Source organism: Hyperolius riggenbachi, chromosome 3 (assembly GCF_040937935.1).
Source record: "Hyperolius riggenbachi isolate aHypRig1 chromosome 3, aHypRig1.pri, whole genome shotgun sequence".
NCBI lineage: Eukaryota > Metazoa > Chordata > Amphibia > Anura > Hyperoliidae > Hyperolius > Hyperolius riggenbachi.
The window spans coordinates 264,280,790-264,387,532 of record NC_090648.1 but is presented as its reverse complement, the minus strand read 5'-3'; the positions used below and the strand labels follow the sequence as shown (position 1 = coordinate 264,387,532).

Below are 106,743 nucleotides of genomic sequence, written 5' to 3'. Positions count from 1 at the left end.
TTCTTCCTCATTTCACTTATCCTTAAAGTACACGCTGACTGGCAGCAGTACAGTGGCAGTACAGAAATGCTATACAGTGGTGGGTGAGCGGTGTACCACTATTGTCAGCAGTGACACAGAGCACAATGCTATACAGTGGCGGGTGAGCGGTGTACTACTGTTCCCAGCAGACACAGAGTGGAAGTAAACACAATGCTATATAGTGTGGCTGAGCCGTGTACACAGAGTGGCATTAAACACAATGCTATATAGTCTGCTATATAGTCACCCCGAACAGGGTGATGTTCTGCAGAACCCGAACAGTGGCAAACACTGTTCGCCCAACACTACTGGGAGGGAACGCAGATTTTAGTACCTAAACACACGATACAACATGTTTTCCGGGGTCGGACTCTGAGGCACATACAGATGGTCCCGATCATCATCCTCATCATACAACTCTTCTCCTGAGTCTGACCCACCCACCACCTCTGCCACCCCAACATCCCCAGACACAGACCCCTCATCGTCCTCAACATTAACTTGGGATGCTGGCCTGAGCCAGACCTCCTCCTCCACATCAGGCCCCATCATCTCCTCAATGGCAGCCCTCATTAATCGCTCTGGCGACGGACTGATGGACACAACGTTCTCCTCCGGGGAGGGCTGCTGCTGACCACTGGCTGCTGGGGTGGATGTTATAGCTTGCGTGGGGCGTTGGCTGTTGCTGTTGTTGGGAGTGCTGCTCACAGCGGAGGTCTCTGGGGAACTCATGTTGAGCTCATATAGTGGTTGACGGTGAGTGGAGTATTACTGATCCCAGCAATATACACACTGACTGGCAGAGTACGCAATGCTATATAGTGTGGCTGAGCGAGGTACACAGAGTGGCAGTAAACAGAATGCTATATAGTGTGGCTGAGCGAGCGGTGTACCACTATTCCCAGCAGACACAGAACAGTGAACAGAATGCTATATAGTGTGGCTGAGCGAGCGGTGTACCACTATTCCCAGCAGACACAGAACAGTGAACAGAATGCTATATAGTGTGGATGAGCGAGCGGTGTACCACTATTCCCAGCAGACACAGAACAGTAAACAGAATGCTATATAGTGTGGCTGAGCGAGCGGTGTACCACTATTCCCAGCAGACACAGAACAGTGAACAGAATGCTATATAGTGTGGCTGAGCGAGCGGTGTACCACTATTCCCAGCAGACACAGAACAGTGAACAGAATGCTATATAGTGTGGCTGAGCGAGCGGTGTACTACTGTTCCCAGCAGACACAGAACAGTACACAGAATGCTATATAGTGTGGCTGAACGAGCGGTGTACCACTATTCCAAGCAGACACAGAACAGTGAACAGAATGCTATATAGTGTGGCTGAGCGAGCGGTGTACCACTATTCCCAGCAGACACAGAGTGGCAGTAAACAGAATGCTATATAGTGTGGCTGAGCGAGGTACACAGAGTGGCAGTAAACAGAATGCTATATAGTGTGGCTGTGCAAGCGGTGTACTACTATTCCCAGCAGACACAGAGTGGCAGTAAACAGAATGCTATATAGTGTGGCTGAGCGAGGTACACAGAGTGGCAGTAAACAGAATGCTGAGCGAGCGGTGTACTACTATTCCCAGCAGCGACACACAATGACTGGGGGGGACCCTGGCTAGCGTGGCTGGAGCGCGAACTACCCTGCCTGCCTACCCAAAGCTAAACCCACAGACAAATGGCGGAGATATGACGTGGTTCGGGTATTTATTTACCCGAACCACGTGACAGTTCGGCCAATCAGAGCGCGTTCGGGTCCGAACCACGTGACCCGTTCGGCCAATCACAGCGCTAGCCGAACGTTCGGGGAACGTTCGGCCATGCGCTCTTAGTTCGGCCATATGGCCGAACGGTTTGGCCGAGCACCGTCAGGTGTTCGGCCGAACTCGAACATCACCCGAACAGGGTGATGTTCTGCAGAACCCGAACAGTGGCGAACACTGTTCGCCCAACACTAGTATGCAGTCACACTCAGCTAAAATCAGCTTAGGAATACATTTAATAATAGTGCTTGCTAATTTTGGCACCACCTATTACTGATAGTTTGAATATCTGTGTATAATGTAATATTACCAACATTTTACTATTGGCTTAGTAACCACTAACCTACCCCCACCTACGCCTCACACTAACACTCCTACATAATCCTAACACTAACCTCCCCTTCACCTATGCATAATAACCAATTTGCCCTACCTATGCCTAAAACTAACCTTTATAGCTGAGTGCCACAGCCAATAATACTCTATTGCAGCCGATACCATTACTCAGCTATACATACGGTTAATACTGTTCGGCTATACGTTCGCCACCCAGCACTGATTGGTAAGCTCTCTGGTGCCTAATTTAAGCACTTGGCATACCATAGCCTCAATGTACATTGTGGTCTATGGCAGCGCTTAATCTCTCCATAAGACCCAAGGCCCAAATTAATGGTCTCATTTGGTCCGAGCTTTATCTCATGTGAAAAATGAAGCATGCATTTTGGCTGCATGTTAACAATTCTGGAAGTTTTTGACTTGAAGAAGTGCATGCATAAAGCTTTCATTCTTGTGACGAATTTACACGGGGCTGGGCCTTTATTTTAGTGCTCATGTGCAAAGCCTCACTCAGAGCTAGTCATCAACTTCTAATTAGTAGCTTATAAATCACTGTTATGTCATTGCTGACATTAGAGAGTAGAAAGACTCACATTAATTTATGAGTAAATTGATAATCTAATACGTAATTATTAAGTAAGTAAGATAAAACAGAGGTCATCACTGGGTTCTATGCTGTATATGATGCTTTCACCACTTAAAAACATATTAAAGGTGACATGGAAAAAAAACTGTTTATCCTGACTGTGACATTTTCAAGAGCTGAACTTCTAAACTTACTCTGATACTCTCATTGCTGCATTCCAGTATGTATATATCTAATGTTTATACCAGTAATTATGCCTATTGGGGACCTAATAAATACACATCATAGTGTATCTGTTTCAATCAAGGAAAATTCAACTAGATTTCTTGAGCATAACAGGAGATATAGTATTTTATTACAAAATGAATGGCTTATAAAGCGGCGTTATATTACTTTACAAAGATTCAAAAATGGCAAAACATATTTTATAATAAAATCCCAGCTTACTTACTTATTTCTATTGTATATTATTTAAGGAGTTATACTTCGTATTACTACTACACTTATATTTATTTTACCATTATAGAGGTCAAATAAAAAGAACAACCAATTCATATGACAAGCTGTCCCTTAAAAGAACTTACAATCCATTAATCTTGCTGCACCCTAGGGTCAGCATTTAAGGGACATCAAAAAATCTAGCAGTATACTTTTAGATTGTGGTAGAAATCTGCATCCCCTGCAGGAAATCCACACAAACATGGAGAGAGCATTAGAGACCTATTTATAAAGCATCCATAGAAGACCTACATCTCATCCTATATAGCTTCAACAGTTGAAAATAAGACACTTCAACTGGCTTATAAAAGGCCAACATTTTTATGTGATGAAGAATACCATAGCACAGAAGTGTGTCTATGTAAGCTGCTGGCCCACAATCAGATGAATTTGGTCAAAAGGTTTTGGAAAAAACATTATTCTGTTTGACCAATAAGAGAACAGGTAAATATCCTCTTTGAACATAATAGCTGTGGCTTGACACTTGAGTTGGAGAAGTTTGTATTAGCTAGCAGTTGAATGCTCTGTGGACTTATATGATGTTCTTCACCTACAGTGGTGAAGCTTTTCTTGTGAAAAATTGGTCCTAGTGATGTGCCTCAATGTATGCTTAGAAAAAACATCTGACATTTTTTATGTTTGTGTAAAAAAAATGTAAACTGTTAGTTTTTTTTTATATACAGGTTTATAAAAAGGGCCATATAAACTTAATGCAGACAGTGTCCTGGCTAGGATTTGAACCTGTGGCTCTAGCAACCACCTAGCATTATGGCCTTGGTAAGTTATGCTTATGGCACTTTGTTTTATTAAACGAAAACATGTTACAAACCTTATTTATTATTAAATTCCCAATGTTTCTGTTTTGATGGTATAAAAGCCCTGTAGATTATATATTTTACTGGCAAAATGCCTGTATGTTAAAGAGGAAGTCTGGTTAGTTGGTCCAGTCAACCAATGGAGTGAACTGCTTAGCCTGCAATTCAACACTATCTGATTCTGCCATGTGCTGCATCCTACTGCCCTTAAGAACAAGTAATTTGGAAGGTTTAAGTACGTGGGGATAATGTTTGGTAAAAGTTTGTGCTGACCACTAGAAAATGATGCAAAAGGTGCACTAATTCAATATCCCTTCACTTCACTGTTAAGATTAGCCCTCCACTAATCCAACACTTTCAAAACGTTTATGATTAAATTCAGTATCTTATGATTATAAGATCTTCTAGATGTGAGAAGACTGTTGTCACAAATGATTTGTTTGAAAACATTTTGGCCACTTTCATCATTACACTACAAACCCATTCCTAACAAGATTCAATCTATTAAGAAGCATTTTGAGTCCATGAAAAGGGAAATAGATGATCAGAAAAACAGACTAAACTGGTCCAATATAATTGTAGGGCTGCTGGAGACTGCAGTAGGTTCAATGGTTTTCTTGACTTTTTCCTTACTAATCTCATTGACACAGTTAAGTTTTCTTCAGCTTTCATGGGGGAATTGGCTCATTTAAACAACAGGCAAGCAGCAATAGATGGACAGAAGTGGAAGCTATCACTCTCTTTCAGCTATTTTCAGCTCCTACTTCAGCTGCACATGGTTCCACGAAAGTGGATGGGGTACATGCATGCATATTACCTTACAAATGTTTAGCCATATAACAGTCTCAATGGGGGCAGTTCCAAGTTTATGTGCAGCAGACGGTGCAGTGACCGGTGATGTCACTTTGGCCAATGCTGTGCATGAAAATCCCCATGACTATGCACAGGTGAGCCCAATTTCAATTTACTTTTTCACCTAAGTTTTGTCCTAGGAGATAATTATTCATTTTCTGTTTAAGGTAACTTTTCAGTACTCTGCAATTAAAAACAGTACCAAAATATAGGTAACAATGTACTGTCAAAATTATCCTGAATATTTCTTTGCTGCTGGTGGCTTAAAAGACATTTTATTGATAAGATGTGGAAATATGACCTAGGAGAAAACTTAGGAGAAAAATAGAATTGGATCGGACCCAGTGTTTCAAAAGTGGAACCAAAAAAACTTTTGTATATATTTTTTTTTTTTATACATTTTAAAAAGTGCTCCTTTAACACTTTGTCCCCATGCAGACCGGTATACTCCAGGGAATTTAGAGCCCACTGATGTGGGGGTCCACCCTACATGTCTATACCATTAGGGGTATTCTAAATAGGTTGCATCAAAGCCTCATCTTCTTTGTAGAACACCCTTGTCCAATTATTTGGTTAAGGGTCTGATACCCATATTGTGCTCAGAGAGGCAGGTGTATCTGTGGGAGTATGATCCATGGGAGTCTTACAGTGGAATTCCTTTAAAGGATAACTGAAGAGAGAGGTATATGGAGGCTACAATGTTTATTTCCTTTTAAGCAGTACCAGTTGCCTGGCAGCCCTGATGATCCTCTGCCTCTAAAACTATTAGCCATAGCCCCTGAACAAGCATGCAGCAGATCAGGTGTTTCTGACTTTAAAGTCAGATCTGACAAGACTAGCTGCATGCTTGTTTCTGGTGTTATTCAGATACTACTGCAGAGAAATAGACCAGCAGGGCTGCCAGGCAACTGGTATTGATTAAAAGGAGATAAATATGGCAGCCTCCGTATACCTCTTACTTCAGTTCCCCTTTAATAATAAGTGGACCTCCAGATGTTAAAGTAAAGTCTGCATTCTTCTATTTTCATCTATATTGTTTTTCCTCTTTTGTATACGTTTTTCTACACATCTGTATATTCTTTCTACTTCTGTATGCTTCTGTCTTCTGACTTCATCTTTTTCTCTATTCTTCTTTCTTCTTATGCCATTTAGATCTGTATACTTGTTACTTTGTTCCTCTGTTCTTTTGTTTTTCAATATCTTCCATGCATTTGTAGAGCTGAGAAATAAGAATAATCAATGGCAGGGATCAGGGCCAGGCCGAGGCAGAGGTGAGAGAGGCTCCAGTATCAGGGCGCAGTGTAGGAGGGGGCGCACAACTCACTCAGCTTTCATTCATCTATTGTGTTTGAAGCAGAGAGAAATAGGAAAAGGCGATACATGTCAGTGACTGCAAACCAAATAACTAGAGATTAAGGTGTTGAGGGCCCTGGGGCACCTCTTTGTCTAATAGAAATCAGTGTGACAGCTGGGGTGGGAGGGATGGAGGGGCACACTTTGGTGTCTCAGCTTTGGGTGCAGGAGAACCTTGTCCCTGATCTGGGAGAAGGCAAGATGGTAAAAGAGAAGGAGCAATTTCAAAAGTATTGCTGACAGTTGGGGAGGAGAAGTGTATGTATTTTGAGCAGAAGAAGACAGAGCAAAGGCTGTGGAAAAGATGCAGGGTAAAAAAATCTCCTGTGTGACACGCTTAAGGGAAGCAATGCAAACAATATTAATTCATTTAAAGAGAATCTGATTTGTTAAAAATGGTAGTGAGACTACTCCTAAGATAAATAAATGCAAGTTGATAAGTGGTGATGAACAAATAGTAGGAGAAATCAGGCTAAGCAAACAAAACCATAGCTAAACATAAAACAGATCACATCACACAACTGAAAAGCACTGAAAAGTGCAGCAGTGCCTTACCGGTAGCAGTAGCACTGGAAACAATCCTTGATATAGCAAACCATTCCTTAATTTCCAGCAGAGTCCTGTGGCCACTGTTCACCAGTTGGCTGCAAATGACCTCTAAAGGTGTGAATCAATCAATGATACAATATTTTTTGTACAATCTTGCTACACTCAGTTCACTCAGTTTACCCTTCTATAAATAAAAATTTGGTAAGACTGTTGTCTACTTGCATCCTAACATCTTCCTGCGTTGCACAGAAAGGAGAAAATATCCCATATCTTTAATAATAAAATAATTCTGGCAAAATCTTTTATTATTTGATTGCCACTGTAGAAGCACTTTTAAGTTCTGCAAGTTTGATGGCCAAAAGCATAATAAAGATATCTGTGCCCAGCTATTGCAAAAAAGACAATAAACTAATCTGAAAAAATAAGTAAACCATTGATGTGATCACAAAAAAATGATGGAAAAAAAGGGCTTAAAATTAATTTCCAGTTTAATAAAAAGCATATCTTATTGCAGAAACAGTAAAAGCCTGAATAAGTATGAGTGGATAGACAAGGCATGATTTACTACAGGAAAGAAACATATGCTGCAAGCAGTAAAACTAGCTATCCTTAAGTTAAGCAGAAAAGGTCTTAAACCAACACCAACAATTACAGTATTTTCAGTTAGACTTAGGGTGCCCATACATGGTACAATATTTTCTTTTTTTTTTCTCGATCAGATTATTTCGTTCGATTATTCCATTAATTCGGATATAAAGATTATTCCAACATATCCGATCGGATTTTTAGTGAAAAAATCCGAATAATCGTTTTGTTTTCCTTGATCGTAAAAAAAGATTATTTTTGACTTTCATTTGATTCGATCATTTTGGTCAAATAAAGGGGAAAATCGAACGCTTTTATAGTACCGTGTACTGTTTGGGCACCATAAGAAATGGTCCGTGCTACTCTTACACACACTCCAGCATGGCCTGATTTTCCAGCTATTCACTCATGCAGCAGAATCCTATGGATGAGTGTATGACCTCGACTGCCAGGCTGCGTCATGTACTGGATATGGCTAAGGACCTGGTCATACAAAGGGGCATACATGGTTTCAACCTCACGCTCTCTATATGTCAGCTTGATGTTATGGGTTACTCATAGAGAGTCACTTTATAGACCCAAAATATCCACACTACACAGTGGAACATAAACACCTATTAACCTGGATTTCTGAACTGTGTTGGGACTAATGGCTACCAACACCCAAGTACCAACTGATCCTTTTTATTTTACTTTATAGTGTGCAGGTTTTGTTCATTTTATTTTCTCTTTCCCTGTAGATAAAATGTGAACTTATTTTTACCTATAATAATGAATCATAAAAATTATTAACCTCCTTGGCGGTCTGATTCTTTCCAGATTTTAGGGTCTAAAAGCGGTGCAATTTTTTTCCACTCTTTCAGACCCTAAAACCTGAAAAAAATCATTCTGGCAGGGAGATCTGCAGCAAAAAAAAAAAAAAAAAGTACCTTCCTGGGCTCCTGTGCTGCAGTTTTCTCTTTGCCCACAAGATGGCGCTAATATACATATAAACGAACTTCTCTATATTTCTCTAATATAGAGAAGTTCGTTTTCAATATTAGCCCCGCCCCCGATGACGTCACGCTGCCACCACCGCTCTGCTGCTGCCACCACGGCTGCGCTGCTCCAACTGGCTGCCGGGTCCCCGGAAGAATAGCGGGGACATGGGGGATCCCGGCGGCCAGGGAAAGACCCCACACTGCCGGGGAGAGAGGCTGGAGTCCCGCTGCGCAGCGAGATCGCGCGCGGGACTCCAAAACTACAGGTAAAGCTCTGCAATGCCTACCCCGACCTGAGCTCGGGATCACCGCTAACAGCTTATTTTTTCTACCCCGAGCTCAGGTCGGGAAAACCGGCAAGGAGGTTAAACCAGTTTTCTAAATGCTCTTAGTGAGAATGGTATTGTATCCTAAATCTGAAAATATTACTATATTGTTATGTGTTTTTACAAACACTGGGTAACACAGAGATTGCTTAACCACTTTGTCCTCCTGGACGTAGAGCTATGTCCAGGAGGCCATGTGCGCTCCTGCGCGCTCCCGCGGGCGATCGCACGTGTGCACACGCGCTCCCGGCCGCGGATCGTTAGCCCAGGAATCAATGAATCAGGCCATGGTGCCCGATCACTGATTCCTCTCCCCCACAGAAAAAGCGACAGCTTCTCTCGGAAGCCTTGCTTTTTCTGCCTCCTACGTCCCCCTACGACCCTCTAAGCGTACATGTTACGCTTGGAGTGACATCATGGAAACAAAACTACATCTACATAAAAAAAATAACATATATTTACATTAAAAAAAATACTATTTACTTCCCACCCTCACAAAAATACCCAAATAAAATGTTTAAAGAGACTCTGTAACAAATTTTTCAGCCTTAGTTCTTCTATCCTATAAGTTCCTATGCCTGTTCTAATGTGCTCTGGCTTACTGCAGCCTTTCCTAATTGCACTGTCTCTGTAATAAATCTTATCTCCTTTCCTCTGTCGTGTCTGTCGGGCTAAGGCTTGAATGTGTGGAATGTGCAAGGCTGCTTGTGATTGGATAGAAGCGATGCACACCCTCTGCAGGCCCCCTGCACACTTTGTATGACTCACACACGCTTATGTGAGCCTATTACAAGCTGGTTAGTTTATTTGTAAACACTGCCTAAAACTGTTCATTACAAGCCAGGATTGCAGCAGAGAGTGGCAGAAACAGCACAGAGGGGCACAGGAGAAAATAAGGAATAGACTGGTATGCTTTTTAGTGTAAGAATATTAAAGTACAGATTCTCTTTAATAATAAATAAATAAAAAAAAAACATTACAATAAAAAAAAAACACATAAATATTTACCTAAGGGTCTAAACTTTTTAAATATCTATGTAAAGATGAAATATTTCTATTTTTTTTAATTATAAGCTTGTAAATAGTGATGGATGCAAAACGGAAAAAATGCACTTTTGTTTCCAAATAAAATATTGTCGCCATACATTGTGATAGGGACATAATTTAAACGGTGTAATAACCGGGACAAATGGGCAAATACAATACGTGGGTTTTAGTTATGGAGGCATGTATTATTTTATAACTATGAAGGCCGAAAACTGAGAAATAATGATTTTTTTCCGTTTTTTTTTCCTCTTCTTACTGCTAAAATGCATTTACAGTAAGGTAGCTCTTAGCAAAATGTACCACCCAAAGAAAGCCTAATTGGTGGTGGAAAAAACAAGATATACATCAGTTCATTGTGATAAGTAGTGATACAGTTATAGGCTAATGAATGGGAGGTGAACATTGCTCGGATGCATAAAGTGACAACGACTGAGGGCTGAAGTGGTTAAAATCAAAACTGCAGTTACACTGCTAATCTGACATTCAAGTCATGTATGCACTAAAAAACACGTATTTGCAGATACACACAATGGGAGGAGGGGCCCCAGTGTAGTATGCAATAGGTCAGCTTGGGTAAGGAAACAATATTACCTCAGTTGGGAGGTTAGAAAATATAAATAACATTGGACACAAGAGAAGACAATGCGTTTTGTGGGACCTGCCTAGTTCCTCAGGTCTACAGTACAGTGTCTTATGTAGCTGCATGCAGCGTCTGGGAGTGCCTATGGGATACCATATGTGCTCTCAGTCCTTGCCTGCAGCTGCATAATACACTGTAAGGTAAACTTGATGAAGCGGTCAGGTCCCACCAAATGTGTAGTGTTATCTTTAAACCTCTTTGTCAATTTGATACACACAGCACTGTGAAATAGGGTCACAATTTATTATTATAAAAATTAAGAGCAAATAGTACTTCTCTTGACAATGTCTGACACAGGTTTTATGGAAACATAATCGCCTTATCAGAGACAAATAACCATGTGCTGGCCACAAACATTGGATTGTATATCTAACTAGCAGAGGGAGGTGGGATGGGTCGGGTGATACAGAATCTCGCAAAAGTGAGTACACTTCTTGTCACCCGCCTCCTAGTGGCCGGCTCGTTTAAAGCCTTCCAATCCATTTCAGCACACAGACCATCCAACCTCATCGATGCAATCGATGAGCTGAAACCACTGGAATTAGGCCGCGGACAGGCTAGAAGGGAGCTTGCGAGCTACAGAAACACTTTACTTACACAATATTATAGAATATTGTGTAAGTAAAGTTCCGGAAAAGGGAAAACTGCTCTAACTATTTTAAATCTGCGAATAAGAAAAGGGTTAGAACACACTACTCTAGCTATCAATACATTACAGTACTTCAGGGTAGCCAGAAAGGCTAGGATTCTTTCTGCCTAGCTGAAGGCAGGATTGCCGCCGAGACAAAATAACTTAAAAGTCCTTTTATTATAAATGCAACATAAATAATTAATATATATAGAATATTATTAAAAGTAACAATTATAGAGAAGGGTAGCCCAGCGTAAAATAACAAAAAAAAGGTTAAAAACAAATGAAAATGGATACCTAAAGGACTACTGTAGGAGGGTAGGGGGGAAAAAGAGTTGAACTTCCCTGGGGATTCTAATGGTTCCCCATTAGTCCAGTGCTCGCGCAGCCACTCACCAATGCTCCGGTGCCCGCCTACGGTTCACTTCCAGAATTTCCGACTTTAAAGTCGGAAAACCACTGAGCCTGTGCGTCCATGTCCTCGCTCCCGCTGACGTCTCCGGGAGTGTACTGCGCAGGCCCAGTATGGTCTGCACCTGTGCAGTACGCTCCTTGTGACGTCAGCGGGAGCGAGGACACGGTCGTGCAGGCGCAGTGGTTTTCCGACATTAAAGTCAGAAATTCTGGAAGTGAACCGTAGGCGGGGACTGAAGCATCGGTGACTGGCTTCACAGGCACAGGACGTCTGTGGGGGACCAGGTAAGTTCAACTCATTTTCTCCCTACCCCCCTAAAGTAGTCCTTTAAAGTTCAGAAGAAATATGTCCTTTGTGGAATCTCCAAGCACATGGAAAATCCTTTGTTCTAACTAATTATATACAAATATTGGCCTCTAGGACCACAGTTGTAATCCCATGAATAGAACTCTGTTATCTGCTGGGTTAGACAGGCTCCAGCTTTGGCTCTGTACAGTTCCTAGACCTGCAATCGAAATTGGAAATTATCAAAAAATCGATTGATTGCGTTTCTTCTTAAATCAATTGCATCTCCTCACGGATCATCCGTGACACCTCTCACATTTTTGTAAATATTTCTTTATATCTTTTCATGGGACAACATTGAAGATATGAAACTTTGATGCAATGTAGTCAGTGTACAGCTTGTATAGCAGTGTAAATTTGCTGTCCCATCAAAATAACTCAACACACAGACATTAATGTCTAAGCCTCTGGCAACATAAGCAAGTACAATCTAAGTGAAGAATGTCAAAATTACACCCACAGTATCAAAATTTGTTTGTGCCAACCATTATTTTTTGGCACTGCCTTAAAGGTAGCCATACACTGGTCGATTTGCCATTAGATCGACCAGCTGACAGATCCCTATCTGATCGAATCTGATCAGAGAGGGATCGTATGGCTGCCTTTACTGCAAACAGATTGTGAATCGGTTTCAGCCTGAAACCGATCACAATCTGTTGAGCTGCTCCTGCCGCCTGCCCCTCCCCCCATAGACATTACCGAAAGCTGGCTCCGGGTCCTCTTCTCCGCGCTGCACCCCGCACCGCATCCCAGCGTACACTGTGTCACTCCATGATCAGGAGGTTCAAATAGAGCGCCCTCTATCTGAACTTCCTGGTCACTGCAGTGACTCAGGAAGTTAATGTACGCTGGGATGGAAGCAGGAACAGAGCGGTGCAGCGCGGAGAAGATGCCCGGGAGCCAGCGTCAGGTAATGTATACCTGATCGGATCGGCCGCCGCTAGCGACGCGCTCCCTACCCGCGGGCGATCGACGGTATTTTTCCGCACGGCGCGATCGACGGGCCGATCCGATTTCGGGAGGAAATCGGATCGGCGGGTGCATTTAGCGTGAACGATTGGCAGCAGATTCGATCCCAGTGATCGAATCTGCTGTCGAAACGGCCGCAAATCGGGCCAGTGTATGGCCAGCTTAACTCTCTTGGGCATGGAGCAGGGCTGGGCTGAGGCAGAGGCGAGAGAGGCTCCAGCTTCAGGGTCTAGTGTAGAACAACTCACTCACCTATCATTCCCCTATTGTGTTTGAAGCAGAGAGAAATAAGAAAAGGCCATACATGGCAGTGGCTGCAAGCCAGATAACTAGAGATGAAGGTGTTGGGGAGAGGTGCACCTCTTAGTCTAATAGCAGTTAGTAGTGATGGCTAGGGTGGGAGGGATGGAGGGGCGCACTTTGGTGTCTCAGCCTTGGGTGCTGGAGGACCCTGTCCCGGCTCTACCATTGAGTTTACTAGAGCTTCACAGGTTGCCACTGGAACACTCTTCAACTCCTGCATGACACAACTGGTGGATGTTAGAGACCTTATGCTCCTCCACCTTCCGTCAATATAGTTTAACTCTGGAGACATGGGCAGTCCTTATATTCTTTAGCAAGGCAGTGGTCATCTTGGGGGTTTGTTTGAAGTCATTATCATGTTGAAATACTGCCCTGCAGCCCAATTTTGTAAAGGAAGGGATCATGCTTTGCTTCAGTCTGTCACAATACATACCATACCCAAACAATTCTGAAATAGGAGTTGACATGGAGCAATTTAGTATACATTATAAATTGTTCTGGTTTCATACAACGGTAACATGTAGCTCCATATGCAGAATTCACTGCATTAATCAATGCAAATAAATGATCAACTGCTTTAAAATTGGGACATTGACCCAGCGCTTTAATGATGTTAATAACATCAGGAAGTTTTTTTTTTTTTTTTTATATTCTTTTATTTAGTATTTTCATGCCAAATACATAGAATATAATCAAGCTGAGCAGGGTATAACATTACAGCCGTATAATCAGCACAGAGTTCCATTAGACATAACAACCTGATTCATCTGGAAATATAACATTGTAGACTTCCATTCTGCATACAAAGGGCTTACGGCATTGGTAATGTATATGAACATGCCAACAATGCTTAACTTCTGAATTGTTATTACTAAACACTTTCACGCCTCCTGATGCATTGGCATGAAAACCTATATTTCCTACTTACATTTTTGCAGACACACAATAGGGTGAATCAATTTATTTATATACCTTCAAGTACATTAATAAAATCTTCAGACTCCCAGAATGCATCCCAGAACGACCAGGTTTTGCAGAATTTTTTCTCTCTATTCAGTGCAGTGTGTGCCAGATTCTCCATTCCGCGTATATAATCTAGTTCCGTCACTATATCTAAGGATGAAGGTGTCGTGGCCACTTTCCATTTTTTCACCAGGAGACATTTGGCAGCATTTAATATATGTCTTACTATTGGTCGTTTGTAGGCTTTCATTGACCACTCATTATGGTGTAGTAGATAAAACTCTGGTACAAATGGGGTGTCCCTATTCGTGACGTGTTTAAGGAGTCTCTCTATTGTAGCCCAGAAATCATTGAGGAGAGGGAAATCCCAGAGAATGTGCAGCAGAGTTCCAGTTGTGGCCTTGCATCTCCAGCATTTGTCGTCCACATTTGGAAACATGTTATGTAGTCTAAAGGGAGTGTAATACCAGTGCGTCAGAATTTTGTAATTTATTTCTTGTATCCTAGAGGATTTGGAAGATTTGTGGGCATAGATACAGATGTTCCTTCTCTGGCTGGGAGAGAAAGATTTCTGCAGCATCCTTTCCCATTTATCAAAATGGGGGGTTGACTGACCTTGTTCTTCAACTAGTAACAGATATAATTGATATAACGTTTTCTTCATTGGGCCTTCTCCAAAACATAGACACTCAAAATAACATCAGGAAGTTTTGAATCAGGATACCATTTATTGGCTAACTTAAAAAAAAGAGAAAACTTTCGGCCAATAAGCCTTCTTGAGACTCTATTCCTGTAGGGCTCATTTCTACTGTGCATGATGCTGGCACAGCTGTGATGGGAAAAGCAACCAAATCCCTATAGCTGTGCACAGATGCATTTAAATTCAGCATGTCATGATTTCAATAGGCTGCATTTCCTCGTCTGAATTTACATGTGGGGAAACACTGCAAATTTGCACAAGTGGAAACAAGCGATAGACTGAAAAAATGTTAGAACATGCAGCTTATATACAGTACATTTGAGTTTTAGATGGAGGTACATCGATTTTTTGGGCAAATATAAATAAGTGTCATAAAAGTGAATCCAAGATAAACTTGTACTCATTGCATAATTTTGCCCCTTGCAATTAGTTTATAGGGCATTCCTCAAGCCAAATACTTTTTTTTTTTTGCTCTAATACCCTAATTCCCTATAAACTAAACAAGCCTTGCCTACAGCTCCTCCAGCACCTAGGCATTCTGAGTCCCATGTAGCAAGTGCTCATGGGAGCTCAGTCTGGGGGGGGAGTTTTTTTTCCAAAGGAGGAGGAGGAGGCATCACCAGCCAGAGATTTCAGAGGCAAGGGGAGAGGAGGAGAGGAGATGAAATTGGAGTTTTCAGAGGCCGAGGGGTGGAGATGCAGAGCAGCTTGCCTGTGTAATGATGACAAGCAGAATATGGCTGCTCTCATTTGATCACATGAAGAAATAATCATATACTGTTGCAGCTGTTTGCAGCTAGATTTGCTGTGTAAACTTTGGATAAGATATATAGACAAGTTACTTGTTATAGTAAGTTTTTCATCTTGGATCCACTTTAAGATACATTAATTACAATATAAAATCAACATGGTTCTTGCCAAGATGTTTGCTAACCCCTCAAGTGTTATATTTATGATAGGAACTCTTGTTTATTTCTTTCATGTCTAGGACTGACCTGGAGAGATTGTATATCAACCCAGAATTTATGGTGAACTATTGACCCTACCATCTATTTTATTTGATTACTAACTGATCAGACACAAACACATAACTGTCAATGCCTATCTATGGTAGTCTGCCTTTTCACACTTTACTTCTCACGTGCATGTTGATCCATTATTTTGAGTTATTTACTAGCATCCTAAATATACACACATTACCTGCCTTGTTTTCAGAGAGGGAAAGTGTGGTCTGAAAATCATGGTTCCTTCTGTTACACATGTATTGCTTGGGGAAGTTCCCCTGAGCAATGAAAGGCAAGAAATAATATTTTAGTTGCAATCAGTCATAAACAATATTCATTAACTTTTGTCACTTTAACAAAATTGACGTAAACACATATTATACATAATAAAAGGGAAAAAGTTTGAACATATTGGCTATCCACATTTTGCGAAAGTTGTATGACATCTCTACTCCTTCTATTGATTTAATTGTCAATGGTCAAGGTCACATGCAAGATCTGAAGTATCTTGTAAACGCTAATCTATGTTAATTATTACATAGAGATGATAAGGCCTTATACTGATGCATCATCAGAGAATAAATGCCAAAGACTTCATTTGACTGTTCACACTTAAGGAAGTGTGACACAACAGGGCACTGGTGGCCGCAATCCAGCTTCACCAGATCATCCAATACATGGGTAAGGAAAACATGGACAGTATATGAAAACATTCTGTTTACAGTTATAGAAGAAGACTCATAATTCTTGATTCTAAAGCGTTTATTTGCATATTCCAAATAAGTATAATTATCGTATCGTTTTGAACCATAATCAAATACTTTGAAGACTCCAAAAGCACGGTCTATTTTAATATTAAGTCGCTTTAAATCAATGAACAGATATTTATCAAAATTACATGTACAGAGCAATGTTAAAATGAAAAATTCATTTGACAGAAACTGATAAAAACAAAGCATGATTTTACAGAGGAGTTTTTCTTTCCAATTTATTAGAGCAGACTTTCAAATGACTGTTGTAGTATGCTGAATTTTTTTAACACACTGCAACCTAAATATCACCAGTGTTTTGATTTTATATAAAGTGTGTGCATGTTTGTGAAGGCACATATCTGTGAGTTTTGATTCAGTCACAATTGTTGTACAATGCTACTGATCATATCTAGCATTTTCCTTCTACGATTCTTTTCCTGCTTTTCTTTTTCTTACGTTTCTTTAATGTACATTATTGATCACTGTAAACATCACCCAGCATGTTAGCTTAAGAATTAATGGTCCTTAATATTTGGCTTTTAAACAAAGCAATACTAGATTATGAGAATTATGAGAATAACTATCCTATTATCCAAAATAATTTTTTCTTCTCTTTATTTTTATTTTTTATTTAACCACTTAACGTCCAGCCCCCCCGGCGGGGGGCGATCCGTCCTGTACCGCCTCAGATAGGCTTCAGCCTATCAGATGACGGCGATTCCCAGTCAATCAGAGGCCGGAGATCGCCGATCTCCTTTATGTATCCTTATGTAAACACTGGGGATTACATCCCCGGGTGTTTACATTTAGCCTGCGAGCCGTGAAGGGGAGGGAGGGAAGGAGAGGGAGCAGAGAATAGCGCTGCAGAGGGGGGCTTTGAGGCGCACCTCCGCTAGGCACAGCAAGCCGGCGGCGATCAGACCCCCCCAACAGGACATCCCCCTAGTGGGAAAAAAAGGAGGGAAGTCTGATCGCTCTGCCTGCCACCTGATCTGCGCTGGGGGCTGAAGAGCCCACGCAGCACAGATCATAACAAACGCAGCCGGTCCTTAAGTGGTTAAAGGTAGAACTCTAAAAAATTCTATTTGTATAGGTTTTTTCCTAAGACTCCTTTAGGGCCCTTTTCCATTTGCGGAGTGATGCGAGTGTGGCTACCTAGCCACATTGCATCACTTCTGCTGCTGGCCGCGCGCCTCTACATCTGGAGATGCGGAAGTGTATGGAGGGGACGGCGGGTGGATGCGGCTGTGCGAGAATCTGCAGCATGCTGCAGATTCTCGTATCGCTCTGCACACAATGCACATTGCTGTGCATTGGGATCAAGACACCTGCGGTGTGATGCGGTTATGTAGCTGCATCACACCGCTTCTAATGGAAACAGGCCCTTACTGTTTCTTAAGCTGTACTTAGGAATCAAACTGGCCTTTTGAATTGCTTGACCGGCAGCTCTGAATATAAAAAATGTTTATAATTATTAACACAATCATAAAAAATGCAAAGCATGAATCAAACTAAAAAATGCTTAGGGCCTGAGCACACTGACAAGCTTCTGTCCCCTTTTTTTCAATCTGTAACATTGACATAGTTCTGAAAAGTGGATAGAAGCACGTTAGTGTACTCAGGCCCTTAGAGTAACTTTGAAATCAGAATACAATTTGCATATATACTGCATTATTTTACTGTACTGTGATCCTGTCTTTAATGGCAGGTATCTTTTCCCTACATGGTCTCCATGTCCAATCGACTTTAAAAAATTCTGTCTCTAAGGCCAGATTCACACTTCGGCATTGCCTTGCGTGAACTGTAAGGGCCTGTACATACTGCTGCGCTTTTAAAATTGCATGCGATTTTGAAATCGCAAAGCCTTTATGAAAATAGAAAAATCGCATTGCATAAGTGTGTACAGGTCTTCGCGATTTTCATTATTTTTCAAAAGACTTTGCGATTAAAAAACGCATGCGATTTTAAAAGCACAGCTGTGTGTACAGGCCCTAACAACCGAATTGTAACGCAACAGATGGGAAAAGTCCAATTGTGCATTATCTACAGGTTGCGACACATATAGTAAAGCACACACTCAATGAAAAGTATGCTTCACTGTATGCTTTACTGTAATTGTAAACACATACAATGTCCGATACCACACAGCATGCCACGCCTTATTCTGAAGGATACCAACGCATCACACTGTAACAAGGTGAACGCATCATTACAATACAATTGCATCTTGTTAGTAATGCGATTATATTTTCCTATGCAGTCCTCAGTGTGAACGTAGCCTACGAAAGGAAAACCAGATCAGTAATTAATACACTATTAGCTACATATCATGTAAGAAAGATAGATAAATAGATAAGGTACTAAACAATGGGCTTGATTCACAAAGCGGTGCTAACTCTTAGCACGGCTGTTTTCGCGCGAATGTTCGCATCGCGCGCGATCGCGAATTTTCGCGCAAAACGATAACGTTTTCACGAGCAAACGCGAATTTCCGTGCGAAATCGATATTGTTTTCGCGCAAAAATTTGCGTTTGTGCGCAAAAACGTTATCGCTCCGCGTGAAAATTCGTGATTGCACGCAATGCGAAAATTCACGCGAAAACGGCCATGCTAAGAGTTAGCACCGCTTTGTGAATCAGGCCCAATGTGTTTATTAAAGCGGACCCACAGCACACAGTGAAAAGTTTTTCTTCTACATATAGCTGCTAAAGAAATTCACTTCTCTGTGTTCAGTGTTTGCTTAGCCACATACAATTATCTAATTCGTTTTTATAAGTAGCTGTGAATAGACTGCAGGAACTCTGTTCATGCATAAATATCAAGGCTTAACCCTCTCTGTATTCCCTGGAAAGGGAATCCAAGTTAAAACGTAAAGATGTTTTTTAGGATCTCCATATATTGTAATGCAGAGATTTTTTTCCAAAAAATATCATCATGCTGTGGCTAATCCACAGTGCTAAACCCCCCTAAAGACCAGGCTATTTTTTTACTAAAAGGGCCACTGCAGCTTTAAGGCCAAGCTGCAGGGCCGCACAACACAGCACACTAGTGATTTCCCCTCCCCCCCCCTTTTCTAAAGCTGTCTCTTGCTGTTTCTTGGCTGTGTTACGGTGCATACACACGTTGGATTGAATGACCGGTCGTTTGGATGTCAAATCGGGCGTGTGTACAAACGGTTGTTCAGCTGATAAGACTGGTTTTGACGGATCCACTTGGCGGATCAGTCAAATCCAGTCTTATCAGCTGAACGACCATTTGTACACACGTCCGATTTGACGTCCCAACGACCAGTCGTTTGGAAAAATCTGCCGTGTGTGTGTACCTTAAAGAGAATCTGTATTGTTAAAATCGCACAAAAGTAAACATACCAGTGCGTTAGGGGACATCTCCTATTACCCTCTGTCACAATTTCGCCGCTCCTCGCCGCATTAAAAGTGGTTAAAAACAGTTTTAAAAAGTTTGTTTATAAACAAACAAAATGGCCACCAAAACAGGAAGTAGGTTGATGTACAGTATGTCCACACATAGAAAATACATTCATACACAAGCAGGCTGTATACAGCCTTCCTTTTGAATCTCAAGAGATCATTTGTGTGTTTCTTTCCCTCTGCAGCTATCATCCACTGAAGTGTCAGGCTTTTTCTTCCTGCAGAGTGCAGACAGCTCTGCCTGTATGTAATTCCTCAGTATGTGAAAGCCCAGCCAGCTCAGAGGAGGATTTATCCAGCTTGTAAAAGATAAGAGAGAAGAGAGAAGCTGTCCTAAACTTAATAATACACAGGCAGTGTGCAGAGAGGGGCCTGGAGGGGGGAGATGCATCACAGAACCACAACACTGAAGAACTTGGCAGCCTTCCAGACACAGGCTGACAAGTCTGACAAGAGAGAGATAAGTTGATTTATTACAGAGATGGTGATAGTAGAACGTGCTGCAGTAAGCCAGAACACATTAGAATAGCTTTTGGAACTTGTAGGATGATAAAAAACAGGATGCAATTTTTGTTACGGAGTCTCTTTAAGTGCTTCAGAAAACAAGACTGTATTCGACCCACTGGGTCAAAGAACTAAGGGAAGCTCTTTTGCACAGATAACAACTGAAGTTTTTTTTAACTCTTCCTGTACTGGAAAACAACATAAGATTTTTTTTCTTTGCTACTAATGTTCTGTTTATTAGCTGTACTACACATACAATTCATTATTTCAGAAGAGTATTTCCACTTCAAGTTTGCTTTAAAGGTCCTACCCAAATCAACGTTTGTTGATTAGATGTTGGCATATCTGCTTTATGACTAACACTGGACCATATTTTAGTTGCTCATGTCTGTAGGTGTCCTTATTTCATCATAGCCTCTCTTGAAGAAATATGCTGATTCCCGTCACATTGGTTGATGACATTAGTGTTTCGTACCAGAAATGACTAAGTAAGCTATGTTCAGAAAACAGTTAAAGCTTAATATTGCATTAGAGAATAAACAAAATCTAAAGCTCTCATTGGGCCTATACAGGTACGTATTTTTACCCAGCGTGTATTTGTGAAAAAGATCATCTGTGGCATCACAACCAAATGTGTGAGTCAGACTATTTAACATTCTACTCATCTTTTCAAAGTTATATCCCAAAACCTTGTGTTCTGATTGACAGCATTGTAATTATTAATCAGATTGCAAGATATGTTTCAGGTGGAGGAGATTAGCCCAAGAATCTTATCATTTGTTGTCAGGTTACCAAACTTTACTAAGTAGATTCATCTTTATATTATTGCTTCTTTTTTCTCTTGTTCTGAATATAAAGTTTAATACTGAACTTAATTATCTCTTTTAACATAGGTTTATCATATAATAATATCATGCACACGCATTTATCACTAGTGTATAACACATTTTCATGCAGGACATTTACTTGGTGATAATAATTTGCAACGTGTTAAAGATCACGAAGCCGAACATTTGGAACAATGATGGAGCCAGTGGGGAACCAGTATGTGGTGTCCAGAGCTATATACTCAGAAAATGATTTCCGCTTAGAAAATGAAAAAGTAGATAGATACCACAAAACATTCCTGGATCACCTGCGCCTCTGTTTTGGGTAAGTCACACTTTCGCTTCTCCAGAAACAATACTTTTATGTTTGCACTGAAGGCTATGGCGGTATCCAATATATCCTATAAGCATGGCATGATGTTTCTCTACAAATGATCCACCACCGTCTCCACAAAACACCATGCCCACTAATTGTGAGTAAGGATCTCTTCTGACACTCCCAGTTGGTGGGGTGCTCAATAATGAGGTGCATAGGTTTATGGTGCTATTAAGTTGCCTCAGTAATGGTGCAATCGGATAAGCACTTCAACACCAGGTAATGAATACTGGGGTCTTCTAGCAGATCCATTAATCATAGGTGTCAATAAACAATGGTTGTAATATAGCAATTAGCAATGTTTGTAATATATTATTTCTTTTAAATACTGATAGAAGTACTGTATTTTTTGGACTATAAGATTCACTTTTTGTCCTCCAAAAGTGGGTAAAAAAGTCACTGCATCTTATAGGCCAAATACAGGGAGTTCCTGATTTGTGAACACCTGCCAATACGAACCACACAAAGTGGCATAGAGGAGGACACAAGGGGGACACAAAGGGGCATTGAGGAGGACAGAAAGGACACAAGGGGGGCAGAGGAGGACACAAGGAGACACAAGAGGTACATGGAGGCATGAGGTGCAAAGGGGCTGTAATCCACAAGATGCCCCTTCACCATGGATGCACCAGGTTTAGTATATATATTTTTCCCCTGGTTTTTGTCCTCTAAACCTAGGTGAGTCTTATGGTCAGGAGCATGTTATAGTCCGAAAAATACGGTATTTGGGGTTCTTTTTGGGTACCACATCTTAAACCACTGCACACAGAGACATAGCTTAAGGCCTTCTGTATGTGTTTTTGCCATCTTGCTTGAAGAATCTTGTCATGCAGATTGCAGTTGCTGCTAATCTCTAAGTTGCTTTGAGTCTCTGAAGCTTGCTCAAAGAGATGCTGCATTAAAGGGAACCAGAGAGGAATGGGGGGTGAAAAAAGTAAAGGATTTTATACATACCTGGGGCTTCTTCCAGCCCCATAAGCCTGAATCGCTCCCACACCGCCGTCCTCAGCTTCCTGGATCCGCTGGTACCGGGCACGTCACTTCCGGCGGACGCGGCCAATTGTCCGCATCACAGGGGCTCCCTCCATACATGTACGCATGTGGCTGCGCAGTAGGCAGCCACATGCGTATCTGTATGGGGAGAGCACCCTGTGATGCGGAGAATTGGCCGCGTCCGCCGGCCGACTGGCCGACTCGCGGCAATGACGGGACCCGGTGGCGGCGGATCCAGGCAGTGGAGGACGGCGGCGTGGGAGCGGTTCAGGCTTATGGGGCTGGAAGAAGCCCCAGGTATGTATCTCTCATCCTCTCTGGTTCCCTTTAAAGAACCACCATTAAAAGAAATTAAGATACAAACATATAAGATGCACATTTCTCCCAGGGTGAAATTCACTATACATTATGTATTTTTTCTGTCACTGTCACATACAGGAGGAAGTAAAACTTGGAGATATCTGACAGGTTTTAGAGTAGTCTATCTCCTCATGAGGAATTCTCATTGTTTTTTTTATTTTCAAAAGCAGTTGCTGAATGGCAGTCATTCAGTCCAACTAACAAAACATTGGGCAGCGATTAGAGAGACTGGCCAACATCTTTGTAAAGATCTATGCCAGGCAAAGGTGTTGTAAAGAATAAAAGAAATACTGAGAATCCCCAACAAGAAGATTGACTTGTCCAAAACCTGTCAGATGTGTTATAGATTTGCTACTTACTTTAAGTGACAGTAACATAAGAATACAAAAAATATAGTGCATTTTACTATGTGACCTATATATCATATGTGTTTACATGTACTGTATTTTCATGCTAGTAGTCTTTCAAGCCTCCATCCCCTTCAAGCTCCAGCACTCAGCTAATGCAATTCCATTGTCCACTCCTATACAGTTTGCAAGCATTATTCGTTCCAAAGCACTCTTATATCAAAGTGAATTTCCCCATACAAATGAATGAAAGCCCAGCTGATTCCTTCCACAATTCAAAAAAAGTTATAATATAGTATAAAATAAAAATGTAAACAAGACTTTCACTATAAGTAACAATCATTGCCATCTGTTGGCTTTTTTTTGTGTGGCTTTAACAAGGCACTTATCCAATGACAGTTACCGTACTTTTGAGGATTTCAAAGTCACATTTCCATGAAATCCTCAAAACTACGGTAACTGTCATTGGATAAGTGCCTTGTTAAAGCCACACAAAAAAGCCAACAGATGGCAATGATTGTTACTTATAGGATTGTACAATCCTGCAGCGCCAAAGGGAGAAGAACTATCGGCTCAGTTGTAATGATGTGACACATATATCCTTTTTTTTTTTTTTTTGTATATCAAGACATTGCTTATATATCAAGTCAAAATTTCACAAAAATGTTTGCTTGTGTTGCAAAGCGCTCTTAAACCAAGTTACTCTCAATCCAAGGTTTTATTGTATTTAAACTCAGTGGGGTTATGTGACAAAGTTATGGCAGTGGCAGTAGGACATTTCTGTACTTCCTGACTTTCCCACTACCACTAATGAAACCTAGAGAGACGCATAACTCATTATCACTTATTATACTGTATCAGTTATAATTATACGTAGGGCTATCAGGTTTACATCAGTTAAAGCTGAGAACACATCAGGTCAAGGTGATGCCCTAGTAAAATGGGTGCGGGGGGGGGGGGGGGCATATTGTGCTGAGAGGAAAGCGCTGTAGCAGCTGTGAACTTCTAAAAGGAGCAGCCTCTGCAGAAAATAGGGCTACAGCCGCAGTGTGTATGTGGCACAGTCCAAACGAATGTGTGCTGCAGAGCACAAAAGCTGTGACTCTCTAAAGTAGAGCAGCAGTGGCTGGGAGAGGGAGCCACTGCAGATTGCAGCAGCTGGGAGGCCACCCAGTGGGCACCCAAGTTACACCCTCAGAGCCACCATAGCCAATAATGACATTGTGGGCTATAGCAGCACCCAAATTAACAGGCACACTGTGCAGCATTTTTAACTGATCCGGCACTTGAATCTTCATGTCTCTCACTACGTGGCTTGTTATCAATATTTATGCACGTGGCAAGCCTAGCATTTTCCAACGCAGAACCACCACAGAACCACCACAATTTTTTCTTTCCTCAGAGCCAAAAATATTCAGCATCTTGAAATGTTTCTGTTCTGTGATAACTAAACTGAATCTCGTTAACATAGTAAATCCTGCTTGACACAAGCAATCAAGAAGGAGTGATAACCAGCAGTAATTTATGTGTCAGTCATTGCAGTCTTACTAAACTTAGGCCTGGTGCACACCAAAACCCGCTAGCAAATCCGCAAAAAGCTAGCAGATTTTTAAACGCTTTTTCTTATTTTTCTGTAGCGTTTCAGCTAGCATTTTACGGTTTTGGGAAGCGTTTTTGGTGTAGTAGATTTCATGTATTGTTACAGTAAAGCTGTTACTGAACAGCTTCTGTAACAAAAACGCCTGCAAAACCGCTCTGAACTGCCGTTTTTCAGAGCGGTTTGCATTTTTCCTATACTTTACAAGCGGCTGCAAAAACGCAAAAAAACCCACTCGGTGTGCACCAGCCCTTACTGAATATTCATTGTAATGTACTGTATGTTGCATTTCCAAGTGAGACTAGCCCTGCTAATTTCTGAAATAAGAGAGAAAAGCTAATTGTAATAAAAATAATAGACACAAAAAACACCAAAAATGATAAGCTGAGAAACCTAGGGCATGCATGTTGTAATTCTTATTCTTAGATTTATTTTTTAAATCACGTCAGAGGTTTAGTCCTTTGGAAACAGTTACAGTGAAGGAGATGTGGTAATTAGCATTGACGTGTTCGATGAGTTTAAATTCGGAACTTCATTCCGAATTCTTCCAATCAGAACCTGAATGTTTGTACATAGGCACCGCATGTTACGCTCCACGTCACATTCAAGCTCTCCAACACTTTCTCCTTCCGGTTGTGAAGGAGAAGCATTGGAGGGCCGTAATGCAATGTGTAGCGCATCGAGCGGAAGCAGTGACAAGGGTGAGTTAACAACCCCTACCGTGGTGCCTATGTATAAAGATTCAGGTTCTGATTGGATAAATTCAGACCAAAGTTTTGACTTCAATCTATTCAAACACGTCAACTAATGAACAGAATCTTAAAAGATCATTTTGATAAAGTCTGAGGAAAACAGAAATATGTTGGCATTTTATAAATACAATAAATGATAATAAGAATTCCATTATTACAAAGTGGAAAAGCATAACGTTTAATTTGCATGCAATATAGTGGATATGAAAAATGTTAGTTATCTACTGTATATTTCTAGTCATATTTGCTTTTTAGACCTTGTACGTTCTAAATATCTGTTTATGTTTGCCAGGTGTTCTAAGGAGAAGGCCAAAAGGATTGCTTACACCTTTCTCCCCATTGCTTCTTGGCTTCCCATGTACCAAATAAAGGCATGGATTCTCAGTGACATTGTGTCTGGAATCAGCACTGGCCTGGTGGCTGTCCTGCAGGGTAAGCCATATACACATACATCTTCCTGACATAAATACAATTGCTTTAAATGTAAGCCTGAACTAGCCTGAACTGAAATGCAAGCCTGAACTGAAAATACATAATCATTTACAACAGGGGTCAGGAACCTTTTTGGCTGAGAGAGCCATAAATGCCACATATTTAAAAATGTATTTCCGTGAGAGCCATATAGTATGTTTCAAACTGGGACAGTGCGCATGTGCAGCAGAGGGCCATGTTGCCCTGTTGCTATGGTGATGTGTACACAGTTGATCCTTCGGGCAGCGGAAGTGTTAGACATGTCTTCAGCTTCTTTTGGGTTTCAGCAACATCAGCAATTTCCCCGAGAGAGAGAGACAGAAATACCGACTAACAAGCTTGTACAATTAGCGAGCTGACTTGGGGGTTGATTCACTTTGTAAGTCAAGGTTCCCGCACTTTGGCCCAATAGACTGCCTGTGAAGTGACAGGCAGCCTATTGGGCCAATCAAAGTGTGGGGATCTCATCCTACAAACTCACAGGACCTGACAGGGTCCAGAGTGGGACAATTGGAACAGCCGTTCGTTTTGGGGGGAGCGTGAGTAAGTTAGTAGTGCATGCTACAGCAGTAGCGTGCCTACTTTGAAAATGTTACTTGCGCTGCCACACTAAGCTGTGCTGCTTGAGCAGTGTAGCTTAGTGAATCAACCCCTAACTGTGAGCCACATGTAGCTATCAAAAGAGCCACATCTGGCTCCAGAGCCATAGGTTCCCTACCCCTGATTTACAACAACACAAATTTCATGGTGTTACTGAGCTTAGTAATATTTCATTATAGATGAAACGTTTATACTATGTTGAATGCATGTACATAGGTTAGGCAGCCAAGATCTGCCAGACATGCAATTTTACAGCAACTATGATGTCTAATTCAGTAAGGTGACTATGGGGCATTTTAGAAATATAAAAGTAACTTATAAAATACTTGGGCAATGGCAGCTAGAAGGATAGGCAATAGAGATGATCACTGATAGGCATCTGTTTTATACATACTCAACAGCATCCTCCCGTCTATCTAACTGCAGTTAGGGGAAATGGATGTCTGTCCTCTTGCCATGCCCATTCTGGCAAATGTGGGAGAGGTGGTAGGAGCTGAACAGCTAAAAGAGGCGGGTGCATACATTTGGGCGCTGGGGCTGCTCGCTATGCGAACTGCAGCTACTAATAGTAGGCACGCAAGTGACCGCTATTAGTAGCTGCAGTTCGCATAGCATGCAGCAAAATTTTATTTTGGAGGTTAAGGTTAGGTGGGGCAGGAAGCTGACTATGGGGTTAAGGTGGGTTGCTTGGTGAGGGAAGGGTTAATATTTTGAGCCCGCTGGGGGCTTAAAGGGACTCCGAGCATCTCTCATGGGTATGGGTAAGACAGGGGTGACCCAGAAGTTATAACATAGCCAAGATGGCAGCAGCTATTTTTAAATTTAAATTATATTTGATCAGCGCAGAGTCCAAAAACAAAAGACGAGTCTTCAACAAAGAATAAGAGCAGGTAAATCTCCACCACAATAAATATTGGGTTCACGGCACAGCTCTGCAATCATGGATACCCAAAAAAAGGAAAGAGGCTTACCAGCTGGTGACAACCCACATTATAACGTTGTATCAAGGCTTTGGTAGGACATCAGGAAGCAACAGTCTGTCCAGGATCCACCAATTCAGCAATGATTCCTCTCACGAATGGATATCAGTAAACATCATAAAAAACGAACGGCAACTCTAAGTGTAAACAGTTTAATATAGAGTTTTCATAGTAAAAACAGTTTAAAAATAGCATAAAAACAAAACTTACATACGGGGGCCCATGCGATGGGAACCCCAAGAAAGTTGCATGCGTGTATGGGTCAGCAGTAAAGGACAGTATAAAGGTGCCGCCTGTCTCCTTCCCTAGGGAAGACTCGTTGAAGACTCGTCTTTTGTTTTTGGACCCTGCGCTGATCATATATAATTTAGCTGTTTGTGAACTCTGGACGTTGTTCTTCTCTCAACAGCGGCCAATTTGATTCCTTGGCGCTGATACACATATGCAAACCTATTTTTAAATTTAAATTGAACGTAAACTATTTGGTGTAGAATAGTGTTGGGCGAACACCTGGATGTTCGGGTTCGGGCCGAACAGGCCGAACATGGGCCAGATGTTCGGCATGTTCGGCCCGAACGCCGAACTCAATGGGAGTCAATGGGACCCCCGAACATGCCCATTTTGGGGGCCCTATGGGGTCGCAGGCATAAGGGGGGAGCATGCCCCGGTCGCGGGGGGGGGTCGGAAATTCCCCCCACCCCCTCCGCTAGCGCTCCCCCCTCCGCCCGCTTCCCCATAAAAAAAGTTTAAAGCAAGTTCAATAGTACCTGGGCTGGTGGCACTGGCTGGCAGTGGAGTGAGGAGGAGGAGGAGTCCGAGTAGCAGAGTGACGTTGAGGCCGGGCAGCGGGCGGTTCAGCGCTAGTACCCTTGTGGTACTTCCGCCCTTTCTCTGACCTCACGTCCTCTGCGTGATGACGCATACGAGGACGTGAGGTCAGAGAAAGGGCGGAAGTACCACAAGGGTACTAGCGCTGAACCGCCCGCTGCCCGGCCTCAACGTCACTCTGCTACTCGGACTCCTCCTCCTCCTCACTCCACTGCCAGCCAGTGCCACCAGGTACTATTGAACTTGCTTTAAACTTTTTGTATGGGGAAGCGGGCAGAGGGGGGAGCGCTAGCGGAGGGGGTGGGGGGAATTTCCGACCCCCCCCCCGCGATCGGGGCATGCTCCCCCCTTATGCCTGCGACCCCATGGGGGGCAGTATTCGGCCGAACAGGGCCCTGTTCGGCCGAACAGGGGCCCTGTTCGGCCATGCATTCAGCAGTTCGGCGAGCCCCGAACAGTTTGGCCGAACACCACCAGGTGTTCGGCCGAACTCGAACATCACCCGAACAGGGTGATGTTCTGCAGAACCCGAACAGTGGCGAACACTGTTCGCCCAACACTAGTGTAGAACAGCGATTAAGGCATCAAATGAAAGAGCAGAGCACAAGCTACAGAAAGGTATGCATCTTTATGCACTTTGCAGTACTGGTCAGAGTCTCTTTAAGGCTAGTTACACACCAAGACGTTGCGTTTTAGAAGACGTTATGGTCGCATAACGTGCCCCTAATGCAACGTATGGTGGTGTTGAAGTTGGATGTCAGATTGAGCTGCGTTATGCAGCTCTCAAAGCAGCCACTCCAGGTTAGTGATAGGAAGTCCGGATCTTTTTAAGGATTCGGATCATTTAAATCGGATCGTTGAAAAGATCCGGATCTTTGAACCGAATCATTTGAATCATTTTACTAGGGAAGCAGACTGGGTGAAATGATTAGCAGGACAGGACTTTCCCTGCACTGTACATTCTGTATGTTCCTGTTTCTTCCAGACAGACATCCACTGTGAACCGAATCTTTCATTGTGAAGATCCAGATGATTCAACTCATAAAAAAAGATCCGGATCAAATGTACGATTCGTTTATGATCCGAACAACACTACAGTCCTACCATGAGTCTCTGCAGTGCAGTGAATATTAATTAGCCATGTGGCTGGCAGCTGAGGAGGAGGAGAGACCTCCTCCTCCAACATTACTGAGCATGTGCAAACAGTCTAACGTGGCTTTGCCCAGTATAGCGTACAGCATGCAGCACTTTGTTTTTAACGTGCTGCGTTACAATGTAACACAACGTGTTACTGTGAACAGCAACATTGATTTTACAGTGCTGTGAGTTAGGCTGCGTTACTGGCTGCTGTAACGTGGGACTTTAACATCCCACTGTGAAACCAGCCTAAAGGCATGCCCATGTTAAGGTTAGGCAATGTGAGAGGGTTAAGGTTAAGCAGCACCACGGGGGCTTCTGTCCTTCAGTAAGTAGAGGTTAGGTCATAGTGAAATATTGGCAAATATTACCAATATTTCACTGTATGAATGAAGGGTAGAATATTGGTACATTTACTGATATTTAACTACCACTATTTCCTGTGCCCTTTAAATCTCAAGTTTTTTTTCCGGTTCTCCCCGCACCTCAAATTAGCTTATAGCACTTATGAATGTACGGGGTAGGAGGGCTTCTTTCTGTGTCCAGCAATGTATGTTCACACTAAAGGTGGGTACACACATCAGATAAAAGTCTTTGGAAACTGAAAGATCACAGACCAATTTTACCCCCTTCCATGTAGTATGAAAGCCATACTCTACAGTCTATTCTATTGAGCTGAACTCCCCATCAGATAAAAATCTTTGCAAGATGCTGCACACAAAGATGCTGTACACATGTGAAAGATCAGTATCTGCAAAAGATCCGTTCCTGCAAAATGCATTCATAGTCTATGATATCTGCAGATCTCATACACACCTTGTTTAACGAACAATCATCTGCAGATCAGATCCACCAGGGTGGATCTTTGGATCTGCAGATGATTGTCTGATCTGCAGATGAATGTCTGTTAAACAAGGTGTGTGTGAGATCTGCAGATATAGACTATAAATGCATTTTGCAGGAACTGATCTTTTGCAGATACTGATCTTTTGCATGTGTACAGCATCTTTGTGTACATCATCTTGCAAATATTTTTATCTGATGGGGAGTTCAACTCAATAGAATAGACTGTGTAGAGCAGGGGTCTCAAACTCAATTTACCTGGGGGGCCGCAGGAGGCAAAGTCAGGATGAGGCTGGGCCGCATAAGGAATTTCACAATCGCGGCGCATCGCCGCCTCTGCCCGCCCCTCTCACTCTTCCTTCACAGAGCGGGGCGGGGAGAGGCGGCGACCCGTGCGGCGATTGACGTCAGGAGGGGCAGAGCTGAAGCTGAAAGCTCTACCCCTTCCAGAAATGCCGGCGGATTGCCCCCCGGGCGATTTGGGGTCTCTGCAGCCCTCGTATAGCAGCGGGAATGCGGCAGATTACTTGGGAGCACTGAAGCGAACTATAAGGAAGCTTTTGCCGGCGAGGGCCACAAAATATTGCATCGAGGGCCGCAAATGTCCCGCGGGCCGCGAGTTTGAGACCCCTGGTGTAGAGTATTGCTCTCATATTACAGGAAAGGGGGTAAAATTGGTCTGTGATCTTTCAATTGCCAAAGACTTTTATCTGATGTGTGTACCCACCTTTAGACCCAAACCAAAGAAATACCTACTCCTCACTTAATAATGTTGTGACCTAAATTCCACTAAAAATGTAAGTGGCTGATAAAATGTATTTTCAACTAGACACAAAAAAAAAGATTACCTAAGCCAGAATACAGTAATCCTATTCACAACAACAACTAATTAAAGATAACCCAGCAAAAGTGGTATCTTTCTGAGAGATGAGCATTCTTAAACTAGGTCAACAAACGCTTACCAACCATGCTCACTTAAAGGACCTGTATGATTCTAAATTTCAGATGTTGCCACTCACATTATTTCTGCAAGTAAGGCTATTTGCTTGACATTCATGTCAACTACTAGACCATAGACCTTATCAGTTCAATTAGGCTATAGCTTGTTTCCTCTATTTCATAGCTTCAACAGACTTTAATGGCCAGCAACAGTTCACGGAGCAGTGCTTTTCAGCGCTGCTAGATTTGGGCGCAGCCGGCGCCTCCATAGACTACAATAGGAATCATTCCTATTGCAGCGCTCAGTGAGTAACCTCGGCTCCGCCAGAAGACGGAGCCGAGGTTGCTTAAAAAACATAATAATTCGGCCTCCAGCAATCGCTGGAAGCCGAATTATTTCATTCCCCACTATCCATGGCGACCTGGAGGGGGAATAGTAATTAAATCGGCCCGAACTTGTGCAGAAGCAGGATCAGCCATATACTGGCTGTATCCTGCGCCCAAGTCTATCGGCGCTGATTTCAAATGTACTCACAGTTCAGAGCAGCAGCCACTTTTCTGTATCACAGTGATTGTCACGTTAGACTAATAACATACTGCAGATGACAAATAATTGCAGCTCGCGAACTGCACAGCATATTGCATAATGTCTTGTGAAATCAAAACCAGTATTTAGTGGGAATAGATGTCAATATGGTATTAAGCCAGCTGCAATGACTCACTGCTACCATTCTTGATTATTTCCAACATTTCCGATCTGATTTCTGATCGATTTCCAATCATTTTACGATCGATTTCCGACCGTTTTCTGTTCACTTTCATAGGGAAACGATTGGAATGCGACCGGAAATCAGATCGGACATGTTGGAAATAATCGATCTGACAGTAACTCTTGCACAGGGCAGGAGGAAAACATATAGAAATGCACCCTGTATATATTTAAAGAGTTTAGCCTTTCTAATTCCCTCTCATCTGTGACTAATCACAAGTTGTAATTTGATCTATTCAGCTGTGTCAGCTTCTGCCATGGCATAGACCTAATTGGTAAACACAGGATGTTAACAATATATCTGCTTCCATGAAAGCAGGAAGTAGACAAACTGAAGATTTATTGCAGGATTTGTATCAGCTGTAACAAAGAAATATTTTCTTTAAAGGTCATTATGCTGTTGTCTATATTTTAGAGCAGACAGGAAGCTCTGAGTTCAGGTTCATTTTAACACCACTGGCACCCGTCACTCCTAAAGGTGGCCACACACCATACAATTTTTTAATTATCTGTTCAATTTAAGAATTGCAATCAATTTTTCTGACGGATTGTAACATTCAAAAAATATGACCAATGTACCACACACCTACGTTCAATGTTTCCCCAATTATGATAAAAATGATTGAAAACTCTGAGAAAATTGCTAGAGTGTGTATATTAATAAATTGACAATCTAACACACACCATACAATCTTTAGAGAAATTGAAGAGAAATATCTTGCATTCCGGATAGATAAAAATAAAAAAAAAACGGGAAATCCGATCGGATTTTTCAGTCGAATGAAGAAAAAAAAGCTTTCGATTTTTTCGGGAGATCCGATCATTTTTATCGAATTCCTGTAAAATCGGATCATTTTATTGTATTGTGTGTGGCCACCTTAAGAAAGACCTGCATTTAGGTTATTCCATCCCACTGGCTTAAAAGGAGTTGCAAACTCTAGGACTGACTCTGTTTTCTCAGGCACAAGATTCTTATTGTTTTTAACTAGAAAAATGAATGCATAAAAAATAAATAAATAAACATTTTTCTTTGTCTTTTCTGTAATTTTAATTTTTTAGGAATGGCCTTTGCGCTACTAGTGAACGTTACTCCTGAATATGGACTTTATGCAGCCTTTTTCCCTGTTATTATTTATTTCTTTCTGGGTACTTCTAAGCACATATCAGTGGGTAAGTAGAGTCAATTCTACAAACTTTTAAAGAAACACAAAAAAACAAATACAGGAAAAATCCTTGAAGATATAACTCACTGTATTACACAAGTAAGGCTCCATTCACAGTGGTGTGTTGCGATACGGCATAACGGCCACATCGGATTGCAGCAGATTGCAGTGAGGTACAAAGGCATACGGCATTCCAGCACACTGTATGCATTGCGTTACCTCAAAACGTGCACGTAAACAGTTACAGTGAAGCATACGTCACTCTTCAATTTTGCTGCATTGCATTCCAGCTGATACAAGTTTGCAATGTCCACTGTGATCCTATCCTAAAGGACTAAGGGTGCGTACAGACATGCGACTATAGTCGTTTAAAACAATCGTTACCGACGGCATTGCCCGATGATCGTTCGTAAAAAGTGCACGAACGATCATTAAAACGAACGACCAACGAGATATGTCGTTGGTAAAGAACGATCCATTCTGCCAGATCTTTTCCAACGACCATCGTTCAAAAAGTAATGTCTGTACAACGATCGGTCGTTGATCGTTCGTTCTCAAAGCTTTGCACATGCTCAAACAGTTCTTTTTGACACTTGTGTTTGAAATCAGTTTATACATCATGTTGTTGTACATGAACGATGTTCAAAGTAGCCTTTCTGCAAACGATCATCGGCCGATACCTCCTTTAACATCGTTCGTCGTTCAGAACGAACGATCGTTATCGTATGTCTGTACGTACCCTTAGTTTGCAGCCATTCAAAAACATCTAAAATGCATAATGATGGTCTTCTTGAACTTTTTAAGGGCTAGTTCACATGTACAGCTGACAGCCACTGGCACTGTGTGCAGCATTTGTGACTGGTTCTAAGCAGCGATGGTACGCAGCTTACATTATACCATCTGCAATTCATCCGTGTGGGTGGAATCTACACAGGTGCATTGCCCCATTTGTTTGCATGTACACCTACCGAGTGGCAGCTGATCCCCAGTTGCACAGCAGCTTAAGTTGATCAACCATTAATATGAACTAACTCTTTATGATTTGACCTTTCAATCATACAGAAGGCAGGTAAAAGCACTGATTTTCACAGAGAGGCATTAATTTATTTATCCTTATTTTGGAGTCAGTGTCTCTTGTTTTTAATTTTTTGTTTCAATGAAGAACCTTGTCCCATCTGTGAAACATGGTGGTGAAAGTATTGTGATTAGGCCTGATTTGCTACCTAAGGCCACTATGGCTTGTCATCATTAGTGGAACTTATAAGTTCCGAAATGTACCAGCAAATTTGGTTAAGGTATCCACCCATGAGCGGAAGCTTAAAGACAACCCGAGGTGGGGTTCTGACAATGCTATCCACATACAGAGGCTGGGTCTGCCTATACTGCCCAGCCTCTGTTGCTATCCAGATCCCCCCTAAGTTCCCCCTGCGCTCTGCTGGCCCCCATAAATTACAGCCGCGCTGTGCGGGCTGTGTTTACCTTTGTACTGTCAGTCTCGCTGCTCCCCCGCCTCCTGCATAGCTCCGGTCACTGTCCACGTCACTTCCCTCCAATCAGCAGGTAGGGAAGGGACGCGGGCGGGGACCGGAGCTATGCAGGAGGCGGGGGAGCGCCGAGACTGACAGTACAGAGGTAAACACAGCCCGCTGCGACACGCTGCATGTCGACAGCGCGGCTGTGATTTATGGGGGATAGCAGAGCGCAGGGGGTGGCTTAGGGGGGATCTGGATAGCAACAGAGGCTGGGAAGTATAGGCAGACCCAGCCTCTGTGTGCGGATACCATTGTCAGAACCTCACCTCGGGTTCTATTTAAAATAAACTGGCTAATGAGGTAACACAACAACCCTAAACATAAAAGTCAATTTACGTATAATGGTTAAAAAAATGTTAATGTTCCTGAATGGAAAAGTTAAAGCTATGACCTTAAACCTAAACACATATTGAGGGAAGTTTGTGTGGTTCATGCAAGGAACTCTACAAACTTCCTTTAGTTGAAGCTGCTCTGTAGGGAGAAATCAGCTACAATTTCTCCAAGATGATGTGCAAAACAAAACTCATAAAGAGTTACTGGTAACATTTTGTTGTAATCATTACTGCTCAAAGTGTGTGTGTGCAGCAAAGTATGGGCTTGATTCACTAAAGTGAGATAACTGCTCTTTTACGTGCGCGTAAAACATTATTCCGTGTGATAAACAAAGGTTTGTGCGCGATCGCGCGTGTGAAACAAGCAAAGCGCCGTGCACGGGAGATCGCGTGATGACTGCTGTGATATCACGCTTAAATGAATCAAGCCCTATGTGTGAGTGTTTGTTTGCACAGTATGTGTATGTGCATCTACAGTGTGTGTGTGTGGTGTGTGTGTGTGTGTGTGTGTGTGTGTGTGTGTGTGTGTGTGTGTGTGTGTGTGTGTGTGTGTGTGTGTGTGTGTGTGTGTGTGTACAGTACGTGTATGTGTATGCATGTACAGTATGTGTATGTTTATGTGTGTGCATGTACTGTATCTGTGTGTGAGTGTATCGGGGGTGTTGCAGGGGCAAATTAATGAATAAGCAAGACGTGAATTCTTTCTCTAATTAGATTCATGGCAAATTACCCACTAGGAAAATCAGGTTTTCGGTCTTAATTGTGCTTAAAGTTTGAAAATGTAAAAAGGGTCACAAACTTTTACATTTCATTGATTGAACACATATTTGCACATTATTCTCAAGTTTTTTGTGCTGCGTAATCAAGTAATTTTTAGAAATAGAAATAACATTCGACAAGATTTTTGATATGTGTCCTAAGGACCTGGCTGGATTAAAGTTACTACTGATTTGCATCTGGGTCATTCACTAATGAATCATATCGTTTAGGTCCCTTTCCTGTGTTGAGTTTGATGGTCGGTACAGCCGTGCTCCGATTATTTCCTGATCCTGATCCTGCCCTACTAGCTGTAAATGATACTGCTACAATCCTAAATGAAAACAGAGTTGCTGTAGCAGCTACTGTGACAGTGCTTGCAGGAATCTTCCAGGTGAGTGTTGCAAACCAGTCCTATTGTTTTACCAGCAGTCTCCACCACAGTCATTACTCAGAGAAACTGCTCTTTTCTTCCAGCTGGCTCTAGGACTGCTGCAAGTTGGATTCATAGTCATCTATTTGTCAGATGCCCTGATAAGCGGCTTTACAACTGCTGCCGCTATTCATGTTCTAATTTCACAGCTCAAGTTTGTATTGGGACTAAAAGTTGATCAATTCAGTGGACCTTTGGCCTTGTTTTATGTAAGTATCTTTATTTGTTTATAATGTTTTCCTGAAGTTGAAAGTGTTTTCAAAGCCTACAGTTTCAGATGCGTATTCAATATGAGTAAAGTGGTGAGTAGCTGTTGCTGCATCTGCATAGCTTGATAACATCGCTCTGTTATGTTTCCTAAAATAACTGCAAACACGTTGGAGGAAATTATTTGTTCTCATAAAAGATTAGATTTCCTGAAACTTTCATTGAAAAAAAATCCTTCTATTATCATTTGCAGCCAGCTATGAACTGACACAAGTGACTGAAGCTGATATGGCACCTCTTTGCCTAAAATGTATTGGTAGTCTCTTTGTTGAATATTGACAGCTTAGAAATGCAGAACTTGCTGCATATTTTTCCAAAACGCATCTAAAATGCACATAATGTATATCAAGGGTGACATAGATGTATAGCGTTTTATTGTATCAAAAATGTATTTTTATACTGGCCACAATCCCAAAAAATTTGCATAAAACACATATCAGAAACGCATACAAAACGCACAAAACTGCACTCGCGATTCATACGTGCGAAACGCAAAAGCAGTAAAACGCAAGACAAACGCATATGCCAAAGGCATATGTGAAGCACAAACGCCCTCAAAACACACTTCATTATGACAAAAACCGCACAAACAAATATGCAGTGAAACGCAACCTTTCACGCACCATCTAGTGTGTCCCCAGCCTGGATGACAAGCTGAACAGAGTAGGAGCTTGTTACTCATTTTCCACACCTGGTCTAATCCACTGACTGCAAGTAAACTTGGGAGACTCCCATGTCACAGTCTGTGCTACAAATCCTGTGTTCTACACATGAATAAATAATACGGGGGGGTGAGCAGCACAAACCAAATATTATGCAATTCAATGCAAAGCATGCACGCAGCACTGGAGATCCCCAACCTCCATACAAAATACATAATAAAAGAGGGCTGCAGCAAACAACAGGAAAAACAGCGACAGGGGCTCTTGGTCATACCTTAAAGGGCTTAAAGAGGAACTCCAGCGAAAATAATGTAATAAAAAAAGTGCTTCATTTTTACAAACATTATGTATAAATGATTTAGTCAGTGTTTGCCCATTGTAAAATATTTTAAATCCCTGATTTACATTCTGACATTTATTACATGGTGACATTTTTACTGTTGGCAGGTGACGTATGCTGCATGCTTTTTTGACAGTTGGAAACAGCTGTAAACAGCTATTTCCCACAATGCAACAAGGTTCACAGACAGGAAACTGACAACTGCCAGGAGTACCACTCACAGACAGGAAACTGCCAGGAGTACCACGGTCCTCAGAGTTTCCTATGGGAGGGGTTTCACCACAATATCAGTCATACAGCGCCCCCTGATGGTCTGTTTTTGAAAAGGAATAGATTTCTCATGTAAAAGGGGGTATCAGCTACTGATTGGGATAAAGTTCAATTCTTGGTCGGAGTTTCTCTTTAAAGCAAACCGAGGCCAGGAAAAACATTAAAGAAAAACATACTACCTGATCCATGGGGCTAACGGCATCAGGTAGACCCCCTTACCACCGCTCCTCGCTGCTCCAGAGCGGAGTTCTCCTTTAGTTTCAGTTCTGAAAAAAATAGCTGCAACCCCAGAGTCAGGATGCTGCAGTTCGGCCTCTTTGCTTCTCCTCACAGAGCAGAGGTTGGGGAGAGGCAAGCAGGGGTGGGATAGAGGTGGGGGATAGACTTGGAGGGGTGAGATAAAGGGGGAGGGGCACACAGAGGAAAGAAATGTGCATAGTTTAAAAGGAAATTAATATGGCATCCTCCATATCCCTCTCACTTCAGTTGCCTTTTAAGGATAAGCTGTGATGCTTGCAATTTCCTATACTGATTATTAATAGTAAAGCCAATTTAAAAGACAAAAAACTTTTTTTTTTTAACCACTCAGTATACATTAATCTGTTCTATTTGATCAAGAACTCTAAAAAGAAAGAATACATATTATTGTCCCGGTGTAAATGGTTTTTACATTTTTTCTGATTGCTAATTTTGGTGTAATTTACTCTCTGGAATGCAGGTTTATATAACTGTTCAAATGTGCAGGTTTATAAAACTGTTCATATTTTTTTACAGACTCTTGAAAATCTTTTTTCAAAAATTACAAAGACAAACATTGCTGATCTTGTTACATCAATAATCATCATGGTTGTGGTTTTTGCGGTCAAAGAAGTCAATGACCGTTTTAAGTCAAAGATTCCTGTCCCAATCCCAATAGAGGTTATAATGGTAAGTAGAGTTGCTGAGAAAGCCAGTGCTTTCAAATAAACAATGATATATTGCAGACAGTCTGCAAATACACAGCTAGTTAAAACTGCATATTAAGTTTGCCTTACATTGTAGCTGTTTTTTTTTCTCAAATAAGGTAAAATGGAACTTTACTGAGAAGTAGTAGTGGGGAAAAAATAATAAATCAAGACATTTAATTGATCCACCATTTTTTGGCTTTTTACACACACACGCACGCACGCATACACACTATATATATATATATATACATATATATATACATATATACACACACACACACATATATATATATATATACTGTATATATGGGTTGCAAAAGTATTCGGCCCCCTTGAAGTTTTCCACATTTTGTCACATTACTGCCACAAACATGAATCAATTCTATTGGAATTCCACGTGACAGACCAATACAAAGTGGTGTACATGTGAGAAGTGGATCGAAAATCCATCATTCCAAACATGTTTTACAAATAAATAACTGCAAAGTGGGGTGTGCGTAATTATTCGGCCCCCTGAGTCAATACTTTGTAGAACCACCTTTTGCTGCAATTACAGCTGCCAGTCTTTTAGGGTATATCTCTACCAGCTTTGCACATCTACAGACTGAAATCCTTGCCCATTCTTCTTTGCAAAACAGCTCCAGCTCAGTCAGATTAGATGGACAGCGTTTGGGAACAGCAGTTTTCAGATCTTGCCACAGATTCTCGATTGGAATTAGATCTGGACTTTGACTGGGCCATTCTAACACATAGATATGTTTTGTTTTAAGCCATTCCATTGTTGCCCTGGCTTTATGTTTAGTGTCATTGTCCTGCTGGAAGGTGAACCTCCGCCCCAGTCTCAAGTCTTTTGCAGTCTCCAAGAGGTTTTCTTCCAAGTTTGCCCTGTATTTGGCTCTGTATCTTCCCATCAACTCTTCACTGTCCCTGCTGAAGAGATGCACGATGATGCTGCCACCACCATATTTGACAGTGGGGATGGTATGTTCAGAGTGATGTGCAGTGTTAGTTTTCCGCCATACATAGTGTTTTGCATTTTGGCCAAAAAGTTCAATTTTGGTCTCCTCTGACCAGAGCACCTTCTTCCACATGGTTGCTGTGTCCCCCACATGGCTTGTGGCAAACTGCAAACGGGACTTCTTATGCTTTCTGTTAACAATGCCTTTCTTCTTGCCACTCTTCCATAAAGGCCAACTTTGTACAGTGCATGACTAATAGTTGTCCTATGGACAGAGTCTCCTGTCTGAGCTGTAGATCTCTGCAGCTCGTCCAGAGTCACCATGGGCCTCTTGACTGCATTTCTGATCAGCGCTCTCCTTGTTCGGCCTGTGAGTTTAGGTGGATGGCCTTGTCTTGGTAGGTTTACAGTTGTGCCATACTCCTTCCATTCCTGAATGATCGCTTGAATAGTGCTCTGTGGGATGTTCAATGCTTTGGAAACTTTTTGGAGCCTAAGCCTGCTTTAAATTTCTCAATAACTTGATCCCTGACCTGTCTGGTGTGTTCTTTGGACTTCACGGTGTTGTTGCTCCCAATATTCTCTTAGACAACCTCTGAGGCCCTCACAGAGCAGCTGTATTTATACTGACATTAGATTACACACAGGTGCACTTTATTTAGTCATTAGCACTCATCAGGCAATGTCTATAGGCAACTGCCTGAACTCAGATCAAAGGGGGCCGAATAATTATGCACACACCACTTTGCAGTTATTTATTTGTAAAAAATGTTTGGAATCGTGTATGATTTTCGTTACACTTCTCATGTGTACACCACTTTGTGTTGGTCTTTCAAGTGGAATTCCAATAAAATTGATCCATGTTTGTGGCAGTAATGTGACAAAATGTGGAAACCGTCAAGGGGGCTGAATACTTTTGCAACCCACTGTATGTATATATATGAATATATATATATATATATATATATATATATATATATATATTACTAATATAATAAATGGGAAAGTTATGGAGGCTGCCATATGTACCAGTTGCCTGGCTGTCCTGCTGAACCTACGGCTCTAATACCTTTAGCCATAGACCCTGAACAAGCATGCAGCAGATCAGATACTCTGACTCAGCTGACTCATGTTTTACAGGATTAGCCATATGCTTTTTCCAGGGTTTTGACTCAGACACTACTTATGCTAGAAGAGCAACATGGCTGCCAGGCAACTGGCATTGTTTAAAATGGAATAAATATGGCAGCATAGCCCTCTCACCTCGGGTTTCCTTTAAATGAGCTCTGGCTCAGAGAAGGTGGTGGGTTTCTGAATCGTGTTTACATATGACCTCTCCTTTGCATTGAGTGTCAGCTTACATTTGTGGATGCAGAAAACTTTTTTTTACGGGCAATGGGTTTCAGAAGTGATTGTGAGCCCAAGCTTTTTGTATTGAAATGTTTCACAACCTTCAAACTATTTTGGAATATTGATATTAGTCCCAATACAAAAGGTATAAAAGTCATTTTTCCAGCCAGCATCTTTGTATATAAATGACAGCAGCCAGGAAAACTAAAAGGTCAAGGACAACTGGCCAGAGCTGTTCTGGGCCAGCCACCCATTATTCAAGCCAATAAATGTTCTTGACCTTGTGGCCTTCCTGGCTGCCGTCATTTATATACATAGGTGCTGGCTGAATAAAAGAATCTCATACAAGGAAAGTAATAATTCTTTAATATAGGTTAGTTCAGATAGTACAATGTTTTACTGCTAGTTTAGATTCCAGACATCCACTTCAGGAAGATATATGATAATGTTGGTGCTGCTTGCACTGAGGCTCAAAGGACAGTACAGAATAGATGATATTACACAGCACAAGGAACATAAAGTCTTACATAATTTCTTCTTTCCTTTTTGTTATTCACTCTGTAGACAGTAATTGCAACTGGGGTATCATATGGATTTAACTTCCAAAGTAGATTCAGCGTTGACATTATTGGAAAACTGGAAAGAGGGTAAGAAATTTTTATACATGTATGTCTGCACACACACACACACACACACACACACACACACACACACACACACACACACACACATACACACACACACACACACACACACACATATATATAGTATGTATATATATATATATATATATATATATATATATATATATATATATATATATATTTATATATATATATATATCATGTTAAGCAAGATTCATTAATAAACATTCAATAATTATAAAGACAAATATATGCAAGAAACATGCCAGCACATAGCTCTGAAATAATGTAAAGGAACCATTATCTTCACATTTATAATTTTCATAATTTAAATATGAAATACAAATGTATAATATAAGGGCATTTATATTGATTTCTATTGTTTTATTGTTATAGATTTAAACCGCCAATGGCACCAAATGTTGCATATTTTAAAGACTGTGTCGGAGATGGTTTTTCCATTGCAATTGTTGGCTTTGCTGTAGCCTTTTCTGTTGCCAAAGTCTATTCAATCAAGCATGACTATGTAATAAATGGTAATCAGGTATGTTTAAGTATTATAAAAAGTAAATTCAAATATATTTCAAGCTGGTAGAGATATTTACTTTGATCATACAGGTAATTAGATTAGAACGGCAAAGTGAAAAATTTAGTGGCACTACAATTTCTATGTAACTAGCTATTGCTCTGAATTGTCATCACTAAATAGTTCATAAATACATTATATCTACAAACCTACACTATTCTATTTTCAGTGAAGACTAAGTGTATCTAAAGATGGCCATACATCATACATTTTTTTTTCTTTTTTTATTGGATTTTTCAAAAATACAATTAATCAAGAAAATTAAGTTTAAAGGATTTAAACCAATCCACCACAAACTATTTCATTTTTTTTTTCAAAAAATTGATCAGAATTTTCCAGCATGGCTGTTAGATTAAAAAAGCAAAAATTTAGGAGGTTTAATTGATTTTTCCAGTTGATTTTGCCATACAATTGGTAATTTTTATCAAAAAGAACAGGAACATCAAACATTCTGGTTGAATTTTGTATGGCCACCTTAAAGCGGATCTGAGATGAAAAACTAACTATAACTTGTCTATATATATCTTATCTAAAGTTTAGCTAGTTTGCACAGCAAATGTAGCTGCAAACAGCTTCAACAGAATATGATGCATATAGGAACACAATTTTGCAATGAGTAAAAGTTTATCTCGGATCCACTTTAACACTCCAGTACAGTGGAAGAATAGATGATCATTTTTTTTAACTGAACACTAAGGCTACTTGCACACCAAGACGTTGCGTTAGGTGCTACGTTAAGGTCGCATAACGTGCACCTAACACAACGTATGGTGCTGCAAGAGCCGACGGTAGAGTGAGCCGCGTTAGGCGGCTCAATTCCTATAATGTCTCCCAGAGTGGCGCTGATTGGCCAGCGGGTCCACGTGATGCGGAGCGAGACACTCCGCATCACGTGGTCCCGCCGGCCAATCAGCGCCCGCCAGTGCAGTGAATATTAAGTAGCCATGTGCGCGGCTACTGTAGCTGGCTCTCCCCGCCTCCTCTCCGCCCTCCACAGCGCATGTGCAAACAGTCTAACGCGGCTATAGCCGCTCCAACGCCGTAGCATGCTGCACTTTGCGGAGAACGTGCAGCGTTACATGTAACGCAACGTGGGCTGTGTGAACAGCCCACTTGTGGGTACATTGCTGTGCGTTGGGGGAGCGTTACAGGCGCACTAACGTGCGCCTGTAACGTCTTGGTGTGTAAGCAGCCTAATGCTAAAAAAGATGCGGAACATGTACAGGAAAGTACTTTTTTTGGGAATCTGATTCTAAAAAGTAGCGAGCAAAAAAAAAAACCGCACGACTTTTCATTTTCCTCATTTTAAAAAATGACCACTGTATGCCATGTTTATAAAAGGACATGCATTGTGTTTGTCGCTGGTAATCAGTGCTTGATTGCTAACACGGTAATTTTGCTAAATTAGTGGTCTGCAGCTCCATTCAGATATATGGAAGAAGGGATCAGCAGCCATAACGGTTTCTTCTCACTAGCAAAAGTAGCAATATCCCACTCATTTACTTTCATTGTGACCACTTAAATTGTCAATTTGCTGCAAAAGTGGCAAAGAGTTTCTGAAAAATCGCCACTGTTCTCCACTGCTGCCTACAGCATTTGGTACAAGGGGTGAATGCGATCGGCAATTTAGGAAGTGATGATCAGGTTATATATAATTGTGATCCCAGATTTTTAGCATAGATTATGGCTAAAACTGGCAATTGAATAAAAGTGTTGATTAGGCTGCAAAGTAGTGATTGTTTCAGCTGATCACTTTTATAAATATTGTAAATGGAAAAATGCCCTAATTTCATCAGACATAATGGCATTTTTCTGCTGATCATCTGATTGCCTTCTTTTTAAATAGCCCTGTTTATTTACCTTTCTTTGACTATTGTTATTATATATGAAAAAAAAACATGTTTTTCCCTACATGCGTAAGCAATTTTTTAATCAATAGTCTTTTTTCTATTCTGCAGGAGTTGGTGGCTTTTGGATCAAGCAATATATTTGGTGGCTGTTTTAGAGGTTTTGCTGCAAGCACCTCACTATCTAGGTCAGCTGTCCAAGAAAGTACTGGAGGGAAAACACAGGTCACAATATCTTTGTATTATAATAATAATAATAATAATAATAATAATAATTACAGGTTGCTAGTTTAATAGTGTAATTATTTTCATGTTGCTCACTAGACTACATAATCTTAATAACTTCTTGGATACTTATTAGCTGTGCTGTGATGTATTGTATTATAGCCAAAATATTTTTTGAAAATGGCATTGTGATTCATTGGTTGGTAAATCATTTATTTACTAGTGACCAGTTCTAGTCATGTTGATTTCAAACCCCCAAAGGGAGTGTCATGGCATATGCATTGGGTTCAATGGTATATCTTTTGAAGGCAATGAACAATCGTGTAGAAAACAGAACAGATTCGTGTAGAAAACAGTCTGTTTCACTTCAAACCAATTCAATCTTTCAATGGGTAATATCAATTTACGGTAGATAGAGCATATCTGAGAATTTACACACAAAAAAAATCCTGTTTATTGTGGCTTAACCTCCCTGGGGGTTAATTTTTTTTGCCAAATAGGCAAAAATCCTTTTTTTTTTTATTTATTTTTTTTGTGTTTCATGTAAAGCTACCAGAGTGGTAGCTACATGAAACACCACTAGAGGGCGCATGTGGCCCTCTAGTGCGATTGTCGCCGGCATCAATAGCAAACAGGGGAACGCATATATAACGCGCTCCCCTGTTTGGCTTCTCCTGTCACCATGGTGACGATCAGAATGACGTCATGGACGTCAGCCGACGTCCTGACGTCAGACGCCTCCGATCCAGCCCATAGCGCTGCCCAGAACTCATTGGTCCGGGCAGCGCAGGGCTCTGGCGGGGGCCTCTTCTGCCGCCGCGTGCGGGCGATCGCCACAGAGCGGCGGCGATCAAGCTGTGCGCGCGGCTAGCAAAGTGCTAGCTGCGCGCACAGCACTTTAAATAGCGCAAATCGCCCCACCAGGGGCTGAGATATCTTCCTGCGCGGCATAGTCCGAGCTCAGCTCGGGCTTACCGCCAGGAAGGTTAATTTGGCTATTACAGTAGAATGATCTCAGCAGTCCACATAAACAACTAAAACAAAGATCTAAAGACAGTTTAGCAGCAAACTTTATGAAAACTAATATTTTTGACAGTCTTAAAACTTTTGGCCAGGACTGTAGTCATGACTTAGTTTAGCAGTTTTCTCTCTTCTGCTCTCTATGTTTTTATCTTTCCCCTCTGCCATCTATTGTTTATCATACATCAAGCGCAAGCAGGATTTATCACTCTAAAGCTGTATACACATGCAAGACTGAGACGGCCGATAACGACCGCCTCAGCCAATAATCTGGCAAGTGTACAGCAGCCCCCGATGAACGACCGCTGCTTGGCTAGCAGATCAGTTCTGCCAAGCAATGACTGATTGCTGTGTTGCGCCGCTTGCCCTGCCCGTCACATAGTTAAATAGTTACATAGTCAGGGCCACTGACGCAGTTGTGTGCGCTTTTCAGTTACACATCAATGCTACAGATGCTGAAAAGCGGACAGAAGCAGAAACAACTGCATTAGTGGGCTCAGGCCCTTACTTTGGATGTTCAACCAGAAAAAAAAATCGGGTCCTGAGTTAACCCGCCCGTCATGTCATGAGTGCGCAGTCCGACGTCCCTCCAACTCCCTGAACAGCAACAGAACGCGTCATCAGCTGTATAGCTGGCACATGTCTGTATAGTCTGGTCCAGTGATGTTGCCTGGGGGATCGGGTCCTGATCCCTGACGGGCAACATTACTCAGCCCATGTGTATGGGCCTTAAAGAGACACTGAAGCGAGAATAAATCTCGCTTCAAAGCTTATATTTAGCAGGGGCATGTGTGCCCCTGCTAAAACGCCGCTATCCCGCGGCTAAACGGGGGTCCTTTACCTCCCAAATCCCCCCCTGCAAAATCCGCGACCAACTTGGTCGTAGATTTTGCTGCTGTTGAGGCAGGGCTAATGGCTGCAGCCCTGCCTTTCAGTGCCGTCTATCAGCGGCGCATCGCCGCCTCTCCCCCGCCCCTCTCAGCGAAGGAAGACTGAGAGGGGCGGGGGAGAGGCGGAGATACGTGCTGATAGACGCGCGTGAGGCAGGGCTGCGGTGGTTAGCCCTGCCCCTATGCGGGAGAGATCCACGGGACTCCACGAGGGGATTTGGGAGGTAAGGGACCCCCGTTTAGCCGCGGGATAGCGGCATTTTAGCAGGGGCACACATGCCCCTGCTGAATATAAGCTCTGAAGCGAGATTTATTCTCGCTTCAGAGTCTCTTTAAGGTAATAAGGATTAAAGGGCACATTCGATGAGTTAATAAATAAAAAAAACACTTATCTGGGGCTTCCTCCAGCCCCTGTCAGCCGTCCTGTGCCCACACCACAGCTCCGCTCCACACTGGTGGTCCGGGGACACCTCTGGCACAAGATGCATACTGCGCTTGCGCGAGCGGCTCTTAGAGTCGGGCTGACATCATCCAGACTGTACTGCGCAGGCGCAGTAGTTCTGCGTCTGTGCAGAACAGCCCGGATGACGTCAGTGTGACTCAATGAGCCGCACAGTGGAACCCAAGAAGATGGAGGAAGATCTGTACACCTGCGCAGTGTTAGGGAGTCTTGCCCAAGGTCCCCTCACTGAATGGGTGTTGGCTTACTGATCAGGAAGAGCCAAGATTGGAACCCAGGTCTCCTATGTCAGAGGCAGAGCCCCTAACTAGTCCCAAACCAGTACACTATCATACAATTTTACAATTCTCAAACAATTGGGTAGCTGATTTCCCCTTCTTGCACTCATCCACTGCAGATTGTTTTTGTTTTTACTTGTGAGGACAAAGGGCTTCATTCTCAGAATATGGTGTGCATGAGCCTCAAACTTCTATTAAAAAAAAAAAAAAACTGAAGAAAACTTGGCTTGGCAATGTTACTGTTGAACAATGCAAATGCAGCCTTAATATTTCTGGTAATACCAATAGGAAAGATATATAATCAAGACCATTCATGAATGTAATGCAATGTAGTGTAAAAATGGAAACAGAATCTTGATTATGGAAGTGCTTAGTGTGTCTCGGGAGACAGGAATGTAAATTCTGCTCAAGTGAACTCACTCATATGTGCAAACTAGTTGAAAGGTTAATTGATTTACATGGGTTGCTCAATAAATATGCAACTAAATGCCAATAAATGTAGTTACAGCAGTGCAGTTAAACTTCAACTTGTGGAAGCAGAGATGGGCTTTGTTTTTAACAGCTGTGATAGACTGTTCACAGACAGTGGCCATGAACCCATGCAGTGACTTCCATTAGAGAATCAGTTCTGTTTTCTAAAACAATACTGCCTGAGAGTCAGAAGATTACAGCCATTAAATATTATCTTCTGGCCTATATATGCACCTAAATGCCAATAAATGTAGTTACTGTGATAAACTTAAACCTAAGTCAAACAAAATATGTACATTTTGGTTGGTTACACAGTGGGCATCGCCAAGTACACAGCAGAATTGGATACCACTCGGCACTCAGAAGAATTTCTCTAGAGGGAAAAAGGGGAGATCAGTCTGCACTTGTATAAATCGTATTACATGCACCCCAATATTGCACTTGTATGGAGGCTTTTCCAAGTAAGCTTGGTGGCGTGCAACCGGCAAATTATAAGCAGAAAACAATCCAGTGGGCATTGCGTTCCCTGTGGCAGCAGGAACACAACAGGAAAGCAGTGCCATACATTATCCATGCGTTGTGTTGCATACAGTGAAGCATACAGTCAATTATTATAATTTATTGTATTTATATAGCGATAACATATTATGCAGTGCTGGACAATAAATAGGGAACACATACAATGTAAACAAGGGGTGACAAACAGAGGTAGCAAACGGTTATACAACATAGCACAAGGTCATCCATGCAAATAGGGTATAAGATGCATGATCACATGATTTTACAGAGACCCAGCAATTCAAGTCCGAGTTAGTATATGGGAAGGGTGTCATAGCTGGGGTTGCAAGATCAAGAAGGACACACAAAGGAGGGATGGGGAGACCCTGCCAAAGGCTTACAATCTAATGGGTGGGGGAGGGACACATAAGGTCGAGCCGTGGAAAAGGTGCTCAGCTGAGAGATTTAAAGTGTGGTAGATGGGGGTAGGTCATTTTAAAGAAATGTGTTTTGAGGGTTGTTTGAAGGTGTTGAACGAAGGGTCGAGACTGAGGGGGTGGGAGGGAGTTCCATAGGGTGGGGAAAGTCCTGTAGGCATGCATAGGAGTGAGAAATGCGTGGGGCAGTCTAGTGGAGATCATTGGAGGGGGCGGGCAGGTATATATATCGGTGGATGAGCTCAGAGATGTAGGTTGGGCAGGTCATGTGCACAGATTTGTAGGCATGTGCCACTGTATTGTTATTGTTGATGTTATGCTGTAAACACCGTACAGGCAGTGCATTGGGAAACTCTGTCAGTCCAAATGGCAATGGCCGCACTGTGAAAGTCTCATTGCTTTCGCATTGCAATGCGACGCTCTGCGTTAAAATGTGGCTATTAGGAGGCACCGTAAGTCTCCTTTGTGAAAATCTGTTTGTAATTAAATCTATAATGGTAACACACAGGAAAATGAGAACTAAGAAAATGCTCCTGACTGGAACAAGGCCTATTTCTAAACCCTAAGTGTCTGTCTGACCTACAGAATCTGTCTGACCTACCCATTTCCACACATTGAGTGGTGCTAAGCCCATCAGCCACATCTTTCCTTAAACTTATAGAGGTAGTTAGAGATTGTGTTTTTATAGATTCAGGAGTGATATCTCCACTTGTTGTGTAGGGAACATGATAATTTAAAGTACAACTGTAGTTAATGGTATATGAAGGCTGCCATATTTTTTTCCTTATTTCCAATACCAGTTGCCTGGCTGTCCTGCTGATCCTCTGCCTATAATACTTTTAGCCATAGACCCTGAACAAGCATGCAGCAGATCAGGTGTTTCTGACATTATTGTCAGATCTGATGAGATTAGCTGCATGCTTGTTTCTGGTATGTGATTCAAACACTACTGCAACCAAATAGACCAGCAGGATAGCCAGGCAACTGGTATTGTTTAAAAGGAAATAAATATGGCAGCCTCCATAAATCTCTCACTACAGTTGTCCTTTAACTTGCTATGGTGGGAACGTGTTAACTGCACTTGTGTTTGGGACATGACATCTGCACTTTTTCTGTGAGGACTCGGAGCATGATATTGGCACATCTTCTGTAGAATGCTTTCACAGTGAAGTAGGCACAGCATCCAGTTTTGGGTGCTTGATGATGCGACATAGGCAGTGTCTCTCCAATATCCAGCAAGAAAACACAGTTCATCAGCACACAAGTCGTAATATAGTTAAATGCAGCGCACTTTTATTGTGAAATCAGCCACATATGGTTCTGATAATTGTTTCGGGGGGCCCTTCAGGGTCCCCCTTTTCTCACCATGTGAGAAACGTGGGCCCTGCGAGGCCCCCCGAAACAATTATCAGAACCATATGTGGCTGATTGCACAATAAAAGTGCGTTGCATTTAACTTTATTACGACTGGTGTGCTGAAAACTGTGTTTTCTCACATCTTCTGCACTTATTTGCATCTGCACTTATTTGTTCTGTGGGAAGCATGACATCTGCGCTCGTTATGCGGGGTAAAAGGTTATGTTGTCAACACTTGTTATGTGGAGGCATGATATCCGAACATGTTATGTCCCAACAGTCTTAAGAATGGTGAATCAGGCCTTTGTATAAAAAAAAGTTTGAGGACTCTGGGCCTAATGTCTATGGTCATCTTAACAGAAGCCCAAGTTTGACATCTAGTGTTTGCATGTTTACTGTTGTTACAGCCCTCAATCTTAAAGTGAACCTGAGGTGAAAGTGATATGGAGGCTGCCATATTTTTTTTCCTTTTAAGCAATACCAGTTGCCTGACTGTCCTGCTGATCCTCTGGGGACATTTATCAAGAATGTCTGAGACAACATATTGGAAGGTGTTTAGAAATCCGTGCAGAACTGTCTCAAACATCTTAAGATATCTGTAACGATTGTGGAACTTTCTCCGTGTTCAGCGCACAACGCGTGCGCTGACACGGCGGAAATCCTCCACAAGCGTGTAATTGCAGGCACCCAGCAAAAGGTGCTACGCACCCGTAGAGGGAAAATTCCTGTCGGCAGATGGCGCTGGGGAGTGCTGAGGAACCAATCCTCTGTACCTCCACAAATGCCAGACAGGAATTGTACGAAGCGCAGAATGCAATCGCAAGAGAGGCGATTACGAATGAGATGAGCAAAGGGACAGGTTGTATGTGTGTGCGCCAATCCAGTCGCCACCCCGCGACCGCGCACACACAACAGCAGATATGAAATAGGAACACGATCGCGAGAGGTGCGATCGCCAGACGTGACACAAGGCAGATCAGAATAGAATACGAGGGTAGCAAAGGCACAGCAAATAAAACAATGAGGAGATACGGAAAATAACAAATGCTAGCTAACCACGAACACCGCACTCATTCGCAACAGTGCACGCGGTTATGCGCGGTCTCCACATGCTAAGCACAATAGAGACAAGCATGCCTAACTAACCATTAACAGACAAACATGAAACAGAGGACGCGAGCGCTTGCTTAACGGTTACCTCACCGAGCCTCCAGCAAGCGTAGCAGACAGACACACGAAAACAGGGACAAGCGAGAGATAGGATCTACAGCACTAGCGAAAAGTGGCTAGCGCGATCCAAGTACAGAGTAGCAGAACAGAAGGATCCCCAGCGCTAGCGAAAAGTGGCTAGCGCGATCCCAGAAGACAGAACAGAAGGATCCCCAGCGCTAGCGAAAAGTAGCTAGTGCGATCCCAGGAGACAGAACAGAAGGATCCCCAGCGCTAGCGAAAAGTAGCTAGCGCGATCCCAGGAGACAGAACAGAAGAGATAGCTGGTAGCAACCGCTGCACCAGCTATACTCCAAGAACAGAGATCAGAACCATTTCCTGTCGACCACCATAGGGACAGGACAATGGCAACAGGCAAGACAAGACAGAACAGGCAATACAGATAATACAATCCTAACTGCACTAGGGAAATCTGCCTAGCGCAGATTCAGGAATTACTCTAAGCTGATGTTCAAACAGAGAGCAAGGCTGACACCCCACCAGGAGTGTTACATAGGACGAAATCCTTATGAACAGCAAAGCATTGTGGGAAAGACATAGTACTTATAGTACACGCCTCCAATGAATGTGGCCAGGCAATTTGCATGACAACGTATGCAAATTCCTCTGCAAGCACAAGCTGCAAAACTGACAGAAGCTCTTCTTTCCAGAGTCCTGCAGCATGCAAATCAAAACAATGGTCAAAAAGCTGCCTGCCTGCACAGGCAGCTGAGCAAATCATCACAGTACCCCCCCCCCCCCCTCCAGGGTCGAATTCCAGACGACCCTCAAAACTGCTATTAGCAACAGACTCAAACTGAAGACTCATGAAGGTCAGGACAGCCCGACAAGGTCCAATTCCAGAGTCAGTCCACCCGAAACCGACCTCATCGGAAACAGAAGCCACCGAAACATGCCCATCAGTACTACCAGTCTCAGTATAACACCCATCAGGACTGTGAACGCCAGAGAAGAAGCCATCGACACCCTCCAGACAATACCCACCACCTTCCAAGGAGCGTCCGAAAATACCAAACCTGTTTGAAGTGTCCCTTACAACACAAAAGCCACCGTTGATCTTATCCAGGGTACAAAGCAAAATTTCTCCCGGAATCTTCCAGAACCTTTTGGAGCTCCACAGAGATCCCAAGAGGCCAGAACAATCACCAGGCTCACATGGAGAATTACCAAGAACCCCCATGGAACCAATGACAATTCTGGATTCAGAATTACGAGGACCCCCATCAAGATCAAGACTTTCAGGGACCACTTCTGGGCATGCAAGCAGGCAGGCCATATCAGAGCATGTCTCCACCGAGGAAGCATCTGAGTACGCTGGTAACCGAGGCACACTTGGGCTTTCTGGGTCACAGAGCACACTGGGGTACACCAGCACAGGAGAAACCTCAGGACATGTCGGGGAACTGCCAACCTCAGAGTCCAACACGAGGAAACCAAAACCAGGACCGGGCAGAGAATCATCACGAGCAATGGTCTCTAGCACTGGACTTTCAAAAGAAGACTCGGACTCAAATTCAGAAATTTCTGTGACTGCAATATCATCATTGACTACATATGAGTGAAGCTCCACCAGAGCTGCAAAGGTAGTCAGCACAACAGCAATGCCTACTGAAGTGGGCAACACCTCAGAAGGACTTGGGGGGCAGGAGACATCTCCTACAAGTTCTGCTCCCTTTGGGAGGAACTCTGAGACCTCCAGAATATCAGACAAAACTTCAGGAACATAATTTTTCAAGTTTTCTGAGAAGGATTCTGAACTATCCATGTTACAGGGCAAAACTGGAACTTTATTTTGTGGACAGGGCAAATGTCCCAGGGAAGGTTCCACTATAAACTGAGACTGGATCTCATCATCATGAGCGGAATGTACAGGAATATCTACTAGAACACACACTGACTCCCCAACTTTAATCTCACTGCACCCCGAATACTGCGTAGCAGTCAAATTAGCTTGCAACTCCAAAACTGCAGAAAAACAGGTGAGTATAGCAGCAATACCTAGACGAGCCTCTAGGGGCACTGCAGGAGACATTGTACAAGGCAATATTAACTCATCCAGAGTACAGGGTGCAGAATCAGAATTTTCCTCAAAACAAGAAAGGGACTCACAAATGTCAGTGCAAGTGGAGATCATGTTTTTATTCATGGTACAGGGCAGATTCAGAGAAAGCATCTCTGAACAAGGTAAAGAAGGTTCAGCATCAGATTCGCAAAACCGAAGCGCTGTCTCACTCTTAGATTCGGCTAACAATGTCGAATCCGAGGAATCAGAACGCAAAACCTGCGAATCAAAATTCACTTTAGGTTGTGAAACTGACGCTTCTATAGCGCAAACCTCCGCGATCTGCGGAGCAGACTGCAAGGCATCTAGGACCGAAACGCTGGAGCAACTGTCCCCAGGCAACGGGCCCTTACAGGTGTGAACAGGGTGAGACAGAGACTCATTTGCAGAAGAAATGGCGACATCAACAGGATAAACTTTATTAGGCATAAAAATTTTACTTTTGACGCTGCATAGTCGAGAAATTTTCCCCATAGCAGGGTCACAGACGGAAGATCTCAAAGATCTGTTTCTAAATGACAAAGGATCCCACACATCCTTGAGGAAACCGGCAGACTCATGCCGATCACAATCTGCAGGAACATCCGAGAAACAGGCATCAGATCGCACAGATTTAAACTGCACACTGTCAGGAGAGAATCCTCAGGATTCGCACAGGAATCAACCACAGCGGCATACTCATTCATTTCAGATTGCACAAAGTCAAGACTCTCATGCTTTACCCCAGAAAGGCAGGAACAATCATCCGACAACGATGTCTCTTTATTGGAATCAATTGGTTGGTGTGTGTGCAACTCATCCAAAATCGTTTGCCATACATAGATCACCAGATCCACATCATCCTTGTCACATTCATCGGAATCAATCAGAAGGTACATAGAATCGAGACAAGCATTCAAGACATCTTCGCTTTTTGCGATGTAAAAATCGCAAAAGGCTTTCCAATCAAAATCGAATTCCTCCAGCAAGGCCCCAACATCCCAGGAAGCAAATGGGGGTTCAAACAGGCCAGTATCCAAATAATCTCCATAGGAGTGGAGTTCAGGAACAAGAACAGATTTTTTAACTGCTTTAACGTAGTGTGCGATCCTACCTATAGCAGGATCCACATAAGCTTTGGATTGAGACAAAAAACCAGGAGACAGATCAACATCATTGTTATACTGAATGGTTTTGCACACTTCTGACTTGACAGAAATAACCTCTTTATTTGTAGTTGCTATGGGCAACGGATTTTTCCGCTGGGAAGTCTTCCTAGATCTTTTACGTTTAGACTTAGCAGCTCTGGATGGCTGCTTTTTGGATGAAAGAGTAGATGGAACAGCTGATTGAGCTGCTGACAACAACTCATTAAGGGGGTATGGTAATTGAGGTAATCTCAGCCAATTGTGAATTAAAAAGGCCAAGAATTCCAGGGGTCTTTGACTCAGGGTGGTATGATCTAACACATCATACCCCCACATTGACATTTCGCCCCCCAACAGAATGTAAACCATTTGGGGGGCCCAGGTAGACACTGGGGTGCATTGGAATTCAGGGCTCGCTAACAGTTTCGTACACTCAGACAAAAATTCGTCTGCTGATTCAGGTTCAAGTTTTTAAAATCTCTTAAAGGTACAAGAGCCATATTCCACAAAATCGTACAAATCGGAAATTCCGTCTACACTGGGGTTTTGGGTTGGGCTGTTCATACTGTAACGATTGTGGAACTTTCTCCGTGATCAGCGCACAACGCGTGCGCTGACACGGCGGAAATCCTCCACAAGCGTGTAACTGCAGGCACCCAGCAAAAGGTGCTACGCACCCGTAGAGGGAAAATTCCTGTCGGCAGATGGCGCTGGGGAGTGCAGAGGAACCAATCCTCTGTACCTCCACAAATGCCAGACAGGAATTGTACGAAGTGCAGAACGCAATCGCAAGAGAGGCGATTGCGAATGAGATGAGCAAAGGGACAGGTTGTATGTGTGTCCGCCAATCCAGTCGCCACCCCGCGACCGCGCACACACAACAGCAGATATGAAATAGGAACGCGATCGCGAGAGGTGCGATCGCCAGACGTGACACAAGGCAGATCAGAATAGAATACGAGGGTAGCAAAGGCACAGCAAATAAAACAATGAGGAGATACGGAAAATAACAAACGCTAGCTAACCGCGAACACCGCACTCATTCGCAACAGTGCACGCGGTTATGCGCGGTCTCCACGTGCTAAGCACAATAGAGACAAGCACGCCTAACTAACCATTAACAGACAAACATGAAACAGAGGACGTGAGCGCTTGCTTAACGGTTACCTCACCGAGCCTCCAGCAAGCGTAGCAGACAGACACACGAAAACAGGGACAAGCGAGAGATAGGATCCACAGCACTAGCAAAAAGTGGCTAGCGCGATCCAAGTACAGAGTAGCAGAACAAAAGGATCCCCAGCGCTAGCGAAAAGTGGCTAGCGCGATCCCAGAAGACAGAACAGAAGGATCCCTAGCGCTAGCGAAAAGTAGCTAGTGCGATCCCAGGAGACAGGACAGAAGGATCCCCAGCGCTAGCGAAAAGTAGCTAGCGCGATCCCAGGAGACAGAACAGAAGAGATAGCTGTTAGCAACCGCTGCACCAGCTATACTCCAAGAACAGAGATCAGAACCATTTCCTGTCGACCACCATAGGGACAGGACAATGGCAACAGGCAAGACAAGACAGAACAGGCAATACAGATAATACAATCCTAACTGCACTAGGGAAATCTGCCTAGCGCAGATTCAGGAATTACTCTAAACTGATGTTCAAACAGAGAGCAAGGCTGACACCCCACCAGGAGTGTTACATAGGACGAAATCCTTATAAACAGCACAGCATTGTGGGAAAGACATAGTACTTATAGTACACGCCTCCAATGAATGTGGCCAGGCAATTTGCATGACAACGTATGCAAATTCCTCTGCAAGCACAAGCTGCAAAACTGACAGAAGCTCTTCTTTCCAGAGTCCTGCAGCATGCAAATCAAAACAATGGTCAAAAAGCTGCCTGCCTGCACAGGCAGCTGAGCAAATCATCACAATATCACTAAATAGGGCAGTTTCATTCTGAAACTGTTCTTAAATAGGAGGAGTTAGGAAGGTTTCTCAAACAGTGCAATGTGTGAGGGAAATTGCTGTTGCTGAGGTAACCAATACATCTGCTGTATTGAATCAATGTCCAGCACTGGAAGGGTAAAGCACAGAACAGCTTCACAGGACACCTAGCAGCAAGAGGGAGGAGCACTTCACAAATTATGTCTAGCCTGCACTGCACAAGCTGTGTAGAAGTAATAATTATATTATTAATAATAATAATAATAATAATAATAATAATAATAATTTACAATTAGAAGTGCTATTAAGCACAGTTTAGGAATGGATTTGCGATTTTCTTAACTATAGTGCTGTTCTAGATATTCATGCTAACCTGCCGCTATTAAGTAGGGTTTAAGAATTTTCTTATTATCATGCAGAACTGTTCCCCCTGCTGGTTAGAGCTGTCTAAGAAGAAAAAACTGTTGGTAATGCTTTGATAAATCTGGCCTACTGCTTCTAATACTTTCAGCCATAGACTCTAAACAAGCATGCAGCAGGTCATGTGTGACAATATTGTCAGAATGCTTGTTTATGGTGTAATTCAGACACCACTGCAGCCAAAGAGATCAGCAGGGCTGCCAGACAACTAGTATTGTTTAAAGGGAAAGAAATATGGCAGCCTCCATATCACTCTCACCTTGGGTCACTTTACGTTCACTAGACTATTCACTTTGTTGGCATTTTCTGTGAGGTTTAAATTGCTTGCAGTTATGTAGTTCACAGTAACAGTTGTCTATATCTTTCAGACTGTTTACAATTGCTCTTTTGTACTTTATTCTGTGAGTTATGTAATGCAGATAACTAGAAGATATTTTAACAGTACCCTTAGTATCTAGCTATAGGTGAATCAATTCCAAAGGACGATAAGTAGTTATACTTATCATGGTAGCTCTATGACGTCTCAACGTTGCCTTTAAAAATGCATAATTTCCCTGTAAAAGTAGTTTGCTAGTGGCAGAAGATTCACATTCAGGATGTATAAAAGAACATTAATTAATTATGTCAGTTCAGTTCAGTGGTGTGGCACTTTCTCCAACTGCAGCTCTTATACTGTATATTCACTCTCTTACACTGTTTATATCCCGTTCTGTTTCTTACTGTCTTTTATTTCTCGTATTGTCTCTCAAACTGCTTACCCATCTGCAGGATTTGGTTTAGTTTTGTTTCCCACTGCTCAGCTTACTAAACATCGTGTAAGTAACCAGTACATGGCACATTCTCTTTGTCACATTTACCCTTTACTCAATTCTTGCACATTTTATATAATTTAGTATGTCCTGAGTGTTGTGAAGGACATCATGTTGTAACTCTATTTTATGGCTGTTAGTTATAGTCATCCAATGCACCCAATGCATCATCTAGGATCCCAGCACTATTTTTACCTAGTTTATTTAACGTTATGGCAGACTGGCTAGTGGAGCTGATCATTCTGCTTTCCCATGGTTTACGTATCATCTGTTAACATAAGTATATCTATGGCAATGCCCCTGTCTGATGATCTCCATTTCAGCTAGTGCTTGTGGTGTGAGTAGTTGCCTGGTAACTGCTGCAACTGCATCTAAAATGTGATTTTAACTCCTTTGCCTACTTATACTGACTTCACATTTATACTCCTGTCTAGGGATTCTAGATCAGAGTTCCCCAACCCTATTCTCAAGGCCCACCAACAGTACATGTTTTGCAGAAAACCACAAACATGCAAGGTGAGGTAATTAGTGTCTCAGCAGAGCTGATTAACTACCTCTGGATTTTCACAAAACATGCATTGTTAGTGGGCCTTGAAGGCAGGGTGGGGGAAATCTTTCAGAGTGTACAGAGTGTATTCATCTGCCACCCAACAGTATCCACCTGTTTAATCAAGACATTCTGTAGTCTCAATCAAGGGTGGCCATTTTATGACATGCTCAATTGGTTCAACAAGATTTTTGTATATAAAAAGTCAGTTAATTAAGATGGAGAGCTTTAGAGAAATGGATGGGGCTATGTGCAGCTGACTGCAGATAACTGATATAACTTTCTTAGTATGCATCTTGGTAAGGCAATATCTTGTGGACATAATCATAGCCTAGGCAAAAGTTTTAAGTTTCCTTTACCATAATAGGGGAGGCAAATGTAATTTATCCTGGGGCTGTAATGATAGAATATTATACCTGAGTCATCATGAGTACCGATTCACTTTATCTGGTCATTTTTGTTTTCAAACATTACAGGTGGCAGGTCTTTTATCAGCTATAATTGTTATGATTGTCACTTTGGCTATTGGATTTCTTCTGGAACCATTACAAAAGGTATGTTGAAAATGTAAAAATGTATATATGTACAGTACTTGTAACAAACATCTTTAGTAAAAGGGCCATACAATAGTAGATTAGAGCAGACAGATTAGAGCAGGTAAGAGATTAATATCTTCCAGACCTCAATATTTCACCTGTTCTACCACTTTGCATCACTCCAGCAATAATCTTCTTTAATATCAATCTCAGCACTGCAGCTGCAAGCTTCGTATAGCCCGATATGTATATATATGCACAGAGGGAGATATTGCTTGCTTGGCAGTTGAAGACAGCCATTGTTTCCCACAATGCAATGAGGTGCACAGACATGGCCCTGACATCACACAAGAGGGATTTCACCGCAATATCAGCCATACAGATGTCCCTGATGATCTATTCAAGAAAGGGTAAAGATTTCTCGTAGGTATCGGCTACTGATTGGGATGGAGTTCAATCCTGGGCTAAAGTTCCTCTTTAAGCTATGTGGAGCCTCGATCAAATGCTGTTTTTGCTTAAATAGGTAGCTAAGCCTGTATATATGAAGAGAAAGTGTGTGCAAACAGTTCCAAATTATCCATAACACAGGTTATTGAAACATGAACATGCATGAACAATTATAAAACTAATAACATTCACATTTAAAAATTATAAAATGGCAAACTGAATTGCGATTTAATGTTTCATGTTTTTTTTTTCAGTCTGTACTTGCATCATTGGTTGTGATCAATCTAAAGGGAATGTTGATGCAATTTAATGAAATTCCTGATTTGTTTCGCAAGGACAAATATGATTGCGTAAGTTTTATTGAATACTTCATGCTGCTGTATTAAATTTATGCTCTCATATCCAATCGAAAATTGTAGAATGTCCAGGGACCAGTGCCAATGATTTATGATAGCCGAATACTATATTAGTTTGACGCTATTTACATAGTAAAAATGAAAAGACTTATGCCTGCAGGCAGTAAAAAACACCAGTGCATTCACACTGTGTCGTTTCCACTGTGAGTTCAAAGTCTTAGTGTAGCAATAAAGTGGGAGTCCATAGAGGTTCTAACTCTGTAAATGACTTTCTTGGACTAATTTAGATATCATATCTTTCCCAGTTAATGTAGCACTAATATCAACATCAAAGGTTCTAAAAACATAACTTACAATTATCCGCCAGGTTGTTACCTTAAGTAGTTGTAACATCCTGCTTAGGGTTTTATTGCATTTGCTTTTCCTCAAGACTGTATCCATGCCAGGCACATTGTACTGTATTTCACCAGAATGTAGGAATGGACAATTAGATGCAAATAACTCAGAATTGTGCAAAATCCTTGGCTTCACTCAACTGGTCCATTTGCAAGCTGCATGCATTTACATCATACATCTGCATAGCCCTGGCTCAATTCAGAATTATTTACATCTCATTGACCATCCCTACCAGAAGGTAAAAAATGCAGCAACATTGTTCTATCTTGAAAAAATGATAGCATGCGAGGGCTCCTCAGGGCCCATTCACACTGAGGCAGTGCGGTGTGGTATTTTTACTGCATCCCACCGCCGTGTAATGAAAATCTATGGAGACTTTCATACTGGGTCATAACAGCGCAAATCAATGGAAGTGACATTTTTGCCGCATCCCCAACGCAGGTCAAGAATCACGTTAAAGCTGTGACGCCGAGCTGTGATGATCTGCATCGGCCCAGAAGTCATGTTCATTTATGGCGGCATGTAGATTTTTTTTAAGAATGCACAGAAGTGTATTTAAACAATACACTTCCGCATACCCGAAGCAGGAAGTGACAGCAAGTGTGCATCACTTCCTGCTTGGCCAGAGGCCAGAGAAGGAACAACACGCAATAGTGCAGTGTTCTCTGAAAGCCTGTTTTTGACGGTGCGATGCGTTGGGCGCAATGCACAGCATCGCTGACGCTGGTTTCTGGTGTGAAACCAGCCTAAGGGTTTGTGTACACTATCCAAACCTGGTGGCCATGTGTTTTAAAACAATGCATGCCACCTGAATTGCAATCCATTGCAATGTAGATCGCATTCAATAATAATGAATGAAGTAGTGCTTTGCCTTGGACCAAAATGCATGCAGCAGAGTGATTACTAAATGCCCTGCTGTGAACCATCATATAGAACAGTGCTGTCTATAATGTCTTGTCTAATGTCCTTGCATTTTGCACAGTATACATGTTAGCGTGCATAAGTGTGTACAGGCCCATAGTGTTATTGACATGAAGGAGCAGCAAACTCATAGCAGCCTTGCAGGTGTCTAGGAAATCCCTTTGGCTGGAGTTTTTCAACGCAAAGTGAGAATAGTTCTTTGCTGCAGACCCACACATACTGCATAGTCAGGACACTTGAGTCACTGCTCTCTTCTTGTGCTTTGATGGAAAGCTGTGTCAGTAGGGGATTTGGTAATATTACAATCAAGGCACAGACAGCGCTATCTTTTAAATCATATTGTAATCAATCAGAAAACTGTATTGAAAGATTGATTATAACATCTGGTTTAAGCAGTGGGGTACTTTTAACCTGGAGTTCCTAAAAAGTGTAATGTACTGAGACTTCAGAGGAGAGACGTCCAATGCTATGCGGAGGCCTTCAGCAGGAATCAGATTTATTGTATGTTCAGACTTAAGACCCTGTAACATACAGTAACTGTGAAGATGCATCCTCAACAGCAATACCTGCCTGATGTCTAATTCAGTGCAGTCAGGCTTATTAGATGAATATGATTCAAATTGAATCGAATCATGAATCGGACATGTCAGATTGAATGAAATCAATTTAATGAATTGAATCAAATTGAATCGAATCTGACAAAGAATCATATGGTGTAGATAGGACTGATTCTCCCTGCAGCTTATGACTCTTTTTTACAAAACGAGTCTCTGCATGGGGTCTGGTTGCATAGCAACAATGTAAACACATATTCATCAGCTCAGCAGAGCTCAGCAGTTAAGATTATAACAGGGATTCCTGCTAGAAGTGGGTTATACCACTTAAAACTATGTAGGCAGCAGTTATGGTTGTAAAAGAAAGTAGAAAAAAAACACCCCTAACAAATGGATTAGCCTCCAAGTCCTTTATACGTCACTATTTACAATACATGTTATATTGATGAAACCATTAATTTTTTTTTTAAAAACTTTTTACACTTTTTTAGAAGGATGTTTAATAGTTTATGCATAAACCACTTTTTATTTTTTTCCTCATTCGCGGAAGAACCCCTTTAAGAATAAATGAGACTCTGCATATGACATGCTTTTTCCTATTATTATTATTATTATTAAGAGTATGATTGTTATTACTGATAGCAGTAGTTTATTATATCTTATCCGTCCTTATCTTTCCTGGTTCACAGTTAGTGTGGATTATGACCTTCCTTTCTGCAGTCTTGCTCGGGCTTGACCTTGGACTGGCAGCAGGAGTAGGATTTGAACTGCTAACCGTGGTATTCCGAGCTCAATTGTAAGTAAAGTTGTCTATTTACAAAATTCATTTTGCAGGCACAAAAACAATTACCGTATATACTCGCATACAAGCCGAATTTTTGACCCCCAAAAAGGGGGCCAAAAGTTGGGGGGTCGGCTTGTATGCGAGTCTTGGGTGGTGAGTGCTGGTGGTGGTGGTGGGTGGTGGTCCGCGGCCCCCCGCTCGCTCACTCCCTCCCTCCGCGGCCGCCACTGCTATTACCTGTTCAGCCGGCGTCCGCTTCCTCTAATCCGGGTGCCCCTTTCGCTCTCCATCATGCGCATAAGTGTATCACAGCTGTGACGAGGCAGGAGAGAGCGGTTCCCCTGGTAACGGCAATGTGTATCGCCGTTACCAGGGGAACCGCTCTCTTCTGCTGTGATACACTTATACGCATGATGGAGAGCAGAGCGAGAGGGGCACCCGGATTAGAGGAAGCGGCCGCCGGCTGAGCAGGTAATAGCAGCGGCGGCCGCGGGAGGGGGGGGATCACTATACTGCCTATACTGGGCACTATACTGGCTATACTGGGCACTATACTGGGCACTATACTGGCTATACTGGGCACTTTACTGGCTATACTGGGCACTATACTGGCTATACTGGGCACTATACTTGCTATACTAGGCACTATACTAGCTATACTGGGCACTATACTGGGCACTATACTGGCTATACTGGGCACTATACTGGGCACTTTACTGGCTATACTTGGCACTATACTTGCTATACTGGGCACTATACTAGCTATACTGGGCACTATACTGGCTATACTGGGCACTATACTGGCTATACTGGGCACTTTACTGGCTATACTGGGCACTTTACTAGCTATACTGGGCACTATACTAGCTATACTGTGCACTTTACTAGCTCTACTGGGGCACTACCTACCAATACTGGGGCACTATTCTAGCTATACTGGGCACTTTACTGGCTGTACTGGGCACTTTACTGGCTATACTGGGCACTATACTAGCTATACTGGGCACTTTATTAGCACTACTGGGGCACTACCTACCAATACTGGGGCACTATACTAGCTATACTGGGAACTATACTAGCTATACTGGGGCACTACCTACCCATACTGGGCACTATACTAGCTATACTGAGGCACTACCTACCCATACTGGGCACTATACTAGCTATACTGGGACACACTGGGGGGATCACGCGGCCTGCACCAATCCAGCATTTCCTACCCCCGGCTTATATGGGGGTCAATCATTTTTCCCTGTTTTTTAGGTAAAAGTTGGGGGGTCAGCTTATATGTGGGTCGGCTTATATGCGAGTATATAAGGTATATGTATGATAAACAACAAACAATATTTGTATTAATGAATACTTAACAAGTTTACTTAACAAATAAATTGATTCTGATTTAACATCATAATCTGCTGCAATCCTTTTCAACATTTGAGGCCCTGGATTCAATCTCACTATGGTTTTATATTTTCAAGGTTAATTCACTGTTAAAGGACAACTGACCTCAGAGGGAGGCTGCCAGATTTATTTCCTTCTAAAGAATGCACATTGCCCTGCAGTCTTGATAGTACGTTTAGCCCAAGACCCTGAACAAGCATGCAAAATAAAATTTTGACTTAAGTTTGACTAGCATTGCAACATGCTTGTTTCAGGTGTGTGATCCAGACATTACTGATGCATGAAAGATCAGCAGGATGCCAGGCAACTAGTATTGTTTAAATGGAAATAGATATGGCAGCCTCCATATCCCTCTCAAGTCAGTTGTCCTTTAAACATAACAGGAATCAGTTCTAATCAATATGCTCATACTCTTCCTCCTTATTTTATTATTTTCAAAACTATACTATATAACTTTAATGCACTGGGAGACATCTCAAGCTCACTCCAACCTGAATTATCGCAAATTCTTTCTGTTTTAAGAAAGCAAACTTTTGTGTTTCTTAGCATTTTAGTAAGGGGGCTTTTAGGACCATTGTAGTCCCTTACACACTCCAATGAGTTCTGGTTCACCATGAGCTTGCTGGTTAGTCTGTACCTCTCAGTGTTACAAGCCCTACTCCATAGAGCCAAATTAATCCATGCCATGCACTGATGAGGATCAAACAATCCGAAACAGTCTGTATGCATGTTGGATTATTCTGGCTCTGTACAAATTAACAAGCTGACACATCATTTGCATTCTAGCGGTTCTGGAGGTGTGTTTAGCTTGTAAGGGCAACAATGGTTAATTTGCATATATTCAGCAGTGATGCACTGGGAAACATCTCAAGCTCACTCCAACCTGAATTATCGCAAATTCTTTCTGTTTTAAAAAAGCAAACTTTTGTTTTTCTTAGCATTTTAGAAAGGGGGCTTTTAGGACCATTGTAGTCCCTTACACACTCCAATGAGTTCTGGTTCACCATGACCTTGCTTGTTAGTCTGTACCTATATAACTTTGTATCTTCTTGACACATCTGATGGGACATTAGCACATTACATGTGACTAACGTAGTAGTCATATTTGCTTTATTTCACCTATTTTGTTTACTTTTGTGACTGATGCTGGGTGCACACAGGGATATGTGAGGGTGCAGGCTGGTGTTGTACTTTGTTCTCTGGTTGAACTCGATGGACGTATGTCTTTTTTCAACCCAAATAACTATGTAACTATGTAACATGATAGAAATGCTAGCGTAGCGGGAAACGCTGCATTTTTGCCACTAATGGAAGTCTATGGGCCGCAGGAAAAAATGCATGTAAAAAACGCATATGCATTTTCTATGCGTTTTACAGTATGCGTTTCTTAAAATGCTGGTTCTGTTGCATAATATGCAGGATGGCTGCCAAAATGCACATAATGAAAGTCAATGGGAATGCAATGGTAAGCTGTAACGAAAAATCCGCAACGCCGGATGGATTGCGGAAAAATGGTCGCATCCAGTCCGGCAAGCGGACTTTCCAACGCGGGATGCGGAAATTCGTCCGCATCCGCTGCGCAAACCCGTCCGAGCACTCTGCTTCAAACTCACCAGCATGCTGCTCACCAGGGCTCTGCCATCTTGCCTCTAGGGGGTGCGCGCGCACGCCAGACACGCCTTTATACTCTTAGAAAGCGGGTCAGCTGGCATTTTAGCCTGCTCTGATTGGTTGCTGCCTGGGGTGGAGACTTCTCTCCAAGGCAGTATATAAGGAAGTGCTTTTCAGTCACACTTCGTCTGTGTTTGCGATACCCTGTGTCAGCACTCAGACCTAGTCAGCCTTGTCTCTGGTATTGTGTTATATATTGGTTTATCGCCAATATATACACATATTATTACTGTCTTGATTTACCGTGTATGATTCTGTGCCTGTCTTGACTATTCTTCTGCTTCCTGATTCTGTACTTCGCCAGCCCATACCGTTATCGTCTATTGGCTTGGTTTCCGACTATTCTCTTGTCTCACGTTTCTGTACTGTTGTCTGCTGTTCCAGCTTGCTGGAGGTTGTATTTCTGTGCCCAATAGAGATACTCTATTGCACCAAGCATCTTCTTGCATCCGATTGTTCCGTGTCACGCTATACTTGCATTATTGGTGATTCTGCAGATCACCATATAATCAGGTATAGTATCTGTATTATTGGTGATACTGCAGATCACCAATAATCAGAAAGTCTGTGCTTGTTGACACCAAAAGTTACATATGCGTTTTTTTATGCGTTTTTGCTTAAAAATTGTTTAGTGATGCATTTTTGCTTCCTGTTGTCTTCCTAGTTATTTGCATAAAATGCAATAAAATGCGCATAAAAAGTGCATACAAAAAGCATATGTGTTTTGTATTAGCGAACCGCAAACGTGTAAAAATGCACGCAAATCGCATCAAAAACACAAACGCACACAAAAAAACACAACGCACATGCCAAAAAATGCTACCTTTCACGCTATGTCATATGTGAACCCAGCCTGAGTCTTCATTACATTAATCAATGTATGCTCTTTTTCACACAAGATTACGGTATCTTAATAAATATATTTGAGAGTAACAACAAACAACAAATGATGGATCTTACAGGATTTCACATTTACACTGACAATGAATACACACATTTTATTGAGATGTGTCTATTACTTTGACTTAAAATGACTTTTTTTGTGTTTGGCTTTTTTTCCAGTCCAAAATGCTCACAAGTTGCAAATGTTTTAGGAACAGACATATACAAAAACAGGAAAGACTATACTAATGTAAGTATATAGGTTTATACTAAAGTATTATACTACATATGTATCTTTTCACATTTTACATTTTTTTAATTACCCACTAAAAACTCTGTAAAAAAATTGATTATGCTGTTCATAAACCCCACTAATAAAAATATGTAATGGTTTATAAATGCACAAGAGTAGACATCCCTATAGGACACATTGTGGTATCTCAGTAAAAATCAGTACAGATAAAGGACAAAGTAGAGAAGAAGCTATCGGTAATGTAGCTAAGGAGCTATGTGTAATAAAATTAAAGCACGTTTTGCCAAAGCACGGAGTATATGTGGCTACAGGTCTTCACCAGAGCACCCCACAAGGGATGATGGGCCACTACCGTAATGGGCAATGGACTACTTTGAAGGATATGAGCGCTCAACAGATCTCTCTCAAAGTGCTAACCACATCAACCAAGGTCCTAATGTTAGGGCCTCCACCACATTAAACATAAATCCCAGACATCTCAACATGCACTGTTACAGGATCCCACTTCCCACAGACAGGATTATAATGACATATACAGTTCTTAAAGTCCTCATGCACGAGTCCTAATCCACAATGCCTCTATCCAGCCGGATCAATATATCTTTAACAGGACATCAGTTGAATTCCCTTTTGGGGACAACCATAATGCTCACCAGATTCCGATGCCAATTACAACAGTTGGCTTCTAGCGTGTGTGGCCCAGCCAGTGTGCCTTCTCCAGCCTCCTTGGTTCTTCAGTGGTATCCCATACGTACATGCAAAGAAACAAGCCTATATAGTGCAGTATGCCAGTTATCTTTGCATATCACCCCGTGTTCACCGCACTCACTGACACCGCTGGTGACCCACCGCTATTCACCTTTCCGCATGCACTATGCAAACACTAGCCTCTTACCAGCAGGTATGGCTGACCATACAGGACCAGCAACAGCGCTTTCTTATGCCAATACCCTCCAGATACTCGTCCTCCAATCTGCCAGCACTTTGTTGAAGAGTGTAGAGAAGACTTCTTGGTGATTGTTCATATCAATGCCTCCATATAGCTTAAGAAAATCTTCATCATCTTCTGATTTGGCTTCCTCAAACACCTGGGCTTGCACTAGCAAGTCTTCATCCTCCAAATCTCTTAATCTTGTCAAAACATCCAGCAGCTGCAGACTTTTAAAGCAGAAAAAGTTTTATTTTACAGTCCTGCTGTTGTGTTGGTGGTTTTCCAAGTTGATCATCAAGTTAAAAAACCGTTTTTTAACTTGATGATCAACTTGGAAAACCACCAACACAACAGCAGGACTGTAAAATAAAACTTTTTCTGCTTTAAAAGTCTGCAGCTGCTGGATGTTTTGACAAGATTAAGAGATTTGGAGGATGAAGACTTGCTAGTGCAAGCCCAGGTGTTTGAGGAAGCCAAATCAGAAGATGATGAAGATTTTCTTAAGCTATATGGAGGCATTGATATGAACAATCACCAAGAAGTCTTCTCTACACTCTTCAACAAAGTGCTGGCAGATTGGAGGACGAGTATCTGGAGGGTATTGGCATAAGAAAGCGCTGTTGCTGGTCCTGTATGGTCAGCCATACCTGCTGGTAAGAGGCTAGTGTTTGCATAGTGCATGCGGAAAGGTGAATAGCGGTGGGTCACCAGCGGTGTCAGTGAGTGCGGTGAACACGGGGTGATATGCAAAGATAACTGGCATACTGCACTATATAGGCTTGTTTCTTTGCATGTACGTATGGGATACCACTGAAGAACCAAGGAGGCTGGAGAAGGCACACTGGCTGGGCCACACACGCTAGAAGCCAACTGTTGTAATTGGCATCGGAATCTGGTGAGCATTATGGTTGTCCCCAAAAGGGAATTCAACTGATGTTCTGTTAAAGATATATTGATCCGGCTGGATAGAGGCATTGTGGATTAGGACTCGTGCATGAGGACTTTAAGAACTGTATATGTCATTATAATCCTGTCTGTGGGAAGTGGGATCCTGTAACAGTGCATGTTGAGATGTCTGGGATTTATGTTTAATGTGGTGGAGGCCCTAACATTAGGACCTTGGTTGATGTGGTTAGCACTTTGAGAGAGATCTGTTGAGCGCTCATATCCTTCACTATAGATTTGTTTGCAGAGGGCATACACCCCTCAATTGATTAAAGCGCCCCAGAAGTATAGGAGGTGAAATATCCAAATATCTAGAGTAATAAGGAGTGAGGAGCGCACTATATCAAACCCCTTCTGTCAATGGACTACTTTGCTGCCTAGAAGCCACCAAGTCACGACCCTCAGAATTGCCACACCGGCGACAGGAGAGAGCAGGTGACTCTGCATTGTGAAGACAAGCAGTAGTCAGGGGCAACCACCTTGAAAATGGACCAGTTGAAATAACGTACTGTTGATTTTGATTGATCCATTTTCAAGCTGCATTGAATTTTACATGAAATCTGAATGCAAATTGAAACTGACTGCATTTCATTGACCATCTCTTATTATATGTTAAAAAACAAAAACAGAAGGGTTGGTATAATAAGAGGATGAGCAATTATGTTGCTGGCTTGGGTGGAAGAGGAAGGACTACATGTTTATAATGGCTCCTCTGCTTCTTTATTAGTGTAAAATAATGGACTAAACCTGCATTCCTAGGGTCTCATGTGGTCTTTCAGTACCTAGGTATACACTTGCTGTGATTTTACTCCATACTTTTGTTTCTTTTATGAATGCTCATCTAACAGCCTGCAGTGTATGATTACTACTATTGTTATTATGCTTTTCTTCAATAGACATATGTGCAGTGTGTGATTACTATTATTATGCTTTTCTTCAACAGATACATGAACCTCCAGGTATCAAAATCTTCAGATGTCCATCACCAATATTTTTTGCTAACATAGACTTTTTCAGGGATAAACTCGTGGCTGCTGTAAGTTTTAGCATTTTACACTTACATAGTTATATCACTTTGGGACAGTGGACAGAGCCATGCAAATCATTTCTTGAATACTTCCAGTGATGCTGGTTCATAGCATACCTTTACCCTGAATTACACAAAGGCATGAATCCAGCTTAGGTATAGCTGTCACGGGTTATTTGCCCTGAGCATTGCAAGGTTTGGATTTCGCAATTCTGTATGTGAACGGTTTAATAGAAAAGTTAGTTTTTCATAACCCAAAATGATCATTCATGACTTTTTCTGGTGACTATCTAGTGTGCTCAAAGATATCCCCCAGTATCAGTAATCTGGTAAATAGTGATCAGCCATGCTGGGAAATCTTGGATGACTGTTATTGTAGCTGATGACAAGGCTCTTCCCACTCACCTTTCCGTAGGGCAGAAGATGCTTTTTTCGGCAGAAAGTCAAACAGCATATTTGGGCAAGAAACTATGGGGTATATTCTGTAAATAGCAGCAAGTAGAAGAACATGCATAAAGTCTTACGTACGATGAGTAGAGCGTAATGCATTGCATTGCATTACTCATCATGCGGTAAAACTTTACGTATGTTATTCTGCTTACCGCAGTTTAGTGAACACACTCCCGTGACGCCTCTTTCCTGGCTGAAGGCATTGAATTGGCCACCTACTGACTGCTCCCGTGCTTGCTAGCTCTTGGCACGGACGATAGAGAGGCAGCCCCCCAAAGGGAGTCACGTCTGTGTGTGGCCATGTTCATGAGCAACTCTCTGCCGCTGTGTAATGTCACACGCAAACGTTGACACGTGTGGGGTTACATTCACAGCCATTCGGCTGCATATAAATGCACTCAAAAGGCACTTGTGGCTGGCAGCCTGGAGGTGCTGAACTGCCTATCAAATGTGCAGTTCATCCTACGGGATATAGAATACCCTTGTGTTGTGCAGGTCTAAAAAAACTTAATTGTTTTGTAGTGGACTAAAAGGATCATAATAGTCCCCCATAAAATACACTGGCAAGCACCACATAAAGCAGAAGATACTTGCAAGTAAGCATTTCCCCTCATCTAAAATGCAATGTTTATAATGCATCATTTAGGATAGTGGAAAGTAGGCATTGTTCCATGTAACCTTTCTATTTTGGACTTTGCATTTTCGACATGCTGAAGTGACTACATGCAATTATGTTCTGCAGGTACCTGATGTCTTAAATGGACAATACTTTACTTTGCAGAGTTTTTAATGCAGGGCTGTTAGATTACTTTTAGACCTAGTTCTTGGTCTTCATAGCTTAACCGGGGTTTCCATGTCATAAATTGTTAGAGTGCATTATACTGAAAACAGATATACAGATCATCCCTCCCCCGACTGAAGCTCCAGAAGAAAAAAATTCCTGAAACCACAAAACAGGCAGGTCCTCTTACCAGCCAAAATATTAATTTGCTATTCCTCTTATAACTGTAGACGATATTATGCATAAGAAACTGATCTGTGCCTTCTCCAAATGTTCCTATTAAAGCAAGTCTGAAGCGTAATTAAAAATAAATAAAGATACCCACCTAAGGAGAGAGAAGGCTTTGGGACCTATACAGCCTTTCCCGTTCTCCTCCCGGTGTCCTCCTTCCCTCACAGGTTCCTTCATTTGAATCTCCCATCTCAAGAGACCTCAGCAGTCTTCAGAAACACTCAGCCTCCTGAAGACCGGCGGCTCCGTACTGTGCACACGGAAATGCATGAGAGCGCGCTCGCATATGCGCAGTACGGAACGGCCCGTCTTCTGAAGCCCGAGTGCTTCCAAAGACTGCCGAAGCCTACCCAACCCGGAAGAGAGCAGTCCAGGACCGAACGGTTGTGGACTGCTATCGGGGGAGCCTGTGGGGTAAAGCAGAGACCGGGAGAAGAAAGCTCAATAGGACCCACAGCCTTCCCTCTCCTTAGGTGAGTATCTGTTTTTTATTTTTATTTTCCCTTTAGACTCCCTTTGTTTTTCTTTATTATTATTTTTATTTATATAGTGCCATCATCTTCCATAGTGCTGTACATAGTAGAAAAACATACAATAATGAGGGGCATAGATACATGAGCTGACTTCAACACACTGTACAATTAGGACATCCAGCAACAAAAAGTACAAATACATACAATTATTTAGTTTGAAAACATCACCAATTCTGGTACATGTTCATTTGGTAGAGTGCAACAGAAACAGGAAACACTAGAATCTCATGCAGTAAGGCATTCCATAGCTTAAGCACTTCACTACTGAGGGGTTTTTCCTCAGAGCAATTTTCACATTTCAGCACTCCTTTTATTCATTTGCCTATAACTTTATTACTACTTATAACAATGAAACAATCTATATCTTGTTTTTTTTTCACCACCAATTAGGCTTTCTTTGGGTAGTACATTTTGCTAAGAATTATTTTATTCTAAATGCAGGGAAAAATAAGAATACAATTCAAAAAAATTATTTCTCAGTTTCATCCATTAAAGTTCTAAAATTATACATGCTACCATAATTAAAATCCACACATTTTATTTGCCCATTTGTCCCGGTTATTGCAACATTTAAAATATTTCCCTAGTACAATGTATGGCGCCAATATTTTATTTGGAAATGAAGGTGCATTTTTTTCAGTTTTGCATCCATCACTAATTGCAAGCCCATATTTTCAAAATGAACAGTAATATACCTTCTTGACATACATATTAAAAAAGCTCAGTCCTTAAGGTAACTATTTATGTATTATTTTTAATTATCATTTTTTTTTATTCAAAAGTTTTATTTGGGTAATTATTGGAGAGTGTGGGAGGTAAGGGGTTAATTTTAAATGTATGTATGGTTCTTTCCATTAAAATAAATGTACGTAGGTGTAATTTTACTATTTAGCCACAAGATGTCCTTGCGCATTATATCCTGATAGCGTACTATTAGTGTTACTTCCTTTGTTACAATGACCGCAGGCATCTCATTGATGCCAGCGATCATTGATATGGGAACTTGGCTCAATGAATGGGAACTCTAACGGGTGGCGAGAGCGCACGCGAGAGCCCACGGCAGCCATCCGTCCACAATAGGCGATTATCTATGTCCCTGGGCAGGAACTGAGGTCCTGCAGTATGTAGATAATCCATCTGAAACCACGTAAGTAGTTAATCACAGTAAAGAGCCTGAACACAACATATACAGCTTTGCCTAAAAATTTGTTTGAACAACTTGTTTCCAATAACTCTGATTATCTATTACAGGCAGGGTTTAGCCCTCTCAGAGTATTACGCAAACGAAACAAGGCTCTACGAAAAATAGAGACGATGATAAGTAAAGGGGAACTTCATGTTACACCCGTAAGTCTAAATTTATTTTAAAATAAAGATGTTAAGAGCACCAACAGAACACTATCTATATCTCTAATGAATGAATAGTAATAGTAATAGTAAACTGCTTTAGTGTTTTTTAGCAAATACATCAGCAATGTTGGAAGCATTCACCAAAACTTTATACGTCAATGTGCCAACATTCCTGATTTTTTCATAAATCAGTATCTCTTTTTTTCGTCCATTGTCACTTCTGCAGCTGTATCAGCCTGCACACTTCTGGTAGCAGTTAAATCCTGAGTAAACCCAAAATCAAATTAGTTATTTTTGATAGCACATGTTGTTTAGTGACTTGAAATGGCACCTTGGTTCAAAACTTTCCGCCTAAACTGACAGCTAGAACATTTCTGCTACTAATCTGCTACTGACACAAGACACAGGTGTTAAAGCTCTATCTTAAATGTCTGTTGCAGAAAGGAGTGATTTGTACTACACTTCCAACTGAAGAAAATGATTATGAAGAGTTAGACAATTACAGAATTGAAGAACTGGATCAACCTATAAACAAAGCCAACCTTCCATTTGCCATTAACTGGAATGCAGACCTACCAATTAATTACACAGTTCCCAAAATTGATCTCCACAGTTTAATCATTGATTTTGGAGCAGTGTCTTTCCTGGACATGTCTGGAATGAAAGGCCTTAAAGCGGTATGTAATAGAGAAAGGAATAAATGTAGTGACTGACTTGTTGAACAACTGGAAGACCTGAAAGTGACCTGCAGGGGGATAGTCATTTACAGCCTGAAATCATAGTCACTTTAATGAAACTAGCGCTGAAAGGAATTTGTCAGACTCAGGCCCGCCATCAGGGGGGGGACATCCGTGACTCCCGTCACGGGCCCCGGGCCTGCAGGGGGGCCCCATCCCCGCCGCGGCCCTGGCGGGTGCCGCCCGGCCACTGCTCAACCTCCCCTGGCCGCTGCTCCCTCCCTCTAGCCGCCACCGCCTCTGCCGCCCATCAGACCCCGATCAGGCGGCGACAGTAGTGCGGGCGCTAGGACCCAGCGCCCGCACTGATATGCGGAAGTGACGTCACTTCCGCATATAGAGCGGGTGCGTCCAGCGCCCGCTCTTACTGGTCGGGTCGCCGCTGATCTTGAGGTCTGACGCTGCTGGCAGCCTGGCAAGGTAGGGGAAGCAGCGGCGGCGGCTGGGGGGGGCTCCCTGTCACTCACTCACTAGCTAAAGGGCCTCCCTGTCACTCCCTAAAGGGCCTCCCTGTCACTCACTCACTAGCTAAAGGGGCTCCCTGTCACTCACTCCCTAAAGGGCCTCCCTGTCACTCACTCACTAGCTAAAGGGTCTCCCTGTCACTCACTCACTAGCTAAAGGGGCTCCCTGGCACTCACTCACTACCTAAAGGGCCTCACTGTCACTCACTCACTCCCTAAAGGGCCTCCCTGTCACTCACTCACTAGCTAAAGGGCCTCCCTGTCACTCACTCACTAGCTAAAGGGGCTCCCTGTCACTCACTCACTAGCTAAAGGGGCTCCCTGTCACTCACTCACTAGCTAAAGGGGATCCCTGGCACTCACTCACTAGCTAAAGGGGCTCCCTGGCACTCACTCACTAGCTAAAGGGGATCCCTGGCACTCACTCACTGCCTAAAGGGGCTCCCTGTCACTCACTCACTCACTCACTCACTCCCTAAAGGGGCTCCCTGTCACTCACTCACTGCCTAAAGGGCCTCACTGTCACTCACTCACTCACTCCCTAAAGGGGCTCCCTGTCACTCACTCACTCCCTAAAGGGGCTCCCTGTCACTCACTCACTCCCTAAAGGGGCTCCCTGTCACTCACTCACTCCCTAAAGGGGCTCCCTGTCACTCACTCACTCCCTAAAGGGGCTCCCTGTCACTCACTCACTCCCTAAAGGGGCTCCCTGTCACTCACTCACTACCTAAGAGGGCTCCATGTCACTCACTACCTAACCTGGGGGTCCCTGTCAGAATCCAGGTGAGAGGTGTCTACCATAATAAGGGGGCATTCTGCCTATTTATGTGAAATGCTGTCTATTTATGTGTCTCATGACTGCTGAATTTGTCTTGTTAGGGGCCTAATGATTGAATTTTTACTTGTTGGGGGCCTCATGATTTGTTGGGAGCCTCAAGATTGCTGAATTTGTCTTGTTGGGGGCCTCATAATTTGTTGGGGCCTCATGATTGCTGAATTTGTCTTGTTGGGGGTCTCACGATTGCTGAATTTGTCTTGTTGGGGGCCTCATGATTGCTGAATTTGTCTTGTTGGGGGCCTCATGATTGCTGAATTTGTCTTGTTGGGGGCCTCATGATTGCTGAATTTGTCTTGTTGGGGGCCTCATGGTTTGTTGGGGGCCTCATGATTGCTGAATTTGTCTTGTTGGGGGTCACATGATTGCTAACTGCGAGACTATGGGAAAAGCTGAATCATTGCCATATGAGACAATAGCATTAAACCTACTTTTTTAGCTTTTTTAAACAGAAAATAAAACTGGGAGGTTCTAAAAAAATGATGGAGCACTTCCTCCTTCCGGCTTGAAGGAGGAAGTGCTCGATATCGAGGCTTGCAACGCGTCCATTCGGACACTTGCACCTCGTTGAAATGCTGGGCGGAGAGCGGCGTTCTGGGTAATTAACCCCGCCGCATCTAGCCGCTCAGCTGTGGCAATTAGAGCTAACTTGAATCACGAGTATCCACCGTGGTTATTCGTGATTAATTTGTGGACAGTAAGCCTCCAACTAGCTCTGCCAACATGTAATGGCTACGCACATTTCTCAGTTTGGGGGGGGGGCCCGGACTGATGATTTGTGAGGGGCCCCAAAATTTCTGATGGCGGCCCTGGTCAGACTTATGACTGCTCTTTGGTTTAATATCAATTGGGGGATCAATGCGATACACAGTAATTTCAAGTGTCAATCAAATTTGTACAGAAATCTCACTGTAGATTTCTGTTCAAAGCAACTAAGTAATTGTGCAACTGTTCAGTGGCGTATCTTCTGTCAAAGCAAACCCTGCAGCTGCAGTGGGGGCCCAAGGTGAAGTTGGCCTATCATCTAACCCTTTTTCCTCTGAAACAGGCTCCCCCTCCAGTTTCAAGGCGTGTTCATGGGGACCACACTTACAGTTACATGACTCTGGTAGATGAGCTCCTTAAAGCGTGTCACCATAAAAATCTAATTTCAACAGCAACTAGTCTGAGTGTATTAAGTAATAAAGATGCTAATCCTGCATTCAAAACGTTTTCTGCTGTTATGATTTGGAGTTATCATATACTATAGGAGCACTGGCCCTTTAGTAGTCAGTGCCAAACAGTTGCATGCTGGGAGTTCTTTTTATCTATAATATATTCCTCCTCTTCACTTTATTTCCCTGCCAGCTGCTTATCTGAAACCTGAACCCCTGCTTACTTGTGTTTACAAGCAAGGCTGAGGTGACTCAGCGATTGGAGGAGAAAAGAAAAAAAGTAAAAGGCAGAAATGACAGCACGAGTTAGCCTAAACTGTGGGCAAAAGACATGGCCCCCACCAGGAACAGAATTCTCTTCATTTACTATATAACATTCACTGAAATCAAAACGTGGACAGTATAATACATGTGTTATGTAAGTAGATCAAGTATTTATCTACTTATATATGTTTTTTCCCTGGCATAGTATGGCTAATCCTACTGCTTTAAAGGAAACTTTAAGTGGAAAAAAAAAATTGCGCAGCTACTTACCTGGTGCTTCTTCCATCCCCCTGAATTCTCCCTGGTCCCTCACCATCATCATGTGCCACTCGGTTCCCCTGATCTCTGCCTCTGATCACCTCATGCACTGCCCCTGCTGCCACGCCTCCCCCTGCACTTGCACAGCAAGCAAAAATTGCTACCGTGCATGCAAATAATGCTCCCAGATGCAGGACGGCAATAGAGGTGGTGCATGGCCAGCATCATGCATGTGTAGTGGCCAGGGCAACTAGAGAGTCACCTGGCTTTCAGAAAGTGGACAGTTGAGAAACGATGGAGTGCGAGATGATGGCGAGGGACCAGGAGGACTTAATAGGGCTGGGAAAAAAACCCAGGTAAGTAATTGGACAATCATTTTTTTCACTTAAGAGTCCCTTTAACTGCGAGTAATTGATGTAGGGGGTGACCCCATCTAAATTTTGCTAGGGTGCCCAATGATTTGTAGTTACCATTGCCACTGCCTAATCGATGCAAATTTAAAACCACTTATCAATAGACTGCCCCAAATTGATCAAAAGCTAATAACATGGCACAGTAAACAGAATTTCATGCATGTTGAAACTGATAAAAATTTTGAGTTACATATGATGGTTTAATGTGGCTCATAAATATAAGATGAGCCTCATTACAGAGGAAATGTAGAGATAGGGATATTTTTTTTTTTTACCAAACTAAAGGAAAACAGTGTGTAATGATGAAAAGAAAGGCCCAGTGCACACCGCCTGAAAATCCGCTTGGCTAATGTATTTGAATGGGCTACTGCACACCGGCAGTTTGAGGTTTTTAGCAAACCGCAAACGTGCCTCCTGCTGCACATTTGGGGTTTGCTACAGCTACAGCACCAGTGTGAACCAGCCCATTCAAATACAAGCCAAGCGGATTAACAGGTGGATGCAACCAGCGGATCGCATCCAAATCCACTCGGTGTGCACTGCGCCAAATATCTGAAATCCGCACCCAAAACCGCTAGTGTTTTGTCTTACTCCAAGCTGTATAGGCTCGAAAGCCTACTACCAATTAAGCATATTAGGTGATGTGCATCTCTGTAATGAGAAGGGGTGTGGTCTAATGACATCAACACCCTATATCAGGTGTGCATAATTATTAGGAAACTTCCTTTCCTTTGGCAAAATGGGTCAACAGAAGGACTTGACAGGCTCAGAAAAGTAAAAAATAGTGAGATATTTTGCAGAGGGATGCAGCACTCTTAACCACTTGAGGACCCACCCTTTACCCCCCCCCCTTAAGGACCAGCGCTGTTTTAGCTGATCTGTGCTGGGTGGGCTCTGCAGCCCCCAGCACAGATCAGCGTGCAGGCAGAGCGACCAGATCGCCCCCCTTTTATCCCCACTAGGGGGATGATGTGCTGGGGGGGTCTGATCGCTCCTGCCTGCCGGGTGTTGCGGGAGGGGCACCTCAAAGCCCCCCTCCGCGGCGAAATTCTCCCCCTCCCTCTCCTACCTGGCCTCCCCTGGTAAGCCGGGCTGCACAGGACGCTATCCGTCCTGTGCAGCCAGTGACAGGCTGTCTCCTGTCACATGGCGGCGATCCCCGGCCGCTGATTGGCCGGGGATCGCTGATCTGCCTTACGGCGCTGCTGCGCAGCAGCGCCGTACAATGTAAACAAAGCGGATTATTTCCGCTTGTGTTTACATTTAGCCTGCGAGCCGCCATCGGCGGCCCGCAGGCTATTCACGGAGCCCCCGCCGTGAATTGACAGGAAGCAGCCGCTCGCACGAGTGGCTGCTTCCTGATTAATCAGCCTGCAGCTGGCGACGCAATACTGCGTCGCTGGTCCTGCAGCTGCCACTTTGCCGACGCACAGTATAAGCGTGCGGTCGGCAAGTGGTTAAAATTGCAAAGCTTCTGAAGCGTGATCATCGAACAATCAAGCATTTCATTCAAAATAGTCAGTAGGGTCGCAAGAAGCGTGTGGAAAAACCTAGGCGCAAAATAACTGCCCATGAACTGAGAAAAGTCAAGCGTGCAGCTGCCAAGATGCCACTTGCCACCAGTTTGGCCATGTTTCAGAGCTGCAACATCACTGGAGTGCCCAAAAGCACAAGGTGTGCAATACTCAGAGACATGGCCAAGGTAAGAAAGGCTGAAAGACGACCACCACTGAACAAGACACACAAGCTGAAACTTCAAGACTGGGCCAAGAAATATCTCAAGATATTATGGACTGATGAAATGAGAGTGAGTCTTGATGGGCCAGATGGATGGGCCCGTGGCTGGATTGGTAAAGGGCAGAGAGCTCCAGTCCGACTCAGACGCCAGCAAGGTGGAGGTGGAGTACTGGTTTGGGCTGGTATCATCAAAGATGAGCTTGTGGGGCCTTTTCGGGTTGAGGATGGAGTCAAGCTCAACTCCCAGTCCTACTGCCAGTTTCTGGAAGACACCTTTTTCAAGCAGTGGTACAGGAAGAAGTCTGCATCCTTCAAGAAAAACATGGTTTTCATGCAGGACAATGCTCCATCACACACGTCCAAGTACTCCACAGCGTGGCTGGCAAGAAAGGGTATAAAAGAAGAAAAACTAATGACATGGCCTCCTTGTTCACCAGATCTGAACCCCATTGAGAACCTGTGGTCCATCATAAAATGTGAGATTTACAAGGAGGGAAAACAGTACACCTCTCTGAACAGTGTCTGGGAGGCTGTGGTTGCTGCTGCACGCAATGTTGATGATGAACAGATCAAAACACTGACAGAATCCATGGATGGCAGGCTTTTGAGTGTCCTTGCAAAGAAAGGTGGCTATATTGGTCACTGATTTGTTTTTGTTTTGTTTTTAAATATCAGAAATGTATATTTGTGAATGTTGAGATATTTTATATATGTTATGTTGGTTTCACTGGTAAAAATAAATAATTGAAATGGGTATATATTTGTTTTTTTGTTAAGTTGCCTAATAATTATGCACAGTAATAGTCACCTGCACACACAGATATCCCCCTAAAATAGCTAAAACTAAAAACAAGCTAAAAACTACTTTCAAAAATATTCAGCTTTGATATTAATGAGTTTTGTGGGTTCATTGAGAACATGGTTGTTGTTCAATAATAAAATTATTCCTCAAAAATACAACTTGCCTAATAATTCTGCACTCCCTGTAGACCTGGCTACCTATTCTGGGGACATCTATACACCTGGCCACCTATTCTGAGGACATCTATACACCTGGCTACCTATTCTGGTGACATCTCTACATCTGGTCACCTATTCTGGGGACAACTATACACATGGCTACTTATACTGGGGACAACAATAGACCTGGCTAGCTATACTGGGGGTACCTATTTTGGGGGAACTGCTGTTAGATCTGTATTTTTGGGGAACCGCTGATGCCAGATTACGTGTATTTTGGGGAACCGCTGCCAGATTGTGTATGTTGGGGGACCACTGCTGCCAGATTACATGTATTTGGGGTGTTACGTGTATTTTGGGTGATCCACTGCCAGGTTTCGCGTATTTTGGGGAACTGCTTCCAGATTATGTGTATGTTGGGGGAACTGCTGCTGCCAGATTGTCTATTTTGGGGGAACCACTGCCATATTATCTGTATTTTGGAGGAACCTCTGCCAGATTATGTGTATTTTTGGTGAAATGCTTTCAGATTACATCTACTTTTTGGGGATACACTATGACAGAGCTCAAACTTCCCCTGGCAGACCTTTTATACCACTGCTAAGGCCATGTATATTTGGCCCCACCCATGACCACGCCCACGCTATGCTTAACCACGCCCATTGTTTGGCACGCTTTTTAGGGTCCACTCACCTCTTTTTCCAGGACTAGACCCCTGAAATTAGTGCTACATAATCTAAGATTGTTTAACCACTTCAGCCCTAAGGGTTGTTGTCACCTTATGGAGGCAAACAGTTTTCCTATTTTAGCACTCCTCCCATTCTTCTGCCAATAACTTTATCACTACTTATCACACCTAAAAGAGCTATATCTTGGTTTTTGGCTACAAATTAGGCTTTTTGTGGGTGGTATTTTTTTAGTAATTATTTTAAAAGGAAAAAGCGAGGAAACAAATGAAAAAAATACACTGTTTCTCAATTTCAATACGCTATAGATTGAAAATAAATGCTATCATAGATAAAGCCCACACATTTTATCTCCACATTTGTCCTGGTTGTCCCAACATTTAAATTACTTCCCTAGTGCAATGCATGGGGATAATATAATATTTGGAAATTAGGGTGTATTTTTTATATTGTGTGTTTGTGCATACATTGTACCCTAGCAATACTTGCAAATCCTTATTTGCAAAAATAACAGTTATATACCCTCATGAAATACATATTTAAAGGGAACCTAAACTGAGAAGGATATCGATTTATCCTTTTAAAATAATACCAGTTGCCTGATTCTCCTACTGATACTGTGTCTTTAATACTTTTAGCCACAACCCCTGAACAAGCATGCAGATCAGGTGCTCTGACTGAAGTCAGACTGGATTAGCTACATGCTTGTTTCAGGTGTGTGATTCAGCCACTACTGCAGCCAAAGAGATCATCAGGACTGCCAAACAACTGGTATTGTTTACATTTTCTTATGTTCTTATTGACTGACTGATATTGTTTAAAAGGAAACATCCATATTCCTCTCAGTTAACTTTCCCTTTAAAAGTTGTGTCTCTAAGGTAACAAATGATGTATTCTATTTTCCTATTCTGTAACACTGTTTTCTTTTAACAAACTTTTTATTTTGGTGCAGAATATACAGTATGAAAATAAAAATGTAATTGCTTTTGATTCAGTTTGTCACTAAACAAATTCCCAAGACATAGGCCTCAACCCTAAAACACCCTAAAATAGATTCTATCAACTTATCACGGTTAAAATAATACTAGATATCATATCGCTCATTTGATAACTAGTTGTGCATCTAGCAAGCCATTAACGCCAAAGTATGCGTGTGGATGTGTACAGGCCAATTTTTTCAGAAGTATTTTAGCGTCATACTTTATTTGCATAGCCCCAGAAGAGTCTGGACAGCAGAAAAAGGCCACAAATGTCATCATTATGGAAAGCTAAGAACCAGGGCTATTCAAAAGTGGGTGTTTTGTAAACTACCAACTACCAACTTTCCCATGTTTGATCATAATTTTTCATGATAGATTGAGTTTATCCCTACCTATTTTTTATGGGTCCAAGTTGTAAGACATATCAAAATGTATTCTACAGCTCATTATGATTAAAATGAGGTCAAATATACATTTTGATAACAACTATTCAGAGCAATTCATTATTCCTAATTTGCGCCAATGGTTTTTTACGGGCCATTTTTTTACACTGATTGTTACAGCACCATTCTTTATTTGCATGGCCCCAGAAGAGTCAGAACATCGGAAAAAGGCCACAAATGCCAGTTTTTACGGGCCATTTTTTTACACTGATTGTTACAGCACCATTCTTTATTTGCATGGCCCCAGAAGAGTCAGAACATCGGAAAAAGGCCACAAATGCCACCATAATGGAAAGCTAACAACCAGGGCTATTCAAAAGTGTGTTTTGAAAGTTTTGTGGGTATTTTGCTGAAACCGTCTCAAGTTTGATCATAATTTTGAAAATTACATTTTTTTTTTTAGTAATGTATTGATTTTGTACCTACTTTTTTGTGTGTGACAGGGGTCCAAGCTATACAATACATCAAAATGTATTCTACAACTCATTATGATTAAAATTAGTTCACATATATGTCATTTGATAACAAACTCGATGCACAGCAATCCATTATTCTCAAGGTGCGCCTATGGCTTTTTTGAAGTTCATTCATATAGGGACTGGTTAGTGTTAGGAGTAAGGGTTGGTTACCTGATTTTCTGCAGTTACTCAGGTTATTGGGGCATAACTCTTAGTGGTCATAACATGGTATGAGAGGTTAAATGACACTAGCTACCCATCAATTTAAAATTGATAACAAAAATGTATAGTCTTTCAAACTATGCATTTTGCAATTTCTAAAATGTCTAGGCCCGTGTGCTTAGTGCCTCTATAGTCACAAGCTTGTACTTCTTATTCTCATTGCTTCACACTTATTTTGTAGTGTAATCTTTCAATACTGGAAGCCCACCTAATTACATATATTGATTTATCCACTGAACATAACTGCCTCAACTTTCTCTGTTTTCATTTTTAAGATGATGAAAGAATTTATCAAGGTTGACGTTGACATCTACATTGCTGGAATAGACAGTAAGTGTCACTTGACATACAATTGTGATTGTGAATTTCGTAGATACTCATTTCATTCTATTTTCATTTTTTAGGCAATCTTTTAGAGAAACTTGAAAGATGTGGCTTCTTTGATGAACAGATCACAACCTCAGTGATATTTCTTACTATCCATGATGCCATGTTACATATATTGGTCAAGAGAAATCACTATAACATATCTAAATATAGTGAAATAAAGGTAAAGGAAATTGAATAAATATACAGATTTTAAAAAAGCACAGCAAGCTTGTATTAAATCTAAGTCGTAAAAACTGAGCATATGGTAAAAAAAAATATTACTTGCAGTGAAAGCTCTATACCAGATTATTCACTTATTTATGGAATAACACCAATAAGTTTAGCACAGAACAGAGTCCCTCTACAAATTCATAATATTCACACAAAGCACATTTCCCAAAACAATGAAGGTTTAAATTGCGCACAATCCATATTCATATAAACTGTAACTTTTACTGTTCAATTAACATGTATCAGCCCAATTATCTTTAACTGAATATTTAAGTTACACCTTTATATAAATATTGATTGTGCGCAATTTAAACCCTCAGGGCTAATTCACAGTGCTCAGTTGCATTGCACAACCCATACAATTCTTTGGGCCTGTTCACAGTACTGTGTTGTAACTGATCATGTTATTCTAACTCACTGCATGCAGGCTTAGTATTAAAGGGGAACTTCAGCCTAAACAAACATACTGTCATCAAGTTACATTTGTTATGTTAATTAGAATAGATAGGTAATATAATCTCTTACCCACCCTGTTTTAAAAGAACAGGCAAATGTTTGTGGTTCATGGGGGCTGCCATCTTTGTCATGGGGGCAGCCATCTTTTTGGTTGAAAGGAGGTGACAGGGAGCAGGAGACACAGTTCCAACTGTCCTGTGTCCTGATTACCCCTCCCAGCTGCACACACTAGGCTTCAAATGTCAAATTCAAAATGTAAAAAAAAAAAATCCCATCATGCTTTGCACAGCATAAGGGGAAAACTGCCCGGGCAGTTTTCTTCTGTGCAGCTAAAAATGAGGCTTGTATAAGAGAAACAAAGTTCTGATGCTGTGAAACTGTTAAAGAAACACCAGGCCTTTTCAGTGCTGCTGAGTCGATTTTTAGTCTGGAGGTTCACTTTAAAGTCTATGCCAGTCTCCATTGCAGTTCACACTAATTATAAAGCATTCAGATGTGTGTGTTATGCAACTGACCCTTGTGATCCTAGCCTGTATGTTTTGGGAAATGTGCTTTGTGTGAATAAAATTTATGAGCTAGTTCTCACTGCAACGGTGATTTTTAGTGCAAAGAGCTGTGACAATGTAATGTAATGAAGGTTTTTTTTACTACAGCAATTTAATTTGATAATACTTTATCGCCTACTTTGCGTTCCTGCTCCATTGCGTTCCTGCTGTTACAAGGAACGCAACACAAATTTCACTGTGAACCCAGCCTTTGGAAATGATTAAGTTACAAAGCATGTGATATGTGCCAAAATAATACGACTTTTTTTTACTGTCATTAGGAAGAAGTAAAAGAGACAAAATTTGATGCAACAAGGGATTACGGAATGAAAGACACTGAAAACACTGTGAGTATTTTTTTTTTTTAAACTTTCTGAAAGGCGTTCAATAAATAACATAAAATCACGAATGAATGACAGTTAATGCAAATTTTGTGCATGTTGCTGCACAGTATAGACTAGCGCTGGGCAAACTACGGCCCGTGGACCATATCCGGCCCATGTGAGCAGTACATCAGGCCCATTGATTGGTGGCTGGATTCCTTTTCCCCTCCCTCCTTGCAGAGTCATGAGTGGGCAATAGCAGTGGGTTAAAACTCATCTGCTTTCCGTGTAATATGCTGGCACGTCCTGACAGCATGTCATGTGACATCCTGTTGCCATGGAGACGCAAGGCTGGAATTCTAAGTTCTAACCCAATTGTATTGCCCGCTCGTGACTCTGCAGGGAGGGAGGAGGGGAAGAATCCAAGGAATGTGGCCTGCCGTCCGCAGCATGCAGCCCGGGCCGTGCAAAGTTTGCCCAGCTCTGATATAGACTAAGGAGATGCCTGGTAAGATAGGGTGAAAGGTTGATGAGGTACAGAGAAGAACCATGTAGAACGTGGTATGAAGAGTAGAGATGAATGAGCCATAATGAGGTATGAGGGGCAGAAAGATCTGAGGCATAAGGAGGTACAAGACATGAAAAGTACCGGGGAATAAGGAATATGCGCCATACAAATGAATGAAGTATAATGAAGCATGAGGTACAGAGTGCTGCATGTACTGTATTATTGAAAGATGCATGAGAGGGACACACCATGTGAAGACAATGTAACCAGCTGAAGAATTTGCCATAGTTGATTCTCGTCACCCATTTTTACCAGGTGCACAAAAACAGCAAATGCTTGTACAGACATCACACAGATGGCCAATGTTTTCTTCAATGATTTTATCAACTGTCAAATTTTTGGTGATTGTAGTTATGAATAATTGACATAAGTTGAGATTAGAAAGACAAAAAAGTTACCGTACCGCTACTGATACTTTTACGGCTCATACACGCTCAACAAAAGTCTTTTAAATGCACAATTATCAAACAACTTTTGTTGTTGAAACAGAACAAAAAAGTTGTTTTCTATTGTTCAAACAACTGATAAAATGCAGCTCAAGTCAATTCAACAGTTGGATTCAATTGCGCTGCGTCTTACCGTTGTTTTAACAATAGCAAACAACCTTTTTTGTTTTGTTTCAACAACAAACATTGTTTGATAATTGTGCACTTAAAAGATTATTGTTGAGCGTGTGTATGAGCCTTTAGCTGTACAGTTGGCTATAGTGCAGAACCAGGCCAACTACAGTGCTATGGAAGATGTTGGCACTATATATATAAAAAATAATAATAATAAAAGAGAGATCATACAAACTCCAAGGCAGGGTTAAAATGCAAAATCAGGATACCAGATAAAGGACAGTGTTCAACAGGATGCAAAATCAAGCCTCAAGAGAGCCCGAGGTGGGCTCAAAAAATGAAAAAAAAAAACTAGGCTAGCTGATCCGTGGGCTGAGCAGATCAGGTAGCCGGAAAAAATGCCACTCCCGTGTACCGCAATGGCCCACTTTCACTTTCCGTGACCTCTGGGTCACAACGCTGCACTGAGAGACTGTGTGTCTCTCATAGTGTGCAGGGACGCGGGAGAGCGGCAGGAGGCATGGCCAGGGAAAGAGCTGCCCAATGGCAGCTCAGCAAAACCCTGCAGGAACGCCTCTTTTGGGTGTTTTGAACAAGGAATTCCTCTCCCCTGTGTTTACCTCTGAGTTAGAAACAAATCTTGTTGCTAAACTTAGGGGGGCTATAGCGGTTGGGGGCAGAGAGCAGAGGTGTGGGGACACAGAGCCATGTCATTAGGCAGAGGACATGCCTCTGTGTCCCATCTGCCCCACTAAGATCCACCTCGGGTTCTTTTTTAGATGAAACAAATACAAAAGTGGTATTTACATTAGGAAGGTTGGCTCCACTCTCCCATACCCCTAGATTTATCTCCTGCGGCATGTCATGTGAAGTTACAGTGCAGGGACATACTTTATTCTGTCTAGCAAACAAAATATATCATTGAGGATGCATACAGCGGCCTAAGGTATAATACAACATGAGGCATAAAGTGTGATTCATGAGTGTAAAGTGTTGATTCACAAAATGTTTTTTATGAATTGGCTCTCCTTATCGGTTAATCTCATACTGTAATTTATCTCTCCTTCGGGTGTATTCACTTAATATCGGTAAAATGTATGTGTGCAGACAGCAAAGCTAATTTATACACGAACCCGAAACGCACATAACATAATTTACATAGCTCACACTATACACACAACTGGTCCCTTGCTTGTCTAATTCACATTAGGTTATTAATATAGATGTTGTGTGTATATAACCCAAGTTATACAACTAAACTTTTTACCAATATTTACTGAATACCTCCCATATTCACTTGTTATGTTTAAACCTATAAAAATTCATAATAATTGTAACTTCTCAGGTATCCATCGGTTCTTCTCGGCTGTGACCATGTGGATCTATACTGCAAGCTGCACAAAAACATCGGAAAACTGGTTTCTACAAGAATAATTTTTAGAAGTGGTTACAATTGTGGCATGTAAATATTTTAACAGTAAACTGTTTTGCATTTTCCTACTGGACTGTCTACTGGAGCACATGCACCTGTCATCATTTATTTACAGTGGCCAACAGCAAGAGCAAATAAAGCCCAAACATTATTGTCCTTGATAAAGTAACTGTATTTCTGCAAGCATGTGGTAAGGGGCGCTCTCACATCTATTCTAAAATGTAGGTGAACAAACACTAAACCAAAAAGCTGTAGATTCATAAAACCAACAACTCTGTTCATATACTAAAAGCACTCATAACACATGCATCTTATGCCTAAAATTCCACACTCTCAGGAATGCTTTCATTTGTTTAAGGAAGTCCAAGCAAATGGTGCCCAGTTGCAAAGCCATTGGTTTAGCACAAAGTCAGTAAAATATGTACAGCCATATATGTTTACGGATTGAACAGATGTTGATATAATTGTAGGTTTGTAAAGCTGATTTGAGATTATTATTTCTCATCACACCTTGATGTGGACAGAGATGGGTTAAATGTAACGAGTGGTAGTTGAAAAAGGATCAAAAACTTTAGTTGGGCCACAGTACCAGTTTTAGGGAAGGGGTGCTTAATCCGTATTCTTTACTCCAGACTGTATTCGGAACAACCTGAGCAGTACATGGAAAGCCATCCACATATTGATGTAAGGGTCCACCAAACCCTATGGAGCAGAATGCAGCTTTGCTATCTATATTCTTTGCCCTGCCTTGGAAGAAAAAACTGCTGGAGGGAAGACAACTGTCCACACAAGCACTGCTTTATTTGGTTGCATGAACCCTAACAGCAGTATGAATCCTCTACCTCGTGTTGTGTTAAATATAAAGCAGTGTCCTGCATACTTTTGTTAATAATTGTATGATTTCCTAAGCATATGGATATCACATTTCCCCGAACTAATGTTGTGTCCACTGGTTTGGTAAGTTTGGTTGCTCAGCAGACTCATTGTAAACAGTTCTCCCATACATATCTGCCTTCTCCAAGCCAGAGTAATGCTGGGCATACATGGTAGGATTCGTCCTTATCAATCGAGCCGCTGATAATACACGTCCGATGACCCGCCGGATAGATTCCCCGCTCGATCCCCTCGGGCGGACAATAGCGGGGAATCGAGCGGAAGATAAGGAGCGCCTGCGAGGACGAGCGGGGATCGATCCGGCTGCCCGCGGGAATGCGGCGGGAGACGATCCGGCGGCTAATCGAGCCGCCGGGTCGACTCATCTATGCCCAGCATAAAACTGGTCAGTATAACCATGTTGTAAATGTCATTCTGGCATGCATTTCTTATGTATGTATGTATTTACTTGACAATGGTGAGCCTAGGGGTTTATACAAATCGGTGTCTGTGTATACAATGTACTCTTTTTTTTTTTTTTTTTTAAGGTGTTAGAACCTATTAAAACACATAAACTAATCTAACAAAAAACGAGGACATTCTTATCTATTTTTGTTTAAAATGTTAATTGAGCATTGACCCAAAATGCCGATTGTACAAGAGATTCCGGCACGCTTGGCTCAATGATTGAGCTATAGTTTGTATGTGAATTACAAATGTGTCAACAATCAGAATCAAAATGATCACCGCTCAGAAACTATCATGTACAGCTTTTCTATGAAGGGGAGATTGGGGAAACACACTACATGTCCTTTAGTCAGCATATAACCTTTAAGCTAGAACACACTAGCTCAACCTATGAGAGATCATGAAAACAATCAATATCTATTCTGTTTTCTTGCACAGTTAAATATCAGAAAAGATTTCAGCAGAAATCTTGTCTGATATCAACCGTACCACCCCTGCCTCCAGCTTTGTGCTGCCTAACGCAGTGCAAAGTTATGAGAACATTACACCCATAGCACTGCAGTTCACAGCTCTCTGGGATCCAGCTGGCATCAATCATACTGTATAAAAAAAATGTGCTTTCCTAATAAATGCCCAAATTATATTTTGATCAAGTATTAATTTGGAATGCCCTCGTTTTCAACAGATGTTCATTAGATTTGATGTTTATATCAAATCTATCATCTAAAATATTACACCAATATTGCATAATGCATGTAAAACAAACAACCAAAATGCTGACTTTTTATGGCAAGTTTTAAAGTGAACCCCGGGTAAAAATAAACTGATGAGATAAACAGTTGTATTTATCTTCCTACTTCCTACTCCTAAAAATGTTTTTTTTATAAGTCCCATGGATTTATTTTATGTTTAACATTTACAGAGTAGATTTAATTTGTATTTTCTCTACTCAATGCCAGTCTATTGAGGCAGTCCCAGAGATAAAATACAACTATTGGCCTTTTTTATCTATCACCTGCTCACAGAAGCTATTCTCTGCAGGAAAAAGATTTATAGCTGTTCTTCCTTATCAGTGAAGGTTACGCTATAAACCGACAAGGGTCTGACAAGACAGAAACTGTCACTTGCATGCCTTTCAGGCACCAAAAGAATAAAAAGATACAACCTAGTTATTTGTGTGCTTGGCACTGTACATACACATGTTTATCTCATCATGTCACTTAGGGTACACTTCAAACATTTCTAACTGGAAAGGCAAAGAGGCTAAGTGACAAAATCTTTGGTCCATAATTCAATTGCTAAAGAGAATTTGACGGTGTGGCTGACTAAAAACTTAATGGCAAATCTGGGAATTATTTCAAGATACTTCATAAATTTCAGTCTACACACAAACATTTTACACTAGGCTATTGGTGACGCTTATTATTAACCAGGTTTAGATTTCATTAACTAGCTTAATGTAACTAAACTAGAAAGGTGGATAGTTCTATTCAGCTGGTTGCTTTGTATCTATTTTTATTTTCAGTTTATAAAGCACCAATATACTATTCAGCAGTGTAAATTAAAGAGGAACTTTACTGAATGTAATTTGATTAAAATTGCTTATATTTTATAATATTCATTAATAAATTATTTAGTCAATGTCTGTGCATTGTCAAATCTTTCCTCTCCCTTATTAACATTCTTAATTTAAGGAGCACCACTGGCAAGGAGCACCGCGGCAAAATGTTTGTTTATCATGTGTTCCGAAGTGAGCAAAAATAACACCTGGTCCCCCAGAATGCTCTGGGGCAGAAGGCTGCATAACTAAATAGTCTAGGCTAAACATCACTGTGAGGACAGGATTACAAAGCAATATACAGCAATTTATACATATAGGAAGTATTTCTGATGCTGAAACTAGGACAACTGAGGTAAAATTAGGTATCCTGAACAATGTATTACATTCTATATTATGTGATTGTGGTGCTTCTTTAAATAATAGATTACAAGCTTTAGATGAACAGTCACAACATTTAGGAGGAGAAGAATACACTGTCTGAAACAGCTTAAAGAAAACCCAAGGTGGGTTTGACAAATCATATTAGGACACAGAAGCAAGATGTGTATACAATGACCAGCCTCTGTGTCCTTTCATTGCTCCTCAGCCTCCCCAAGCTCTGCTGTCGCCCAATAACAAAAGCGGCAGGCTAGCGACACGCAGATTGTCGCTAGTATTTACCTCATGCTGCCACTTGCCGCTGCTCCCCCGCCTCCTGTAAAGTGCGGCTCCCCGCCTGTGTCCCTTCCCTCCAAGCCTCTGTAAGCCGATTGGAGGAAGCCTACGGAGGCAGGGAGGGAAGGGACACAGGCGGGGAGCCGCACTATACAGGAGGCGGGGGAGCGGCAGCATGAGGTAAATAACAGGCTAGCGACAATCTGTGTGTCGCTAGCCTGGAGCTTTTCTTATTGGAGACAGCAGAGCCCGGGGGGCTGGAGGAGCAACGAAAGGACACAGAGGCTGATTATTGTATACACAGCTTGCCTCTGTGTCCTAATATGATTTGTCAAACCCACCTCAGGTTCTCTTTAAAGGCATCACACAACTTTTTACCTGAAGCCAAAACATGCATGCCAATACTGTATAATTACATCCGCTGTGGACCCACCATAAATTATATTGAAATGTAAATACATCCTTAAAAGCTGCCTTAAAGAGACACTGAAGCGAAAAAAAATATATGATATAATGAATTGGTTGTGTACTATGAATAATTACTAGAAGATTAGCAGCAAAGAAAATATTCTCATACTTTTATTTTCAGGTATATAGTGTTTTTTCTAACATTGCATTATTCTATAATATGTGCAGATTACACAACACTCAGCATTCAAAATGATTCTTTCAGAGCAGTCTGTGAAGTAACGACCTCTCCTCTAGCAGAGAAAAAGCAAACAGTTCACTTACAGTTGAGATAATAAAAGTCAGATAACAGCCCTCTCCATGACTAACTTAGTCGGAGAGCTTAATGGCTTGTTTGCATAAAGATAACAACTGGAGTTTCTCAACTCTTCCTGTACTGGAAACAATTAGACTGATGTATCTGATCTTAATGTTTTATTTCTTAGCTGTACTACACATACAAATCATAATATCATATTTTTTTTTTCGCTTCAGTGTCTCTTTAACCACTTCCACACCATGACATTTTATGCTGATCTGTGCAGCGTGGGCTCTCCAGCCCACAGCACAGATCAGCTAGCAGCCAGGGCGATCAGACTTCCCCCCTTTTTTCCCCACTAAGGGGATGTCCTGCTGGGGGGGTCTGATCGCCGCCGGCTGCTTGCGCTTGCGGGGGGGGGCTCTTCAAAGCCCCCCTCCGCAGCGCTTCCTGGCCCCCTTCCCTCCCTCTCCCTCCCCCTGTGTGCGGCGCAGGACGGAAATCCGTCTTGCGCCTGATGGGATAGGCTTTAGCCTATCAGGTGCCGGCGGTCCCCGGCCAATCAGAGGCCGGGGATCGCCGATCTCCTCTACGGCGCTGCTGCGCAGCAGCGCCGTATACATGTAAACACCGGGGAAGATCTTCCCCGTGTGTTTACATTTACCCTGCGAGCCGCCGATCGGCTCGCAGGGTGTTCACGGAGACACCCTCCGTGAGCTGACATGGAACGGCCGCTCATACGAGCGGCCGTTTCCATGGTATACACTTCTGGATTCAGGGGCGTGTATATACGTACCGAGAATCCGGAAGTGGTTAAACATAGAATAAATGTTCAGAAACCGTACAATATGCCATATAATCTTCTTTTGATCATGTTACAGATATGGTAGCCAATTTTTAAATCAGCTAGTTCTGAAAACAAAATCTATTTATGAAATAAATTATATATTAATGATCTCAGGTTCAAATGGCGTTGTATAATATATATTGTCTAATGGATTTTTTGGGGAAATTACACAAATATTTATGTATTATTTAACAAGAAGGAAAAAAGAATCCAACAAAAAAAATTGTATTGCAAATAAAATATAACACAAACTTTAAGCACACTACTTTTTCTGTGATATGAAGATTTCTAAAGTGACTGGTTCCCCAGTGGGTATAAGCAAAATAATTGCTAATCAGCTCATACTTTGGTTATGCAAATGTTTTTTGGCGCTACATTGTTGTTGATGAACTAAATGAACTAACCCTAGCCAATTCCCTTAGGCCGGTTGAGCACACTTGTCTGTGCAGGAAAGAATGCAGTTTCAGGCATGTGTGCTTGCATTATTCTCTGCGCTTGTTTTTTTTTTTGGGGGGGGGGGGGGGGGTTGCTTTTTTCATGTTTGTTTTTAGTACTCTGCCTTTTTAAGAAGAAAATAAAGTGTCAGACCTATTTTTTACAAAAACGCATGTGTTTTTGAAGCTTCAAAGGAAAGCATTTGCATACAGTATACAGTATGCAGGGAAAAAGGACATTGCTGTGCGATTTGAAAATCCACATAAAATAACATTGGGAAAACGCACACCAATGCAATGCCGGTGAACCACAGACTTACATTATATGTGATTTAGCATGCATTTTTCACTATGTGGCAAAAAGCATGTTATTCAAAAATGAGTGCTCCCTGCCTATATGAAAAGCCCACTCCTAAGGCCTAACCTTTACTTTCCCTCAGCATGTAAAACACTAAAAAAAACCTTTAGGGCTCTTTCACACGAATGTAAAAATTTGGCGGTGAGTGAGCGTATTTTTAACACCCATAAATGCTAGGAGGACACCGCTGTCTTTAATTTTCCCATTGATTGTAATGTTGTCATACACAGAAGCGGTAAGTGTCACTTAATAATAATGATTACAGTTGTCCTTTATTTAGAGCCAACATCTTCTGCAGCACTGTACATAGTATATTGTCTTGTCACTTAACTGTCCCTCAGCGGGGCTCACAATCTGTAATGAGAGGGATATGGAGGCTGCCATATTTATTTCCTTTTAAGTAATACCAGTTGCCTGGCTGTCTTGTTAAACCTTTGCTTATAATACCTTTAGCCATAGACCCCGAACAAGCATGCGGCAGATCAGGTGTTTATGACAAGATTAGCTGCATGCTTGTTTCTGGTGTAATGCATAGAGCAGGGAACATGCCTCTGGGCAGGGCCGGCCCGTCACTTTTTGCCGCCTGAGGCAAATGTGGCAGAGCTGCTGCCGCCGCCCCCCCCCACGTCCGGGGGGGGGGGGGCGGCCGCCGAGCCGGAGGGGTAGCGGGCAGGTCGGGGGTATTGTGCCCAGCGGTGGGGAGGGGTGTCGGACCCCCCCCCCCTCGCCTGGGTCCCCCGATCTGCGCTCCCCTCCAGCCTGTAATTAGTAAGCTGCTGTCAGATCGTAAGAGGCACGGGCGGGGAGGACTCACCTTTTCCGCGTTCCATCGTGCGCTCCATTGACGTCACTTCCTGCATCGCCGTCCACTTACAATACAGTGGGCGGAGATGCAGGAAGTGACGTCAGTGGAGCGCTCGCTGGAACGCGGAAAAGGTGAGTCCTCCCCGCCCGTGCCTCTTACGATCTGGCAGCAGCTTACTAATTACAGGCTGGAGGGGAGCGCAGATCGGGGGACCCAGGCGAGGGAGGGGGGGGTCCGACCCCCTTCCCCACCGCTAGGCACAATACCCCCGACCTGCCCGCTACCCCTCCGGCTCGGCGGCCGGCCACCCCCGGGCGGGTGCCACCCTTTGAAGTTTGCCGCCTGAGGCAAATGTTTCACCCCGCCTCATGAGCGGGCCGGCCCTGCCTCTGGGTCACATTTCCCCCTCCTACCCCCCTTCCTGCGCCACCTGGGTACACTTTAAGATTGATGTTGCATTATTGATAGTAATTTGGGTTAGTCCTCTAGGTGGGTGGTGGTAGTATTCACTAACCTAAAACCTGGGGACAGTTTCTCCATTCTGTATTCATTGTAACAATTACCTCTGGAAAGAACATGAAATAGATGAATCATACAAAAAAATATTATGCTTGTAAAAGGATGTTTGATTTCTATTGCTTTAAAAAAAAAGATGAGTAATATTGTCTTCAGAAATTCGTTCATTTGGAATAACAAAACATTGAATTTTTATTGACAAAAAACATTGTGGTTTGCAATTATTTCCCCCTTTAACCACTTGCCGACCGCCCACTCGTAACGCGCGTCGGCAAAGTGGTAGCTGCAGGACCAGCGACGCACAACTGCATCGCCGGCTGCAGGCTAATTAATCAGGAAACAGCCGCTCGCGCGAGCGGCTGCTTCCTGTCAATTCACGGCGGGGGGATCCGTGAATAGCCTGCGGGCTGCTGATCGCTGCTCGCAGGCTAAATGTAAACACAAGCGGAAATAATCCGCTTTGTTTACATTTTTACAACGATGCTAACAGTAGCAGCGTTGTACTAGATCAGCGATCCCCGGCCAATCAGCGGCCGGGGATCGCTGTCACATGACAAGCAGGAGCCCGTTAGAGGCTGCACATGACAGATCCGTTCCTGTGCAGCCTCCGATCTCCGGGGCAGGGAGGGAGAGGGGGAATCCTGCGGTGGAGGGGGCTTTGAGGTGCCTCCCCCCGCCACCCACGTGCACGCAGGAGCGATCAGACCCCCCCCCCAGCACATCATCCCCCTAGTGGGGAAAAAAGGGGGGCCATCTGGTCGCTCTGCCTGTTATTTGATCTGTGCTGGGGGCTGTAGAGCCCACCCAGCACAGATCTTAGAAATCAGCGCTGGTCCTTAAGGAGGGGTAAAGGCTGAGTCCTGAAGTGGTTAAAGGGAAGCCTGAGCAGTACATAAAATCAGGCACATGAACTTACCTGGGGCTTCCTCCAGCCCCTCGTAGTTGATGAAGTCCCTTGGCATCCTCCGTGCTCCCTCTATACTGCCCCCAGCGGCTCTGGCTCAGCCGTGCCAGTCGGGCTCTTCTGAAGAGACGGGCTGGCGACTGATCCAGGTTACTGGGATAGCCGGCGAACTGAGGCACTCGGGAGGGACGGCGAGGAACTCAGTGGTGCTTATGGGGCTGGAGGCAGCCGCGGGTAAGTATCAAATCTTCCTTTATTCTGGTCTCAGGTACACTTTAAAACAGAAGGTATTTGCAATAATTCAGGATGGAGTGAGCATATGATCGCGCCCACAATCCATCACTGTTGAATATGCAAATGAACCTTTGTTGTCCCTGTAAGCTAACATACCTCCAGAACTGCTGGAATGCAATAATCTGTGAGGGCTTGTTCACACTATAAGAGCTTTTCTAAGCGCCTTGTGATTTTAAAAGCTCTTGCTAATGTTAGCCTATGTGTGTGTTCACACTGGAGCGATGTGATTTTGTAAAAATCCCCCATAGCATTGCATGAGCAAGAGCTTTTATAATCACTAGCATTTAAAAAGCTCTTGTAGTGTGAATGTGCCCTCAGCGTGTTAATTGTACAGAGCCACAATAATGTGCATACAGACTGTTTCAGACTGGTTAATCCTGATCAGTGCATGGCATGGATTAATGATGAGGCTCTATGGGGTTTGACTTGAAACACCCAGTTACAGAATGCCCAGCAAGCACATTGTGAACCAGAACTCCTAGGAGTGTAAGGGGCTAAAAAGGACCAAAAAGCCCTCTTACTATGCAAAAGAGAAGTTTGTCTTCTAAAAACAGAGGGTATTTGTGATTGTTCAGGTTGGAGTGAGCATATGTGTTGTCCCTGTAAGCTAAAAACACCTCCAGAACCGCTGGAATGCAATGATGTGTCAGCTTGTTAAAAGAAAGCTGTCCCAATTTTTACCACAAAGAAAAATGCTAAAAATAGATTCTTGAGTGACCAATTGACTATCAGTGTAACTGTGGCAGTGCATGTTTTCCACCATTTATTTATTATTTATTGTATTTATAAAGCGCCAACATATTACGCATCGCTGGACATTAGTTTAGGTTACAGACAATATTTAGGAGTGACATACAGCAATATGACAATACAGGAATACAAGAAAAAACAGATCACGCAGCACAGTATGAGTACAAGGTAATGCTTAGTCAGTCACTGGATGGGAGCATGGAGATTAGGCAAGTTGAGTTCACTCAAATGCATAGCATGGGTGCACAGTAATGGAGGCGCATGATCAGGTAGGACATAAAAGGAGGAGGACCCTGCCAGAAGGCTTACAATCTAGAGGGAGAGGTAGGGACATGAAAGGTAGGGGACCAGAGTTCAGCTGCGAGTTTAGAGCACTTGTGAGGGGTGGTAGGCAAGAATGAAAAGGTGAGTTTTGAGGGCCTTCTTGAAGATGTTGAAAGAGGGGGTTGCCCTAATGGGTGGAGGTAGGGAATTCTATAGTGTTGGAGCAGCTCTTGAGAAGTCCTGGAGGCGTGCAAGGGACTGGCTGATGCGGGGGGCACTCAGGCGAAGTTCATTGGAGGATGCAGCTAAACGCCTGTCATTTTAAAGTGTACCAGAGCGCCTGCAAGTAAAAATGTTTTATACATACCTGGGGCTTCCTCCAGCCCCATAAGCTTGGATTGCTCCCACACTGCCGTCCTCCACTGTCTGCAGCTCCAGTACCGGGTTCCCGTCACTTCAACCAGTCTCTCCCCTTCCCTCAGAAGATGTATTCAAAAAATAGTTTGTGTTTTTTTAACTCTGGGACACTTAATAGAGTGCCATTGATTGAGCAAAGACAATAAAACATTCAAACTAGTTTGTAAATGTTTACATATAAAATGAAACCATGGAATATCTACAAAAACCATGTTTAGGAGTAGAAGGAGAAGATATAGGAGAACTTTAAGTGAACCAGAGGTGAAAATTAATTGATAAGATAAACGATTATTTTTCACAATTCATTTTAACCTTAAGTTCTCCTACATCTTTCAGCTTACTCGGGGTAACTGCATTTCTCACTCCAGTTTTCTATGCATCCGCCTACATAAATAAACCTGTTAAGTGTCAGGGAAATCTCTTGAAGGGAGGGGTGGGGTGCTGCACACAGACTGGTTTTAATAGCGTTTTAAGTTGGGGGAGCTCTAAACTGTTGTGTGAATATTGTCACCTACAGTAGTTACCAGAATGGGAGTTTCCAACAAGCACTCAAAATATCGATGATCAAATATTTATTCATCCATAATGAAGTAGCAATCCTAGAACAGTTGATTTACCTGTAGCCTGAGGAAAGTGTTATCAGAAGTTTATTATGATTATGGATTAATAAAGAAATGTAATTTACATCTGTGATGCCCCTGGAGATCTCTTGTATTGAGCAATGCTTTTTTACTGCTGAATGAGCACATGAACATCTAATCTGCAGTGACTCTCCATGCCACCAGTCACCACTGGAGAGGTGACAGGTCAGGTCCCCGACATACAGAGAAGAAGGCTTATATCGGTAAACTTAAAGAGACTCTGTAACAAAATTTTCATCCTTATTTCTTCTATCCTATAAGTTCCTATACCTGTTCTATTGCGCTCTGTCTAACTGCAGCCTTTCCTATTTGCACAGTGGCTGTATTATCTCTGTTATATGATCTAATCTTCTCTCCTCTGTCAGCTCTGTCGGGCTGAGGCAGTCAGGCTGGAATATGCTGTGCTGCTTGTGATTGGCTAGAAGCTATACACACCCTCTCCAGGCCCCCTCCAAGCTCTGTATGACTCACACACTGAGCTATGTCTTTTGTTTGTAAAATCTGGATAAAAATGGCAATTACAAGCCAGGATTGCAGCAGTGAGAGGCAGAAACAGCACAGAGGGGCCCAGGAGAACATAATGAATAGAATGGTATGCTTTTTATTGTAAGAATTTTAGAGTACAGATTCTCTTTAAAGAGACTCTGTAACATCAAAAAGATCCCCTGGAGGGTACTCACCTCGGGTGGGGGAAGCCTCCGAATCCTAATGAGGCTTCCCACGCCGTCCTCTGTCCCACGGGGGTCTCACTGCAGCCCTCCGAACAGCCGGCGACAGACCCGACTGTCAGTTCAATATTTACCTTTGCAGGCTCCAGCGGGGGCGCTGTGGCTGCTCTCGGCTCTGAACTACACGGAAATACCCGATCTCAGTCGGGTCCGCTCTACTGTGCAGGCGGAAACTTACGCCTGCGCAGTAGAGCAGACCCGACGGCGATCGGGTATTTCCGTGTAGTTCGGAGCCGCCAGCCGCCAGAGCGCCTGCGCAGGAGCCAGGAAGGTAAATATTGACGTCATCTTTCTCGGAGGGCTGCAGCGAGACCCCTGAAGGACGGAGGACGGCGTGGGAAGCCTCATTAGGATCCGGAGGCTTCCCCCACCCGAGGTGAGTACCCTCCAGGGGATCTTTTGACGTTACAGATCCTCTTTAAGCCTGGCACACATCTTCAATTCTGAATGGCCATTTCTAACCCCTCCATTTAATACGATGGTCAATAGATTTTGACTACTACGAAAAGTGATGCAACAAATGATGCTGCAAATCTTACCCAACACAAAAGTGCTGCAATGAGACCTGACAGTCCATATACACGCATCATTAAAGTCAGCAGAGGTGGCCGATAACTAACTCAGCCAATAATCCAGTCAGTATACGGAAGCCCCCAACAAGCGACCGCCACTATGCCAACATTCGGCCATGTGAAGCCAAGTGACTGCAGATTACATTATCCTCAAGCTCACCCCAGGCACGTGACGTCAAGTCTGCCCTGCTCCGTCAACCCTCCACCTCCCCGCATTGACACAGATCGCTCAGTCAGCCTCTAGGCTTAAGCATCTGTACAGTCTCCGCCCAGAGACATTGTCTGAAGGGATCGGCTCCCAATGCCCAACATCAGTCAGCAGTGTGTCCATAGCTTAATATCCATGGCTTATACTGTTACCCAGAAAGTGTGCACACAACTGTCGTTTTCTTTAATCCATAAAGAAAAACGTATTCATCATGAGTTGATAAATATTTGATCAGCGATGTGTGCATACCGCCACCTACCATGCTGCAAGAGAATGTGTGAACTGTAATGTCCAGCCATCCAATTGCTGAACAAAATCGTTTAACCATTATTATGTTCTCAAAGAAAAAGACAATCATCTCTGTATAGATCAAGAGAAATAACAGAAAAACCTGGGATTACTCTGGCATTTCCACAGGTCGCCACAGCAGCTTTGCAAGTTTAATTGTGAAAGCTGCCTTGATTTTCCTCTCAATAAATAACAATTGAGGATAAAATACGTTAGCAGTGATTGCCACATTACAGCAGCCTAAATGATAAGATATATTTGAGTACAAGAAATAGTATGTCAGTACACATTCACCAATGTCTAAAGGCAACCCCACACAAAGTTAAAACAATTGGTTTGATCTCTGCTCATAATGATGGGAAACAGCTACGTGCCATTTAAATGATACTAAACTGAGAATAGCACAAATCCATTTCAGGTTTACCAGTTTTGCTGGTTTCATAGAATGTGTAGTTTTTGTTGGTTCCTAGCTTTAGTGCCTATGGTACCTCTTGCTTGAGAAAAGGTTTGGATAAACCTGACATATAGGCCTGGTGCACACCAAAAACCGCTAGCAGATCCGCAAAATGCTAGCAGATTTTGAAACGCTTTTTCTTATTTTTCTGCGTTTCAGCTAGCGTTTTGCGGTTTTGTGTAGTGGTTTTGGTATAGTAGATTTCATGTATTGTTACAGTAAAGCTGTTACTGAACAGCTACTGTAACAAAAAACGCCTGGCAAACCGCTCTGAAGTGCCGTTTTTCAGAGCGGTTTGCGGTTTTCCTATACTTAACATTGAGGCAGAAACGCATCCGCAATCCAAAATCTGCAGCAGCCCGGGAGTATGCGTTTCTGCAAAACGCCTCCCGCTCTGGTGTGCACCAGCCCATTGAAATGCATTACCCTAGCGGATCCGCACCCGCAAGCAGATCGCAAACCGCAGCGGAAACGCTCCGGTGTGCACTAGGCCATACTACTGCAGTCACAGTTTACTACCATGTAAACATTCCAGATCTTTTTTTCAGAATGATGTTGAATGTATGGCATTATCTATGTATCATAGGAGCTGGTACCATTTGTTAGTGTCTCATTGAGTGGGGTGTTGCCTTTTATCTATGGGTGAATTTGTCCTGACATTTTAACCAATAACCTTCTTTGCTTTTGCTCTCAGCTGTTATGCTAGGTACATACCATAATGTAGTTTGGCAGATAGATGGTTCAACGGATAATTTCCGTCATGTCCGATCTTATTTTCGATAATTTTTCTGATCGATTTCTCATAGAAGTGAATGGAAATTGCTAAGAAAAGAAAACGATCGGAAAATCGATCGAACAGTAAATCAGCTGAAAAATCTCGTGTGTACCTAGCATATGGGCTGATTCACAATGTGCTCAGCACACTTTGCTGTAAGTCAGCAGTCACTGGACAAGCAAAAGAAATGCAGAATGTGTTCATGCTATGCATGTATCCTTTCACACACGCAGTCAGGGCCGGATTTAGGCCCAGGCCACCTAGGCCATGGCCTATTGCACCACAGGAGCAAGGGCACCAAAGCAGCAGGCTAAACTGGTGCAGCATTTGCAAGTTTGCAAATGCTGCGATGCAGGGAGATCAGGCGAGCACCTGACTGAGGTACTCTGCCGCTAGCTGCCTGTGCAGCAGCCACCTTGCTCTCTGTGCATGGTTGCATTGTGGCCAGCAGTTATGGACTTGGGCAGCAGTGGAGACGGAAAGGAAGAGGAAGCTTCTGCACTGGAGACGAGTGGAGAAATGAGTGACACTGATGGCTGCTGCGTTGGGAAGGTAAGCTGGCTACCTATACTGAAAAAGGAGGTATTAAGGGAATCATCTGGCTACCTATACTGGAAGGAAAGGGGGCAGGGGTTATCTGGCTACCTATACTAGAGCGAAGGGTGGGAGGGTTCATCTGGCTACCTATACTGGAGGGAAGGTGGAGGGGTCATCTCGCTACCTATACAGGAGGGAAAGGGGGGATGGGTCATCTGGCTACCTATACTGGGGAGGGGGTCATCAGACTACCAATACTAGAGGAAAGGGGAGGGGTCATCTCGCTACCTATACTGAAGGTGGGCGGCTGGTGACAGCAGCCTTGGGCGGTAAAGAGTACAAATCCAGCCCTGCATGCAGTTTTATTACAATGGACTGCAAAATGTGTTGTCATTTACTGAATGAAGCACATGGCTCTGCACAGGAAACATGTAAATGATGCTCTGGATAGAAGCATCACATACATGTGTACCAGTAAAACTGGGGTGATTACTGCAGACCTCATATGTAGTATGTATTGCCTATGAAATGCAAACAAAGTCGATACAGAATTATGTGAACTTAGTCTGCTCAGTTTTCAAGTTGCGTACATTTGCAATCAAATTCCACCTTGGAAAGATGGGCTAGATCAAACTTTGACGGTTCTGCGAGATTTCTACTACCTACTGTAAGGAACAGCAACACAGGAGAAAAATAATTTATATGTTTTACTCTGGAAGATATGTATTTTAAAGAGAACCCGAGGTGGGTGGTTGGGGGGGCAGATGGGACACAGAGGCATGTTCTCTGTCTCATAACATGCCTCTGCCCCCCACACTGCCACTCTTCCCCCCCCCTACCGCTGCTCTATAGCCCCCCAAGATTAGTGACAATATTTGTTGCCATCTTGGAGGTAAACACAGGGGAGAGGGATCCCCTATTCAAAGCGCCCGCCAGGGGCATTCCTGCAGGGTTTCCTAAGCTGTCATTGGGAAGCTCTCTCTCCCTGGCCGCTCCCCCACATCCTTGCACGCTATGAGAGACGCACAGTCTCTCAGTGCAGCATTGTGACCCAGAGGTCACAAATGTGAAAGTGGGTCATTGCGGCCCTGGGAGTGGCATTTTTTGCGGCCACCTGATCCGCTCTGCCCCGGATCAGGTAGCCTACTTTTTTTTTTGAGCCCACCTCGGGCTCTCTTTAAAGGTTACAATTTTCACGATAGTATTAATTTAACCTCCCTGGCGGTAAGCCTGAGCCGAGCTCGGGCTATGCCACCGGGAGGCACCGCTCAGGCCCCGCTGGGCCGATTTGCATAATTTTTTTTGTTACACGCAGCTAGCACTTTGCTAGCTGCGTGTAACCTCCGATCGCCGCCGCTACCCGCCGATCCGCCGCTATACCCGTCGCCGCAGCCACCCCCCCCCCCCCCAGACCCCGTGCGCTGCCTGGCCAATCAGTGCCAGGCAGCGCTGTGGGGTGGATCGGATTCCCCTTTGACGTCACGACATCGATGATGACGGGGGAAGCCCTCCAAGAGATTCCGTTCTTTGAACGGGATCTCTTGATCTCCGTTCGCCGAAGGCAATCGGAGGGGCTGGGGGGATGCCGCTCAGCAGCAGCTATCATGTAGCGAGACATTGTCTCGCTACATGAAAAAAAAAAATAAATGAAAAAAATTTTTTTTGCTGCCCCCTGGCTGATTTTAACAAACCGCCAGGGAGGTTAATGAACTGGTAATAGTGACGATCAGAAGGGGCCGGAAAACAAAAACAAAAAAACACCTTTTTTACAGGTTTATAATACAAAATGTAATATATTTACATAACTGTGAAGGATGCAAGCACATTTAAAGTACAACTGTAACAAGAGTGATAACTGTAATGAGAGTGATATGGAGGCCATATTTACTTCCTTAAAGGAGAACTGTAGTGAAAGGTATATGGAGGCTACCATATTGATTTCCTTTTAAGCAATACCAGTTACCTGGCTATCCTGCAGATCCTCTGCCTCTAATACTTTTAGCCCTAGACCCTGAACAAGCATGCAGCAGATCTGGGGTTTGACATTTTTGTAAGATCTGACAAGATTAGCTGCATGCTTGTTTCTGGTGTGATTCACACTACTGCAGCCAAATACATCAGCAGGGCTGCCAGGCAACTGGTATAGCTTAAAAGGAAATCAATATGGCAGCCTCCATATACCTCTCACTACAGTTCTCCTTTAAGCAATACCAGTTGACTGGCTATCCTGCTGATCCTCTGCCTTTAATCATAGACCCTGCGATCAGGCAAATTAGGTACAGCTTGGAATTGGAACAATCAAATGTACTTCCTGTCCATTCTGATTGGCCAAATTCATACATGCATTCAATTTACATGCAAGCTGGAATTACAGTATAATCTCATTATAGTAAACTATGCGTCCAGGTCCTGGCCAAGCCCCATCATAAGTATATAAGAGTAACACCTGGTATAGTAAACCCTGATATAACAAAACTTCTGAATGTGGGCAGCTACATGCATCATATGTCAGTCAGACTCATGAGCTGTGGGTGGGCTGGCAGCCGCCCACTCATATAGCCTGCTTGTTACCTGCATACTACTTCGGGCCCGTGGATTACCTCACAAGCAGCAGCCGGTGAAACCTATGCTTCCTGTGTAAGCTGCTGCCTGATTACTGAGGGAATTAATTGCCTGTCATCTGTGACTTTCTTGTGCATGGCTGCAACGCCACAGTATCATCCAGGCTGCACACTATCAGTATTGTACCTGTATTAACTGGTGAGACCTATGCTTCCTGCGCAAGCTGTTGCATGATTATTGCACGCAAATCCCTGCATATTGAGGACTGTGCATTTTGATCTAGCTAAGATACCGTCTGTGCTCGCTTGCTGGAGAACAAAATGACTCCCAATTATTGACTGAATTAAGATCCAGTACTATAGTATACTTTATGTGCTTGAGTACGCCCATTTCTGATATAATAAACTACTTTGCCTGGTCCCTTGGAGTTTTTACTATAAAGTGATTCTACTGTATTAGCATTTTACTGGCTATCTTTACTTACAATACTAGATGAGCAACTGGTTCAAAGAATACTTGCATGAGCCTTGGCAGTTTCCTGATATTACTCAACAATGCAAAGCCCAAAATTTGGTCTTAGGGCTGGTTCACATTGGGCACTTTTCCGCGATCGCATTTGCATCCGTGATTCAGCAGCCCAAATCTCTCGATTTGCCACGATTCAGCGCAATTTGCACTTGTGATTCCCATTCAATAGCACGAGAATCACAGAGCAATAACCCCCAAAACGCTGCATGCAGCGCATTTGCGATTAATCAAAATCGCAACCGCTGCAGTGTGAATGTATCCATAGGGATAAGTGCTGAAGAATCACTACAGTGTGAACCAGCCCACATGGCTGAAGGGGAAAGAAGCCAATATAGTCATAACTCTCTCGTTGGCTCAAATGGATATTACTGTATAGATTTCCACAAGCAGCCAGCAATGAGTGTAAGGCTACAGCTAATACAACAAGTTACTTAAAGGGAACCAGAGGCCCCAGGAAAAAGATCCTATACATACCTGGGACTTCCTCCAGCCCCATACGCACGGATCGCTCCCATGCCGCCGTCCTCCGCTTCCTGTATCAGCCAGTTCTGGGTCCCGTAGTTTCGGCCGACTGGCCAGTCGGCGGCAGCACGCGGACAATTGTCCGCATCACAGGGGCTCCCAGCATATCAGTACGCATGCGGCTGCTTACTGCGCAGCCGCATGCGTACGGGTATGGGGGGAGCCCCTGTGATGCGAACAATTGGACGCGGCCGCCGGAAGTGACGGGACCCAGTACCGCCGATCCAGGAAGCGGAGGATGGCGGCGTGGGAGCGATCCAGGTTTATGGCACTGGAAGAAGCCCCAGGTATGTATAAAACCTTTTTCTTTCAGTTCCTCTCTGGTTCCCTTTAACCTTTGCTTAGTAGGTTCAAGTATGCTTTAATTACAAGTTCAATTTAGGGCAATGGAAGTGGCTTACCACGAAAGCAGTGATTTCAGGGTAACGGTCAGTTGTGTAGGTCAAACATAACTGAAAATCACTCATTACTTGGCCCAAAATGTGCAGAAGATATTTTTAAAGTAAACTTGATACAGTACTTAGACAGTCCCTATAGGGAAGGCTCTGGATAGCTCAAAGAAATCCCATTCCTCCATCCAGCCTGTCGTTACAGCTCCATCACCAGTGCAGTATTTTGCTCTACTTGGTGAAATAGCTCTTCTAAGTACTTGGGTAATCTTTAGAACTACTTATGTTCCCAAATAGTTCCAAGGACAAGTGCATGCACAGTATGTATTTACTTGCCCCTGAACAAGTAGTTCTGGAGATTACCGAAGTACTTCTAAAGAGCTATTTGGTGAAATACAGTGGTTTGCAAAAGTATTCGGCCCCCTTGAAGTTTTCCACATTTTGCCATATTACTGCCACAAACATGAATCAACTTTTTGGAATTCCACGTGAAAGACCAGTACAAAGTGGTGTACACATGAGAAGTGGAACGAAAATCATACAGGATTCCAAACATTAAAAAAAAAACAAAAAAAAAAAAACTGCAAAGTGGGGTGTGCGTATTTATTCAGCCCCCTTTGGTCTGAGTGCAGTCAGTTGCCCATAGACATTGCCTGATGAGTGCTAATGACTAAATAGAGTGCACCTGTGTGTAATCTAATGTCAGTACAAATATAGCTGCTCTGTGACGGCCTCAGAGGTTGTCTAAGAGAATCTTGGGAGCAACAACGCCATGAAGTCCAAAGAACACACCAGACAGATCAGGGATAAAGTTATTGAGAAATTTAAAGCAGGCTTAGGCTACAAAAATTTCCAAAGCCTTGAACATCCCACGGAGCACTGTTCAAGCGATCATTCAGAAATGGAAGGAGTATGGCACAACTGTAAACCTACCAAGACAAGGCCGTCCACCTAAATTCACAGGCCGAACAAGATGAGCGCTAATCAGAAATGCAGTCAAGAGGCCCATGGTGACTCTGGACGAGCTGCAGAGATCTACAGCTCAGGTGGGGGAATCTGTCCATAGGAAAACTATTAGTTGTGTACTGCACAAAGTTGGCTCTTATGGAAGAGTGACAAGAAGAAAGCCATTGTGAACAGAAAAGCATAAGAAGTCCCGTTTGCAGTTTGCCACAAGCCATGTGGGGGACACAGCAAACACGTGGAAGAAGGTGCTCTGGTCAGTTGAGATCAAAATGGAACTTTTTGGCCAAATCGCAAAACGCTATGTGTGGCGGAAAACTAACACTGCACATCACTCTGAACACACCATCCCCACTGTCAAATATGGTGGTGGCAGCATCATCGTGCTCTGGGGGTGCTTCTCTTCAGCAGGGATGGGGAACAGTGTTGCCAACTCATCCCTTTAATTACTGACACATCTAAGTTATACAGGTTCTGGGGCTATTTGCACATAATCAGTGCCTTAACTGCATCTACCTAGCCACAAAACCTGTATAATTCATATGTGTCAGTAATTAAAGGGATGAGTTGGCAACACTGATGGGGAAGCTGGTCAGAGTTGATGGGAAGATGGATGGAGCCAAATACAGGGCAAATTTGGAAGAAAACCTCTTGGAGTCTGCAAAAGACTTGAGACTGGGGCGGAGGGTTCACCTTCCAGCAGGACAACGACGCTAAACATAAAGCCAGGGCAACAATGGTATGGTTTAAAACAAAACATATCCATGTGTTAGAATGGTCAAAGTACAGATCTAAATCCAATTGAGAATCTGTGGCAAGATTTGAAAACTGCTGTTCACAAATGCTGTCCATCTAATCTGACTGAGCTGGAGCTGTTTTGCAAATGGGCAAGGATTTCAGTCTTCAGATGTGCAAAGCTGGTGTTGACATACCCTAAAAGACTGGCAGCTGTAATTGCAGCAAAAGGTGGGTCTACAAAGTATTGACTCAGGGGGCTGAATAATTACGCACACCCCACTTTGCAGTTATTTTTTTTAAAACAAATGTTTGGAATAATGTATGATTTTCATTCCACTTCTCACGTGTACACCACTTTGTATTGGTCTTTCCCATGGAATTCCAATAAAAT

The 106,743-nt window shown here is 42.7% G+C and overlaps 1 protein-coding gene across 1 annotated transcript; it reads left to right on the top strand.

The window, feature by feature from the left end:
- The first annotated feature begins 21,399 nt into the window (after positions 1–21,399).
- LOC137561392 (chloride anion exchanger-like) lies at positions 21,400–86,747 on the top strand. The gene is made up of 20 exons (XM_068272686.1): positions 21,400–21,530; positions 25,923–26,062; positions 33,257–33,367; positions 36,214–36,374; positions 36,458–36,622; positions 38,727–38,879; positions 41,772–41,854; positions 42,248–42,395; positions 44,396–44,509; positions 58,529–58,606; positions 59,290–59,385; positions 61,952–62,058; positions 66,181–66,250; positions 69,073–69,165; positions 72,403–72,498; positions 72,942–73,178; positions 82,388–82,442; positions 82,517–82,662; positions 83,995–84,060; positions 86,510–86,747. The coding sequence occupies exons 1-20, from the start codon at positions 21,400–21,402 to the stop codon at positions 86,534–86,536; spliced, it is 2,277 nt and encodes a 758-aa protein (XP_068128787.1). The 3' UTR covers positions 86,537–86,747.
- The last annotated feature ends 19,996 nt before the right edge of the window (positions 86,748–106,743 follow it).

Excerpts from the sequence above, each read along its gene's own strand:
- LOC137561392 (XM_068272686.1), top strand. The coding sequence starts at position 21,400 with ATGATGGAGCCAGTGGGGAACCAGTATGTGGTGTCCAGAGCTATATAC. Across the intron at positions 33,368-36,213 it reads TTCTAAGCACATATCAGTGG|GTCCCTTTCCTGTGTTGAGT; the intron begins GTAAGTAGAGTC and ends CATATCGTTTAG. Across the intron at positions 59,386-61,951 it reads GCAAGGACAAATATGATTGC|TTAGTGTGGATTATGACCTT; the intron begins GTAAGTTTTATT and ends CCTGGTTCACAG.